The following is a 142,463-nucleotide window of genomic DNA, read 5'->3' as shown; positions in this document are numbered from 1 at the left end:
GCAGAAAACATTTTGATTAAAACAGAATAATTTGGTATATGGTCATAATGACAACTTGAAAAATGTCCTTTACATTTTAAACCTTGTTGCCATCTTGTTTTTCTGACTGCATTAAAACTTTTATAACAAGTACAATTTACTCAAAAAAGTTAGTTAAGTGCAATAAACAGAATAAAAAACCTATTGGATGTAAATTCAGCAGTGAAAAGTTCAGCCTCGATCAACCCACATGTCAGCTCAACTGGTGCCTGCTCCATGACTCTGTGCAGGGTCTTGTCAAAGTCTCCAAATTCCCAGGTTGTGACTAAAGGAACATGCTTTTTCAGTGATTACTCGCAGAGAGCCTTATATAGCAAAAACAACACACTCGGCTCCTACTAATTCATGGAGGCACTGCAGCAGAGCACATTGTGCCGGCTGAGCTAGAAAACATCTCAATACGCTAGGTGTGGACAAAAATAAACTCAGTTTGGCTTGCTAGTTTGAATTGTTCTGTTTCATTCGGTGAGGAAAGTTGGAAGTCAGCTGCCGGAATGTGAAACCCACTTGAATATAATCTCTGTGTAAACCGATCTCCATTTGTTCTGTCAGATCTGATGTGGAGGTGATTGTTTCCCTTCGTTCCCTCTGTACCTTCAGCACGATTCACTCAACAAACCCCTTCCTGTCCTCAGTCCATCACTTACACGGCGGTATCAAGGGATCGCAGCTTACTGACAGGATAAATCGATCAGTCATTAGAGAAACCGAAGCAAGGAATCACACTGATTCTTTTTTTCACATTTTTTTTTCTCTACATACGATTATGTTGCTGCTCTCGTGGCAGTGAAAATGATTATTCCGGACTGAGCGTTTGAAGAGGTCACTTACGCTCCCCCAAAACAAACCTCACCAGTACTCCAATCCTCACATCTCACACATCTCATCTTGTCTCCATTTACTCAGCTTTCCTGCATGCGTGGTAGCCTGTTCATTAAAGCTGCTTCAATCAGTATTTGTTTATTAATAGTGGATCAAATGACTGTGTATATGAAAGCATTTGCTCCCAGTGATGAACCCACAGAGTATTATTACCCGACTCTGCATTTCTCCTCAGCTATGTGGAACATTTTCAGCATCTTCCTCAATGATGTTTAGTTTTTTTTGTCCTGCAACGTAATGATTTCGGTCAAATCCAATTTCTTTCCTCAGTTCTTATGCCAAAACTCTTTGCTCTGCACCAAACTATAGATGAAGTATGCAACTATCGACACTGTGAAATGTTTCACAGCTAAATAAACTAATATTATTCTAAGAGGTTGATGGAGACCAAAGACGAGCGACAAGGAAATAGGTCTTACATTTGTGAAATTACTCAAAAGGAAAATTAATATTGCTCTGTGTGCAAGATTGGTAATATGAAAATTTACATACAGAGACAGATATTGCAGAAAATTTTACAATTGAGAAAATTGAGAAAAGAAACAACATGGCCGAAAGAACAATATTCTTAAGTTTTAATAAGGGTTAGTATAAACAATATTTTCGTAATCATTTCACAATATTTTATATGTACATGAAGTAATCAAGCATGTTAATAACTACAGCATAAAAAAAAACAATTACCCAAGGCTAAATGAACTGTCATTTTTTCTGTCAAATATTTCTTGCATGAAAAAATACCTGCTTGGCTTGATTACAAGAACATGCCCAGTGTGTCTGTGCTGCAGTCTGACACGGTCACTGCAAGGCTTAAAAACACAGGCTATGTAATCCACTTATCTTAAGTGGGCTTTGCCTGTGTCACCTGCCCGGCTTTAAAGAGCGGCAGGAAAGAGGGCGGGAAGGAAACGTTCACCTGGCCCCAGGCAGCCATGACAGAATGAACCACAGCACATGAAGAGCACTCAGATCTATTATCACGAGTTGGATCACTTCACAGGTGGAGGTGTTTTTGTAGTCGCTTTATGATCGCAGAGTACAGAGCCGGATGTTGTGATATCGTGTTTTTTGTGTGACGCGCAGTTGCAATGTGCGACGCAGCGTGTGTGTGCGCACGCTCTTGCTCAAAACATCTGCACCCACTCCACTGAATTCCTCCTTTTCGAGCCCCGGATACTTTTATTTAGTCTCTAAATATTCTAAATATTTCCCTCAAAAATAAACAGGTTTAAAATAAGACAAGAAATGAGCCTTTTATGGCTCAGAATAGACTCGTCTCTTTCCATGTGGCTTTCATGTTAGAGGAAGTGCAAAACAATCATATTGTTACATTGTTACATTTCCTTCTCTTGCTGTGAAAGCCTCACATTGATCTTTATGAGGTCACAGACAGGCCTCTGGGCTCCCTGTAGTTTCCACATTTATAAATAAATATAGCTTCTGCTACAGGTGTCTTTTTAAAAAAAAATTCAAATTCACCAATGTGTAAAGTTACATGTACAGCACAATGCTAAAAAAAGGACAGTGAGATGTTGCTACAGCATCTAAATGTCCTGAATGTCAGTATGAGCGTAATAATCTTCTCTTATATAATGATATAAAATCAATAAATTAATCTGGTAAACTTTAGATAGTTAACAGAATGTACAACTCTATTCTTTGATTTACCTTAACTTGTATAACTTTCTGATTGTACTTGGGTTTTGATATCACAACATCCGATACTCAGAATAGAACCTGCCAACAAGATATCTCGTTCTTCACATGAACACATGTCCCTTAAGAATGTATTTTATGTCTTTTAGTATTAGGATATTTTAAATGTTAAATGTTTTACAACTGGATCTTTTACAGCGTTCATATATGTGCGCACATACTTTGTGGGTTCTGTAACCATTGTTCCTACAGTGGCAAGTTTGCAAACATTTGTCAACTATAACTGCAGCAGAACTACATCTATGATGGCTACAATATTTATAAATATACTACTCCCTTACTTTTTCATTTAAGGTCATATTCACTACAAATGTTGACTTGTTTGCATAGGAGATATCTGAACATGAAAAAGAATGAGAAACACAGTAGATCTTGATTTTCTTTTTATTGTCTTGTTAAAATCACAGACCTATAAAAAAGCTTTGCAGCAGAACTGTGTAAAATAACATACCTGAAAAACAGATGAGGAGTAAAACCGACAAGAGCAAGAGAGACAGAAAAAAAAAAGAAAGACACAGAGGGAGAAACATAATTCACCCGAGATGTCAAAATGTTGAGTCATGTAATTAAAGTTGCCAGAGAGAGGTGAGCGATGTGCTGAGCTCCGAAAAAAATCCCTGATTATCTCCCAGCAGTCACTGGCTCACTCTCACTGTCAGGACCAATCATCCGTGGGGAGAAAACCAGCATTCTTCTCCTGCAGCTGGGATTAATGAACTGACAAAATCTGTTAGCGGCACATGGTGGGGCATCTGCGAGGGGCAGCCACAGATAATGGCACGAGAGACCCTACGCGAGGTTAAATATTCTGCAGTTCCCATCAGCTCAATTAGCAATTGACCTTTTTTGTCTTGAACACATAATACGTCATAGAGATACTGGAGAAACACAAAGAATTTCTCCGGCTCAGCAAGTGTGAGGCCTGATCTCCCCTCTTGTGGAAAGTCTCTCTGGTCTTTTTGTCCCTTCACCCCTTGTGTTTAGCTACTTTCAGACGTGTAAAAACTATGGATGATGACCGAGTGAGCCCAGGTGAGAATAAGGGCCCGATCATAAAACAATTGCTTCATGCGATGAGGCAAATCGTCCGGAGAAATTGATGTCATCTAAGATTAAGATTAAGATTAAGATACATTTATTTGTCCCAAACACATGCACAGACATGCACAAGCACAGTCATGCAATTGTAGGGAAATTTAACCTCTGCTTTTAACCCATTTGGTGCAGGACACACAGAGCAGTGAGCAGCCATGTATGGCGCCTGGGGAGCAGATGTTGGGGGAGTAAGGTGCCTTGCTCAGGGGCACTAGACAGGGTAGGGAGAATCCTCTTGGATTTTTGGACAGATCAATCCAGGTTTGTCTTTTTGTTGTTTCTCCGTGGAGTCGAACCAAAGACGAACCAGAGACCTTTTTTTTTTTTTATAACATTACAGAAAAAACAAAAGGAATAAAAAAATAGAAAAAGAGGAGGCATAGATGCAGAAGACGCACATGAAGATGTCAACCTGGAAAGACAACGAATTTCGAGAGCATTGTGTGATAGGTTCCCGACGCTGGTGTCAATGTGTCGTAAACAAAAACACTCCCGAAGAATGTCCGTACCCAAATATGCAGACATTCTCCGGAGTCCATATCTGAATTAAGCCTTTCCCTTGTTCCCCTGCTCCCCCCCCCCTCCGCCTCCTACCCCCCACACTGTTGCAGGGCCCAGCTGTTGCTGCTGCTGTCGATGGCCATAGAGGCCAGAAGGCCCACATCCTCTCCCTGATTAACACTTCTCAAATTCTAACACAGCTCTCGACTCCTCCTCTCCTTGAATATTCGACCACAGGCGCTGGCTGCACTCCCGACCCTCGTGAGAGACGAATATCCTGCTGTTGACGTGGAAAAACGTCCCCATCTTAGCCTCCCTGTCTTAGCCTTTCTCTCTTTCTCTCTTCTTTTCCCTTTGAAGAGAGAAACGAATGTGCCCTACAAGCCTGCCCCCGCAACTCCAGCCCAACTGATGGCTTTCCGTGGCATATTTGTTTATTTTACCAAGCCAGCAGTGGAAGTGTTCTCCTGTAATCAGCTGGGTTTCTGAAAGGTTCCTGGCCTGGGGTTCTCTACCTGTAGTGGAATCTGGACCATTCATACGCTCCATTACCAGGGATGTCAGGCCAAACGAAGTCAAGGCACAACACGCAGATTAATCCCTCACTGCCTGTTACAGGATATTTGGCCTAGACGTTTTTGTCTGGCCAGAAAAAGTCTGAGGAGCGGAGGGAAAATAACTCCCTTGAAGCAACCTTGTCCAATTAAGTTTCCCCCCTTTGATTTCATGGTAAATGAGGCAGAATCTTTAAAGGTTCATGTTGAACATTAAGAGCTAAATTCAAAGGAACCCTGTGGAGTTTTTGGCCCCTGGTGACGCTACATCAAGCCATGTTTAGATAAGCTTGTCCTCATTTTGTTTGTATTGTGATCCACCACCAGCACAGAAACGCACATGTACGCATTTAGAGTTTTGTGTTAAAGGTTTTCTGCTATTCCACTGGATAACCGTTGATGGCAGCAGCAAGTCCACAATGCTATGTTACAACTTGGACTTAAAACAAGATGCCTCTTAATTTAACAGCCAATGTTTCGTGTAACTTCACTACAAAGAAATAAGATTAACATTTATTCACTTTATTTAGACATAAAAAATCAACTTGGTCCTAAAAAGAACTGAAAATTGAATTACTGCTTCCCATTTCTTTTGAATTTCATTTCAAAAACATGCAGATCTATCTTAGAACTGTAGAGGTACACCTTGTTTTCAATGGGCAATCTGATTTCCATCATCAAAAGTAATAATATGCTTATTACTGACACCAAGTATTTCATATTCATATAATGAGGAAAAACAAACAACCCCATATGTCGTCTGCTGCTTAATTTAGCCTGTATTACGTTTTATTGTTAAATGAACACTTGTGGCTATAGTGGAAGAGGAATATAGGGCGAAAAAGTCTTGAGAGGAAGTTGGGATGGACGAACAGGTCAACGAACCTCAGGACACTGATGCAGGAAGACATAAATATAGTGTGTGTTTATAATTGTAACCACAATGATCAAAGTCCCTCAGTAATATAAAATAACTTACTTTTAAGCAAAGCACATTTTTATCCTGAACCTATAGTCTCTGTTACTAAAACAAACCGCATCTGTTCCAAAACCATAATGCTACTGATTAAGGCCTGGTAATCCTCATGAGTCATATCCCAGCTGGGGTAGGAACAAATAATCTATTTGATTCATTCAGTTTAAAGGACTAGTTGCCTCTTCCCTAACATCCTTAGAGCATTTCTTATACTTTTCTGTAAATAGTTCTTGCTGTTATTTCTATTATTGATATTCTATCCGGTACATTATAATGAAGCTCACATTGTTTGTCAGGTTGTGGTGGAGCCTGTGGTTCTGTGTGTTTCTCCTCTGCCTGAGCGTGTTTGTGTGATCTTATTATTAGGATGCTGCCTGCGACAGAATCTGGACGAAGCTTTGCAGTTAAATAATCAGAAGCGGCGGGGGGTCTCATCCCTCCTCGGCTCAGGCTGTGAAGTTTACAACCTTTCCATCCTCCTTTAATTTATCAGTGATGTTCGTTTGATACATTGGACATGCGCGACCACATTTCCCTCCGGTGACATGCTTCTTTTCATTCAATCCCAAACACGGTCTTTTGTGGCGTGGCCCCCCCACTGCCAGATTTACTTAGAAGTTTCTTTGAAGTGTTTTCCCCTCCGTCTTTGCTTTATTAACCCTGGATCCAGGGTGACAACAACTCCAACCTCACAGTCTCACAAACTCACAAACCTTGTGGCTTTCTAAACGTCTTCAAAGACAATGGAGAGTTTTCCTTCCTAAACGTGTGTCCTGAAATCGCAGCACACTTTTATGTGACAGATAAGATAATGAGTAGCCTTTAATAAAACCCCACCAGCAGTATTAGATTACACGGCGACTGGTGATAGCTCTATTTCAGGTTTGGCATGGCATGAAAAGGAAGTGACCTAAATGCATCCCTAGCTGATTGGCAGATGCATCTGCTTCGACACCATTCATCATGCACAGAGTGAAGACCGCAGGTTACCTACTATATCTAAAGGAGGCCAATGTATTATTTCAATATTTCATATTCTACGTCGCCTCACTTCCTCCTTTGCTTCTTTCATAATCACTACAGCAACACAACTTAACATAGGCAAACAGGTGAAAGCATGTGGTACAGATTTAAGTTTCCAACTCCAGACGTGTGACCACGTGGAACAAATGAGCTCCCATGAGAAGATTTACAAACTCCTCATCTGAAACCTCAGCCAATAATACAAACTCTCTCCCTCCACAACCGTGCTCATCAAATTTAGTTTCTTAAATCTCCCCAACACTTAACTATGGGTCACTTCTGCATATACAGTAATTTGACATCCTTGTGTGTGTAGAAGCGAAATAGCAAGCGAAAAAAGATTCCTGCTCCTCTTCATCATATTTGTCCCAAACATTATTGCCGAAGCTTGCGATTACAAAGAAAATCTAAATTTTTCTCATTGTTGGTGAAGTAAGAGTGTCCCACCAGTCCCCTTAAATTCAATCAAGCTGCACTAAATTGCAGACGCTTGTGGATTTTAGTTCCCTAAATGTGCCAGATTTTTTTTTCAACCAGTTCCATGAATTATTCCCTGCAGTGAAAATGTTGAAAAACACCCTCTTGCAATGTTAAAGATCTGTATCCCTACCAACATTTAATGGGATGTTTCCTGTACAACATCCTTCCACCAAGTTTCATGGAAATCCATCAGTTCTCCCTCACAAACAAACCAAGCAACAAATAAATGGACCAGGATGAAAACATCACCTCCTTCATATTATTAAATGGTCATTTTCAAAGGTCCTACATTCAATTTAATGTGTCTATGATTTATTTTATATGTTGTTTTCCTTGTTGATTCCATGCCGGCTCAGTCTTGCTTGTTCCCTTGAAGGATAAATGTAAGTAATTAGAAGTGCAGTGAAAACAAGGCGTCTTTCTTTGTGTGAAGTGAGCCACAGAGAGGCAGAGAGCGGGAGGAGGAGGAGAGACTGATTTTTACACTTTCTGCACAATTTCCTCTCTATTTCCTCCCCGAAGACCCTCGTCTGCAGAATGTGCAGAGTGTGCTTTCCGTGGACAGGAGGCTGTGGAACCTGCCAGAACAGGAAAAAAAAAAAATGAAATAAAGGAGACAGAGCGAGAGAGAGAGAGAGAGGAGAGAAATGCTCCTCCTCCCTCCTGCGCTGCAATACAGAGAGATGAAGTTATTACCCAGAAAACCTCACTGCCTTTCACTTTTTTTTTTCTCACTTTTTATCCCAGAGTTCCCGGAACACTGAGCTACTATTACGACCGGAATACTTGGACCGCACACCGGCTACCCGCTCTGACGTTGAGAGAGAAGAAAAAACAAATGCTCCTCGCAGTGAAGTGCACGGGCCTTTATTTCTGTCCTGCATCACGCCTGATTGGTGCTCATGTGAGACGGCCGACGGTAGACGTGGGGCTGAGGTTGAGCCGGGGGTGTAAATATTAGAACAGTGGGATAAAGTTCCCAGCCAGCCCCCTCATAACCGTCTCAAACTTTTGTCTTGGTTCCAGGTCATAATGGTGATTAACTGCTAAAAGATCCCTGTGAGTTTGAGCTCAGGTCAAATATGAAGCCCATGAGTAATTTTTCACCAAAAAAACGATTAAATATATCGGCGTAAACGTTTGAATCCCCCAGTAATTGTGGTTTAGTGATATGAACCAACATTTAGAGCATGTAAAACATTTCATAGTGGATTATCTTCCTCAATTATATGTTATAGAATCTGTTGAAACAAGCCGCTGTCTTTCTTTAATATTTCTAAGATGCTTGTACGTCTTTCTGCAAAATGCTTCATAAGGCAAATGATTCAGATTTAGCTTTTTAAGATTGAATAGAAGGCAGTTTTATGTTATTATATGCAGTGTGGACCTTTATTTATAGTGTCACATTATGGGATCTTTCAAAAGCAGGACGTCATCATTGTTGTTGATCAAGTTTTTTTCAAGCTAGAGAAACTAGAATGGTACGTTTTAGTGCAACTTTAATCAAGTTGCACTAAGACTCATAGATATCCATTCGATCCTCCCTCTGACCCAGATCCACAACAAAAATGTATTGGTTTATTCCCTGACCCACATTACATCCTTCTGCAGAGTTTTGGTGTAATGTGACCAGTAGAGTTTGAGTAATACTTCTAACTAACATCAGACAACATACTGACCTGCCCATAAAGTACCAAGGTCCTTGATATTTTACCACACACACACTTTTCTTTGGTTAATATTTTACACTTTCAGCCTTTTTTAGCACTAAAACCCTACACATGCTATTTAAACATGTGACATTACTCGCACACACAAAGCTGCTCTTGAAATTCTTGGAAAAAAAACGTATAATAATATTTGCATTAACAGAAATAGCAGCGTCTTACAGCCTTGCTCCTCTATCAGTGAGTCATCGTCCACTTTGGAGGAAAAAGCAGCGTAAACATCAACAAACCTTCCCAAGGGCAAAAGTTCTCACTGACTGACGCCTGAATTTGTCCTTTAAAGCCACGGTCAATGACACCTCTCACAGCGATTCTTCACAGGGAGAAGACAGGTGCCGAGAGCGGCTGCAGTTGGCGGCCATTTGTCCCACGACAGATTGAGGCCGCGGTCCGAGGGCCACGCCAGGCCTCCTTCTCGTATACGGCCGGAGAACCTGTGAAGCGGTGCTTGCACAATGGGTGTCAGAGCAGAGGAAGTTGGAGTCAAAGAAGGAAGGATACCCTCTTAAAAAGTAGGAAATGAGACTCCAGGATGCCAACTGCTCCCCATCAAGGATCCAGACAGCGAGACACTTTACTCACTCGTCTGTTTTCAGCGTCTGCGGCGAGAACGCGGCTCATTTCAACACCCGTCAGAAGCGAAGGCCGACCACAGGAGCGCCGCGTTTAGTCACAGATGAAAATATTCTTCAAATAGTCGACTGGGTGTTTGTGTTTTGTTTGTGCTTCAAGCTGTGGCATGTGTGTGTGTGTTTATTTAATTTGTATCACTTTTGTATCTCAGACAACAAGACAGTTGTCATGAGTCATCAACCGCTGCTGAGACTGGCAGGCAAACTTGATGTTTTTAAATCAAACCTCACCGCAAAAAAGTTCCTACTCTCATCTGATACAACTCTCACACACACCCAAACACATACACACACACACACACACACACACATGGGGGTGGGGGGGTGGCGGGGAGTTCAGGAGCAAGGCCAAGTGCTGTGGAGGGGGAGAGGAAGGAGAGGGGAGATGGGTAGATAGACGGGAGTCATTAAGATAGCTTCGGTGTCGTTGTAATTCATCAAGCCTGATAAGGCTGTGGGGCCGCTGCCAAGGAGCAAGGTGTGGGCCCCCCCCCCCCCCATCACCAATCACCGTCAGCGTCCCTGGCCCTCGCAGCCGCTGTTGTTCTTACGCTGGCCATTAATATCAGTGTTTTTGAAATGTGGATCATTCGCTTTCTGATGGGACGATTTCATCACAGTTTCTTCTCTTCACACTTAAATTGTCACATAAATTAAAACCGATTCCCATATATATATATTTTATCAACTCCACAAATGAGTTTATGTTTTCATTGTTGTCTGTTTTATCAGGAATTTCATTTTTTCACTTTCTTTAATATTGACAAATAGTGCATTTTTCAACATTTTCCCCAAATCAACGTCAATGTTTTTACCAGTGAATGCCTGGCCAGGACCCCCAGAGGTTTGTGCATAAATAAATACACAACTTCACCCTGGGTATCAATAAAGTATTTCTGATTCTGATTCTGATTCAACTCCAAACATGCACCTTAAAACCTCCCAGGGAGAGGGATGTGTTCATTAACATTGTGATTTTGTCATTGCTCTTTTTCCACTCCTTCCATCGCTCGGGTAACGACACACAACCAGTGCAAGGAATGAACTGTGTCTCTGCACGTTAACTCTCCACCCTTGACTGGGATTTGTTGGAAACCAACGTGGCTTCACTGCACCTGGAGCGAAATTTCTAGTTGCACAATCCATCAAGTGCATGTACACACTCACTCACACACACACACACACACACATGTCCATACAGTCAAAATCCATCAATAAATGGAACAGTTAGAACTGCCACTGAAAGAACGAGGCTAAACCAAAGTGTTTTCCTCTTTAAATTAAGAAGTGCGATCCATCGCTGTGTGTCTCCTGAGGCGATGATGGATGGATCCGTCAGCCATGTTGTCTCCCAGTGAAATGAGTCGAGTTGACTGATGTCTTGTACAAGACTTTCCCTCTTGTTTCAATCATCCGTTTCCAGCGTCACGCACCACATGACCAGGACACACCGCCTCCAGAGCGACCCGGCCTCTGTACAGTGAAAACCTGCACAAATGGTCATTTATATATGAGTGACTGAACGCCATCAAACAGGCCTTCTGTTTCCAATGGCATTGAGGCAAACACACCCAGGCCTGTTCCTAAATGAAAAGTTGCCCGTGACTGAAAGTCAAGGTGCTAAAAACAGTTGCTCCAAAGTGTTGAAAATCAAAGGGCGAGATTCTCCCTGAAAGTTTTTCTATCGAACGTTTCAACACCTCCTTGATAAGGTTTTGCAAACCGTTAGTTTTGGTTTGTGAAGCGTCGATGAAAGAGCGCACTATGTGGAGGTTCAGGGGCCGAGGAGCGAGGGAGGGGTTGTACAGAAGGTCCGAAAAAATTAAGTGGAGGAGAAAGTTAAGGCCTCCTGCTGCATTAAGGAGGTGTGAAGGGCCGTGCAGGTTCCAGTGTTCAGCATCTGTCCCCTGAGCAACAAGGGAGGCTGTGTGGCGACCAGCTCTCCCAGCTGCACAAAGGAAGTCCTGTGTTTTTCATGCACACACACTGAAACTCACACTGCTGCACATGACCCCTGAAGCTTTTCTCCTCGTCACCAGGCGCACGTTTCCGAGCGCCGGCTTACAAATGTGTGTTTGCTGACAGCCTGCTGGTTTGCCGAGCTGCAGGGGAGAAGAGTGAAGAGCTTGAACCCTCATCTCTATCCCTCAGGCTGATAAAGTGCTCTGATAAGCTGGAAGGTGCTGGTGAAAAGTGGCTGGCCCTCAGCCCCCAGGGCTGCAATCTGAAAGAATGGCTCGTCTGGGGCAAAGCAAAGAACCACACCAGAAAAAAAGTAGAAAATAAGTCCAGAAGAAAGGCCTTGCAATAATGATGGAGTGACCTGGGTGCAGTGTGTGTCTCTGTATATGCATTTTTGCAGGTATGCGTGCATGTGTTTGTGAGAGGGCCTACCAGCTGTGGGCGTTGGGCGGGGGGGGGGGGTAGGGTGTGGAGAAATGGGGGAGCCCTGCCATGTGTTTATGTTGACTAATGAGCTAATTACCCAGCCCCTAATCTACCTCAACTTGTGTCATTTCACAGGAATGCCGCAGCAGTCAAACGCTTGCAGATTATGGGTAATTTCCTGACAGTTAAAGGCAAAGTACTGCAGCAGTAAGTCCTCAGCACACCAGGCGTTAAACCACAAGTGCTGCAGCTTCTCCATTTGCCTTTATTTGTCATAAAAACGCGACTACAGGTTCAAATTTTACGAACGAGTCGAACCCGACGTCTCTGCATTTATGAGTCGGACGATTGAGTGTGTTTGTTTAAGGACATATCCTCCTTTGTCATCCCTGCTTGGTACGTGTCAGCCAACAGTTTCATCATTTGTACAAGTTAAGCATGTCATAAATTTGGGGGTTATTTTATCAACACCGGTCCGTGCAAGGTCGATTTATTGTTGTAATTAAGAAGCAAAAATAATTGCACCCACTTGCTTATTGAGTTATATAGAAATGCATACTGTAGCCGTCCAATGAAAAACACTTAGTGATTTAGATTATTTGATTTCTCTATGTTTTAAGTCATGAAAACCATTTTAAAACTGAGTGAATGAAAAAAATGCATTATCACAAAGCTGAGAAGAGTTTTAAATAGATTAAGTCAAAGCTAAAAAACAAAACTCTCACTCTTTATGATCATGATGATGTTTCAGGAGCTTCCCATTTAGCTGTATCTATTTCTTTTTTAAATAGCTACCTACACAGGCGGCAGTCATCCAAAGTAAAGCATAAGTAATTTTTAAATATGATGAACCTCCGGAAAGTCCATTCTTTCTCATCAGTAACCAGGAAGATGAAAGTCAAAGATTTTGAGGGAAAACAGGCAAAAGTTTCAAAGTACTTTACGAGAATGAAGTCAATCAAACCTGTGAGTCACTGTCAGCATGGGAGGTCTCCGTCCCCTCCACCCCCAGCGAGAAGGTGTGAGTGGGGATTTAGTGAACTCTCCCACCCCCAACCCCCCAAAACCCACTTGTTCATCATCTGCCTCCCCTGGGGTGCACGCTGCTCCGCTCCCCCTCAACAAGCTCCCATCCATCACTCCTAAGATTTCACTTTAATAGGTGGTCCCTCTTCCTCCGCTCACACAGCCTTATGGGAAAATGTGGCTAAAGAGAACAAGACAGGGAAAGGTGAAAATCAGGACTGGAGAGAAATTAGTTTGATACATGACTGATAGTACAACAATGAGCGGTCGGCTGCCATTTTTATCTAGTTTTTAGTCTATTACTCAACAAGGAGTTAGTTAATTTAACAAAACATACACTTTACAGCCCCTGTATTTGTTTTCCAATTTCTGTTGTTGTTTATAAAGAAAAGGACAGTATTCAGTTTCTAAAATCTATTTTCTATTCCAGTATCCCTACGCTCACTGTACTGTATCCTTGAATAGGTCTTTTCTTTTGTGATGTATTTGTATTTGTTATATTTGTTTATCAGGATCTAGTCTTGTCCTCAGTGTGTGTGGATTAATCGTTGTGCAGTCAAAGTATTTTGAAGTGAACTGACTGAGATATTCTTAAATTTCAATTTCAATGTTGACTCAAAAAGAACTGAATAGAAACCCAATTCTTGCCGAGGATTTCATTCCAGCTTTCAGTGCTTTTTCTGTAAAGTTTCATCTTTTACACATTGTTTCTGGCATAAAAACCACATACTTTATATATTTTTCGAAAGTATACCTGTAGAATTGATCACAGCGGTGGTTTGTCCACATCCTCATTTCAAAGTCCTGAACACGTAGCTCCAGCACGCTGCCGAAGAGCCCGGGCCGGAGTGGTGCAGTAACCCCCCCCCTCCATTCAAACAGAAGGCAGGTTGGTTGATATTTAAATGGCCTCTGTTTGTTTTTCTTCGGGTCCCGTGTGTGCATGTGAGCCCAGCATAAAGGGCCGCGTCCTTTTGAAGGGGATCGCACCAGGAAAGTGCGGGGGGAAGGAAACTTTGCTTTGGTGTTTTATATATCAACGGAATGACTTCCCTCGAATAAAGACGTGTTCCATTCTGCCGCTCGGTCTGGAACAAGCAGCTCGTTTCCTGTCCTGAAAACTTGCAGCGTGTTCGAACAATGCACCCGGCCCGGGGAATGGAGGAGATGTCACGTCTCGAGGATCAGGCGCGATGCTTTTGTTTGACCGCAGGTTTCGGGGCTGAATCGTGTGTTTACAGTATATGTGACATTTGAATGAACTAACACAATTGCGCCATTTGGATTCGTATAAATGCTAAAACAATAGACAGCGGGCTTTTTCATCCGTCCACCGGGAGCAAAAGGCGAAGATGAAAGCGTTTCCTCCGGGGCTGTAAAGTCTCTTTAAACTCACTTTTCAGCCATAAACGGTAGCCACACAATAAATCTGATGAGGATAAAGATACTCGTGCTAATTAATGAATCCCCGTTGGGTTAATCTTCCTTCCGAACGTTCACATTTCTGCTAACTGCCGTGGCCACGCCGCGGACAAAGGCTTCCCTCTGCCTCTCTCTCTCTCCGCTGGGAGCCGACCACGCCGAGTTTCTCACTCACGCTGCCCCCTCATCAAATTACAGCCCTGCTCCCTCCTGTCATGTTGGCAAACAAAGGTCTTAAAGCACACTCCCAGAGTAATTGCCTCTAATCTCAGACATAATGTGGTCTTTCATGTCAACTGCTCGCCGAGAAAAGGGAGCTGTTGTTCTCTTTGCCTTTTTTTTTTCACCCCCCATGTGTTCTCCCACTTTCACTTTGAGGAGCCCAGTTTCACAAAGTTGAGTTGCTTTGATGTGTTTTCCATTTTTTAGACGCCCGACGGCTTTTATTGTGACACAGCGTAAACGTTTTAACAAGATTAAAAAAAAAAAAATTTGCTCCGACCGACCTCCGCCTCTGTGAACAGATGATGGGGCTTCAATAAACACACGAGAAGCAGTAAAGCCCGGAGAAGCGTCTGGCAGTGCTGCGTGGTTCTCGGTGAGCTCCTCCACCTTTGGCCTGAATTCTCTCCGTGGTGAGCATCAGGCAGTCTGCAGCTGGAAGTGTTTCTGTGGTTTGGCCAGGTGTCTCTCTGCCCTGCCTGGGACAAGGCCTCAGCGGGGCCTGGGACTGGATTGCAGGAGCAGGCTGGAGGCGCTGAGTGAGCTGGCTGCCCCTCCGTGATCTGAAACGTCCCGCAGACCCACCTGACTGGTGGTCAGCTGTAACTGATACAACACAAGAGCAGGGCTGGAGGGGGAAAAGGTGCAAATTAAGATGTGTGTGTGTGTGTGTGAGCATGTGGGGAAGAGATGGGGAAACGCCGAGCTGTGGGGGGAAAAAGAAAGTAGAGGAAAGAGAAAGGAGAGAGGGGATAATGGAAATTTTGGACAAATTCTCCAGCTAAAGAGGCCCTTTGGTTAAAAAATATGGAACGCAGGCTTTAATATGGTTTCCAGGGGCTTTGGCAAGCAGAGATGAACATATCAAGTAAAAAAACACAGTATCTGATATCGGTGCGGCGCTGGATGGAGAGCGAGTACGGGAGAGGAGAGCACATGGGTAAGAGGAGATGCAGTGTTTCTAAAACCATTCATTGGGCTTTTTTTTTTAAGGGACCCAGCTGTGAGCCCTGGAGGTCCCGAGCTTTAACTGGGGCCGAGTCAGCACAGTGAAGCCGCCGCCGCTCCAGCTCCAGAGCCTGGTTAGCCATGACCTGATGTTCCAGGAGCCTCTGTGAATTGATGGGCCCCAGGAGAGTCATCGCCGGGGCCCGAGAAACAATCACCCATTCATCCCCTCGGCCGCAGCAAGCGGGCAAACACCCTGCAGCCTTTCCGTGTTGACGAAAATTATTTTGAAAATACGTTCTTGCGATACGTACCAAAAAATGAAAATCACACACTTTACAATGTTTTTTTTTCTTTACCCACACATTTGAAATTAAAATAAGATGTTGCAAGACGCCTGTGTGAGGAGCCCACTGGGTGAAATTCATCCCACACCGCCACCTTTGAAATTCTCCGTTGTGAAATTTTAAGAAGAACACCAAATAAGTGTATATTCCCCTGTGAATATGGTGAGTATATTTTTGGATAGTGTGGCTGAACCTGGCTGGAGCCCATCACGCCTCATCTGCCAGGACTACACGCTGCTCTTACATAAGAGAGCGGAGCCGGGCCAGACATCTAGACTGGTTCTTATGTGGATCACAGGGTGTGTTCACTGGGTCCCCTCTCCCAGATTCATCCACCGTAACTGTATCAACCCGTCGTCCCTCCAGCGTTTCTAAAGTCCCTTTAACCCTCGAAGATGAGAGGCCCGGAGGTCAGCTGCACATCAGTCACATTTTTCTGCGAGTTACCAGCCAGTTATTTATAGAGCAAGAACAAATATACAATGGAAGGAGGGCAGTGGTTTGAGTAGCAGGCAGGTTGAGCCCCAGGAACATCTGTCCTTTCAAAGGCATCTCCTCCTTGGTATGCCCAGAATCCACTCCAGGGGTGTCAGCGCTTCACTGGCAGTCAGAGAGATGGCATGCAAGTCAAAACAGAGCTGGAGAAGGAGGAGTGAGGAGGCTCATCCGAGTCCAATCTCCCGTATCACCGAGTACAGTGCACGTTCCCAAAGTCACCTGACTGATCGACCGTGCCCGGGTTGGTCAGTGCAGGGCAGAGAAACATGTCTGAGGTCTGAGAGGAGAAGAGACAATGGAACTATAATGAAGAAACCTGATTTGTTGTGTTGTTCATAGAAATCCTCAGTAGTACGTCCAGTTGGTGAGAAGATCATCATGAGGAATAATGAAGCTGTAAGTAAAAATAAATCTAGGGACAACAGCACAACATTTTTTTTATCTTTTTAACTTCCGTTAGTTCTCTTATTCAATTGAATGGAGCGGAAAGCACATTTTATATTTTTCATGTTTATACCCCATCTACCTAGTTGTAATTTAGAATAATGTAATTTCAGTTAATACTCATGACTTTCATGGTTATTCAACTTAAAATTCTTTGTGAGGAATTTTAAACTGTTTGTATTGTTTAGTATGCAGCCAATTGAAAAAAGGCACAAATGTTATTTATTACTGGAGTCATTTAGTTTTTTGTTGATCTATTTTTATTTTCCTTCTGAAAGTCACGTGACATCCTCTAAATGCTGTAAATGCACAAACCTGAGTGTGTGTGTGTGTGTGTGTGTGTGTGTGTGTGTGTGTGTGTGTGTGTGTGTGTGTGTGTGTGTGTGTGTGTGTGTGTGTCCAAAGCCGTCTTTGTTTAGTCTGTCTGTGTCAGAGATGCTTCATTACACAGTCGTAAATTCAGCTGTGCTGACGTACCCAGTCCGACCTCTCACTCTCTTTCTCTAATTCTCTCTGACGCGTATGGAAACACACACAAACACACACACACACACACACACACACACACACACACACACACACACACACACACACACATCAACAGACACACACACAAATGCAAACACACACACACACATATGTGGAGGGAAGATGTCAACACTTTATTAACCTCTTGTTTTCTACTGACATGTTCTAATAAACTTGCACATAACATTGTAAATTAATCAAAAATAAGTTATTTTTCCTAATTCTCTAATAACACACTGATAACCATGATACTAATAAATCAAACACCAGGTGAATAAGAAATTCATATTTTGTAAATATGTTTAAAAATGTACAAATTTATTTTTAACTTTACCACAGTACTTAAATTACTTCCTGATTAACTTAGTTCGCAGTCGTTTTAAAGATTTTCTCATTGTGTCCTTTATTATTTTAGATGTTTATATAAATTCAAATTAAGATTGTATGAAAACAATTGTGTATTGATAAGCTGTGTAAAATATGTATTGTTATTTATTTATTTGTTCACTTCTGTGAATTTGGTGACAAAAAGTAAAACAGTGCAAAAGTATTAATTGAATGCGTTTTTTTTTTCCTTTTCCTGTGGCCCTGGTGTGTTTTACTTTCTCAGCCATGCGTTGCAGTACAAGTAAGGAAACTTTGAGGATGAACAGCAGACTAAATAAACGCACTGAAAGCAGAAATATCACATACTTGAACTGGCTGAGAGACGTATTATTTCTGGAACTGTTTGGAAACTTTTCGGTTTCTGGTTAGAAGATTTATTCGCTCATTGTGTTTCGCAGTTTAGTTTATTCTGGGTTTATGCTTATGTTTTACATAATAAACTTTTTCTTTTGTAACAAACCGATTTCTAGCACATACTGCAAAAATAAAACAAATAACATAGTCATGTTTTGGCCTCACTGTCACATCCATTATGTCGTTGTCCCCTTAGGCACGAGACTCACTGTACAAATGAACAGTTAATTTGATCGTTTTATAAATTCTGCTCTTTTAATATAATCCTAAATATATCATGCTATATTTTAATGTTATGACACATCAATTAAAATGTTTGCAGTAAAATATTAAACCTAGTTCATTATTTCCATTTCTTCAATTCTAAAATCAAATAACTGCATGTGAAATTAACCCACAGGAAATACTGAATAGTGAAACGAATCAAGAAAACAGACAAAAAAGCTTTTGAAATTGTATTAAAATCTGGCCTGTCTTTGTCCAGGACATTATTGTTTTGGCTGAATGCAAATTATTTCACCACTGTTCAGTCGTTATCAGTGGAGCCAATTCATTAGAATTATTCTTGTGCAGTAAATAACCACCATTTACATAAATGTTACCATCACAGACCAATTACATGCACAGTACATCCTGTAACTCTTCAGGAAATACAATAATGAAAGGTTTCTGTGGGGGGGTCACAATTGCAATGCATGATGGGATGTCTAAAAATTGTTTGTAATTAAGTTATTTTCGTTTGTTGACTTGCCTTTAACCCTTTTACAAAACATCACACTATTATAACGTCTTATTAATAATTAATTTTAAGACAATATGGATTTATAATTTCTTGGCCTCTATATTATCATTATATACTGTTTCATGTGTTTTAGATTTGAGAAACAATAGGTCAGACAGCTAATAATTTAACCAGAAGCAATGTTAAATATTAGGTTTGCCTCTGTAGATGTTTACAATGCACCATGAATCAACGTATCATGAAAAGAGAGAAGTTCAACAGCGTTGTCAAACGCCCGTGGAGGAAAGGAATCCCCCTATAATTACCTTTTAAGAGCAGAGGAAGCTGAAGGCCCGAACCCGTCATTTAGTCGGCATTAAATAAACACCAGGCCCATCAGCGTCAGATATGCCCTCACACAGTCGCACTGTAAATGATGACTTTCATGGCCATGAGCACAAAAATCTGGGGTCACGATCAGGGTATGTGAAGAGCAGTCATGCTATTTTGAATGATATATTAAATGTGGGTTAATTATTAAAGAGTCCCCTAAAAAATGCACGGTATTAAAAGCTGTGCTGTATCATCAGTCCATATCCATCCCTCCTAAAAAATGTGAAACAACCATCAATAAAAGATGCCAATTATTCAGCATGGGGAAAGATCAGCCAGCGACATGTTGTTACTCGTCAGGGGCAGAACAAAACACAACACCAGTAGACTGTGGATGATGGCACTAAAGCTTTCTTACAACAAACACAGTAACACAAGGACGCCTGTAGATCAAAAGAAATATCCTCACTCATTAAAAAAGAGGGTTATATCTATTGAAAAGATCAATGTGTTGATCACAGGGAGGCGTGCATGATTTCCAGACAACTGAAACGTGATATCCTGCACATGTGATGGAATTTTCTATTCTTCATCTGCCCCGGCTCGCCTCTGATGCCGTGCCAATACCCCGAGTGTAATGAACTCCTAAGAACTTACCACGACAAGCATTACCGAGGATTTAGACTCATTCGGCGACAATTGTGAGTTTGAGATCAAAAACGAGAAATTTGTTCTGCAATAAAAAAACAATGTTGGATCGATTACGGTCTTGTTAATAGTTTGTTTCAAGTCTTATTTGCTTTTTAAAAAGTGAAGGTTATATTTTTTGATAACATTTTTCCCCCATTATTTATCATCATTATTTAAAATTCAATCTGTTTGATTTTTAGTGATCACATTAAAGTTTAAGGTTATGAACATGTAAGTAACAACTTCTACAGGATGTAATGAGTGGAGTGGGGGAGTCCTATTTGAAAATAATTTATTTTTTTATTTATATATATTTAAAATCTTAAATTTGGATTTACAGCTCAGTCATTAGGACAGAACAGGCCCCTGATGAGCTCTGTCTCTCTCCATTTGCAGCACAGTGATTCAACCTTTATAACCAACATTGTTTAGAGGTGTTGTAGTAAAGTCTGAGCAGTGAAAACGCTCAGCGACACAATAAAACCTTTTTAAACACTGGAGGTGCTCATTGAATTAGACATGAGAAAGGTTTTGACCCCAACAAGACATTCCTCGCCAACTTTTCTTGTCTCATCATAAATCACTTCGATGCCTTCATATGTGCCACTGGACAAAGAAGGAGTTTTAAAATATATAATATTTGCTTTTTAAAAGTATGGGACATAATTCAGGAAACTTAGTGGAAGTGACATAAACAACAAGTCCGTTTAGACTTGTTTTCAATTTTCCACCCACTAATGTGCCCCCAGAGGTCCCAGGCTCATGGTCTCGACTGTGCAACGCATCAAATATTTAGGCTAATAGCTGGTTACTGCGCTATCTCCACCACTACAAGCTGTCAATCTGTGCTCCGGAGCTAATTAAAAAAGGCCCTGGCGCTTTATTTGTTTGCACACACTCTGAGGGCAGAGCAGGAACAGTCAGGCATGGGGGCATGACACGCACGCCATGCCCCTTTAAATCACTCCCCTGTGCCAGAATGCTGACACCACACCAAGAATCCTGACAAAACATTTACAGCGTCCCCAGTGTGGGCGAGACACAAAGAGAAGTCGTGATGGGGAAGATTTGTAGCCACGGTCCAACAACCCAGTTTACAGAGAAGTATACAAAGGCTGCTCATTCTTCTTTTCGTCCTTTTGCTCCAACGTTGCTTATGGTTTTCCATTGTTTTCATGAATAGTGTCATGTCTAGGCTTGTGCTCCTTTTCTACATTATGTAAAGGAGAATTTCCTTTGTGCAAATAATATAAAATCAAGTCTAATTACTTACCATTTTACCACTTACCCCCTCATCCCAATCACCCTCAAACCTGCCGTCCTGGTCCTCTCCTTTTCCTCTTGTGTCCCGGATGCAGTCGTTCAGGTACTTTGCTGCCTGCTGAAATCTGGACGTTTGTAGAAGTGACACAAAGATGGAGGTGGCATGGAATAAAAGACCTACATTTTAATTGTGTTGGAGTTGGACCCTGAGGCCACCGGCTGCTGTGGCCTCATGGCTCTCTGCTGCCACCTGTCTGTCTGAGTCGGAGCAGGTGAGGAGCTGCTGTGTCTGAAGCTTGACCTGCAGAATGTGCTGAGTAATGTTCAGGATCACGTTGAAATGGATTGTATGATCTCTAGAAAATTGAAATGTCATTTATTTATTCCTTCATTGACATGTAGGAGAGATATTAAGATGTTTTTATCACTTTTTGAAACTTTAATTGAAAGTACGGCATGAGACTAAACCCACAAATTACAGCATGGAAATTATAAAGAAGTGTGACCAGACTTATTGGAGATCAATAATCTTATTGGCTCTCGATAGGGTGGCTTTAATATCCCTGCAAATGAGTGCTTTGGAGCGTGAAATGGGGCTTTGCATGATTTGATAGCCCAACAGGAAGTCGTTGGAGCTCTAACATAAATAGCAATCAAAACACGAGTAAACCAAACAGCAGCTTTGTTTCAAAATATGCACCAATCAATTAGCGGATGGATTTCCTTCCAAAACGAACGGACCGAATCAAAGCGTCGCAAGCGAACACGCTGCAGAGACGCTGTCGTGCAAACCTTGATTGTAGTCTCAACTTTCTAGATTGTTTATTCACTTAAAACATGTTTGCTTTGGCCATCCATGAGGATTTTTCATGTTGCAAGCTTCACATATTTTCAAAGTTGGATTTGATTTGGCATTTTATCTCATGGCTCTATCTGTTTGTCAACTGTGCAGATTTTAAACAATAGCATGTTCTTTACTCCGCTTGAATAACCGTCCACTTCCCTTGCTGCGTTTTCTGCAGCCTTTGCAGACAGCTTGTTGGACTCCGGTCCCGCTCGCACAGCTGTCGTCCAGGCTCCAAGCAGAGCTCCATCACCTGCATCCAGCTGCAAACCACAAACAGATTGAAGCTTTCCCCTGGAGGGGGGGATTTTGCACAGTCAGACCATCACTGGCACGGAAGATGGAGGGGCACAACATATAAAAGCAGCGTAATTGCCCGTCAATAAAGGACAGTTTTGAAACCGTAATGCTTTCCTGGCAGGGAGGGTTGATGCAGCAGTAGTGTGGAACGTTGCCCGAGCATGTGACAAGATTCTCCAGACGTCTAAACATTGAAAACAGACCAACGGAGCAACATATTGTACTGATTTAGTCATTTGACAAATAGCTTTGGAATGAGCGTTCATGTCCAGTCGTTTGTAAGCGGTTGCCATATAAGTGTTGGATAAAAGGAAAGACGGGCTCTTATTTGAAGGAGAGGAAATGAGAAAATGACAACAGACAAACTTATCACATATTGAGACCATTGTGGTAACCGTGGTGAGTAATGTTCTGCGGACGGTGTTGTTACTGTCTCTCCAAGCTGCTGTGGTCTTTCCCATTCAAGAGATTCTTACTGCATAGTGCAGCAGCTCTTGTCCACATGTTTACTGAATCGTCAGGCTCCATATGATTCAGTGCATTCTACCTGAAATGTATTATTAATCACTTGTGGCATTTCCCCCCTTTTTTTTAATAAACTGCCACATGTTCTCGTGTGTTAGATCATAGTTTTGTTGAGTCTTGGTTTCCTCTGTATTGCAGTTCATTTGGATAAAAGATGTTGGCTGAGTCACTAGAGGCCGGACCAAAGGTCAGTCGTCTGTGGCAGGAAGTGTCCCAACTCTGAATCAATCTTCTCTCTAGACTTGGAAAAAACATCTTGGTGTGAATCTTTATAGTGTTTTTCTTTAATTTCCACAAACATGCAGATACTACAAGTTGGATTATGTCCCCTGTCCATTTTCATTAGTTTATTTGTTTGTTAGCAATATTGAATGAAAACTACTAGACAGATTATCGTATAATTTAGAGAACAGATGCAGTATGGGTCGAGGAAGATCCCACTACACTTTGGTGTTGATCCAGATCACGGGGCAGATCCAAACTTTTTTTGTATCACTTTCTTTAACATTGTGAGATGCGTTTTTTTGACATTTTCAATGATTTACAATGAAATAATTCATGGATCCTGATGATCAGGCCTATTAAAGGGAGTGATATTGATCTGTCCTATTTGGTGCAGCAAATGCCATGCACTCTGCTATAGAACATGGGATATCATTTAGTTTACCTATAAACATCCCATGTTTTACTCTGAAAGTTAGATGGGCAGAATGGCAGTCTCTTACACTCTGTGTCCTGGGCAAAGAGCAGCAAAAAAACCATCTCAGAGATTTTAGTTCCCTCCGAGTGATTTTCCTGATGCCCGCAAACTCCCATGTAGAACTTTTGTCTCATCAAGAAAACAACATGACTCTCTATGGCCAGGAAGTAGCAAGTGCAAGCGGGAGAGAAAAATGATCCTGGTTAACTGCCGCAGATAATGACTTTGCTATATTTATATTTGCCTTTTGGCAACGGACAACGCAGCCATTCCACTACTAACCACAGCCAGTGTAAACAGTGCCAACGTGACTCTCCACTCAAGTGTTGGAGTGAAGTTTCCAAACAGGGTCAATGGTGTCAAGTGAAGTGAAGTGACTTGGAGTCCTCCAGAGCTTCTAATTATTTGGGAGTTGTGCAGCCGGTCAATGAGCACAATGCAAAAATGTGGTCGAGGACGAAAGACGTGGAAGGTGAAGACAAAAGAAAGTGTTTCATAATGTAAGTGACCTGCTGAATCGTCTGTGTGGGGGAAATGGATTCATGATGTATTCCTTGATTGCAGCGTAGCACTTCCAGAACTTAAATGTTACCCCAAGCTCATTGTTCATGTTTTAGAACATGTGCACTTTGAAAATCAAGATTTAATTTGTACGATGTCCTCTAAGTCCTTAGAGGCAAAAGCTTCAAAAATAGAATAGTGATATTCTGGATTTCCGGAGTTCGGTCGAACTTGGCTGTGACATTGACATTTCCTTGGTTAAAACCCAGGATGAGTCATTCAGTGTGTTGTTGCAAAGACAGAACATTCAGAGCAAAAGGAGCAAACAGTGCAAATGTGAGAGAACCGTTCTGTCCTGTTTCTACGACAGGTTTGGCAGCATTCGCAGATCTGTCCCAGGAAAATTGTACATTAAAAACACCACAACCAGAGTTTAATATCTGTATATTTCTCTATATTAATAGTTGGTATTTGTGAAAAAATAAGCATCAATCAAAGTTAGGAAACATTTTATGACATATTAAAATACACTGCTTTGAATGATCCAAACAAAAACCAAATCGAATTTCATTAATTATTAATTCTGAAAAGCACATTTGCTCATTCCTCCTCATTGTAAACAACATAATCTATAAATAAGCACATCTGTGCAAGTTTGGAACACTTTTGGCATCACTCTAATTTTGGCCGATGTAATACACAGTCCAACAGTGTTTTCATGCAGGATTCTCTTGGATAAAGTGAGAGTCCGAGCAGATTAAAAGGGGTTATCAGGTCCTTCAGATAAAGGCTTTGGATTTGTACATTAATCTGTTTCGTTGCTGCATAACAAACACAAGTACAGCACCCACTTGATTTATCCATCACCCCCAGCGAGAACTGCTGATAACGCCTGTCTCCTCCCTCCCAGGCCTCAGGGTCACACTCAGGTGGAGCTTCTGTTTGACGCCACAGGGCCACGATCCCCACTCCCCACATCTCCTTTTTTTAAATCCCCTCCGTGACCCCCAGGTCGCAGACAGTACGCTGGACCCTGTGTACTGCGGCTGGACTTTGTTTCCGGTCCATCACTGTACGCTTCGTGCCAAGAAAGATGGCAACTATCAAAAGGGAGTGCAGAGCCCGAGGTGAGAAAGGGTAAAGAGATGTACAAACAATGGGAGCGAGTGAGAGATAAGGTGTCAGACAAAGAGATAAGCGAAACGCAGCGGAGTGAAAAACGTGTTATCGCCCGGGAGCCTGTTCGTCACACACTCAGGTCAGAGGGGTGTGTTGGCAGAGCTAAGAGCAGGAGGCTAGTTTGAATATGTGTGAGGCCATAGGAAGTGCTGCGTGGAGAAGATAACAGTGTGTGGCTGTAAATGTGTGTGAGTGTGTGTGTGTGTTTGTGTGTGTGATGGAGGGGTGTGTGCAAGGTGGAGGGGGGGGAACAGTGTCCTCAGCCCTGCCCTGCTTTCCTCTATTCACTACCCGCATCCTGTCTGTGTGCTGCTCCTTAATGGCTTTTAATGAGCCACTGGTGAATCCCTCTCCTTCCTGCCTTCACACAACATGCCAGGCGAGAGAGTGAGAGGAAGAGAGAGAGAGAGAGAGAGAGAGAGAGAGAGAGAGAGAGAGAGAGAGAGAGAGAGAGAGAGAGAGAGAGAGAGAGAGAGAGAGAGAGAGAGAGAGAAAGTTGCAGGGTCAGAACATCAACATCAGTGGTGGTCACTTGTTCTCTCTGCTGGTCGGCAAGGAAACAAAACCACTCATAAACAAAACTCTACTGAAATGATAACGTCACCCCTGAGATGATAAGGATGTGGAGTTTGTAAATGCAATTTGTACTAAGTTGTACACACAAGTAGATATTTTATAGAGGCCTGTGTGTGCACATTTTTAGCCTACGATATGATGTGGTTCAGGCAAAACTCTTTTACACTTTGGTTCTGGTAATAACCAATTTGTGGTTTCCATTATATGTTCATGAGGTCAGCTTTTCCCTGTCTGGTGATTCAAACCTTCATTAACTTTCTCAATTTTCAAACTGACTAAACTTAACCAGATGATACACAATTTGAAGTAATGTTTTAACAATAATATATGCTTTTTAATCCAAGGCCAGATATTATCCATCCATCCATTTTCTATACCGCTCATCCAGGGAGGCTCGAAACCAATCCCAGCTGACAGAGGGAAAGAGGCGGGGCATACCCTGGACAGGTCAACATTCCATCACCACGGCCCAAATATTATAGAAAAAAAATGATTATTACATTATTAGATGAACAATGGATGGGTTCATACAAAATATTTTCCTTATCATGTAGATTTGAAAGAATAAAATAATGTGCCATTTCTCCTAGACGCATATTTGTTGCTGCAAATTGACGTAAAATGAAAGGTGAATGTGATTAAATTGCTGAAAGTTAAATTTAAGCACAAAAAAATATGTAGAATAATCATATGACAAATAAAATTCTACTGGGAAAAGGTGACATCATCTCCTCCTGTGGATTAACATCAACACAGTCAAAAGAAGAACAGACATGTGATCCACCAGATAAACACACGGCACAGGTTGATATGTCATTGCTCAGTCACGTAGAAACGAATGAAACTCTACTTAACACTCCCTCGCTGTCTCCCCCCCCACTCCCCTTCCCCTCCCTGTGGCTGGCAGGATTTCTCAGCTCGGAGTTGTTTGATAGATGACAGGTGAGAGGGTCCCTCTGATCCCCCTGACACCCTGTAATCGAGTTTCGAACGCTGGATTAGAGGCTCCTTTTGAAAGGGGCTGAGGTCAGCTCTCGATTCTGCCCGATGCATAGCTTCAGAGAGCGAGGGGGGGGGGCCAGACTTTGATTGCAGGAATGTGTCTGCATGGGAGACAGAGATAGAAGGGCCAGAGGATGAGGGGGACGGTTATAGTGCTTATAGAGGAGATTGCCTTGGGGGCCTTGAGGGCGCTCTTAGGGGCCGGATCGAAAACAAAGCTTGTCAACAAAGTGGACTTGACCTGATCCCGCCCCCCCCACTCCCCCCTCCTTAGTTACTGTTGCTGTTTCTGTCAAGTTTTCTTCTCTCGTGCAGCACATTTGCATTTTTACATATTTACCAATATGTCAACCAGCAAGTAACAGGTTTAACTAAACTAAATTATTTTCTTTCGAGACAAAAACGATGAATTCTCAGTCGGTGAAAACCTTTCTATCCGATTGATTTTTCATGTTTTCAGTGAATTTTTTTTAAAACCACAAGCTTGTAGAAAGGTCTAAAATAAACAATTGTTGGTTAGTGCTAAAATGATATGGTTACATAATCACATGTCAGCAATAGGTCGGCTTGAAGCACTGCTCAAGAATCAGGCGACATGTTTGAAGTAGTTAGCAAAGGAGGGAAAGGTGGCCCCGAATTCGTTTTGTGCTATTTGGAACATTTTCTCCATTTACCACATGAGCAACTTTAGGTTCACATGCAGATTACACCTTGCCCAGAGCACCGCATGTATGCCAAAAACGTCTCACAACTGTATTGGAATATTTGGGTCAATTTTGCTATTTTACAAGTGGGCAACTTTTCATCATTGCCTGAAGTGGCCCATATCAACCCATCTGTAGGCTACCTGGGTTTAGTCCTGAACTTTTATAGCTTGACCTGCAACACCAGAAACAATGTCATTAGTAGCAAATGATGTGATCCTCCACTATTGTCTGATCTTTTCTTTATATTTTTGCTGCTGTGTTTTCAGCCTTTCTTTCTTCAAGCCTGTACACATGATTTTAGTGTTTGGAGAAATCCAAACCCTGACAGGCCCTATGGTAAATCACAAACCATGCCTGGAAGTGTTATCTGTAGCTGCCTGACCATTTCTCCTTTCGAACCAAATCAAGACCTTATAGCCTACTGCTGCTGATGAGACATCCCGCCTATAGTGTATTCATATTATTTATATATATTTATATTTTTATCCTGCTCATAGTGTATTCATCGTCCTTACATCTTACAATTCCTGTTAATACTGTAATATTCCATATATATTTCTTACTGTATAGATCTTATTTATTTACATTTTCACTTTAATATGCACAATACTCTGCACTTTTACTGCCTTTTGGTTAGATGCTAAACTGCATTTCGTTTTATAAGTACTTGTACTGTGCAATGACAATAAAGTTGAATCTAATCTAATCTAATCTGCTTTAAGTTCAGCACATCTGTTCCTCTGTGAAATTGTGAACGGAGTAAAAGACAAAATAGGTAATTTAATAAATCTAATGTACGAAATTGAGATCTGGAGAATCAAAGAAGGGATTTTGTCATATGATCTGCTTTGCTAAACAACTCATGTAACCCTTATATTTCCAATCAATACAACACACCAGATTTACTATTGATTTTAATAAAATGGGTCGTGTACGTCGGGATGTTTACTGCCCCAACTGGTCCAGTTGCCAAACTCATAGTGGGAAGACCGACCTCCATCCGTAATGATAACGATTATATCAGGAACATCTGCAATGGCCACAAAACCAGAAAACCATTGTACCAGTGACAACGAACCTGGGGCTTTAAGTCATTTCATGAGGCAGTGACAGCAAAAATATAGCACACTGTTGTATGACAGTAGGCGTGTTCACCCAAATCCATCCACACAGCTTCTGCTTCTGTTCGCAGCCACAGCCGAGTAATAGAAGGAACAGTTGTCTTTTCATTCCTGACAAACCACCCGTCATTTCTTTGGAAAGAAATGTGGTGGTGACAGCACCAAACAGATGCTGGGTAGTTTAGCATTAGTCATAATAGTCGTGATGGTGATGATGATAACAATGATCGCTCGAGCAGCAGACGACGGCGACGGCTGCAGCTGCAGGTGGGGATACGAGGAGGAGGAAACGTGCTTCTGCCTCTATGTGTGTGTGTGTGTGTGTGTGTGTGTGTGTGTGTGTGTGTGTGTGTGTGTGTGTGTGTGTGTGTGTGTGTGTGTGTGTGTGTGTGTGTGTGTCTGTGTGTGTGTGTGTGTGTGTGTGGTTGTGTGTGTGTGTGTGCACCCGAGTGTCTTGGCAATGCTCAGAGGAAGGGTCCCGGTCATCGGACATCTCCTGCAGCAGGGAGTGGACCCTGCAGCAGAGCCCCTAATCAGTGGGAACAAAGGGGGGAGGGCGTGTAACAGCTCCAAAATAGCATTGAGGAGTAGGAGGAGTGGAAGGATGTAGTGTGAATCTGATGCAATGCCTCGGTCGTGCACAGAGCAACTGAACGAGCAGCACACCTGGTTAATATCTCGACTGTCTCATAGAAGTAGACACCGTATGTACAGGAAGCAAAGGAGGAAGTAGAAACCCGCAGGAGGATTCAAGGTTGTTTTTAAGGTGTTTACATGGTGTAGGGAATTTGGGGAGTATTTGTGTGTGTATGTATGCGTGTGAGAATGCATGTGTTAGTGTGTGACCTCTTCAGCTGTTCATTATGAAGTGACAGCCTGACAAACCTGCGGCTCAAGTGGTTGCATCAACTTCCTGACCCCACAAGCCTCAGATTGACTTTTCCTCTCAGACGCCACACAAGACGCTGGAGGACAGAGTGGACAGAGGAGGATTAGTTCGCCAGTCGGGACACATGATTCTGCCTGGATGTGGACTCGAGCATGTTTTTGACCTAATACGCGTGCACGTTTTCAAGCGAATCACTTTGATGGCACGTGTACACTTCCTTTTGAGTTACTCCAAGGGGCCGTCTTTGTCTCCTTTTCATGATAAGTCCCCGTCCCGTACGGAGAAAGGCCCATCAAAAGCAGGAGATGATAAAGTGGACAATAAGCCGGGGGCCACCAGTTCCCCGTCCTCTGGGGGCCACAGATTAGGCCTCCTGCACTTCCTTTGGAAAACAGGCACCGGACCCAGAGGAAGCTCCTGTCAGCTGTGCTCCCTCACCTCCGTGGCCTCTCTCCCTCGCTCTAATTCCTAACTCCCTTTCTCTGCCACTGTCTATCTCTCTCTCTCGTGCTCTTATTCTCTCTCTGTCTCAGAGATGAAACGCAGGCCTCTCCACAACTTGCCACCGTACTCCACCCGGATACCACAGGCCAAGCCTCATCAGGCTACTGCAGCGTGTCACACCGAGGCTGTTTTGTCCCGCCCCCACCCCCTACTTTTAGCCGCCACATGCCAAGTGGTAACTGCATTAAAAGAATATTTATGTATATTTTGGTGGATAACCTTTATCACTACATCATAAACCACACCATGTGTATCGCGTGAGGGGGCGTAACTACAGAGGAGCACAGATCTGTGAATAGAACAGCAAAGCTCCTGCTGAGAGTATCCTGTGTTCTGCTGCCAGGGCCGGACGGCCACACAGTGAACGGTGGAGAGAGGGTCAGGTGGTCAGCAGTGATTGAGTAAGGACACTCCCTGGACTCTGGGGCCAAACCACAGCTACAGTCTGACGGATAAACCTCCACCCTGCTACTGTCTCAAGGATGACCCAGAGTGTTCTGTTGGGACTAGGTTGTTCTTTGACCTTTGAACTAACAGTAATCAGGTGGGCCGCATCACGTAGAAGCTGTAGGTCGCTAGAAATCAGCTATTCGGAAATTTGTTGCAAGGTTTTGTAAATTTTTTACGTAGAATACCTCAATCCTTCTTCTAGAAATTGTCATTTTCAGTTCAATTCTGGATCAACTCTTGCCAGAATGCAATACAGCATCATAAGGCACGGATGGACATTAGATATCCAGGTGAACAGTGAAAACTTGAGATCCACAGTATCCTGCCTCAACATCACAACATCATACAATAATTTGAAGTGATTTTCCATCTGATTGACCCTGAAATTCACAAATCTGAAACAATATCTGAAACAAAACATCCCCACCAACTGTTTAAGGTGTTTTACCCAAGAGCTTTTTTCTGTTTCAACTGGTCACTTGAGGCGGTTGAAGCTGCTTACACAAGAAAAAAATGTTGTTCTTGCTGTAAAGAAAATGTTGCATTGCTGTTTCATTTAGAACGCAAGATTATAAAATAAATTTCCCGTCCGTGGCCAATGGCTCAAAGGTCAAACCATAGTTGTCATAGTTTTTATCATCTGTTTTGTTCAACTTTGACTTTGCACCCTCACAGTTTTCTTGTGCATTTTAGGTTCAGTCAGTGTCAAGTCTACCTCCAGATAATGAGGTACATAATTGATGATATGGTTGAACTGATGTAGACAAACTAGTCCAAGCTGCAAAAAACAGCTATGCTGTAATAAACCATATGTTTCCTTAACGCATATGTACAGCAACCTTTACTTTGTCAGACTCCCACAGTATTTTCAACCTTACTCATGAACAGACTTCCACTGAACCTTGAGACTGTACTTGGAGCTGTATCCTGTCTGGTGCACACTATACACCAGGAATCGTGCCGAAGTCACAGACCCGAGTGATTGACATGTTTAGTGTCAGGTGTGTGGTTATTCTTCCACCCAGGGGTTGCATTCTGGTCTTTGTTGACATGACAGGCATCGTAGAAGTCTGCACCACTGTAGGTCCTATTTCCAGCAGAACCGCCACAGGCAATTTGGATCTCCTGCTGGCCAAGAAGTGCTGCTCGGTGAGAGCGCACACATGGAAAGCCCTAAGTAGGTAACTCAGTCAGGCTTCCCTGCAGGCCCGGCGGCCACTGAAGCCTGGCACACTGGGCCTTCTTCACCACAAGCACTGCCACAGGTAATGTTTTCCTGAAGTTGCGCCAGTCTCTTAAGAATTTCCATGCATCGAGGAAAAAGACCCGGGCCTGACTCCTGAAACACAAGCAGTCTTTTCAGCCAAGACCGGCACTAATGTAGTCCGCCTATACAGACAGCAAGCAGACCAAAGCTCTCCTGTCCTGGGAGCCGAGAGGTGAGAGGATTAGGGCTCGCCACAAGGTTTAACGACACTGAATCCTGTTTGATTCAATCACACGTGGTAAGAAGCAGGCTCACGCGACTCTGACCTAAACCTCCTGTTTTTGACCTCCCCTCGAATGTGTGGTTGTGTTCATAAGTGCGAGAGTGTGGGTGTGGGTCTGCTGAGTGAGACTCGTGGCAGCTCTCCACACATCAGCGACGGGAGAAGACAGGTTGATCTGGAAGCAAAGTTTCATCATGTTTTCCTCTGACAAAATTTGACAAATTCACAGGAAAATCCAATCATTTGTAATCAACGTGCACCTCTGAGGAGATTAAAGGTGAGACACTGGTCCATTCACAGAGCCACTTACTTAATGTCTGAATGCTGAACCACTCTATGTTAACACGAACATGACTCATTTTATGTCTGAGGGAAAAAGATTACTTTACAGTTTAATGTGTCAACACTATTCATTTTATGCCCTCATTTCTTGTTCTAATGTTCTGAAATAATCCCTTCAGGTAAACTGAAAATCAACTTTGACATCTGAATATTCTTTTGAAATAATTCCCAGTCTATGACGAAAATCAACGACTGCAACGCGCCGACTTTATTTTAACATTTTGCGTAAGACGTGTCTGGCTATCATTCCTTCCTATTTATAAGAGCTCTAAAACCAGACTTCAGCCAGACACCAGCACACCCTATCCCCCTGGAGGCCGGTTCTGTGATTTGACAGAGTCTGGGCCTCAATCTGGCCAGAGCCCGAGGAGAGCGAGCCACAGAGGAACGACGTGTGATAAATGGGTCTTATCTGGAGGTTGTGGCGTTGGGAAGCCGACTCTGTTTCCCTTCGATTGCATTAACAGGCAGGAAAATGGGACGCGGGGGGAATGGCTGGAATTCCGTAGAACGAGGGGCAGACGCGCTCGTGCTCACTTGTTTTTACCAAACGATAAAGAGACCAGGAGGAGGTGTGGAGGAGGTGTGGAGGAGGTGTTCTCCACGCGGTCTGGGCACATTTGAGGACTACCAAGACTTTGCTTACAATGCAAAGTGCACAGTTGTGACAAGGAAAAACGCAAATGGAGTCGGACCACTCCAAGTTTATTTGGGGATTCGCAGCCCGTTAACTTCCATTTATAGGAGCCGACTTTTTTCTTCCTGCCAATGTAAGATGGACAGTGAGGGTGCTGGAGGTTCCTGACCTCAGAACCTACAATTACACACTGCTCAGATACTGGGTGATGCATGACTAAGGACCAAAGCATCACATGTGCCATTTTACTTCATATGACACAGCAGGGATTTCACGATATGAAATTTTGATGCCTTGATTAAGGTTTCACGGTTTTCACAATACACAGTACTATAGAAGAAAAAGACACACAACAAACAATATATAGCTTATAGATAAAATATTAAATAGCTAATGAACACAAAACGTGACTCAGAGGAGATTTCACCGCACGGCAGACACACAAACTGCGTGACTCACGAGATGATGGACACCATAGTTAGATATTGTAGTTTTTACAATTCCTACGGTTATGAAGCTGTGACGTAATCGTAAAATCTGTTAAATATTTGTTAGTCACTTGTATCGTCATGCAGAGATTTGACATCCGTGCTGCTAACATCACGCTCCAGCTCTCTGTTCTGTGGGGACTGTGGAGTAAACAAAAACTGCAGCCATGTACCTGGAAAAGCTGTGAGACATAGATCATAACCTGCTGGAAGTGTTGATTTACAGTATTAACACAAACACAAACAGAGGCACGGTGTAAACCTGCAGCCAGGGGCCCTAAGAGAGAATATACATCACTAACTGAGATCGAGGTTTCAGCTTGAATCCTCATGATTCTCACATTCAAACATTTCTTGAATTCCATGATTTTCTATAAAACGCTCGCGGGTTGCCAGCAAAAACAAAACAAAAAACACTCTTCGCCTCATTGCAACTTTATTGCCTCTCTCTGAGAAGAAATAACATTGTTCCAAGATTTTCAGATCAGATAGAAAAACACAGATATGGTATGATATTGAGGAAGAGGGAGAAAAAGGAAGAGAGCGCGATTGTGATAAGGAGTAGGCAGCGGCCCAGACAAACATGGCGTGGCCCTTCCTCACTGACATCCTGAGGAGGAAGCGGCGGCGCTCCGGCCCCTCTGCTCCAGTCCCTCGGAGACGAGCTCCTCCGGCGAGTCATCGGCGTGAGCCAGGATCAACGCTTATGAACACTTTCCTTCAGATCAACACGTACGTGCCGTCTGCCTTTCTGTCCGTCTAATTATCACATCTATATCCCACATTGCATCAGAATCAGAATCAGAATCAGAAGGTATTTATTGCCAAGTAGGTTAACACCTACCTTGAATTTGCTCTGGTTATTGGTGCATACAATGAAAATAGAAACATAAAAACATAATAAATACACCACACATAAGAAAAACAATAATAATAATAAAAAACAATATATATTTACTCACTATTTACTTCTTATTTACTCACTTTTTCCTAATATTTAAACAAGGTAGCATTTATTTAGACATAAAAATATCTATATAAAATATATTAAAGACAAAAGATATAAAAAGTGAAGTAAAAAGTGAAATTCAAAATGCAAAAAGCAAAACAGTAAAACAGTGTGCCTACAGGTTTATTTTTTTCGCTCCCACCATTGTCTCTTTTCCACAATCCATCCCATCATTTCCATCCACTTCCCCTCATTCCTTTCCGCTCTCCACGTGGCTCATTTTCCACACCTGCTTGTCATGATTCCGAGTGTAAATCATACACCAAATAACTGCAGATATCTCCCAGATACACGGGAGAGCGAGCAGAGGGAGAGCTCTACTCCCAGCTCCATAAATCACCATTCAGACAGTCAAGCTAATTGCCGCTCAAATGGCTCCTAACGAAGCTCTAATTGAATAAGGTGGCCGGTGCGTTTAAGCAGCGCAGGAAGCCGACCTCTGGAGAGGATATCGCACAGCGTGTGTGTTTGAGTGAGGCAGGCCTGCTGGCACCAGAGAGGCAGCGGTAAATGGCTCAGGTTAGCATTACAGTGGCGGCTCCCTGCGGGTCTGTCCTCCGCTGCAGCAGCAACCTGAGGAATTGCAGGCGCTTGGAGAATAGGCTGGAAAATAAAGAGTGAGAGCAGAAAGGAACCAGGTTGTGCCAGTGAAGTATGTACACCGCAAACACCGGGGAGTAAGCTTTTTACACACACTCGCAAATGCTTTTTTCTCTCTGCAAAAATCCGAAATGTTTTTTTTGGTTTTGAAAGAAATGCTCAGTCGCCCTTTCAAATCGCTGAAGGGTTGACGGACGTGTTTTGAACAAGGCGTCACCGTCGAAAACAAAGTCCGGCCCGAAAAACAACGTGCAAACCGCTTTTTTCACCGAGTTGTGCACGACTGCCATGTGATGTTATTCTCCCTTCATTTTGTTCTCACATCTATTCATCCTCTGGCGTGGTTATCTACGCTCTGCATGCCTGTCCAGCACAGCAGGGGTCCCCCGGGAGAACAAACCCACACCGGCGGGTATAAAGCAGTCCCACAGTCCCAGTCCCCCCCCCCCTTCCCTCTCCTGCTCTGTCTGCCTTCTCTCGTCCCACCGTGTCCCTGCCTACATGCCCCGCCAGATTGCCTTATGACCTGGTTGCTGATAAGACCAGAGGCCCCCGCGGTGCCCAGCCCCCGGTGCCAGCACTTCCCCCTCATACAAAGTTAGTCGAGCTGTGTCACAGATGGTATAGGTGATCAAAAACAGCAGCCCTGCTCAGAAAAAAAAAAGAGCAGAACTACGAGACAATGGGGCTCCATCACATGGTCACATGGCCTGTTTAACCCTGTGTTGAGCTCCTTGCATGAGAGTGTTTTTAGCAGAATGTTCATTCAGTCAGATTGAAATCACTCAACAAATTCATGTACATCATTGAAGTTGTGGTAAATTCAGCTGAATAGATCCCTGTAGCCTGGGTATGAACCAGAATCACATGTTTAAGTATTTAGCCCTCATCTTAAGATTCTCAGTAATTCCTCCTTGTATTTGTAGTTCTCTCCTCTAGGGAATGATCTCTGACCTGTTAATGGATGAGTATAGAACATGGGACATCATCATTAGAGACGAGGCATGTCTTTATGAATACACTATTTCATTTACATTATATGCTTAGACACATGCAGTTATGTCCTGTTGAACCACGAGATTTCGGACGTTGTTTTGCCTTGGGTTGCAACCTCTCTATATATTGTGTGCTTGACTCCTGCAAAGGCAGGCTTCCATTATTGGCGTGTGGATGTCTCCGGACTTCTAGAGTCCGTCCTGATCTGTGAACTTCTTTGTAATAAAACTTTTACTGTACAAGCAAGTTCTGGGTCCGTGGAGAATTCTTCCTTCAGCATCAACTTCACCATCATCGACCTCTCGGCTGCTCAAAATAGACGATAGACTCTTGTGCAAGTATTCAAGATTCCCTGTGGATGAAATTTCAATAATCCCTTTATTTTCCCTCTAGCACCACCATGATATTCATATTGGTAGCTGGTTAGTTTGATTTTGATGATCCCTTAAAGCCAGGGTTGGTAATCCTGGGAAACCGCATGTCGTTTTATGCGGTCCAACAGAAATGATTGGCAAGGACCACAGACACTGGTTTTCTTTTTCATTTTATTTATAGATGGCTATCTAGACGTGTTTCAAAAACACAAAAACCAACCCTACCTTTAACTTCTCCTCTTTAGTGCCATTATTTGACTCTTTCCAATGCTTTACATCTGTTTTTTGTGCTTTTTGCTGATTTGGGAAAGTGAGGTAAAGATGGCAGACATTATACATCAGCTGTGGCTGAAGGGGTAGAGCGGTCGTCCTCCAACCAGAAGGTGGGCGGCTCAATCCCAGTCTTCCCCATCTGTATTCTGAAGTATCCTTGGGCAAGAAACTGAACCCCAAATGGCCCCTCATAGAAAAAAGTGCTGCCCATAAATGCACTGTATGAATGGGTGTGTGAATGGCAAAACTGTACAGCAAAGTGCTTTGAGTGGTCAGGAAGACCAGAAAAGGGCTTTATAAATACAAACCATTTATTAACATGTTAAAATTCCCCTTTTTTGCATGTTAGCCTGCTGACATTAGCTCGATTATAGAAACTTCCCTCTCTATAATCATTTAGAAGACCTACATTTGGCCTTCAGGCAAAGACTGACACCTATACATGGTGACACCCAGTCCAACGGATGCATGTTTATATACAACCCTTCACTCACTCAATCACTTAATAATTCACTCAAGAGCACATATTCAGAGAGAGGGCGTGTGTGCGCGCCGTCTGGCGTGGAGCGAGTCCCTTTCACCATTTGTCTGGACATTCGTAACAAGGCTCATCAATCTTCTTCAGGGACTGTTCAGACTTTGGATTAAAAACACCTGGGCCTCCGCGGGCTGACTCATGAGGTGGAAACACGCTCCTGCCCGGTGAGAACACTGAGGAGCAGTCAGTCCAACCTCAGACAGATAGAGATGATGGAGACCCGGCTGGTGCTGTGGTCCAGCGGGAGAGCTGTCGGAAACATTAGCCTACTTTGCAGATCACCCCTGGCAACGAGTACAGCAGCGAGACACCTTGGCCTAGGAAGTTCTTCTTTAAAATCCATAATTAATCAGCTGGAAAAGTTTTTAGGTTATGATGTAAATCGGCCAACTGCTAACTGTGCAGAGTTACCCTATATTAGAAATATTAAAAGTGTTGTACATTGTCTAAAGTTACCAATTCTGGTCACATCTCGCCGACCTAGGTTGCAAGACTCTGTGCCCGAAGTTATTCATGCAGACTCGCTCCTCTTCAGTCCAAGAGATAAGAGGTGGTTAGGGGGCATTTTCTTTTGCCTTCCACCTGGATTGTTGCAGAGGGATGTCTCCCATGAAATGAGATGCAGGCGGCAGGGCATGCAGTATTATGGTAAGGATGTGTACACAACTATGTTTACTCACTAAATCGAGCTGTAATGAGTTGTCAAATTTTACCATATACAGGCTAGAGTCACTTGAGAGTGTAATTTATGCTTTAAAAATTAATTTAAGAAGCTGAAAATTGTTAGTACACGTAAGGAAAATTGCAAGAGAAGCATCAGGAGTAGAGTAAAACAGCCTTGACCTGATCGGCTGGGTTTCTTGGCTGTTACTGTACATTTTGATGACGATGCAAATCTTCATTCAGCTCATCAAGTACGCATGAATGTCTTTTATGTTTTTAAATACATTGTTCTAAAGCCTTAATAAACACTTGATTGTAGTACTATAAATATTCTGGATATTGGTGTTTGCCCAGCAGGTGAAAACTGCTCCAGCCCCGACTGATTGTTCAGCATCAGTCCAAAACATGCACCTAGTGAGGATAAGGCTATGACTCACTGTTCAAAGCACCTCCTACTGGTGGACAATTGAACCAAAACAGTAAAAAAAAAAGTCCCAGCAGTGAGAGGGATATTGGCTTCCTTTGTGGTCTATTTGCCTTCCTGAGCTGCTCCTGGCTCTCACAAAGATTAAGTCAACGAGAGAAACAAGAGAGGTGCGACCTGAGGTGGACTTAAAAGTGTGCCCATGTTGAAAGTTTGGCATAATTCACAGAGGAAGGAAGAGCGGGCAATCTGAGAGTGTTACATAAACACATTCCTGAACAAAGTTGAACCGTGCGGACAATACAACTGTCTGAGGCGAAGTTTGAATCGGTGCCGGCAAAGAAAGATGATGGAGACATATTGAGTGTCATTGTGGGTCCGTGCACATATGATCATCCGTGTGTGTTTGTGTGTGTGTGTGTGTGTGTGTGGCTGAGAGAGGTGCTTTGACCCTGGTCAAGTCACTTGACTTCTCGGCACCTCTGCCTACCCCAGCTGTATCAACACAGCCCGGCTCTCCTCGGCCAGGCCGGCAGGCAGTGGGCCGCTTGTGTGTCGGGAGCCTGGCTTCAGCCCATCACCCGGAGACTGAGTGTGTTTGTGTGAGTTTGGGTGGAGGGGGTAGAGGGCAGTGGAAAAGGACCTGCACCCCTCGCCGCAGCTCCACTCAATGGAATTCAGGTTATTCCTCGCCCCCCCCACACCAGCGACCATGCCCTGAGTCAACAAGCAGCCGGGGTCGGGGGCAAAGCAATCAGCACCGCTGCGTAGCTCTTAATGGATGGCTGTGTCGCTGACAGGTGGCTTTGTCTTGCCTCAGAATCAATATGAGAAGAGGCCTCCATGTGTGACATGTTGTCACGTAACAATGCAGCAGAGATGATGCCGCCTCGTTCAGAAAAAAAGGTTCTGCAATGTCAGATGTTATGTGATACACTTGAAGAGGGCTTTAGATTAGTTTAGTGTTAATCAGTTCTATTGTGTCCAAAATCCATTTTATCTTGAGCTGCTCTGTATTCTTTTATTTTGTAAGACCTCTCTGATAAGTTATCAATAATACATTTTTAAATTAGTAAAACAATTGTTATGAATGAAACAGAAAAAAAGAGTTTTGAGGTTTTTTGTTTTTTTTTTCTATAAGCTTTTTTTTATAAGTTATAATTTATAAATAAAGATATAATTTATTTTATTTGCTTTAATTAAAGTGATACATATTTTATTGTTTTATCCGATTGTGAAGCACTCTGCAACTTTGTGTGATTAATATATTACACCAATTAGTCAAACCTAGAGGGGTTTTTTTTTATTAATTGTAAATGTACGTATAATTTATAATTTTTACTCATAATTTTTGTTTGCCATACCTTCCTGCTCGAGGGGACTTCTCACACCTGTGGGTCGTATTACAGATCAGAACAGGGAAAAACTACCTATCTGATTATTTGAGTTGGAGGACATGTTGACCTTGTGCTCACATTTCATAAATGCTCAGTAACAGAACATAAACCTGCCAGGAACAGCAGCCATGCAGTCCAGAGGTGATGGCAACGCCTCCTGTAGTTCACCCACTTATTAATCATCAGTTTTCTGCGTCACAGCTGACAGGTGAGGCATTGCATCGTTGGATATTTTTAGCGTGAAGTAAAGAAGCCATTTAGTTATTTTTCATCGTTGGAATTTCTGTAGAAATGTTGCACTTGCATTTGAACACACTGGAAAGTGAATAACAGACAATGGAATGATTTGCGAGACAGTCACAGTCCTCCTCTGACCCACCGGGAATCTGGTGGAGTTTATTGACATCTTCGTTTTCGTGCTCCACTCCAGACTCACTTCAGGAGCCGGAAGAGGATGTGGAAATGGGTGGAGGGAGAGAGTGAAAGAGGAGGACTCTGGAAGCGGTGTGTTTGTCTAGACGTGTAATAAGACCAGCAGAAATCTGGAGTGTTTGATGTATCTTTGCCTTTTTGTTTGACGGTGAGGAAAGATCTCCTTATCTCAGGACCCGAGTGTAGACTGAGCGGTTTTGGTTTACTACTAAAACTCTAAAATGGAACCACAACATTCAACAATCTCCCTGCGCCTCACTCGACCTTAGCATCGGCTAAATCCTTTAACATTGTATAAACAGATTCAAGACAATTTAAGACACAGTTTTTGACACAAATGGCACACCACAGGAAGAAGGACTTTCCAAGCAGGCAGCTCTGCTTGAGCAGCTGTTAAAGACATGAGACATGTTTCATCTCTATCCACTGGGTCCCTTTTCAAAAAATTTAAGGATGTTGCATGCCCTCAACAGTGACATTAAAGTTAAAAAAAAAGTCTACTACTTTGCTAATCCTCTCTGAACCTCTAATATCATTACTGCGGTAAATTCATCTTGTGGGAGGAGGAATGAATGGGCCTCTTTGTTTTATTATTATTATTTCTGGCACGGGGAACCACACACGTCTGTGCGGCGCTGACCGAAGGTCTATACCCAGATGGCGATGGTGCTACAACTTATTGTACAACAAACACATCTTTCAGGCTCTCGAGCCAGCGTCGGACTCAATATGGGCTGGGACAGGGGCCAAACAATGCATTACCTCTCACCGCCTAACCTCCACGGCTTCCATCTCGCATAGTTAGCCTGCTCTCTGAACAGGAGCATCCCAATCCCAGGGTTGATTTACTGTCAGGGTTGCTATGGGTTTCCTGCTCCAAGAGTACACAGAAGCCACAGTACGACACAGCACGCAGACAAATATCCTTTAGCACAATCGTGCAGTATGTGGGGAAAAGGGAACATTCAAGTATTTAATTGCTTATCAAATATTGCAGTGCTTGCCACTGGATGACAAATGACTATTTAGAGTTGAAAGCGTTGGTGGAGTCCTGAGTGCTCGGTTGTGTGGTTCTGTGCAGTCTGTGCTCTGACAGCTGGCTGGGGAAAAAATTAACCTGGCAGAAACCTGCTCCCTGCAGAAAAAAGTCAGTCAATAACAGGAACTCAATCAAACTGCCCTGGTTTCCGGTAAGCTATGCACTCTGGGCCGCTCGGGCTGACAGAGGCTGGCTCGCTGAAAGACTGGTTGGCTGCAGGTCGGCCCCCACCGCAGCGCACACAGAGCTCTCAGTTGGCCACGCTGCACCGCACTCATTTGTACCTCAGCTGAGGTTTCGTCTTTTATTCAGGTGGGCGAGAGAAAAAAAAACTGTGCCTGACGCTGCAGTGATTTGCCAAAGAAAGTACCGAGCCCCAGCCCCGAGTCAGGTTAATGCAACATAAAGGTTTGAGTTATCCTGTGCTGGCTTTTCAAAATGCACGGTGCGATTAAAAATAGATTTTTTTGGGGGGGGAAAGCCACTTGCTCCATGATGTCAGGGAAACACAATTAATTGGGAGGGTCGACTTTTTGAAAGTGATATTCCACCAACTGAGCATTTTTCTTTGAGAGTTAAAAACAAAGTTTGTCCATCACAGAGAACAGAGGTTGCGGTCAGCTTGGACTCGCTGCAATTATAACAGATTCCAATGGTAACAAGTTTCACAGCTGAAAGAAAACATCCACAGAAACGTGTCAAACCGCTCCTGCTACATAATCGTTTTTTCCACCGTCGTGTTCAGTATTTTCCAAGCTACATCGCAGCGTAACATTAAGTCTCCTGCACTTCCACCATCTGAACTACTGTGTGCAACGACATGTGAATCGTTTTTACGTGTGTATTCTTATATTAAACCCAATTAATAATGTACACCAGGGATTATGCTCCATTCTGCAAATATTTGTACTTTTAATACTTTAATTAATAGTTTGTTAAAAATGTAATTCTTATTTACTTCAAAGTTAATACGGCACTTTTACTTCAGTACATTTTTGTCCGTATATTTGCACTTTACTTCAGTAAAATGTTTGAGTACTGCTCAACCAACAGAAATGAATTGCTTTGCAGCCATTTTACAAACAATTAGTTTTATAAACAAGATATTTTACCTCATTTTGCCGACCCACAAACACAGTTGGTCTTTCTCACAGTCTGAATAATACAACATGAACGCAACTTAGGAGCTATTGACACAGCTTGAAGGTACAAGTGTTGATATTTTTAATCACAGAAGACAACTTGGGAGGTTCCCGGTGCCTTCAGCTCTTATGCTAAACACAGACGTCTCATACTGAAGCTCTTTTCTACAACTATCCAACCTTTAAGAATTTAAATGATGCTGCCGTATAAAATGTGTACGTGTTTAAAGGTCTGTTGAGGCGGTGCGAACTGATACAGACTTGTTTCATGCTGGATGTGGCAAAGCAGTGTTGGCAGGGTGGGCCCTGCACGTTTGGGCTGCACAGCTCCTGTCATCACCTCCACCTTGTTTAGTCTAAGTGTCACTGTCTATCAGCTCACCGTTACACAGAAATATTCCTCTTTTCCCCCTGCAAACAAAGGAGGAGACAGTGCTGTAAGAAATGATAAATGAGAGAAAGGTTTTAACATTTAGTGTGGTAGAGATTTTCTTTTTTTTTTACCCAAAATGAGTAGCGGTGTTTGACGACACACAGCAAGGTGAAGGCTCACAGGTGTACGTTTCCCAAACTGTTCAAACAAGATGTTATGTTTTTGGCTTTTGATTCTCCCCCGTGATGTGTCTTCATTTCATCCAGGATTCAGAGCATCCTCATCCGACTCTGTTATTGATCCGCCATCGTTGTTTTAGAGCTGTACTGCAAGAGCTGTGTTCATTTGAAAGAAGGGATTCAAACTAAGTTGATGAATCCAATGAATGAATGAAAAACAAAAGAGCTTTCAAGCTCATTATGTTTCAGTGTCATTTTCCAACTTAATATCCAAAATATGTTACTGCATTTAATACATCAAACTCAAGTTGATTTAGAATTCCCAATCATTTTTGTTGTTCCATGTAAAGTTCATAAAATGTACTAGTAATAACTTATACATACATACATATTTCTATACAGTATATCCTAGTCACTTTGGTTTTGCACTCACATCATATAATGTGTGTAGTTTTATATTGTTGTATTTGACTTAAGCTCTTTGTCACATTTGCTTTATTCCTATACATATAATGTCTTCCTTCTGCAGGGAACACCAAGTGAGTCCAACTGACTTTTTAACAAACAAGGAAGAACTTGATGACTTTATAAGTAGCTGAAGTCCAGAGCTGGTGGTAAGAGTAAACTTCAGGTAACTGAGCAGCTGCCTCAGGGAGTGTGGTTCTGGATTCAGGCTTATTGCGTTGACCCCTGTGGAATGGGGCATCATCCTCTCACCTCCCTTTCTCAAGCTCTGTGACTTGTTATGTAGGGACGTCATGTAGGCGCCCTCCTCTGGCAGGAGTCCTCATCTACGCTCAACAACACCTTCCACATCACAAAAGGTTCTCAGTCTCGATTCCTGCTCCTGCAGTGGAGACACAGAATGGGTGTGAATGTTCAGTATAAACACATTCAGCTTCCATCGTGGCCCCACACGATCACACACACATACACCCACAGTCCAGCTCCCTCCCTATCTGTACACTTTCTCACACTCTGCCTTGCCCCAACCATGTTTAGAGCCACGGCTCGGGACTAATTGAATAAGCAGCGACCCTGTGGACCGCCTCTCTGAGGGATTAGGATATGATCTCAAAAGAGCGCTCCTCTGAAGGCAAACACAGCCAATTTAGAGCCATTTCATGCTCTGCGCTCGAGCACACGAGAGGCCGGCACGGAGGCCACACACACACACACACAGAGTAATTCATGGACGTTCAGATCAAGCAGGCATTAAGTCTTTCCCTTATGACACACAGCTGTTTTTATTTCTTCCCTTTTTTAACCATTTATCATCAGAAACTACCACCTGATTCCCACATGTTCATACAACAGCAATTAAACATATTTTTCTCTTTCTGTTTTTTTGCGAGTCACCCAGCAGTAACCCCTCAAAGGCTCCTGGCTGTGCTCCAAGGCTTTGTTTCAACAAATTAATTGTCTGAATCCTGTTTTTAATGACGCTTGCTTCCATTACATTTATTAAAAGTCCTCTCCGTTGGGCTGCTCTTTGTAATTGGAAAAAGTAAAAGGATTTGATTCTCAGATAAGAATCCCCCGGATAATTAAAAAATTCTTGCGGGAGAATAATTCTCTGAGATTTGTTTCCTGTGCTCACGTTTCATAATGGAGAAAAAAACAGTTCGCAAGCGTTCTATTTTCAAAACCAAATGTAATTATATTTTTCTTTATCAGTTCATCCATCCTCCTGGTGTCTTTTACCTGCCTGCTTTGGCTTTACACTCTCGCTCTTAAATATGAAATTCATAACCTCACCTTAAACACCATTTCTCGGGGGCTCCAGGGTTCACAGGAAGCAAATCAAACGCTGTGTGTTTTATTACATGCCTCAGTAATCCAGGAAAGGGAAAGCACATGTCTCGGTGAAATACGATCGAATTGAGATTATCTGTGGATATTTTGCCCCATTTTAACCTCTCGCATAAAATGAATCATATAAAGTCTCTACTTCTTCAGTGTATATATTATTTGTTGTGCAGAGTCTTCTTCTCTTTCTTCTCAGGCAGTAGTTTGCAGCCAGTGCAGTAGTTTATGTCTGTCTTTCTTTTTCCAGCTGCCTGTTAGGATTGTGGCTTCCCCCGCGGCGGTGTGCTTCTCCCCCCAGGCCGAAGGAGAAGTATGCCATTAGTTCACCAGACCTGCCATTGCTGTCAAAATACAAGTGGGGAGTAGATCTATTAGATACCTATATTTCCTGGTTGAACGGCCTCCATCTCTGCCTCCCCCCTGGCACATTAAATGGAGAGACAAAACCCAGATGACTGGTTCTGAATCTATGAAAACATGCACTAAGTACACTGCTTTGAATGTGGATTCTAAAAGAAAATAATGAAAAAGCCACTGGAAGAGAAAAAAATTGTTTCTTAAAGGACAATTCAATTGAGAAGACACAGGCTGCTGTCACGGTTTGCTACTAAGCCAAACTTTAGACTCTTTTTTACTTTTTCTCCTTTGACTTATATGTTTATTTGTAGTGTCTGCTTTTGCACCATAATTGGAGAATTTTCAATGAAATACATTTGTATCTGTTTTTCTTCCTCATAAACAAGGGCATGATTCCTTTCTTCGCGACAGGGCTACAGTTGCAAATCCTTCGTGTCATCTCACCTCATCTATCTTTATCACGAGAGTCAAAACAGTTGGAGGTCGTCGATGCTATTTAGCGCCGGACTTCGGTTCCGCGATGAAGCGAGTCTGGATCTTTAAGTAACAGAGGGAACGGTGCAAGAAAGATTTGTAATAAAAGCCCGCTCAGGTAAATCACTTTTCAACCTGTCATCACTTGCAAGGGTAGTATTATTGGAAACAGACGGTGTGTATAACATGTGGATGTTGGCTACTCGTTCCACGGTCCCTTATGACCTGGGCACCAGTGAATTCCACACTTCTTTGGGAATAATCTCTAAACCTGGATTTGGCAGGGAGAGAGTTTGATGTCTTTTTGTTCTCCCCCCACTGTTGATTATCTCATGTGTCACTGTTTTATGTGAAAACTTATACTGAAGCATCTTTAAGTCCATTGTCAGTGTGTGGAAGAATTCAGATTGTAGTAAAAGCAAAAGTAAAATCACCACACTGTAAAAAATACTATATTAATATCAACAACATGTACTTAAAGTATTAGAAGTCTCTGAAAACTGGCCTTGTGAGTGTATATTAACATCTGTATGTATTGCTATGTATGTTAAGCTGAAAATCCCTGGGTTATTTATTACTCACAATATAGCGTTTCACTAGCTGTGTTGTTTTAAACTAGTGTTACTATTACTTTTATATTACTCTTTGGTTATATACTCAAATTAAGATAAGATATTTTGTTATTTTGATCAAAAATCTCAAGCCTGACCTTTTCCTTAGAAATAAAGGGGAGTAAGTATGTAGTATATAAATCAACTGAAAGTATTTTGTTTCATTCCTCCACTGTCCGTCTAGTAGAAATAAATAAATTATGAAGTAATTCTGAGGCTGGAATTTCACAGTTTAAACAAACCCCCCAAAATAGTGTCCGCTAATAAAACAATCAAATCTAATGAACCGGCTTCAGGTGAAAATGTCAGGTTTGTGCTCACATGCAGGAAAATTAATTCAGCAGTTATTTGACTACCCCTTCTGTCTGGCCAGAGCCTTATCCACTAAGCTGAGTCTCAGGGCGGTCCACTGTTTGTGTGAGCTCTGAATCTGCAGGCTTTGCAGGCTTTCCTCTTCCCCAGGCAGGGCGGAGAGGCTGCTGACTCCACAATCTCATCCCTATATCCTTCTATCCTTCTTCCTCCATCCCTCCATCCCCCAGTGTCCTGTTTACTCTCTGCAGCCCTGCGGCCGTGCCACCTCGGAGACACTCCAGACCACCAAGGCCCTGGCGGCCGCCTCGGATTGGCCGGGCGACGGCCCTCACCATGGGAACAACGGGGAGAGGTGCTGCAGTGGGAGGGGGAGTGGCGCTGACGGTGGCTTAGTGGTGGGGATTTTCTCTGCTGTGGAGGGTGAAGGTATGATTAAATGTGGCTGTAGTCCTTGACATGCAAAATATATAGGGACGCTGCTGCATTGTGTGGCCTGGTGACCTCTTGTTGGGCTCCTCTGGATTTTTTGTATTTTGGAGCTTTTCAGTGGTGGACGACCATTACACAACCATGAAACCATCATGAAAAAGAAAAGTGGCATTTCCCTGTGACTATCTAGGGGAAATTTATGAAGACGTTGCACCTCTCGGTTACACAGGGACTGAATATGAACAAATTCCTCTTGCAGAATGAACTCAAACATTTAGTCTCAGCTGGGGTTGGCAGGAGGTTTTCATACCATCCTACTTAAATTTCCTCTATAGCCATGAATGTAACGGGAGATGTTATTTTTGACACTCTTAAGAAATCGGGAGGGGAGGTCATATTGGCTTAATAACATTCTGGGATTCTTTCCAAAGCTTCAGTCGCCCTCTGTTGGTGAGAAGCTGCACTGTTCTCCTCTCCTTGTCAGCAGTAATGTGGTGTGCTTGCTTGCACAGAGCTACACAGCACCACCACCAAAGCAACCGCAGCAAGCTTCATCATAATATCTATTTTTGCATGGGTGGTCCCTTTTCTTTCTTTTTTTTTTGGCATTGTTGAACTCAGTGACAGTAAGCGCTTGTGAATGTGAAACGAGAGTTGGGTGCAGTAAATAGAGTTCTGCTTAGGTCAGTCTGTCAGCAGCCCATCAGAGCAGACAGCATCGGCCAAGTAGTGCAGCTATCGAAGGGTTTTTCTCAGAACACTCCCTGGCCTGACTTGTCTGGTCCCTGTTCTTGCCTGAGTTGTTTTCTCGGCGAGCTGCCGTTGGGGACAGACGAGAGACTAAATGGAAAATTAGTTTTGTTTGGGAGGCGCTATCAAAGAAGCGTTCAAGGCCAGACGTCCAGACTGGTGTAAAGAGCAACTGCTGGAGAAGGGTGGATATAGTCGGGTGGACAGGTGTGTGTGTACAGTCTGCACTGATTTTCTGCTGAGTTTCTGGAAAGTCAGCTCCTGCTCCCAGGCGATCAGCGGCCGGTTTTCCCCGTGCTGATGTGTGCTGATGTGTGCTGATGTCAGTGCTGCAGGTTGACGGCCTCTCCCTTTCAGACTATGTGGAAGGGGGACTGCTGAGACAGCATGTAGGGGAAAGGTCCACCATCAAGTAATTAACAAAAAAAAGTACATATATTCTATGTACGTTATAGCAAGACTGCCACCACTGAATGACAATGACTAATATGCTCCTCAGATACTTTTATTCTCTGGATGAACAATCCTGACCCAGATTAACCAACAATGCGTCTTTAATTTCAGATTTTGTGTCACGACTAAAACAGTGGAACTCGCAGCAACAAAAAAAAAAAACAAGTGGGAAAAGTGCAACTGAAACAAAACCTGGGACACCGAAGGAAAAGGGGGGAACCGTAGGCCCTGACTCCAAAGTGTGTTTTCATAGGGTCTTCAGGATTTTTGACAGCCACAGGATACGTGTGGACCATTGTTTGTCCCTCCAAGTGCTACCTCAGTGGTACAACTTCCTCCTCTCCCACCAACCTCCGTGGCCACACACATACACACACACACCCGACTGCTTTACAGCCACTCACATCTCAGCTCTGTCTCATTTTCATACTTGCATGTTCTTCCTAATTCCTAATTTGTTGTACTTTTTAGGATAGAATGAGCAGTTATATCACATTAGAGGTACGTTTAACTGTGTAAATTAACCTACTTCACTAAATATGGAAAAGCTTCAACTGAAGACAACACAGACATTTTTGAACAATCACAATAATGATTCCTTTTTAAAAAGCTTAAATTTCAGACCCAATTTTAATTTTATTTAACTATTGAAATAAAAAAACATAGAGTCAAATTTGAATGTCAAATATACTGTACATCATATATGGATTTAGTGTATGAAATCTTTTCAATTACATTGTTGATGTAAAATGATAAAGCTTTACTCCAAAAGTCTAGAATTCATGTCATAAAATCCTATTAAGTGACCTCTATCAATTATTTTACTTCTTTCATGATTTAAATTTAAATGTTGCTGCTAATATAATTCTCAACGTAGCCTTTTCTTTAACTGTAAAGTATGTAGCTATTTTATTGACCATATTCAACCTTCCATAATACCAGAGGTATATGTGTGTTCATGCAGGTATTACATCATTGTCAATATGTATTACACATTAAACCTGTGTAAAACTATAATATTTGATAGGGCCACTCTTCTAAATGTTAGAGATTATTATTTATCAAACAATTTTGTTCTGGACTGTTAAAATAAAAAGTCCATTCACTGTTGTCAGGAACATTTACCTGATATTGTTCCCCAGCTGCAATAAATCCCCGGCCCCTGCCAGTAAGAGCATGAACATCATCCAAATACGCCGCTGAACGGACACAGACACAGTAAATCTTTTCTGCCTGCGCTGCCGGCCGCACAACACATAAAATGTCTCCCTCAAAATGGGCTCTTTGTGTGGTCAAGTGAATATGGCCCAAAGAATGAGCCGCAGCGCTGTGGCTCTTTTCCTGTTTCCCCCGTCTAAAAGCAGACTGGACTGAGACGAAGGCAAAAGAAGAAAAAAAGCCAAACTATGAATCCCAGAAGCAAAGCAGGCAGTGAATATTCAGCTTAAATAAGTGCAGGTATCATATCTCCTACCTTGCTTGTGCTGCTTTGTGTTATTGCTGCTGGATAATGTTATAAATAATGTCATCTGGCTGCTGTGGTTGTATCACTTTCCTCAAAAGTATGCTGGGTTTTAAGAGTCAACCTCGACTTTACATCTCAACAAGATGCTTGCTCCTACGACACGTATTCATTCGTATGCATCTTCTGCTTCACCTCAGTCTGACCTCTGTCTTGCACTTTCAGGGTTGTGTCATCCAAATGCCTTGAATCCTCCTGTGCCGTCTCGGGCTCCATCGTGGGAAATGTTTCACACTACAATAGCAGTGGCAGCACGGGTTGCTATTTGGGTGCCCTGTCCTGTGTTTTCGTTGGCCATCGGAGCTGTTTTTTGGGAGTCAGACAGAGAACAGGCTAAGGGTCTTTCCCTCTTTCTCAGTATGTCCCCTCTGCAGAGAGACCCGCGCTCAGCTCATCGATCACTGTGCACCAGGAGGGAGGACAGACTCTGTGGGTGGGACGAGAGAACGTAACCGAGACATGTGTAATATGGACACGTATGAAGCTTGTGCACGTCCAGTATTTGCTATTCTGTAATAAATGAAAGTTATGGACGCATTGTGAGGGTTAGTGTGAGTGTGTCAGAGCAGATAAAGGGGATCCAATAAAATATGACAGCGGCATGTTTTGAGCACGAAAAGTAGATGTTTGCATGAGTAAAGGGTCAAGAAGGAATTCATTTGTCTGGATGGAAAAGGTCTGACGTGATAAAACACGCACACAAGCAGCGTGTACACCACCGCCTGCACACAAGCTCGTGTTAACACACTAACCTCAGTCACAGAAAACATGCTCCTTCAGTCTGTTTGAACAAGGCGCTTGGCTCCATTTAGTTCCCTCAGCAATGACTCCTCAGCAAGAGCTAAAGCATAAAAGAGCTCGGCGCACACACACGTGGAGGCCTGATGGATTATGGCTCTCCTGGCCACCGAGGCCTCTCAGCAGGGCTGGCAGACTGAACAGAGACCCCGTGCAGGCCAAGGGGTGAGCCAGAGGGACGAGTAAATACAAAGCTGATGGAATGGGCCCCATTGTGGGACCGCCTGACCAGCCGTAGGGCCCAACCTGGAGATGATATGGAGCCAAGCATATGACCCGACAGCGGGGAACCTTCAAGATCATTAAAGGCTTCGCCGTGGCCATTTGATCAGTGTTGAAACCACCGACTGTAAACACTGGACACAGCAAGCTGCTGCTTTTCCCACTCATCTGGAAATCAATCTGCGTGTGGGTGGATGATGGCTATTTTCATTTCAAATGTCATGTTGTACAGTCACTGAAAAAAAAAAAAGTGCTGTACAGTAAAGATATGGAGCGTTTATGAGCTACTCACTTAATTATCCATCTACATTTAGCTCCTGACACATTATAGGACATCATGGAATATGGACAGTCCATTATAAAGATCTTATAGTCAGCTGGAGGCTGTGAAAACAAGATTTAAAAACAGCACTGATATACTATCACCTTTTAATTTGGGGTAGCTTACTAGTGAACAATTTATATGGAAGATATGAAAGCAGATATGGAATGACGTCAACATTAATTTAGATTTGTGTTAATGTCCACCTTACTGTCCTTTTTGTTCTGTTTTGGTCTCTACCAACTCCTGACGGAAATATCACAGGGCTGCAGATTGAGAGTGATAATTATGTGTAGGTTCAGAACAATGAGCAACACACTGAGACATTGGTTTTACTTTCAATTGATAATACTTATTTTTTTTAATCCCCTACAGCTGCTTTAAGGCAAGATTATCAAAGAAAAGGCAGATACACTGAAAAGTTTAACAATAGCCATGAAGTCCGTATTAGAGCTAATGCTGAAGCGGTGAAACCCCAGTATATTGAAGTTATCATAGCAAGACCCTTTTCCTCTAATAGGTTGCATGGTTACTTTGCTTTAACCGTAACTGGGTCTGTCAATGATATCTATATTTCCAAGATAACTACTAATGGGGGAAAATAACTGGATAACTGGACTTTGTTCCCATTGGTGGTGAACCTCAGCTGTGTTAAAAACAGATCACTCAACCCAGCGTGTTCCCACCGCTGGACGTGACGACACGTGTTCTGCCATTAACTGAACATAAACGTGGTCTGTGGCCCCCCCACACACACAACCTAACGCAAATCAGAACCACCTGCCCCCAGGCCCTGAGAAGTGGCCGGACTTCTCCCCTGGACCTCCTTGAAGAGAGGGAGTGAGAGGGAGAGAGAGAGCGCCTCTTGTTTGGACAAACGTCAGGGCCAGCTCCGGGGCTCGCACATGAAACGAAAGAGTGGAGCAGGGAATCTGGCCCTTCACGCAGCCTCCTGTAACCCCCGGGCCTCGGTCTCCTCCCTTCTGAGCGGAGCCCAATATTTTTTAATTACGTGAAGGAAACTCCTGTTACAAAGGCCACTTTCTTAGTCAATCTGCAGGGAGGCGCTGAGGAGTTCTGGGGTCACCCTCCCCTCTTTTTCTCTCCTCTCTCCGTCCTGTGTGTGGGCGGCAGGCGTATCGGCTAACAAACTGAGTGCATGCCACCCAGAGATTCGGGTCACCGGTGACAGCCCACCTTCCCAAAGCAAAGATGGCACCTGGTATCTGAAAGCATTCCCCCCCCGTTTTCACACAACACGGCAGCTACCTCCAGCATCCTTTCCCTTTAGCTCCTATCCACACCACACAAATCAACTCCAGCAGCAACTTACATTTTTTCAAGTATTATAAAACAAAATTTATACTTATTTTTGTAGACTTAGACGTGTCAGTAAGCATTTTTTTCACCCTGAGCTTCTTTACTCTGGTGGTCTCTAACTGACAGGAACTCGGGCACTATTTGTTATCTTTAGGCCCAATAAGTCCATCTGGTTTTGGTTTGGCTCCTCAAGATCGCCCCTGGAGATGTGGATGGAGGGGACTTAGGGTGAGGTGGTGGAGGGGCAGTTCTAGCAGCATTTTTTTTTTTTTTTTTTCTCTCCGTAAATTGAATTTCTCACCATTCCAACCTGGGCCTCGGACCAGGGATATAGAGCGAGAGCTTGTATTCGCCTTCCAACCCTCAGGCTCCTGAAAAGCTATGCACAAGAAAAAAAAAATCAGAGCAGGGAGAAAAATCTTTGGGAGAAATCAGTATCACCTGTTTTGTCAAAACGACTCATATGTTCGCAGTAATGGCTATTAACCGACTCGGATTCTCTCAACCTGCGTTTGTTACCGAGGAATGTACGAACTCTGTCTGAACCGGGCCCTACATGAAACCTTTTGTGTCCAATGAAATGATGTGTGAAAATAAACAAATAGTAGACTAAACAAAGCTGTTGGTCCTCGATGGGTAATCGGATGGAAAGTATATAGAATCTGTGTAAATTGGTGTGTATGTTGTGTATATGTTAAAATTAAATAATAAATGCACAATATACAAGGAGGAATCTTTTATTACAGGCAACATCTGGAGCAAAGACTAATACAATGTTGATGTACATGTACAGTAGCCATAATAAAAGTCTATATTAAGCTACCTGGCTAAATAGCTAGTAGCCACATCAAGCTAGTTGTATCTGCCCTTTGCAATTGTTTATTTTACATATATAATCAATATCAGAAACTGTTCACTCACTGTTTACTTAAAGTCTTTGAATTGAGCACTTTCTTATTATATGTGTATATGTAGGCTACTATTTATAGCAAAGACTAATACATTGTTGATGTACATGTACAGTAGCCATAATAAAAGTCTTTATATTAAGCTTCCTGGCTAAATAGCTAGTAGCCACATCAAGCCAGTTGTATCTGCCCTTTGCAATTACTTTATTTTACGTATACAATCAATATCAGAAACTGTTCACTCACTGTTTACTTAAAGTCTTTGAATTGAGCACTTTCTTATTATATGTGTATATGTAGGCTACTATTTATAGTTTTATAATTGGCTTTAATTGCCTAAATTATTTTTAAAATGCTAACCTCTATAGCAAAGTTCCATAAAATGTTGCAGTAGCCCACAGGCAAATCTCATTGTAGCTGCTTGTTAGCTTGTTAGCTATCTCCCAACATTAAAAAACACAGTTTATTTATATACACAATATAATAATAAATGGTTCTCTCAGTCATCTATTACCATTTTGTAAACTACAACTTGCCCGTTTTAGTTCTTAACATACACATATTCATCTTGACTTCTTTTTCAGTTGGCTTTTTATATCATATGTTCTGTATATATTCCTAAGGAGGGTTTCCATTTTTAGTCTCTATCCTTGTCCACTTTCTAAGAAAGATTCCACAAAAGAAACTTGAGTCAAATTCAGATGAACGACAGTTTGTCTCTCTCGCTGCCGTCCATCTGTCTAGTCACCGTCCAGTGCATGCCCTATAAATCAAAATGAGACAGAAAAAAGGAAAAAATACAAAGCTGTGAATTATTTTGTCGGCCCTGACAATTTTATGGCCATGACAGTCTCAAACTACTGGATGTAAAAGTGGTCAACTACTGGGTTTCTGTGCTTTTCAGCGGTACAGTTTGCTTTTCTGGTATTTCTGTACAATTAAATATATGTTTTAGATTGTACTCCCCCATAAAGTCTGCACGTATCCCTGACTAACCCTGTGGGTTTCTGTAAAATAAGACCTTACTGTCTTTTAAAAGATAGAGCAGGCTGAATGTTAAGGTATACTTTGTGGAAATGTAGCTTGAAATTCTCACATGTTCCTAACAAGCTCAGATGGCTGGTTCCTCAACCTCATTCATTTCCTTTTTTCCCTTATGTGACCTCAGTAAAAACTTTTTTCTGACTTTTCACTTTTTCTCTCTTGTCCTCGTCATAGTCATCATCATCATTGTCGCACTCAACTTATTTTCTCAGGTGATCAGACAGAACTGCATCAGCCCCTCAGACGCTCTTCATTAGCCTCCTGGAATCCGCTCTACTTTCCTCTTCAGTAACAGTGTGTGTTTGTGTGTTTGAGGTTTAAATAGACCCAGTCTGTGATTGTAAGGTTCTCACCAAACAAAGTTCACTACATTATGATAAAACACAGCATTTAACAACAGGGGAGGAGAATGCTTTCCTCTCAATAACCAAGAAAGAGTTTAAAGACATGAAAACGGTTTTATGATTATCTCAAACTAAATGTACCAAAGTGAGAACTAGAATAATGATAAAAATAATTGGTTGAGAATTATCCCTTACAGTAGAAGACCAAAAACTGACTGTACAACTTTACCAGTTCTATGTTGACAAAAGAATGCTTCCTAATGGCACATGGCATTTGTTCTTCTAAATGCGTAATGTTTTTGTATTTTTTCTAATATAAAAACATTTATTTATAATATAAAGGTGAAACATAAGTTTGTCATAATTTTTAGATATCACAGAAGCATCCTCCCCCTTTATTCTAAATATTTATATTCAACGTTGTGTTTCCTAATCCTCTTATTTATCTTCAACTTTAAATTAATAAATGTATGTATTAAGCCCCTTTACATTTTTATTAACTCTCGGCTATAACTTTAAACTGAACCTTGACAAAAATAGAAAAAAAGGAAACAAACTCTTATGAGACAATTTCAGTTTAATGGACGTGTACACACTTCACAAGTACATGCTGAATTTGAAATTAACACTCTGTGGTGACAAGTTCTCTGACTATCGCTCTATGTTCAACAACATTTAATGTAACATTCATCATGACAGTAAAATAACATCACATAAACACTTCTAACAACAGTTAATGCACTTAGGCTACATTATAGGTAGGTAGTGTATTGCTTTCAGTTAGTGATCCTTCACAGAAGGTAGTTTAAAGATAACTTTGTAACGTGGAAAAAGCATCTAAGTTATAATTCTTTTCTATTAAATCTCACGTAAACATAATACGACATGCAACAAAGAAGAAAATAAAAAATAAAAACTTTGCTGATAAGACATAAACGGTGTTGGTGAAATGTATTTTCCTTATAAACACTAGGAAGAAGCACGAGGAGACATGAGCAGATTCGAACACACAAGCCTTTCCAGTGGTACTACCGTAGGTTCGGGTATGATATATGATAAAATAAATAACTGTATATAAAGTGCACATACTACAGCTCATTGCACCAGCCACAAAAATTCCCTTCTGTCCTCACGCACAGTCCACATACACGAAGATATGAAAACATCTGGGTTTTAATCTACAGTTCAGTGTCTATTTACAGCCCAAACAGAATATTGCTAACTGAGAAGGGAGATCATTACAGTCACGTTGACTGAATCCCGCTGCAGCCTCCATATAGACAAAGAGGATGAGGTATGTTTCTAAACATGTAGGTTTTTATCTACAGCATCAGCAGGACATGAAATCAGCAGCAAACAATGACAGCGCAGTGTATTTGGTTATAAGTAAGTGAGGGTGAGTATATAGTAGTATGTGCATGTTCAACTTTCAAGACAAAAGGTGCTTCACACAGTCAAGCTCATATAAATGATTGACAGTACGTGTGTGCGTCTAATGAAGGATGGTCAGATTGTGACCTTAGCACCGTTCGATTTAAAATCTACAACAGGATGAGATAATAGAAAAAAAAACACCTTACAGAGTCACGTAATGTAATACAACATCACCACACGTGTACAAGTCAACATGTCACCTCTCTGACGCAGTCTCAACAATAACTGAACACTGTAATCTTCACAAAGGTCACATTTATTGCATGGACCCAGAATTATATCTGAAGATGCTCTTTCTATTTACCTAACCTGGTGTTTTTTCTAGCATTGCAATGCATTACTAATTTGAATAAAACTCTTAACCTGTATATTGCTTTATACATTCCAGGAAAATGCCGCAGGTGCATCGACTGATGTCCGGGTAACATACATGGGCGGGAGGGTTGGTCCGGGTGGCCACAGCTGGAGCTGTCACATCAATGCAGAGCCCTGAAATAAGAAAGGTAAAGTCTCTGGTCTCAAAATTTGGGATATGCTTCCCCCTTGTGGATGTTTGGCTGTGTGCAATATTTACATGTCTGAAAGGAATAAAGGCTTTCAAAATCAAAATTTGACAAAAGTGTGAAAGAAACAAAACAGCAGACCAACCTCAACTATCGTGGGGCACACATGATGATCGCCGTGATCGGCACATAGTTTTCTGTGAAACAGGAAGGGTCAAGAATAAATTATTCATTTATTGGCCCAATGGCATATATCATATTACTCAATTAACATGTTTCTGTATCTATAATTGCACATTGTCTATTGCCACACGTTCAAAGTAGATTTATGGTCATTATTCATCTTATTTATGATAAAAAAGCCAGGACTGTGCTCTCTACCTTTGTATTTAGGCGATGATGAAGCGCTGAGTCAGAAAGCCAAGGATGTTTCAATGCCTCAGCCGCCCCCATCCTCCAACTGATGACAAACACAGTGACACATAAATAACCAATGCATAGACTTTGTTTCAATATAAAAAGTATCATCAGATGGTAACATTAGACTTTCGATCGATACCTTTTATTTACAATAAGGAGCTTGGAGATGAAATCTTTGGCTTCTTCTGTGGTATCTATGAACTCTTGTTCCTCAAAGTTCCACTGACAGGACAGGATGTTATTCAGAGTCTCGTTGTCGTCATCACCGAGGAAGGGGCAGAGACCACTCAGGCTGACAGGACGACACGTACAGTCAGTAACATCAGTACGAGTTTAAAGTGAAAATTGAAATGCCTGTGTGATTGTGTGTTTACTCACAGCATGTATGTGATGACGCCGAGGCTCCACATGTCTGTGTTGAACGACACAAAGTCGTAGTTGATGACTTCAGGAGCGAGGAACTCCGGGGTGCCAAAATTCACTCTGAGCTTCTCCCTTGGTTTATATCTATGCAGAGATAGCATATATTTTTTCATGAATCCAGCTGATAATAAAACTGTAAATAAAATAGAAGCAGATGGCCGCACTTACATCCTGGCAAGGCCAAAGTCGATGATTTTGACCTTATTTGTTACGCGGCTCACGCACAGAATATTTTCTGGCTGAAATTCAAAACAAAACAAGTATTTTAACACAGCTTTGATAAAACCACAAGAGTGTTTAAATTCGTTTTGTATAACCTTTAGGTCCAGGTGCAGGATGTACATTTTGTGCATGTGCTGCAGGCCCTCACAGATCTGCCTGATGAAGCCCACAGCGTCCAGCTCCATTAAAGTGTAGTTTTCATCGATGATCCTGTCGAACAGCTCCCCTCCACCAACACTAAGGTGAAAAACAAAATACATAAAAAACATGAAAACTCACAGAATTTAAAGCTCAGCAAATATTTAGTATAATTTCATGGTGAGAAAAAAATGTAAGACTGAATTTTTGATGTATACAAAATTAACAATCAAATAAATTAGCAGAAATTCCTGCTGGTGTCCCGCTAAATCAGTACAATTCACAGGATGTTCATTTGCAATAAAGTGATGAATGAGCTATTTTTGAAATGTATAAACGAATGTGCTGAAAATATAAAAGAAGGAGGAGCATACTATTCAAGTACAAGGATGATGTCATTCCTTGACTCATAAGCTGCATAGAGCTGGATCAGGCTGGCATGGTCCAGATTATTCATGACCAGGATCTCATTCTTCACCACCTCCTACCAAAAACACAGGTGCAGACAGACACACACACACACAGATGCAGACAAACACACACAAATGCAAACAAACATAGAGAGACACAGGCGAGACAGCACACACACACACACACGATGAGAGGTGTCAGCTGTTCTCTGCTATGAGACAATGCATCTTCTCTTCTAGGTCAAACATTTCTCACCTAGGTGAGAAGTATTCCCTTTGCTACTGTTCCAAGTGTGGCCTTGTAGCGTACTACTATGTACTCAAAATGTGTAACTGAGCCCCTCTCCTGCTTTTTATATCATGTGTCGTGGCTCTCACTGTCACTGTACTCATCAAAATAGGACTGGTTCATTATTCATGACAGTGTACGCTCTGTGCCGTACCTTTTCCTTCTGGACCCTGGCTTTGATGACCTTCGCTGCCAAAGTGAGACCCGAGGAGTTTTCGACACATTTGTGCACTTGGCCAAAACGGCCCCTGGAGGAAGGACAGAGAAGGAAAAAGCTGAATTCCGGAGGTTGCCATCTGAAGTCGTGCAGCTGAGAGGCATAGAAACAGTTGTGGAACCGGACAGAGTTTTTACGTGTTTTCCCATGAGAAATCAAAAAGTGATCTTGCTTCAAACAGGGAATTCCTAATCTGTTATTTCATTAAATCTGAGCTGCGCTCTGTCTCCTCTTTGAAGGCCTGGATTAACACTTAGTGATTAGCTACCAGCTGGCACCGTGGATACAGTTTCACATACCACTCAGTCCTGGAGTAAAAATAACCGCTGTGACTCTGAAGTTATGAACCAGGGGGAGAGAAGAGGAGAGGGGATGAACAGGGGGGGTGGGTTATGCAACCGGGCTTCATGGGAATTGAAACTCTTTCTCATCATCTCTGATTGTGTGATGATTCAACTCGTCATGGCAGCTCTGATTTCTATCTTTGATTTCAGAAGTACAACACTCACCCTCCCAGGACCTCCTGCCAGTTGATGGTGTAGAAGTTGCTGATCTGGTTTGGCTTGGCCGAGACAAGGCGGTGATTAAAAGGAGCTGCTGGCGGAGGAGTGGTGTCTGAAGGGGGGGGGACAAGAGAAAAGATATAATCTGTATTAACAGGTTATTAGGAATGTGAGAACACGGGGGCTTTATTGTTGATCAGCTACAGCGAGGCCTTCTACAGGGGCCATGGCTGCCATAATCAAGTTAGCACATTGTGCACTAACGCGCTATGATAAACACACTGATATCAGAGAAGCGTGACTATATATCTTCCACTTACGCTGCCAGACAATCCTAAAGGCTTAAAATTACTTCTTACTGCTGTGCTGTACCGACCTGGCGTTCTCAGATGGGCCAACGAGTGACACTGTGTCTTAATTACCTCTAACGCACTTTGGTATTTCTGTACTGTCACTTCTCAGGTAACATACACACACAAAATGCATATTGAATGATTTGTCAGCCTGGTAGATTCATCAGTCTAGTTCTAGTTTGAACTTATGTGCAGCTTAAGAGTCCTTTACGCATTTTTATTCAAACTACCAAAGCAAATTTAGACACTGGATCTTCACCGGATCTTCAAATATCTCCAACGTGTTAGTTTTCACATGTTTTCACAGCTGCCTCACAGTGGACAACAAGAATTATAGCTATCATTATAATTATTTAATCTTCCACGAGTTTTGACTTACCAATAAAGTACCGCTCCTCCTCCTCCTCCTCCTTCTCCTCCTCCTCTTTTTCTGCATCGTTTCCCTTGTTTTCTCTCTCCAGCCGTTGTTTGAGGTCTATCTGGATTTCGACTCCATCGGCCCTGAACACGGCCCAGCCCTCAGACTCCAGCTTTTGTTCGTCCTCCTCCCGGTCTCCTCTCTTCTCCTCCTCCAACACCTGGCTCTTTGTGAGTTCCGTCACCAAAAAGTGCTCCTCGGTCACAAAGGTCTTGGCAGTTGAGCCGCTCCCCTCGGCTTTCTGGTCTTGCTCAGCTGGGGAAGCATCTCTGTGGTCATCAGGGCAAAAACAAGTTGATGGTATACATGTTTTTAATCATTATCATGATTATTAATATTATAATTCAAGAGTTTTTGTACAAAGATGTGGCTGATCGACCACAGCTAAATTTTGGGGGGGGAAATTATGCCTATTTTTCAACATGTCAGTGAATCAGTTATAAATTCGTAAAAACTGTATATTAAATACACAATCTCCAGACTACTGTGCTGAGAACTGTGTAAAGGAGCTTTTTGTATTTATGGTCAATATCACATTTTCAGTTGATTTTGATGTATTAAAAACATCATAATTATATACTACCAGAAACAGACCTTTTTCACACTCACACTTTACATTTGTCTTTATTCATTATAAAATATTATATAATACAACACAATGTAATTTAGCTATTTCTTATCATAACATGTAGAATGTTTCACATTTTATAACATGCAAACGATGACTGTTTGGCACTATATAATTTGTATTAATTCCTAATAAAAATTTATAAAATTGCTTGGTCTCTTGTTGATCAGTTTGTTGATTAGTTTATGAAACATAGCAGATGTTTTATGGATTGAACATTTACTACCTCGTAGTAGTTGGTTCTTTTTCAGCTGGGATCTCTGGGGCTGCAGCTGAAGCTTCCTCCTTCTTCTTTTCCTCTGGGACCTCTTCATCCTCTTTCACAGCCTCCTCCACATCAAGCTTGGTTTCCTGCTCTGTAACCACTGCCTCTACCTCAGCTACCTTCTCCCCTGCTCCCTCCTCACTCGATGCCTCACGTTCCTCGGCCACCTGGGAATCTTCTCGCAGGTAGTCCACCAAATTGCAAGCGGCGGCATCGAGCTGTTGATCTTTGGGTGAAACTCCGGCCTCCAGATCCAGAAATCCGGTGGTGAGCTGGTGATCGGATTTCTCCACATTTTCCCTGTTGAGCTTCTGCACCTCTTCCAGAAGCAACACCTGCTTCTTGAGGGAGATATTATCTGAAAAAACAAAGTCAAACTGAATTTACACTTACACTTTTACAACCTGCAAAATATTCATCATAGCTTCCTGTCATATTTAAGGCTGTGAAAGGTTAGAGGGTAAAGCGTGAGGTTGTCAAATATCTCACTCTGACCTTTTGAACTTTGTCACAATACCAATGCAAGTATAGCAGTACTTTTAAAAGAATATCACATTAACACAAAACATGTTCATGGCATAGACGTTTTGTGAGCAAAGGCATGTATTTATATTAACAAGAAACCTAGAACCTGGACGTTTAAGCACTAAATTACAGCATTTCTGTTGTATGAGTGTATAACTGTACATCAATAAATTATAACTGCATGTGGATCTCAGCACCTGTTGTGTCAGGGGGCTTCATCCTCTTTTGAGCTTTTTGATTCTGTGGGCTTAAAGAAGGCTTCTCGGTCCCGTCTTTGGCTTTATGTTCTTTCATCTGTGAAATACAAAGAAAACCGTCAAAGGAATATAACGGCACAATTTATTGACAAACATGATATCATTTTAAAAGAAAACATTTGAATTACGGTGTTATATATGAGAATAGCTTGATGTTCTTCTTTATCCAAACATTGATTCTTCTGTTCTTACAGTATAATTAAAGGCAAATATATATATATTTGTTCTCTTTGCCTACATATCACTGGTTTGGCTATGCAAACATTTCCTATCATCACACTTTTCTCGTCAAGGATACCTGCTCGAAAACAGCTACAACCCTTTAAAACAAAACCATGACGAACATCGTTGAACACAGAAATGAAAACAGCACAAACACACACAGACGAATTGAAAAGACACGTTCCTTTGTGAAAACAGCTTGTAAAGCAAAATACACCTACAAATCTTCCACATTTGCGAAGGGCGAGGAAATGCTTTGGTCCGTGGAGCTTTATCTTGTGAGACGACTGCGGAGAACTGGGCTCACATGCAGGAGTTATCTGTTGATTCCCATTACTGGTTTTGTTAGAGGTAGTTTTCTAGTAAAGAGACAAGATGGCAACGTTTAGTCGGTTATATGGAGAGGAATGAAAGTATCACATGTTAAATATGATAGTTAACAAAATAATGAACATAAAATATGATGAAGTTAAGGTTAACATCAGAGGTGAAGCAGAACTCGTGTAAATACTTCAGAGAAATGACAGAGACAGGAAGGTTTGATGAAGTTAGGGCCAAATGGAAAATGCACAAGACGAATTAATCAATAATTGGATGAAATGAAACATAAAGTTATGAAAAGGACAAAGTAGAAGCAGCACCTTCTTTTTTTTTATCTTACACACTAGCACATTTATTGCCAGCTCCATACGCAGACTGACTGGTACGGCATGCCTTTGATTATTCATGGCAGATGGGGAGACGGCAGCAGGGCAGTGAATTTATAGCTTATCACTTGTCACACTCGGCGACGGAATGCAATGCTGACCCCGGGCGGAAAATATTACAAGCGACGGTGGGCTGTTGTTCAAATTTCTCAGCTGAGGAGACGCACTAAACACTCTGTGATCAGGTTATAGCAAATGGAAAAACCTGTCTTGAACTGCAGTGGCCTGTCTCACATTTGTCCTCTGAATGCTGTCGTGAGGTAAACAGCACAGGGGGTGGGGGGGTATTTCAGAGCGCAGCGTTTCCCCAGTGACAGCAGTGTTTTGCAAAAGTTCAAATCTCTGATTGGGAGAGCGGGGGGGGCCCTCAGTAACAGACAGAAATCTCACACCTCAGAAGGTGGTGGAAGATGGAGTAACCACCTGACAAGTGCTCTGACGACAACAGAGATTCCTTGAAATGGGACTCACATGGAAGCCGTCAGATTGGTATGTGGTCATCAATCATCAGAGTGTAATTTAAGTTATAAATTAAGGATCCACATTGTCCAAGTCGTATCTTCATTTCACACATATGCGGTTTCAAATAGAAGACTGCGCCATTGTGAACTGTGCAGAATGATGCAAGTATCTCCACAAGTATGTGATAACACACGGGCGCAGGACGTCACAATCCCTCAGGTACTTCTGCACTTTGCTTGTAGGTCACAGAGGAAAAGAGATATGGCTCTTCACATCGAGAGCCATGCAAGTGATAGTGGTGTGGTGATGTCTGTAAGTGCAACAGAAGCCTCTGATTCCAAGTAGCACGTATTGACCTTTATTCAGTGTAATGATCGGACTTAAGGTGGGAAAATCCTCAGGTTTGATTTATGGCTGTCACAGGAAATGTCATTCAGTCTCAAGGGTTTGGCTTCTTGTCCAGTTTGGACAATCCAGGCAAGGCAACGTTGACATTCATAATTGTGCGATCATAATTATATAAATACATATTGACTTTTTTTAACTTTTCATAACCTGCACCAGTGGTTCTCAAGCACTGCGTTCTGTGTTAAATGCGGATCTTTATTGGAGCCGCTAAATCAAAACTGCTTTGACATAATTATCAGAAGGAATCCCAATAAAATTCTATGAGGAGTTATTTTCCGCTGCAGAATCACATTGCACTTGGACTCCAGGCAATACCCTAGTTGCAGCAGAGGGGTTGAGGACTGGAAACTATCTGTGGTTAAGAGGTGGCACGGAATTTAAATGGACGGAGGTAGGGCTACACGGACAGGTGGAGAGAAATCCGGTTTGAGTGAGTCAGAGCGAGAAACAAGAGAGTAGGGGAGAAACACCGACTCACTACAATTTGTTGACACCTAACTCCCTGTGAGCTGAAGGGGTTAAAGCCCTTTTAGACCACAAACACTGCAGCCCCGTTCCAAAAACAGCTTATTCTAAACTGGGCCACTCATATTTCACCCCTGGCCTCACACCGGCCCTCTCGTGCCCTGCCGGGAGGTCTCACAGCCGGCCGCATGCCAAGACGGCCACGTTGCATTCAGCGCTGTGGTAGGTACAGATCTGAGTTAAATCGGGACTTTATATAAGCTGTGACGTACGTATAGTGAGGAAACTTACATAGCGCCATGAACATTTGTTTCCTTAATCACTTTGTCTTCAATCAGCAAATTGGCAAGTATACTGAGGCGCCTTACACCTGCCTGTTAAATAAAGCATTCAGCACATGAGCCAAGTCACATTCAGAGGCAACATGGACGCTTTACTGCTATGATCATTTTCACATGTTCTGCCAAGAACAGCAAGATCCTGGTCAAAATCTAAGTCAGCAAAGTCAGACTTTATAGCATCATTGACAGCACTGACATGATCGGGACTAGACATCCACAGTGATTAACGGATTACGACACCTTGAGGTACTTCAAATTACAAATGCACTTGGAAATATGAAATGCAAGATTCAAAATGTTAAATGCCTACTTCAGAATCTAAACTGGAAGAATATTAAACTCTGAATCCAAAGCAACAATAGCACAAGTTGGATGTTATTTCTCCAGAACCCACTGTATGCAACAACAATATATTTCAGCCTTTTTACATTAGACTACACTGTACAAAAATATGTTAGGATTTCCAGCATTTCAAGCTCTTAACCTCACCTTGTCCAGCTTCTTGGTTACTGCGTCCGTAGACGTTTTTTTCTTGATCTGTTGCTTTACTTTATTGTCTTTGGGTTTGCAGCCCTTCCGAGCCGTGGGGCCTTTCAGTATCAGCTCCATAATCTTTGAACTCTTCACCGTCTCCCCGATGAAGCCGATCACCTGCTGCATGCTGAGGACCAGCTTTTCCATCCCATCCAGCTTCTGAGCCTGCTGCTCGGAGCGCTGGTTCACCACCGACATGATGGTGCTCATCTCCTGGCATATCTCCTTCACCTCTCGCCCCACGATCTGGGTCTGGGTCATCACCTTCGGCGGCAGATGGATCTCCTCCTTGTCCACCTTCAGATTCTCCATATCCTTTTCGATGCCGTCGATGTCCTGAGACATCCCGTCCAGGCGGTTCAGCACCTTCTCCTGAATGTTGATGAGCTTGTCCATCTTGCTGCTCAGCGACTCAATCCGATTTTGGATGAGGTCAAAGCCGCCGTCGTCTCCCTCCGGGTTCACCACCAAGGCACTCATGGCTTCCGGTGATACTAAAATCACGTTAAGACGCCGACTTCAGACAAAAATAGGACTGGGAGCGTCCGTGACAAAGAGTAAATCTTAGCCAGCTCTACCTTTCAGTACGCCGCATTGACAGCTATGAAGATTTAAAATATCTAAAACTGTAAAACCCTGTGAAATAAGCTCTGAAAAGTATCATTTACAAGAATCTATTTCTCTCAGACTTCATCCCTGGCTCCTTCTCTCCACAATAGCAATGGTATTAAGAATGGAGTGAGCCGGTGTCCCTAAATGTAAATGGACCGCCTACGTCAGCAGGGGTCAAGTGTTCGGGGTGGGGGCTTGGCAATGCTTGGTATATGAGACATTTGAGAGCCTTCAAGTGTTAAGCCCACCACCGTCACTCGCCTGCTGGGTGTCAAAATGGTCACTGTACACAGTCCTCCTTCAACGTGTAAGACAAGTGGGACAATGCTCATTCATTAAAAAAGAAAAATCCTTTTCAAATGACTTGCTGTAACAGGTGGACGTGTCCGGTTCACAATCTTGAGAGGACTGAGCAGGTGTCCACGAAAGGAGACGGGTAAAAACTGAATTCCCAGGTGGGGTTTTTTTTTTAAGCGGAAGAACACGTTGAGATAAACTCAAATTAGAAGCTGTGTTGACAACTTAAAAACAGAAATACAAATCTAATGACCGTAATGGCATTGAGGAGACTAAAAGGACCAAGCTGCTGGTTATGTAATAGTGTAGCAGCGGTTCTGTCTGAGCACCGATGTGGACGAGGAGCGTGTTGCAATGCCAATGCCCTCGTATCTCCTGAACGCCTGAAACATGCACCCAGTGTTGAAACGTGAGGAACCCTGTGGTTCCCGGGGACCTTCTGCTGAAAGAAGAGACAGGACACCTGTGATTTATACGATGCCTGCTCACTGATAAAAACATCTACTGATAACTTCAATTAAAAGAATATAGCTTCTTAGCGAGAAGAATAATTTTATTGGAAACAGGCTGCCCCGCCCTCCTATAAACATTGGGTTAGAGATACGCTGCAACTCTTGAAGCTAGAAAAGATCAGACTGGCTCTGCGACGTCCTAATGATAACTTCAGCAGGATATGGCAACCTTTTATTACATACCTTCTTGAACAAGTGTGAAGTTTTGTCCTATATGTCATGTACAGAATATATTGTCATTTATCATTACTGAAAACCACATGAATGTTCTTTCACACACACCTTATGTTTTGTCTGTTTTTTTTTTGTTTTGTTTTTTTGTTATATTGATGACAGTGATGTCTATATATATATATATATTTTTTTTAATTATTATTATTTATTTTTTTCTTTTTTGTTTGTCCCCTTAGGTGGGGGGAGGAAAATTTGTTCATAAACGTCTGTATGTATGAGGTTACATTTTCAATTGTGAAAACCAATAAATAAAGTGAAAAAAAAAAGAAAAACAAGAATACAGATTAAATTTTACCTTAGCTCTCGTAATATGAGCGTAATCCGTGTCCCCTATAAGTCAAAATATGATTTATTGTAATAACAGACGTGTTAATCAACTCACAGCCTCCCGATTATTTAAGGTCTGTGACAGCCTCGCTGCTGTGTAATCAAGCTATTTCCTGACAACTTCATCCTCACTCTCGTCCCAAACTCAATTAGCAGCCATAAATTCACAGATGATAGAGCCGAGGGGAGACTCCGGCATTGCTCAAGCCACCATGAAATGCTTTTTGACAACAGACGCACGGATTGCAAAACTGAGCCACGGTGACCCCAGCCAAACCCGCCTCACCCCGGTGGCTCGAGCCAAAAGCCATCTAGGTGGTGGAACGGCCCGAGGAGGGACGTGAACTTGGCAGATAGAGCAGGGTTGCTCAGGGTGATGTGACGGAAGGGACGGAGTTTACTTGTCAGCTCGTGTTTCCCGACAAGTCATCGCAGACAAGGCCGCATGTCACTTTCTGTCTTAAAAGAACCAAACTGCATCATGCAAGAGCAGCTTGACCCCTTGTACGCTCATTTTCCCTCTGGGTTCAGTCATGTAAGATGACTATAGTGGAAAGAACAAGTGCTTCTGACGGGGCAGAAACAGATGGGAGTGGAAACCAGCCATCAATCAGCCACTGGGACGCTCACACCTGTCTCTGGATGCCAACAGATGACAGACAACGTAGGTCATTTGCAGCATGTTGTGTCAATTTGTCGGGCAGGGATTGTCGACTTTCTTATGGCGTGTTGTGCAGGGCTGGGGGCGCTTTTTTCGCCCGAGCTGCATGAAGAATGTTAAGTGATTGTTTCCGAAAGTGTCAAAAGAAAGAAAAAAAATTATATTTACGTCAGAGGCTGAATTGCGATGACCCTATCAGACGGGCACTTTAGGGTTATGAAACGCTGCAGGGGATATAAACAGACTGTGACACAAAGCAAACATGGACTTTATCACAGCATCTTGACCAGCGCTCAAAGTGCTCTATCACCTCCGCTGCCAAACCCATAGAGGCATGTGTATGCAACAAGGTGGCAGCTGAGGAATCACTGCCCTGTCTCACTGGTGCATGACTAGAGTGGTAATATCATGTCACAGCAGAAGGATCAGGATACTGGGAGACAATGTCAAATGCATGAAGTTCCCTGGAAAGACTGCGAAAAATGTGACGAATAATGTTTGTGGGCATGTGTGTGTCCTCTCTGACTATAAGAACTTTAACGGTAAATTTTAATTGATCAAATAGTCATATTTTAAATCTGACATAATATCATGAAGATAACTTTAATGTATCTTCGCAGTTAATAGTTATTTCCATTTCTATTATTTTAAAGATTTTTCTGTATTTTATAAATATTTCTGATTTGTTTGTCTGTTTGTGTGGGAAAAACAATTTTTGTTCTTGTCTGACCAAATGTACCAAATAACAATGTGTGTGGCATGAAATATGATTTCAGAAGATCACCTGTGCCAATTTAAAGGTAAATTTCTGAAAAAATGAATCTATTAATTAAAACAATTAATTGATCATTAAACAAGCTCAAGTAATTTATTTCCTGGATTATCACTGAGGCTTGATAATGTAATTTATAATAAGTGGATAGTAAAGCTGGTTATAATTATAATAAATAAGAGACACACTTAAAATCAAGACATAATTAGATCATTTTACAAAAACAACTGTTTTAAGCTTTACACTTTCCCTAAAGCATAATTGTTTTTATACACCATGTGACATGTTGAGTAGTTTTGTCTGTAACTGACAAAACAAACCGTAAAAACAGCCTTTCCAATGTAGTTGTGTTCAGTTTGACATTTCTTTCCTTGACTAATCCATACAAGTGCTATGTGGTGTTTCAATACCATGACCTCAGCAGTGGCCTGTTTGTTCGGCGTCTGGGAGAAGGCGAACTATTCAAAATGGAGCAGCACCTCCCGCACAGAGAACACAATGTCCTGGGCAGCAGTGGGTCTGTGTGCCGTGGCTACTGTCCAGTCACCCCTTCGGTCTCCACTGGCACAACGCGCCGCCTGCCAGCTCTGGCTGTGCTCTCTCTTGGAAACTTGCGGGCTTGAATGTGTGTGGCAGCCATGAAACTTTACTCCTTGCTCTAACGTCTAGGACGTCTCCTCTGTTCTTTCCCTGTCATCTCAGCTTTTCTCTTGGCATGTGAATACATTCTGCTGCTGCTCGTCACAAGGCTTTTTGGTTTTTGTTTTACAGGGTGATAGAACATTAGACTGTATGTTGTGCTGATTCAGGACTTTGTACATCTGTCTAGAAGTATACGGTTGTTGAGAGATTTTCATCTGATGTGCACTACTGCTGTTTGGAACTGGATATGATCCGATAAGCATAACAAAACATAACTTGAAACTATTTATTAACTGCTGTAACTTGCACTGATGGAAAATATGTAGACCATATTTCAAACAGCTACTTTTCAGATTTGCATTAAACATAGAAATCATGCACTGCAGTCAAGTAAGCCAGTAAAATATAAAGTAGTTAAATTATCTTTACATTGATGAACTGGGACAGTAAAATGACAATCCATGATACATGATAATGAAGTAAAATGTACCATTGTGTATAATGAGACCTATTTTAAATATATTTCCCTTATAACACTTTAGAAAATACATAAATATACACCTGGATTTGCTTGTGATCATTCAAGAATAACCAGTGAAATGACACTAAACACAAATGTTCTTCACAGGGACAAAAATCCTTTGATAATTTCCTCGACACACTTCAACACAGAACGTCAATTTAAATGTTTTATAAGGTTTTCCAATATATTTCATCATTTCCAAAATATAGAAAGTTTTGTTGGAACTGTTTCAGTTTTAAATTAATTTTTACATTTTCCAAAACTGTGAATGGTTGTCTGAGGCAGGGGATTAGAAAAGGGACATAACCCGGTAACATAACTTCCTGGATTTGGGGTCAATGTTTTTGTGTTTTTTTATACTTAAAAACTGCAGAATAAAAACACTTAACTGATTAACCACTGGATATCTGAAATATTAAGTGTATTCATATCTAAGTGAAGACAACAACCTGGATCTTGTTTTTTGAAATTAGACCCAAGTAACCCCACTTGTACTTGAGATTTACTTTCAAGACAAGTGTTTCTACTTTTGGCAAGATATTTCCAGATGCACTATTATAAGCAGTATGGAAATATAAGAGGCCCCATACATTAAGGATGGATCTGAGGTTAGTGACAGAATGCAAAGAAAGCCTATTTGTATACTCGAGGATCTCATGCCGTAAATGTCAGTGTAGATCTCCTAAATGCCAAAAGAGGAATGGAAACAAGAGCGGGTGAGGGTGCTTCAGCTTGTCCCTGCAGCACACTATCACAGCATTAAAGATAACTGCAGAATGTGAGTATATATATTCCATGTGCCCTGAATACATTCATACGGAGTATAAATATGCATTTCACAAATTTAAACAAGTGAGCAGGTTCGTATCTTACCTTTATTAAGAAATAGCTAACCCTATAACATAAGCTCAAACCTATATATTATTTTGGCAAGCACTATGACAGTGCTACAATGCTGCATCACAGCAGCCATGTCATTTATTCACCACTAGATGGCAGCAGAATCATGATATTGAGCCTCCATCGTGCCTGTGTCAAGCTCCACCACTAGAGCTCACTGTTCCTTCACAGCTCATTTTCAAATCCCTCCACTCATGAACACCACCAACACCTTATCTCATGTTCTATCCTTCCTGCTGATGCCCATAGCATAACTCCAGCCACTCGTGCATCACGACTGAAACAGCCTCACCTGTCACTCACATACTGAGAATTATGCTGCAAGGATATAATCCCCATATGTTGAGCTAACTTATTTAATTAAATCTGACATTTAGAAGAACATAGCAAAGCGAGTGTAAAGCAAGCACTTAATTGCACAAATGAAATGCACTTTAAAGGCAACGCAAAGATGGCTTCGTGCACAGCTAAATCCTCATTAAGCTTCTTAATGAATAACTTACGAGACGAGCCTCTCTGTTGTCTGGGAGCAAAGTGGAGTTATGATTGAAGAGGACATGCCAGGATTATCCCAATTATTTAGAAATGGCCGAGTCTTCAAGAAACCTGATACACGATAAATCATGACAGCACCTAGCCTCTGCTACACGTGAGTTAAAAGACTTGTGAGCTGGATGTGGACCACAGAATTTAAGTGTGGATATTCAGTAATAAATCATGACTTTGAGGCATCACAGCCTTTTCCCACGGTCCTTGATAAAACTAACATGAACAAAAAGCATAACTAATAAATTGAAAGCAGGGACACTTCAATCTAATAAGACATATTCCAAGAAGTCAATCCTCTGTCATCTGCTGCCTTAAAGTACATTCATATCTATCATGCGTGTACATGTACTGCAGATGCATCCCAGCCTAATTAAGCATTTAGGACATTCCGTCCTGCCAAAATAATAAGCAACACAACAACAGCTCTATAAATACAATATAAAGTAAAAACATATTCAGCTTCACAAGTTATTACAAGGAGGACAGTAATATTATCACATAAGGAAGGTCATTAAAACTGCAGCCATCCCCTCTGAGGACAGTCCAAATCTGTTAATGATCTATTTGTAAGTGATCAAGGCATGAGGTACAGGTATAGTTGCTTTTATAGGCCATATATCTATGAATGATGATCTATATGTAAATCTTATCCCCCCATTATCATAGGGAAAAGAAAACATTGCAGAGAAAGGTTTTCCTCCTTCTAACTTTTGAAGCTTTAAACCTACCATCCTAGAGACAAGAGTTTAAAGAGAACATATTGTTCAGTTGGACTTGATTTTCAATGGACTGCGACAGAATAAGTATTTTATTCGTCAACTAATATTAAAACATATATATATGACACCAACAGAACTACTTTCGGCAATGCTTGGTCCACAAACAGTAAAATACACAAGTAAACAAGTAAAATTGATCCATCAACATCTACCATTGTAACAAGGTTAATATCACTGCTGCTTTCAAACCTGTGCTGCTCAGCGAATGTCTGAGTGTTAATCCTGAGGTCGAATCAGTACCTGAGACGCAGGTGGAGTAGACGCTCTGATCCTCCTCCCGTAGCGGAGTACATCCCACAGCCTGTGCCAGAGGTAGGAGGCAACCAAACACATGCCGTTGACGAGCCACGCATCCAAGCCTGTGACAAATTTCTCCATGGCTTTAACTTTACTCCTCATGCTTCTCCTGCAGTCTTTTTTTATTTCTTCTTCCTATCTTTAACCACACACCGGCCCTTGTGGAGCTTAGGGAGAAGAGAGTGGAGCGGAGGAACGTTGGAGGAGATGACAGCTTCTTCTCTGGTTAAGGACCGCCCAAACATCAATACTATCCTCTGCAGCCTCTGTTAATTCAGTCAACACCCACCCCCCCAACTCTCAGAGCCAAAGGACAAGCAATGTGTCCTCGGGACAAAGGAGTGACAGGTGCCAGAGCTTCATCTCACTCCGTCTCACCTCACTCCTTCACACCCTTTTCATTTCTTTATTCCCACATTCCTCTCTGTGAATGAACTATGTGAACAAGAGTCCACGGAAAACACAATTTATTTGAAACACGGCCCTGACATTGAAAACCAAGAGAACCATGACGGGGGTTTAGTGTCCCTGTCAGCACAGACACTTGGGATGTGATGTAAATAAATAGCCTGTGCTATTGGATTACTGCTGCAAATGTCAGACAAGCTCTCATGTGAGGGGTCGCACTCTGGGGTCTCTGCTTTATGAGTTTTATATCATCCATTATTGTTTTCCAAACCTAGATTACAGCAACCACTGTAAACACAAGATAGATTTAAGTGTCTGTCCTAATTAAGGATTTCTGAACTGAGCCACTTAGTCTTCATGTTGTGCAACAATCACACACTCTGAGAGGCCTCAACTGGCCGCTGGTGGCATGTGCAGCATGTCTGGGATCCTCGACACTCTCCTGGCCTCATCACTGGCACTACATAATACAGTTAATGAGCTCACTTTCAGGTGGGAGCTGTGGACTCGCCGCTCAAATGAAAGGAGAAAAAAAAGTGAAACTGGTCTTTGATTACTCACAGTGTCTCAGTTACGAGTTACATAAAACTACAGTTGCAACTAACACATGTAATAGGGGAATCTCAATCTATGTGTTTTACACTATTTGTGGCACATCTTGCTCATCACATAATTTGGCAATAGATAAAAGGGACATTTCCAAAGCTTTGTCGGTAGTGATGCAGTTGGCTGAGCAGGCACTACACATGGTGTCAGATTTTGCCATATTATACTCTAGTAAATATTTTGGTGTCTTTTGTTGACACTCTACGAAAGACATATTAAATACCTGGCTAGAATGGTAGTAGAATTAGTGCACTTCACTGCCAAGTCCAACTTAATTCAATCAAATTTTACCAAATTTCAAACTCATAGATATCAGTCCCCTGCATTGGCCTCATTGTTTTCATCAGGATCAATCATTGATTCTTTGGAAAATCAGTCAAAATACCCCCAAAACAGTATGTCTCCCATTCATAAAGATGGTGAATATTTTAAATCCTGGATCTGCTCCCTGTGATAATCAGTCTTTACTGTAAATATAACTGGAATATTATCTGTTTATAATTTGATTTTCAAATTGGTGAACCCACTGGTATGTAACAGCATTTCTACTGTTAAAACATGCATTAGCACCCTCTGGAGCGGCTCAAGCAGACTCAAGGTGGACTCAAAAAGCATATTATTACATTTTTAAACAGGCTAAGTATCTATTATGAGGAATTCATTAACTGCACGGATACCTCTAGTTCACACTTCATTTCCCAGAAGCAGCGCATGGCTTTCACCTTCTCTAAGTAGGGGAGGAGGGCCAGCTTGGTCATGTTTCGGCTGTTGGCAAAATGATGGACTGACTTCACCTTGGCCCCTCTCCCTGAGGGGGACCCTTGGCCGCCAGCCCTCTCCCTTGTGAGCCCTCACTCTGTCTCCTCAGCCTGGTCGACCTCTCTGGTGTGTTTCTCTTGGCTGGATCTTTAATCTGAGCAGAGAAAAGGAGAACGACTGAGGAAGAGTGCAGCAAATCACCAATTAAAGAAAATAGCAGAATTTTGTTTAAATAAACAATGACTTTCCTTACTCTAAATTGTGAATCATTGACAGTGCCATGACATTGTACAAGTATAGAATTGTTATGAAAAAGTAGTTCATTAAGCCATTATAACTTTCCAGGAGGCTCGAGGTCTTCAAATCATAAAGTAGCTGAAATAGACCTGCAGCCAAAACCTCCAGAGCAGTGGGACCCCTACACCCTGTGCTGTGTTGATAGGACCAATATGTAATTAATGTTAACACCATTTGTTTACCAGGATTTTAGATGGAAGTTCAAATTATACTGTGTAATTATTGGACAAACAATACATTACATTTTCAGGATAAAGTATTTTTTTTTACATTTTTAGGGTAACGTGTTGAATAAATATGTGATATTCTTGATACAACTCATTTTGTTACTAAGAGATGGACACATTAAACATATTTTAATAAAGGACGACATCAATATAAGAACAAAGAGGCTCAATCAATAAATTCTGTGTTCGACAAATTTGTATTGACTGATGGAATCTAACTTAAATCTCATTCAATACCTCAATTATTAATTATCCACCAAAAGTGATATAAGTGTTTTTCAATATACAAGGTGAACAAATGCGGATGAATTTGACTTCGTGCACGAAGCTTGTGTCACAAACGCACCACAGAGCAGAAGAGTGCTGGTGTCCGACCGCCTCGTGTGTCCGTAAACGCACCCGGACCGGAACTGAATCATAGGTTTGTTAAGTAAAAAGATTATGAATTAATAAAACCTTCTAATGAACGTCACGGTTAGCTTGTAACATATAATTAAAAAAGGTAAATGTAAAGTTTAAAATAATTTTCAGCTGTTTATTATTAGGACAGTGTTTGGTCACATGACTGGAAGTTTGGCGGGGAGTGAACATGGCGCAGGCGGACGAGATGAGCTCTTCAGCCGCGGACTCGGTGCAGTGTCCGGTGTGTTTGAAGGACTTCTCACCGACCACCATCAACCAGCACCTGGACCTGTGTCTGCTGGGAGGAGTGGGCGACAGAGCAGCGTCCAGCATGGCTGACAGCAGCGAGCCTCCTCTGAAGAAGCCCCGGGTCAGCGGCGGCTCTGCACCGGCCAGTCCCGCTGTCAACAAGCCGGGGACTGGCTCCTTTTCTCTGTTCCACTCCAACAAGCTGAAACCACCGCAACCAGCTGAACGTTGTGGTTTGTTCCATAGTAAACTCAGTCCTGTCAACAACAACAAGGGGCAGAAACGTGGTGCAGTGCAGGAGGCTGACCCCGAACCAGCTGCAGGGACTGACACCGTGAGGAGCCAAACATCTGGGTCCGTGAAGGCACCACCGGCTCCATCGCTGCTGACCCTGAACAAGCCCCTGGCGGACACTCTGAGACCGAACACCCTGGATCAGTACTTCGGTCAGAGCCAGGTTGTGGGAGAACAGACTCTCATCCGGTCCCTGCTGGACTCGCAGGAGATCCCGTCCCTGATCCTGTGGGGGCCGCCGGGGTGTGGGAAGGTGTGGTGCTCCCATTTATTATGTATTCCAGTTTATAACTAACAGTAAAATCAACTAAAACTAAAGGAACAAGGTTTTCAATTGTTATAGTACTTGCTGTTTTCTTTGCTTTGTAACTGATGTAACTAGAGCTGTCTTCAATTGATTATCAGTCGATTGACCAAATATTCAAAATTCAGATTGGATCATCGAATAACTGTTTACATTTTTTAAAGTACCAAAGATTACCTGGAGCTTGCATCTGAAATATGAGCATTTCATGATTTACTCAATTATATACAAATAATATTCCAGTTCTAGGGCTCCATGTTAATGACATTTAAAGAACGGATATGTTTTCTTTTCACTATATCCCCAGTTTCTTCAGATAGTTGAAATGCATCCCTTTCTCTTAGTGTAAGTTTTTACTGTCTGAGTTTTTACAGCATGTTGAAGAAAGTGAATTATTCCCTCTGTGGCGGCCAGGCTGCTTCTCGCTCCTCTTCCCTTTGTCAGACCTTAATATAGCGTGTTAATGACTTCTTAACTTTGCCAGGGTACTTGCACAGATTGTTGTACAACAGCTGGCCATACTTAGATGTTGTCAACATGCTTTACTCGTACTTAACGTCTTTAACTGACTCCGTCAGTTGTCTGATAGTGTTCCGGTTTCATCACTGAATTGTTATTTCTGAGGCTGGGTCAGTCAGATTGGTTTACAGTGAGGAGCAGATTTATGGGGCTTTGAAAGCAAGGGGCATTATTTGACCTGGGAAATTAAATATATAGCTGACATAATGGAGATTAAAGCTGCCAAATATATACAAACAAGTATTATGATCCCAAGTTGATGAGCAGGAAATGTTTTCAAAATCCAAATGTAATTTTACCCATTCATCTTCTAACTGTTTTAATATAATTACCCTGTGTATGTGATTCTGTCTTTCAGACCACACTGGCTCACATTATTGCCAGCACCAGTAAAAAGAATGGCACGGCTCGTTTTGTCAGTCTGTCGGCGACCAGCACTTCCACCAATGAGGTCCGAGAGGTGATCAAGCAGGCGCAGAACGAGCTGCGACTGTGCAAGAGGAAGACCATCATGTTCATCGATGAAATCCACCGCTTCAATAAGTCCCAACAGGTGAAGCACTGAGTCCTTATTAGTTTGTAAACTCAGATTCAACTACTAGATGTTTAAAATGACTTATAATTGTAACATTTAATATAATCTATATTATATACAGGTCTAGGGTTGCAAAATTCCGGGAATATTCAAAGTTGGAAACTTTCCATGGGAATTAACGGCAATATCCGGGAATTATTGGGAATAAACGGGAATATACTGGAATTAACGGGAATAAACTGGAAATGTTGTGGGTAATTTATACTAACTGTATTTACCTTGTCATATACAGACATAAATATACACATTTTGTTTTGTCATAGGCTGATTTGAGCCCTGAGGAAACTTTGGGCACTTGACTATATGCTTCTGCATTGTTGTGTCATTCTTAACATAGGTCTTTGCACAGTATTTGCAAATGTACACAGCCTTTCCTTCTACATTGGATGGGCAGAAATGTCTACACACATGAGATAGTGCACGTGGCATTGTTCTGTAGAATAAGATGAGAAAAAAGTTTGTAAAAAAACACTAATGCAATGCCAGAGATATAAATAGTTTGCCAAACAATTGGAATCGTCTGTAAACATATTTTACAATTGATGGATAAATGAATGGAAATAGGCTAGATGAACAGATCCTCAATCAGCATGCTAATGTGTTTCTCTCCAGTAATATCATCGTGTATTTTTTTTTTTTTTTCAAAATTCCCGAGCTTAACTTCCCATGGAAAGTTTACGGAAAGTTTCCGGAAATTTACCGGAAACTTCCCACCCCTTTGCAACCCTATACAGGTCAGGGATTGACTGGGATTTTAAAAACCACCCTGGATTTTCTCACCCAGACCTTCCCCAGCATCTTCATCATTTACATTTTTTGCTCTCCTGCTTTTAAGCTCCACCCTTCCTCTTTTTTTTGTTAGGATTGTTGTCTATTTCGTTAAGTCATTGCTTTGCTGTGAATTGCTGGTAAAGATTTTATTTTTTACTGCAATGGAAGCAAATGCCCCACAATGCAATTTTGCCTTTGCATGAAATGAGAAACACTGCGCCACAGAACATAGAGGTGTCAATCCATGTGGGCTGACGACTCATCAGTAGGCTGCTTAGCCAAAATAAAAAAAAGATGCTCACGCGGCCCACAGGCATTCCTCTCGGTACTCAAGTTTATATTTAACCTCCATTTCTTTTCAGTCGTACAGTTTCCATCTAGTCTGTTTACATGATTGTGTTTTACGATGTTATCCCTCCCGGGTAAACCACAGTTTAAAGTTCTCTGTAAGAATAAATATGAAGTTATTATTAGCTTGGAGACTAACACGTCTATTCCCTCTCTTAGCAGCACCAGTATGTGTCTGTGCTCAACACTTGATCGCCTCTCAAACAATATCCATTTAATTCGTCTGTTTGATTCTTGTAAATCAACTTTTATGTGATATTATGTATAGATTCTACTGAAACCTGATATGTTAGTGTGAAGGGATTGCTTTAAATTTAGCCATCAGAAACATTCAAAGCTTCAGGTTGTCACATTACTGTTCACAAGGTTTAACCTGAGATTTGAGTTGTTTGAATAATTTGCTTCCCTTACTTCGGAGCTCACCATGAAAAAACACATCATGTGATGCAGGTGTTGTCAGTGATTTGTCTTAAGATGTATCTAACGGAGGAAGTATTATGGAAGTACTCGAACAAATACTTACTTTTAATCGTCCCTTCAGAGATGGTGGTTATCTCTTCTCATGTCACATTAGTATCTCTCTCCTCTCTTCACTCAGTATGCCTGTGTTTCCATAGGACACCTTCCTTCCTCACGTGGAGTGCGGGACAGTCACACTGATTGGAGCGACCACAGAGAATCCGTCCTTCCAGGTGAACGCCGCCCTACTGAGCAGGTGCAGGGTGCTGGTCCTGGAGAGGCTGTCCGTGGAGGCGATGGGCTCGATCCTGGACCGGGCCGTGGCCACACTCCGTATCAGAGTCCTGGGACGAGAACTATCAAATCCTGAAGATCAAGACCAAAGCGATGGACATGAGTAAGAGCCGAGTCCGCCCTGTCCCCAATGTCATGATCGGGAGCGACCCTACAAGTCTCCTCTTTTGTTCCTGGCTTACAGTGTTCAGTGAATTAATAAATGGGAGGAGTGGACCATTAACTGTTGGAGCCGCAGCAACTTTCCACAATCTGTTTTAGTTTGATATGTTGACGGAAAAGAATTTGCGTATGAGCTGCAGCTGTTAACTGCTGGCTGCAGATCATATGTGATAGTGATCGAATAGTTGTCATATTTAGGATTTGATATTTGCTGAAATCTGATCCTGTAACACATATCGATATTTAAAAGTTAGCCAGCTAACTTGGAGCGTAAACCAGAAGGAAGCTGGCTCACTTTTATCAAGGTTATATTACCATGGTAACCAGCACTATGCAGCTAATCTTCTAAGGAGTTGCGAAAGTAGCAGGATGAAAACACATAGTAACAGTTTGACGTAAGGAAAAATAAAGTAATAATGTCCTTTTTTTTCAGAAGTTGAATCACTTTGCTTCTAATGATTGCTATACTTGAGCAATTTTCTAAAATATAGCCATTAACTAGCAGTAACCTGAATATGCAGTTTTTTATTCCTCAGGTGTAATATGACAATTCTCCATGGTCCTTATTGTAAAATTACTACAAAACACTAATATTCGTTGTCAGTGAATAATATTCTATTTCTCAGGTATGGATTCTTTACAGAGGGAAGTGACTACAGTATCAAATATCCACACTGACACTCTATATATTTTCTCTTCCCAGGCCAAAAATATCCATCGAGCAAAAAGCTCTGGACACCATTGCTTACCTCTGTGATGGTGACGCAAGAACGGGACTCAACAGTCTGCAGCTCGCCGTGCAGGCTCAGGTGAGCTTAACCCGGTCCAGCCCGTCAGCGCAGAACGGTTCTGCTCCAGAAATAGTGGTGACGGAGGAGCATGTGAAGGAAGGTCTTCAGAGGTCCCACATTCTCTACGACAAAGCTGGTAAGCATGTCGGTACTTATCATCTATGAACCCCACACATAGTTAGAATCTGGGTCCACCTAAATTTATCAGAGCATCAACTGTAGTTACTTCCTAATCATTAGGTCCAAAACTGAAGTTGTGCATTCTGTGTTATATTTAGCATTATTACACAAAATCTACTGAGTTTATTTCCATTACATTTTGTGGAGGGGTGGGGCATGAAGTCAAGAAGAACTCATCACATCTTGTCGCGGATAAACAACCAGATCCAAGGATTCTTGACTCTTTAGAGATAGAGGGTTGATGGAGTTATGAGCTCTCTGATGGGGTATTATTAATGATTGCTGAAATGTGAGACACTCTCAGAGGAACATTAACACATAACGACATGTTTTATAAATCCATATTTTAGAAATCCTCTCAACAGCTTCACTGTAACACCTGTCATCAGTATTTTCCCTTTATATAACATCTAAATAACTGGAGGTTAAAGGCCTGATCATATTACTCCCCCTGTTAGCTGTTATGACTTTATTGTCATGGGGCTTTCAAGTGAAATTCAGGAAATTATAAAAGATATAACTGTGTTGATGGTCAAGTTGGCGTGTGTGTGTGTGCGTGTGTGTGTGCGTGTGTGTGTGTTACACTTGAAGGTCCTCTGTCCTGTTGCGTAACACTCAGCTGTTCCAAGAGTTTGAGACTTACTGTTCCCAGTTTCACGGGGTGATGACACTGCCTCTCAGTCTGACTAATGACCCTTCATTATGGTTTCATATTCTCTGCTATACGTTTACACTTTAATCATTTGTCTTAGTGCATTATCAGATCATCTGTGTGTCATGTTCTTTGCACTGTGGGAAAAGGTTGGTTTAATACCACCTGCAAAAATAATCTGTTTCATTTCTCTTGCTTCAGGCATTGATAGTTTTTTGTTAATTTTATTTACAACACAGGTTTACCATAACTGATCAAAGAACAGACAACAAACAATAATACAAATCATAAACATCAAAATAAATAAATAATACAATATTCTTTATAGGTTAATCAAGTTTCAATCAAGCCCTCAGCCTCAATTAACGTTCACCATCTATCCCGATATCCAATGATATGTATTTTTGTTTCCCTGTGTTGCCCGAAGGTGAAGAGCATTACAACAGTATCTCGGCGTTGCACAAGTCGATGAGAGGCTCCCAGGAGAACGCCTCTCTCTATTGGCTGGGCCGCATGCTGGAGGGCGGCGAGGATCCGCTCTACGTGGCTCGCAGGCTGGTCCGCTTTGCCAGCGAGGACGTCGGTACGTGAAATGACTGCATCGCATCATCCCCAGTGTTTTATCTAACGCAATATGTATGTATATCCTTCATGGATAATATTAGATTTGACTGATACATCACCGACGCTGTAGTTCACGTTGAGCCAGAGTAGAGGCTGTGTTCTCTCGGACAGGGGCCTCTACATTGTCCCTTAATCTCAGCTCATAATTAGAGATTACTGAGGGCTGCTGCGGTGAGATCCCTCAGCTGTGGGGCCTGTCGTGAATCCACAGGCATGTTGAGTCCGCCTTCACTGTTCTATAATTTCACTCAATTAATGACTTGATTTAATATTCAGCTTTTTTCTGCTTTGCATTGTTTTATTTGGCTTTTTTGTTATTATTTGTGAGCTAGTCCTGCTGTGTTTTACTGGCTTTCAGTTATTTTGTGAAAAAGTACTTTGGATCGTTGTGGAAAATTAGGATTAATAAATGCATTTGGACTGGATGTTGTTCTCAGGTATGGCAGATCCCTCTGCTCTGCCTCAGGCTGTGTCCGCCTTCCAGGCCTGTCACTTCATTGGGATGCCTGAATGTGAGGTAGGCTGGCCTGACTGTTAGTGATGGTTTTGCACAGTTTTCCACCTAGACATCGAACTGTCATGCCTCACATAATATTTGTATTTCACCAACCGATTCCTGCGGCTCATCAGGTGATCCTGGCTCAGTGTGTGGTGTATCTGGCACGGGCAGCAAAGTCCGTGGAGATCTACAAAGCCTATAGTAATGTGAAGGCCTGTTTGAGGAACCACAAAGGACCCCTGCCTCCCGTCCCCCTGCACCTCCGCAACGCCCCCACGAGACTGATGAAGCAACTGGGCTACGCTAAAGGCTACAAATACAACCCAGCGTTCGGTAACCCTGTGGAGCAGGAGTACTTACCTGAGGAGCTGAAGGGCATCGACTTCTTCACCTGGACACCCTCAGACTCATGAGTATACAGATAAGATAACAAATGAAACCAACGCTGCTAATTATAATGAATCTTTTTAGGTGAACAAAAATGGGCTACATGTTTTGATGTAGCTGCTGGTTAAAAAATCCTCAATTTCAAAGTTACAGGAACCTGTTCACACCTGTTCACATGCTCTGTTCTGTGCAAATCTTAATACAATCTTAGTTTTATCAATTGTTTTGGATTGTAAAGGATACAAAAAACATTTTGCGTATTCTTGCGTTCAAACAAACCAACCAGCGGACAGGGATGAAAACTTAACCTTCTTGGTGGAGATAACGACCAAACTGATATTACACAACATACCTTAGTATCCCTACATAGTCGAGTATATGTATATGTTGAGATTCACCTCTCTCTTGTCCTTGTAAAAATGTCATGCGTTGTTTAAACTAATTAAAATGTTTTTTTATGTGTGACTATTATATCCCATTTGATTCAATACAAGACAAATATAACCTGTTCCTTTAATAAGACAGTTTATTGTTCAGTCACTTCTTCAGTTTTGGGCCATTGTCTGCAAGGAAACAACATAACATAAAGTTAGTGCATGTCACAAAGATCCTCCACGATATTTAGTGTATGTCTTCATGTAAAGTGACGTTCATGTGGTTCCCCTCACCTCGCTGATCCAGGGGATGAACGAGGACACACGGGTAAAGACTGTGGGCTTCTGAGGAGTGTTACATCCACGTCCGTCCACAAAACTAGTCACTCCCTCCACGTACCACCTCCCGTCTCTGCCTTCACAGTTCAGAGGGCCGCCCGAGTCGCCCTAGAAAATGATGACACCTGTGAAGCCTTGGAGCAAATGGTATAATTTGTGTTACAAAAAGCAAAACGCAACTTTGTTGTCTCTTACGTGACACGCTGACTTGCTCTCTCCTCCTGCGCACACCATCGACGTCTTCACTGAGCTGCCCCACCAGCTGTTTAGTTTGCAGATGCTGTGATCCACCACAGGAAGCAGTGCCTGCTGTAATGTAGTCGCCTGTGGACCTCCAGCTAAAAGAAAAAATTGCACACACACTTGTAGTAACAGCTGAGAATTTAAACAACATGTGATGCTCCTCTGCTTGTCCCTGAGCAGTAAAATGCACTGCACCCCCCTCGTAAGCCGGGTGTTAGCAGACTTGGCAGCAGGGTCTTACAGTAGAGACGACCCCAGCCTGTGACATAACACGGCTGCTCGGGGGCGAGAGCAGCACCATGGAGCGGCAGGCAGGCCGGCTGAACCTTCTCATTGATGACAGCGCTCTTCTCCAGCTTCAGCAGGGCAATATCGTTCCTGTATAACAGAACGAAGCACAACGAATTAAAACATGTCAGCAATGATATTAACTTAAAAGCTCAGAGTCTAATAAACGGTAGAATGTCTGTTTCTTTACATGTTTAGGTGCATTCAACATTTACATCATTATATTGACTCAGCTGCTGTTATATCAGAAACTCTCAGACAGGCAACTTTTTCAAGGACATGTTTACCGACTGGCCAGGTTGAATAAGGTGAGTCAGGATGATAACGTACCCACAAGACACACAGTTTTTGTTCCATTTGGGATGAATGAACATTTTTCCCACCATAATGGACTGTTCGGGTCCCTCCTCCCTGTTCATGTCATGCTCAGCCAGCACCACCCTGTATGTGTGGAATCTGCATTGGAGGAAACAAAACTCCTTATCTTTAATCTAAGTTTTAGTGTAGATATTACTTTTCCATCGCTCTCATTTTTATCTGCATACATTAAGTGTCATTTATTTTAGTTTTAAACTGTTAATCTGAGATTTTCCTCACGTGATGCAGTGTGCAGCAGTCAAGACCCAGTCAGGAGCAATGAGTGTTCCACCACAGGTCGGGAAGAAAGACTCCAGAGAGACCTACGGGTAAATCGAAACCTGGGTGTTTCAGATCACAACTGGAATCAGATGTGTACATTCATCTTTGCTCTGACTTACCTGCCATGGCCAGCTGTAGGGTTGGGCTTCGTCCCCGTTCACCACACGGCTGGTACTGGGCTGGTTCCTGGGTACGCCACACGCAGACACTTCCACACAGTGAGAGACAGACACAAGAGTAAGAGGGTCCAAAATCCACAAACTGTCTGCTGCTTTCTTTCAAATCAACGTATCAGCATCATGAACTCACCAGTTGTGACGGCCAAGAGGAGGACAAATGCCAGTTCCATCTCTTATTGATCCAAAAGTGATTTTTTTTTTATCATGCAGAGCTATTTATGGGCAGCAGGCCAGACCACATCTCACTCAACCTGGGAGGTTTCCTCCCATTCTCCAGGTGGTGAGTTTACGAAGAAATTAGATAATGGCTGAAATTCAGAACAGCATGTGAGAGATCCTAATAGTACAATGCAATAAACCCATTTAATGAGGTCTTATTTACATGTCAGATGTGCCCCAAATGCAACCGTGTATAGAGTTGTGGTTGTGATAGTTCTTTTTAATTAACTGGTACCCGAGCATGATTCAAATATTATTACAGAGAGGTTAATTGCCCCAGTTATACCTCAAAACATATATTCAGTTTAAGGAGAAGGTTGATGAGGATTTTTTAAATGATGGTTTGGGCAATTCAGTTCATCTAATGGATCCCAAACACCTTCGTTTAGATAAAAATGTTTTTTGGGGCCTTGGGTTTTGCCTTTTTACTTCATGAACCCTCTATAATATATATTAATGCAAGTTAAAAAAGGAAAAATCTCAAACTGATAATCAAGAGAAAACTAAAATACACCGTCACATCTAATGTTAATCAAGAACTGCCAGGTTGTATGGTGTAGGTTTATCATTGAAAAAGTATGTGATATTATCATAAAAATAATCCCCCTTAAAAGAAGGGCTACTTAATTTAATCAACAACAAATTTTTAACTTTTGCATAATTTCTGCCTTCTGCCCCTATATAATAGACCTTGCATTTATGATCAGGGAAATATATGAAAACATGCACCCCTTAAAATGTCAATGTTCAAAGCTAGTTTTTAAGGGGTTTGGGTTTTCAATTAGGAACAATGTAATCATACATTAATACAAAGAAATACAATCTATGATGGTCGATTAAAGATATATTAAATATTGTGAAAATAATAGATTGTTGTGTAAACCATACACTTGGTTAATTAAAAAATGTACCGGTTATTTACATTTGTTTTATTTATGAATATTTCACGCCTACTAGACGTTTTACAATAGACGTTTTACAAGAATTAAATTATCCTCCTCGCCAGTCGGGGTCGCTGTGACCGCTGCTCTCTACTTCCGCTCACTGCCGCAAAGAAGAAGTTGTAGTTTAAAAATGGCGCTACCCGGTGCTTTACTCATGCGGCTGAGAGGACTGAGCAAAGTCCCTAAATGTGTTTATAAAGGAGGCACGACAGCGTCCAACTGGACCACAGAGATGCGGTGGTACACGACCAAACCCGGAAGCCTCGAGGAACCCGGTGCAGAGTATTTCCAGGCTAAACGAAGTAAGTGACAACCGGCTGCTAGCGGAGTTAGCTAGCGGCTAACGGGTTTGACAGACCTCTGCAGTGCTAACCCTCAAGGACATCCATCCTGAAACACCCAGAAGTGAATGGACGCTCGGTTATCACAGCTGGGACGCTAAAACTCTCCAACACCTCATATGAAATCAAACAGCTTCGAAAGGAGAAAGAATCATAGAATATTAAACCAGAATTTCTCAGTTTGGATGCAAAACAAAACCTGACATCACTTCTCCATAGGCACTGTTTATCTGAGGTGGGCGTTGTTGTCTGACCTATTCTTTTTCTCTTTATTGTTCAGATGACCTCAACACAGATCTCCTCAAGGAGTTTCCACACCCGAAAAGCCTCTTGAGTAACACCATCTCCCGCTCGCTGGGAACCAGTGATCTGTCCCGGCACATCCAGTACAGTTACACTGAACACGCAGGGGTCAAGGTGAGAGTCAGTCACGATGATCCAGGAAGAGGGAGAGATAATGTCTCGATTGTAAGTTTTGTAACGTGTCTCTGTTTCTGTAGAAAGCTACTGTCACACTACTGTGGCCCCACAAGATCGAAGAGGAGGGTTTTGCCTCCAGGAAGAGCGATGCAGAGCGATTCGCCGCAGCTGCTGCTTGTCTCAAACTCAAAGTAAGACTTGCTTTTGAAGGTGGACATGCATTTCTTTATTATTATTTAACTTCTCTGTAGTAATTTGCTCATTCTCCACACTCTCTTCTCCGTAGGAAATGGGTGTTATTGGACCAAACAATCAGCTCCCCAAGAGGAGAGCTGGTCGGGGTAGAGGAGGGATACGTTCAACCTTTAATGATCTCGAGGAAGACCCTTGGACAGATGACCTCCACTTGTCTAAATCCAAAGCAGATGCACAGCAACAACCCCTGCCCTTTGTGGAAGACTCCTCCGTGGATGAAGCTGTGTCCTTGTTCCCTCAACCGAAATCTCTCCTAATCCGGGTCATCCAGGTGGCCACGTCGTCCAACAGATTCAAGGTTCGTAGCTCTCGTCCCTGCCACGGTGAGAACGAGTCACTGCTAGCTCACGGTATGTGTTGTAAATCAATCTGTCATCTATTATTACAGGAGGTAATGAATTTCCGAACAACAGGAGGGAAGCAGAAGAAGTGTGAACTGACCCTGAGCTGGCCGGAGGAGATGACGTTCACAGCCACGGCGTGCAAAAGAGTGACGGCGGAGAAGAAAGCTGCGGCTCTCGCGTGCATGAAGCTGAAGGTGGGAATGACTCCGCTGAAATACTTTGACCTTGCATGTCAGCTTTGTGCTCATGTGTGTTATGTCACCTGGTTTAGGAGCTCCAGCTGCTGGATAAAAACAACAATCCGCTGACTCATGCCAAGTACCACCATGATGAGGTGAGGCAGGCTGGGGACAGGGCCAGACGCCCCCTCCCACTGGAAATCCCCAACTACCTGGAGGTTAGAATGAGGGAGTATCTTGAACAGGTGAGAAAGATGGATGGAGCTTTTTATTTAAATCACATTTATAGGTATGTGAACTGCATGGACAATTTTGAACATGTACTTTTGGTCTTGGGCTTCAACATGATCATCTTCTCAGGAAGGTTCTAAAAAGGAAAATAAGTTTGGGACCATTGTCATTTGGTGATATTGTCATTTCCTGTCAAAGCTAAAGGAAAAATCTCAAACTGATAATCAAGACAAAACTAAAATACACCGTCAAGTCTACTGTTAATCAAGAACTGCCAGGTTGTATGGTGTAGGTTTATCATTGAAAAAGTATGCGATATTATGATAAAAAATAATCCCCCTTAAAAGAAGGACTACTTAATTTAATTAACATCAAATTTAAATGTGTTTTATGGAGTTTGCATAATTTCTGCCTTCTGCCCCTATATAATAAACCTTGAATCAGGAAATATATGAAAACATGCGCCCCTTAAAATGTCCTTAGCTTATTATGTGAGGTAATTTGAAAGCTAGTTCTTAAGGGGTTTGGGTTTTCAATTATCAACAATGCAATCATACATTAATACAAAGAAATACAATCTATGATGGTCGATTTAAGGATATATTAAATATTGTGAAAATAATAGATTGTTGTGTAAATCATACACTTGGTTAATTTAAAAAAATTACCGGTTATTTACATTTGTTTTATTTATATTTCACACCAAATAGACGTTTTACAAGAATTAAATGATCCTCCTCGCCAGTCGGTGTCGCATGAAAGTTCTCAATAGGAAAATTAAGTTTGGGAACCATTGTCATCGGCCATTTGGTTATATTGTCATTTCCTGTCAAAGCTAAAGTCTCTGTTTTTCTAACAGTACCCAGTGGCAACAGAAGTACAGAAGCTATGGGAGGAGAAAGAGGCAACAGGAGAGCAGACAGTAAACCAGGAGGATGTCGACAAGGAGGATGACTTTGTGACAGACGCCATCACGGGCAGACAATACAGACCTTTGTCCAAGCAGGAGGCTCAGCAGCTCAGCGTCCACCTACAAGAGGAGTGGGAGCAGTTGAACCCTGGACTGAGTGTGGAGCTCCCGGTGGACAGCCACCGTCAGAGTGTGATCTCAGCGGTGCGATCCTCTCGGGTGGTCGTGATCGCCGGGGAAACGGGATGTGGCAAAACAACGCGGATCCCCCGTTTCCTGCTGGAGGATTGTGTGAGAGGAGGGGAGGGTGCGGACTGCAACATCCTGGTGACCCAGCCTCGGAGGATCAGCGCCGTGTCGGTGGCGCAACGTGTTGCTGATGAGATGGGCCCAGCTCTGAAACGCTCTGTGGGATATCAGGTAGATACAAGTTTACAGAACTCTGCCTTTATTTAATGTATTATGACAGTTAGATGTAAAATTAAGAAGGGATCCATTACGATAGATATGATTATGGTCGTCATTTTGTGAATTTTCTCTCAATCTTTAAATGATGTTGATTTTAGTTCACACTTTGTTGGGTTACCTCTTACTCCGGTGTCATTAAAGTAGGGACGACAGATGCAGAAACGCTTATTTATTATATAAAGGAAAACCTTGATCGGAACAAAATTAATGTTTATTTTATTTTAATTTTTTCAACACAAGCAATGATTGTTGTAAAATATGCTACAATTTTACATTTACTTTCGAATAAGCTGCTATTTTGGTTTTAAAATCCAAAAAAGATGCAAGACAAATTCCCCTTTTTTTAAATTTGGTGTTTTTATTAAAGTCCTAAACAAAATATTTATCAGGGCACATTTTGATGCTTTTAACTAAGGTCCTCATTATTCTGTAAGCAAGAAGCAGATTGTTTTTTTTACTGCATTGGTAATGCTATTTGATGCTTTTGATTTCATGCAAGTTTATTTGATTAACAAAGCAATTAATAATCTCTGTACGAAGGTGAGACTGGAGAGCCGGCCCCCTGAGCACAGCGGAGGAGCGTTGCTCTTCCTCACCGTGGGCGTCCTGCTGAGGAAGCTGCAGTCCAACTCGACCCTGAAGGGAATCAGCCATGTGGTGGTGGATGAGGTCCATGAGAGAGACATCAACACAGACCTGCTGCTGGCCTTACTGCGCACCAGCCTGAAAGAGAACCCCGACCTACGAGTGGTTCTCATGAGCGCCACTGGGGACAACCAGAGGCTGGCCCAGTACTTCGGAGGCTGTCCCATAGTGAAAGTGCCAGGGTTCATGCACCCGGTGAAGGACAACTACCTGGAGGATGTGCTGAGACAGTTGGGACGCCGACTGCCAATCAAAGAGAGAAGGGAGACACACAAGCAGGTGATTATCAACTCTGAATGGATTTGTTGTTTTTTTACTTCCACATTCATCCCACTTTCCTACATTTTGGTGCAAAATTTTTCTCGTGTCCCGTGTAAGAGGAATTTTTTATATTGTGTTTTAAGGGAGGAAGAGATGAAGTTGCACCTGATCTGGATTTAGTAGCTGATGTCATCGAAAACATAGACAAACATGGAGAACCAGGTAATTCAGCTACGGCCTTTTTAACTTGCATTAGCTTTTATAGCATTGGCCTTGTTTATGATTCTCAAAGCTCCTTTCCCATCATGCTTCAGGTGCAGTGCTGTGTTTTCTCCCTGGATGGCAGGACATCAAGAAAGTTCAGGAGAAACTCGAGGAGAAGCCCCACTTTTCCCGCGGCTCACAGATGATCCTGCCATGTAAGAGGACGGACGAAAACTTGTCTTCTGTAAAAATAAGATTTCTCCCTATGAGCAGAAAACATTTATAATTTTTCTCCTTTATTCTTTAAGTGCACTCTAGTTTAGCAGTGGCCGACCAGCAGGCTGTGTTCCAGCACCCCCAAATGGGCCAGAGGAAGATTGTGCTTGCCACCAATATTGCTGAGACGTCCATCACCATAGATGACATTGTCCATGTGGTGGATGCAGGAACTCACAAAGAACAGAAATATGACCCACGGACCAAGGTTGGTATAATGGTTTCTGCATTTACTAGTTCATTAAACCTTTTTTCTAAATCTGCAAAGGTATCGATTTTGCAAGGTGTGGTATTTCTGGTGGAATTCGATAAAATAACTAAGCAGAAATGTTTTTTTTCTAGGTCTCCTGTTTGGACACAGTTTGGATATCCCACTCGAATGTCACTCAAAGAAAAGGGCGAGCTGGGCGATGTCAGCCAGGACAGTCCTACCACCTGTTCCCACGAGAACAACTGGAATCCATGAATCCGTTCCCAATCCCTGAGATCCTGCGCACACCGCTGGAGAGTTTAGTAGTGCAGGCCAAAATTCACAGTCCAAACTGCAAGGTACTGATGTAGAAGAATGGCTTTTGTATATTTATTTACTCCTGTAATGTATTTTTCTCATACTGAATGATTCTCTGTTGTGTTTAATGTTTGCAGGCTGAAGATTTCTTATCTCAAGTGTTGGACAGTCCAGAGCAAGAAGCTGTGAGAGATGCTGTCCGAACTTTACAAGACATAGGTGAGTGACTCGCAGCAGCTTGTGCTACGGATCGTGTGAGGATATTCCAAACATCCTATCTTTAACTTGCATGCATTTCTCTGCTGCATTAAATGAATGTCAATGCTTATATTTTGGCAGGAGTTCTGGACAAGACTGAAAACCTGACACCTTTGGGAGAGCGTGTCTCCTGTATGTCATGTGACCCTCGGCTGGGCAAACTGCTGGTCCTGAGCGCCATGTTCAGATGTACTCTGCCCATGTTGTCTATTGCAGCATGTCTGACCAGGGACCCTTTCTACAACAGCCTGCAGAACAGAGCACTAGTCAACAAGGTGAGTTGTCCGCACGCCCACATGTTTATTATATTTATATTTGACTTCTTGGATATTTAATATGATGATCTGTGCTCTGTTTATTCAGGCCAAAGAGCGTCTGACTGGCTCCAGCCACAGTGATTATCTGGTGTTCAGCAGAGCTGTGTTGGGCTGGAAGAGAGTTCAGCAGGACGGCATGAGAGAGGACCGAGAGGATTATCTGCACAAACACACTCTGTCCAGGAACAGCCTGCGATTCGTCAACGGTTAGTGTGCAGCGTAGTGGGTCACTTTCTTTACCATTGTGAGATGGGGCATCTTTCAACATCTTGTTAATTCCTAAGATAATAATTCCTGGATCTTGATTTAAATAAAATTTCAAATGTGGTTTCCTAAGGGGTCTGTTTGGGCCTGGCTGAGATATGGTCTATTCTGAGTGCCGAACTAGTTTCCAACGGCAGTTCATAAACGAATCAAGACAAATCCATTTATGGAGAAACTAGTAGGTTATGTTGGGGATGAAATCTCACCTTTCTGACTGGGTTTAGGGTTAATGATAAATGATAACTGCCAATTTACTGAACAGAGCTTATTGGAAAATATGTCTAAACCTCTTAATTTCATCATTTGTGTCTTCAGGGAATGAAATGATTGTTGTACTTTACAGCAGCCTTCTAATCACTTATTTTTACAGTGTTTTTATGTGGTGGTTGGAGACAGTTACTCTGTGTAACGTTAATGTTTTACAACTAATTCTAACATTTAATGTTAATGTGAGAATTAACCTCAGCTTTTATGTTTTTAAGGTTAAGATTTAGGTGAAAGGGATCAGAAACTGAATGTATAATAATCCTAGTAATGTTTTCATTAGTGTGTTGTTTTTTACCCTGGAAAATGGCCCTTTTTATATTCAAATACTTATATTTACACTGGGAGTGGGTCCTCTCTATGGAGGCAGCCATGTTTTTTTACAGTAGTCCAAACTAAACATCTTTTGAGTTTTTATGACAAATTAAGGCTCCACAGGTTTTCTATCATGTTTGGAAGGGAAGGGTGAGGTGAGGGGTATTCAGCTGTAGCATTCAACTTCACCACTAGATGTCAATAAATTCTACTCACTGAACCTTTAAAGAAGTTCGTGGATTGGACTTGGAACACTTGTATGAAGAATTGTCTCAGAAAAAAGCAAGATTGTTTCAAGATAAGATTGATAAAGACAACAAATGCATCACAAAAGCATTCCTCCCCTTGTGTCATAGGTCTCATCTCTCAGTTCAGTGAGAACCTGCATGAGGCTGAGCTGGTGTCTCGTGCCAGTGAGTGTCAGCGTCACATGTCCCAGTACAATGACCACAGCAACCAGGATGAGCTGCTTAAAGCGGTGCTGCTGGCTGCACTTTATCCCAACCTCATTCAGGTATGTGGCAACTTCTTAGAATGGAGTCTAATATAATATGTATCACATACAGCTTTTTTCCTTTGTGCTCCGTCTTTTGTCTTCTGAAACTTTTCATCCTGACATTTGTTTAGGTGAAGAAAGGTGTTGTGACCAAAGGAGGACGTTTTCGTCCCAACGGTGTGTTTTTCCGCACCGTCACTGGACCGGTGCATCTTCACCGCTCCTCAGTCAACAGGTCAGAGCATGATTGAAAAGTCAGCAACAGCAGGTGTTGACTTTAATAGTGTGTGTTAGGGCTGCTCAATTAATCGAAATATTATTGTGATTACGATTATTGGGTCAAACGATCTCCAATCTACTATAATCGAGTTGAAACGATTATTTGGCATTTTTTTCTAAAGAGACGCGCATGCGCAATTCAGTCCCTCCCCCAAAGCATTCAGCGCGGCCCCGCTGACCGGCACTCACTCTCAAGCAGCTGTGAAGTGAAGGAGGCGTGTTGTGTGTGTGTTGACCGGAGGTATTTAAAAAAACAGCGCGAGTGGAAAACGGCAGAGTGAGTGCAGCCCCGTCTGATCGACTCTTCGAATCCGACGAGCAGCAGCACCACACAGTGTAGCGGCCGCGGCGCGTCTATTCTCCAGCGCGCAGCCGCCGGCTGTTCTCACCGGACCCGCGCGGGTCAGCTCGCGATTCTCCGCTTGTTGTTGTATGGAACCCGTTCAATGTCGGGGTTCGGGGGTAAATGATGATGGTCCTCATAGCCCCCCCCCCTCTCTCTCTCTCTCTCTCTCTCTCTCTCGCTCTGTGTGTGCTTGTAGGGGGGGGGGGGGGCAGATGGGGACATTTAATAATGAGAGGAAATTTCAAGGTTCTCAGTTACAAAGTGTTTTTATGGAGAATGTTGCCATCATTAAGGGTTTGAATAACAAGGCACCGATATCCTGCATGGTTTCACGGAGGAATAAGACACGCAGCCGTAATCGGTGTTTACCGGAACCGGAAGTGACTGGTACTTCCGGTTAGTCATTAAAAAAAATAAGGGCACATATTAATAATCGTTTGAATAATCGTGATTTAGTTTTTGTCCAAAATAATCGTGATTATGATTTTTTCCATAATCGAGCAGCCCTAGTGTGTGTGTATATATATTTAATGCCTTTCTTTATGTTCCTTCATGATATTTTAGAGGGAAAGAAGAGTTCCCTAGTCGCTGGTTGACCTACTTCTCTGCAGTCCAGTCAGATGGGACCGTTTTCATTAGAGACTCGTCTGTGGTCCATCCACTCGCACTGCTGCTGCTCACAGACTGTGATATCACAGAGACAGGTAGGACATATCACCGTTGTCTGTGATGAAGATTCATATCGTTTATTAAGACTGACACTCTGTTAATGTTAGCTTATGTCATACGTAAAGAAGCTGTTATTTTTATAAGTAATTTGGTCATTTTCAGCCCAGATTTAAGAATATTAAAAGATAAATAGAGGTACTTTATTGATCGCAAATTGGGAAATTATTAAAAGGTAATTTCTTTAAATTCAGCAACTTGTAGACTTGCGTAAATCACATTATTTTAGTTTCTTTTGTCATTCTTTGTCCCTGGCAAATGCATCACATTCCTGTTATCAACCCTACTGACAAACCTTTGAATTAGTTAGTTATTCCAAACATGCTAAAAGCTGCAAATGACCAAAAACCTTAATTCATCTCTGGACTGTGCACTCTAAATGTGTGTTCGTCTGAACAGTGACGATGCAAAAATTTAATGTGTTTTTTAAATGAGATTGTTTTCCTCTTGTGTCCCAGTGAGAGGAGACAAAGTGGAGGTGTCATTTCCCGGTCGCTCCTTGATGCACTGTGAGTTGACGGCGGAGACGTGGGAGCTGCTGTGGGAGCTCCGCACCTCCATCCAGACCATGCTCTATCGAAATCTCAGCAATCCCAGCAACGCAATCACCAACTCTTCTCAAGATGGAAAGCTCATATCCTTGCTCGTCGGGCTGCTCAACAACACAGACTCGAGCTCTTTACCTCGGCATCACTACAGCGACAGTGAGGTGGATTGAAGACGACGAGCTTTGCACTTGTACATCGGCTCCTCTGACTGGTACAGAGGAAGGATCATGGCTATTTTTTTTTTTTTGTTTTTGGTTAAATGTCCGAGTACATGAGCTTGTGCTGAACTGTGGAATGTCCTCTGCTTCTTGAGGTAAATTATCAACTTGAACTGACGTGGGAGGAATCCATGGGTTTGGATGTTGGACTTAATTGTTCATGGTGAGTTATTTGCTTTCTGAAAAGCAGAGGTTGTATTTTTATCTGACGAATAAAGACAGAGTGTCTGGCCAGAGGTCATTTAAAATGACTGTGAAGTAAATATCATATTTATTGTAATAAATATTCAAATGACAACATGAGAAACTGTTGGATTCTTTTTATTCTCCACATGGAATCTTTTAACTGTAAGTGTTTATTTACTTAAGAGAAATCTTCTGTGAACTGTGTGTGGAAGCTTGTCAGACGTTTCAGTGTTTCCTCCATGATGTCCACAGGGGTCATGATGCAAAATCTGTGGAAAGAATGGAGGGTTACAGGCCTGAGGTGTAAAATGTTCCAACACATATTTTGAAATATTTAACTCTTCTTTGAAACGGTCCACTTTAACTTTTTTTTTTTTATTGTAATGATGCATTTACACTTGATTAATCTGCAGTTTTATACCTGATGTGGAAGGTGCCTTCCTCCTGTCCGTACTCACAACCTGGACTGATAATCACACCAGCCTCCTCTAGCAGCCTGGAGCAGTAGAATGTGTCTGGCTTCAATGCCACTTCCTAAAATATGGAAGAGCATCACATTTGATCACAGATATATGACAAATTAATAACTTTGCTTATGCATTCTGTAAGATGGTATGGTATTTGAACCTTGGCTTTCTGAATGGCTTTAGGTGGAAGATGAATTCTGGGGAAAACAAATATCCCTGCCTCGACAGGCTGGCAGCAGAAACCCGGCAGACTGTTTAAAACCGCACGTGCTTTCTTCGCATTATGAACGAGCGCGGTCCTGATATGTTGTTTCTCCTGCAGAACAGGAAGTTGGATGCAAGAGCATAAACATTAATTATTTGTAATTTTCAAAAGAAAATCAGGCAATTATCATCCTGCTAAATAGTACAGTAATCTCTGCTCACCGCATCATACAGAGGGTATGATGGATCTCCTGGTTGTGGAGGGTTAACCATCAGATCCAATGCCATCTGACCCAGCACTGGGGCACAGCTGTCTTTGGAGAACATCTTGTAGATGTATTTCATAACAGCGGGGTCCAGATTTACCAGCTCCACATATCCACCACGTAGACCGCACCTGTCGAGAGACACAAATCCAAATAGAGTTGAAACATTGCAGATATGAAAACTTTTAGTTTTACAGAATAAATAGAATAATCGTTTTGTATTATGTTTATATTTAGTTTTATTTGTTTTCTTTTTGATTATATATTTTTGTTAAATAATTTATAAGTTTTTTGTTAAACTGTAAAATACAAAACAACACATCTTTTTGTCATAAGCATTTCACAACATCCAGTGGAATTGGCAATTTGTTCAAATATTCGTCTAATACAACTGAATCAGGAAGTGTTTACTCCCAAATATAAATATTTGCTTTTCCCCTCAAAAATCCGTATATTTGGGCTTTCTAGTTCTAATTGCTGACAAAGACTACATTAATGCACACTTACACTTATTATGCTGCATACAACAACAGTTATAAACTATGTATGAAATAATTACGTGAAATCAGAGACTCAATATAATTGTACGTCTTCCCATCTTCATCATCCTCTGAACCTGATGGTGAGATTGTTTTCTCAACTCAAGAATGACCTTTGTTCATAGTTTTGTGATTATAAACAAGGCACTAAGTAACTCACTCACTCTCCCATGTAGCCTTTGGACGCTGAGTGGAAGGAAGCCAGCTCCACTGTGTCTGAAAGAGGAGGCCCCATCTCCGCCAGGACCCTCTTATAGGAGAAAAACTCCCTGTTCTCCCCATAAACACATTCCTGATAAACCTGTGGAACAGAGACAGTTTACTGTGCACCTGTATTTACTGACTGTATGAATTTTTCCATTATGCTCGGATAGATGATAACACTTTTAAAACTTCCACCTCATCGGCCAGAAGGAAGAGTCTCTTCTCTGAAACAAATCGGATCACCTCCTGCATGGATTTCCTGCTTTGGATGTGACCTAGAGGCAAACACAGGAAAACAACAATGTGATACTGAATATATTAGTAGAAGAACACTAGGATGATCTCCTTTCTGTTTTATTACCTGATGGATTTCCAGGGTTGATGACGTACAGAGCCACAGGATTACACACTCCCTTGGCAGACTCCAGCGCTCGTTGCAGCTCCTCCACCTGCAGCTCCCAGCCCTGCCCCTCACTCAGGTAATAGGGAACAATGACGGCTCCCAGTGCCTCTAAGGACAATGTGGTCGTGCAGTGACTCGGCACAGGAGTCAAAACACCGGTTCTGGTAGAAGCCTGGCCTTTCACCAGGATGTTGAGCATATTCTTGTAGGCACACGAAAAGACAGGGTGAGCATGAAGATCGTGATAATTTCCAAGAGAAAGAGGATGAATGAAAAATAACAGAGTTTTATATAAATATATATATATTTATATATATAAAATAGTAATATTGGTTGTTACCGTGAGCGCCCACTGTGAGCCTGGGCTGATGTATATGTTTTCAGGGGGAGACGGAGCCCCACCATCTCGTCTGGTTATGAATTCAGAGATTCTGTGGACTATTTCTGGAATCCCTCTTGTCGCTGTATAGGAACCTGTAGAAATAACACAGACTCTGAAGAACTGTCAAAAAATAGATGTATAAAAAAAGCTATGATGAGCCTGCAGCACAGATTAAAGATTTGACAATATAAAATGACTCAGGAACTTGTTTGGACAGTGTGTTCATCTGTTTAAAATGACGGTCAGACACTTGTCGGTAATAGGTCACTGGACGTTCATACCCATGTGTGGTTTGTAATTTGCACTTCAGGGTCAACGTGCAATAACACAAAAACATCTCGTCACTTACCAGGCTTTTGATCATACGGGTTTTAAGATTTCTACCACCACCCCATCATTATGGGTTTGAATGAAATCTCATTAGTGGTGTTCAAAACATTGAAATATGAAAAATACAACAAGGTCTCCATTCACAAAACAGCCGATCTTTTACTCCACGTAATTAACAGGAATACGTCTGTCATCAGTTTCTACAGAAATTGTTTCAGTGTGGACAGAGTTCACAGTGGCAGCTAAGATGTTTCTTATAACACATGTTTCTGTAAACGCTTTTAAATATAATTTTCAAGGCATTTAGCCCCAAACTGTTGTTTGGGGCTGAATGTCTTGGTACAGGGCAGAAATCTTAGAGACAAGCATAGGTTACTTAAAAAAGAGAATGGTCTAACTATTATTACTTTAAAGTTTCTGATAACTTCAGTACTGCACTACTACATTCGACCCGTACCCTTACCTACACTCCCTCCGCATTCCTGAAGCAGCCTCTGGGCCCTCTGTCTGACGTCCACAGGCAGTTTGTCACTGTTCACAAGCTGAGGGTAAAGGCACACTGCGAGAACCTGCATGAGATGAGAACACATCCGAGAAAGACAGAGGTTATGAGATCAGATGGAAACACAGGGGGATTGCACATGGAGTTTTTTTTACACAGCTTAAAAGTGCAGCCTGTGAAGGTCACTGATTACCTGTCGGACAAACGACAGAGGTTTGATTCCGGCCCTGTGCGGGTCGCCCCAGCAGACATCTATCACTTCTTTGTATGGTTTTCTCACTCCCTGTTGACAAAGCAGGGATTCAATGTATGTATTTAACACATTTTGGAAAATTTACCGTAGCTACCATATATCTGAGATTATTATATTACGATATGACGTCTTTACCTGTTTGAGCTCTTCCCTGATCCGGATTGCTTGTCTGGCCAGGACTGCGTACTCCAACTGCCTTATCTGCTTCACATTTGGAGTCATCTCCTGCAGCACGGACATCTCGGATCTGAGCTGGGTCTTGCTGGTCAACTTGCTGTAAGACCAGTCACAGAATCCAGACCACACCAACGTGAAAGGACGCCAAGATTAACATGGGAGAAATGTGTTAATATGTGCCTTATTAACAGACTTTACTTTTGAGAACATCTTCTCCTGAGAGTTTCCTGTTTTATATTATTGATTAACCATATTTTCCATAGATGATAAAATCCCTTTAATAATCAACTTTTAAGTAGGGGGGGGGGGGCTGTCTCCTATACTGAGGAGTTTCTGCTCTCATTACAATCAGACTGAACTGTGATGTATTGATCTCAGGTCTTCACAAAAAGTTGAATACAAAGTTTTAAGAGGCACAAAAGAAACTCAGCTCAGTCCAAGTCAAATTTTCTAATTTAATTTAACTAAATTTTCTAAATTAATTTAACTCAAATATTTAACTCAATTTTTAAAATAAATTAACGCAAATATTTGAGTTAATTTAACTAAATTTTCTAAATTAATGTTACTCAGCTCAGTCCAAGTCAAATTTTCTAATTTATATTAACTCAATTTTTTGAATGAATTTAACTAAATTTTCTAATTTATTTAACTAAATTTTCTAATTTAAATTAACTCAATTTTCTAATTTAATTTAACTAAATTTTCTAATTTAATTTAACACAATTAAAAACATTTATTTAACTCAAATATTTGAGTTAATTTAACTCAAATATTTGAGTAAACTAACTAAATTTTCTAATTTAATTTAACTCAATTTTCTCAATTAATTTAACTCAAATATCTGAGTTACTTTAACTCGATTTTCCAAATTAATTTAACTCAACAATCAAATCTGTCCATTTTTTGATATTTCAAAGTACTATAAAAACACTTTGCTCAATAAGTTCAGAGAGAGACTGATATGCCTGTGTTCAGGACCTCTCTGACTACCTACATACTGAATATCAAACATATTTACTGTATAGATTTGAAGATTTTTCAATACGTAAATTTGGTAAGAATTTGAGCATATTAAAGCCCTTAAAAGCCAATTCATTTGCCTGAAAAATAATAATAATAACAATAATCCTTACAATTTCAATAGGGCCTCACTGTGCTCTAGCCATAATAAAGGCATATTTATAAGGCTGCTTCAAATAAATGCATACAGTTAAAACTCCTGTCTATGACACAAATATGGTTTATATGTTGTTTGATGGTTTTGATTAATACATAGTAAATACTTAGTGATGTAATTTAATATTTAGAGTACTTCCGTGTTTCCAACATATCTGTTGAGTTGGATGTTTCACGGTGACGTTTCTTTCCGGACATAAATAAGAGACGGACTCACGCACTTCCTGTTGTGTGAGTGTAGCTCGGTGCTTAGCTCGGGCAGAAATGGAAGAATTCGCGCGGCGAGGAGAAACACACAACCTGCCCGCGAAGCAACGCGCCCTCCCCGGGCACCGGTGGACCGACTAGACCGCTCCGAAGCAGCGGGCAGCAGTCCCACCTGCCGCGGGGCTCCAGTCACCCCCCCGCCCCGCCTCTGGTGTCCGCGCCATGGCTCTCAGCTCGGGCGGCTGGGCTCCTCCAGCCCCGGTGCCTGCCTCCTCCTCCTCGGCCCAGCAGGCTGCCTGCGGCGGGCCGGCGCCGGCCGCCTGCTGCACCACCGTGCTGATGTCCGTCCGGGTGTCGGTGTGCCACTCCGGGATCCGGCCGCTTTGCCTCCCCGGGGCGGGCAGCGAGACCCTGCGGCTGCAGCTCAGCATGGACCCGGGCCGGGCCGGAGAGTTCCGCCTGGCGCTGCGAGACACCAGCGGGAACCGCAGTGTGGTGAGAGCCCGTCCACCTGTGTAGAGCAGCCTCCATGTTAGTGAGGAGCCACCGATGTGTTTGTGTGTTATATCATCACGGGCCTGTTGTGGAGCAGTCAACCACAGACTCACATTCAGGCTTTAAATCACATTACATCTCCTCCACTTTGTGTGTTTTATCATGACAACACCACCACAGACTCTCCCTGTGGATCCACTTTGACGACTCGCTGTCAAACCTTCAGCTGAACCTTAACTTCTATCCCCTGTTCTCATCCGACAGTAACTCCGATTAACTCCTAACGAGTTTATACACGTTCTATAACCTGCAGCTTTATATGATCTCTGAGTTACACAAGTGGCCCGGGTTCAGAGCTCTTTTAGTTTCACTTTCGATTCCTCGCTTCCCATCAACACCTTCACTCTTGCTGAGAATCATAACAGCGACATCGGGGAGGAAACCCGTCTACAGTGACTCTCTTCCGTTTCCCTGTTGTCCCCACGACAGGGAAACAAACAACCGCTTTGTTCAGCCTTGAATTTGTCCCATGTGTCATGACAGATGTGTAACACATGTACTATGACAGTCTACTCTCTTGATTCTTGTCAGACGTCTCTGTAAAAGTCCCTTTTTAGAGTTCAACACATGATTCATCACCCGGGCACAAGGTCAGCTCAGCCCCAGACTCTCTTATCATTCTCCTCATACATCATAACATAAGACTGGGCTTTCCACTGGGATTCAGAGGTGATGTAATCTGGTCGTAACAGCTCAAACTGTGCCTCTGCTACATTCTGATGTCACAGCTACTTTAATACACACTGATCTTAATTACTACATATTCTCTTCTACCTGATTGTCAACATGAGACTTGATGTAATGGAACAATAATGGAAAAGTAGGAACTAGAGAATTAGAAATGAACCTTCACTTTGTTTCACACCGAGCAGGAGGAAATGACTCAGGGATGATGTGGAGAAAAAGTATATGTTACTGCATGAATTTCCATGACATCATTTCTTCATTAGACATGATTTTGAATTTCGGATATGACAAATATTTCTGGAGAATGTGTCCTCTGCTGCTGCTCTTGTCTGCTGAGGGTCTGGTTGGTCTCAGGAGGTGGATCAGTGCACACACAGCAAACTCCCTCATGCATTTGATAGATGCTTATGAAACACTTATAGCCGTTTAGTAAACATATTAATTGGGATGCGCACAGAAAAATACCATAAGCTCTACAAAGTGGCCCGAATGAGCTTTTAATGAAGTTACCAGCTGGATGTAAATTATTTGCTTGCTCAACAACCTGCGCTTTGTGGAAAAGCTCAGAAAAAATGTTGAAACTATGAAACCAGAAAAATGAAGGAAAGACTCTCTCAGCTTTTGGCAGCGTTCTGGTATTTGTTGTGACAAAGTTCCTTTTGAGTTCCTGAGTTCTGACAGTAACACGGAACAAAAAGAAACATTAACATTCACTTAACAATGTGAAGCAGCATCAAAGGTGTATACTTAATGGTGTATACTTCATTGTGTGTACTTAAGGGTGTGTACTTCATGGTGTGTACTTAAGGGTGTGTACTTCATGGTGTGTACTTAAGGGTGTATACTTCATGGTGTGTACTTCAGGGTGTATAATGCATGGTGTATACTTCATGGTGTATACTTCATGGTGTATACTTCATGGTGTATACTTCATGGTGTGTACTTCAGGGTGTATACTTCATGGTGTGTACTTAAGGGTGTGTACTTCATGGTGTGTACTTCATGGTGTATACTTCATGGTGTGTACTTCAGGGTGTATACTTCATGGTGTGTACTTCAGGGTGTATACTTCATGATGTGTACTTAAGGGTGTACACTTCATGGTGTTTACTTCAGGGTGTACACTTCATGGTGTGTACTTAAGGGTGTATACTTCATGGTGTTTACTTCAGGGTGTATGATGCATGGTGTATACTTCATGGTGTATACTTCATGGTGTATACTTCATGGTGTGTACTTCATGATGTATATTTCATGGTGTATACTTCATGGTGTGTACTTAAGGGTGTATACTTCATGGTGTATACTTCATGGTGTGTACTTCATGGTGTTTACTTCATGGTGTGTACTTCATGGTGTGTACTTCATGGTGTATACTTCATTGTGTGTACTTCATGGTGTTTACTTCAGGGTGTATACTTCATGGTGTGTACTTCAGGGTGTACTTCAGGGTGTATACTTCAGGGTGTATACTTCATGATGTGTACTTAAGGGTGTATACTTCATGGTGTTTACTTCAGGGTGTATAATGCATGGTGTATACTTCATGGTGTTTACTTCAGGGTGTATAATGCATGGTGTATATATCATTCATGGTGTATACTTCATGGTGTGTACTTCATGGTGTATATTTCATGGTGAATACTTCATGGTGTTTACTTCAGGGTGTATAATGCATGGTGTATACTTCATGGTGTTTACTTCAGGGGGTATAATGCATGATGTATACTTCATGGTGTCTCCTTCATGGTGTATACTTCATGGTGTGTACTTCATGGTGTATACTTTATGGTGTACTTCAGGGTGTATACTTCATGCCATTGTGTGTACTTCATGGTGTTTACTTCAGGGTGTATACTTCATGGTGTGTACTTCAGGGTGTATACTTTAGGGTGTATACTTCATGATGTGTACTTAAGGGTGTATACTTCATGGTGTTTACTTCAGGGTGTATAATGCATGGTGTATACTTCATGGTGTTTACTTCAGGGTGTATAATGCATGGTGTATATATCATTCATGGTGTATACTTCATGGTGTGTACTTCATGGTGTATATTTCATGGTGAATACTTCATGGTGTTTACTTCAGGGTGTATAATGCATGGTGTATACTTCATGGTGTTTACTTCAGGGTGTATAATGCATGGTGTATATATCATTCATGGTGTGTACTTCATGGTGTATACTTCATGGTGTGTACTTCAGGGTGTATAATGCATGATGTATACTTCATGGTGTCTCCTTCATGGTGTATATTTCATGGTGAATACTTCATGGTGTGTACTTCAGGGTGTATAATGCATGATGTATACTTCATGGTGTCTCCTTCATGGTGTATACTTCATAGTGTATACTTCATGGTGTGTACTTTATGGTGTATACTTTATGGTGTACTTCAGGGTGTATACTTCATGCCATTGTGTGTACTTCATGGTGTATATTTAATGGTGAATACTTCATGGTGTGTACTTAATGGTGTATATTTTTTGGTGTATACTTCATGGCACAGATTTCCGACTGAGACGCATCATAACTTGATTCACTGAAAGGATCATGAAGCCTTTTGAGTTACCTAACAACCTGACAGATCATGATCTTAATATTGTAGATGTAGAGGACACATGCTACACAGTGCTTGATTTGTACTGGGTTAATGGAAGTGTTTCCTTCTAGTTTCTTCATCTCCTTCTGTACTCTCCAGCCCAGCACATGTACTTTTGACCCTTCAGCCAATTAGTGCTGGTTTTCTATTTGCTGTTCTCCTCAGATTTTTTTTACAGGCAGGTTTTATTGCTTCTGAGTCTTGCCTTTTTACCATCTTATCTGAGTTTCTTCTGTATTTTTCTCCCTTTAAGCACACACAGGGCTTGTTCACTGTATTTCAGAGAATACATTTACCCGGCGGTGCTGAAGAAGGTTCTTTTAAATCCTGTTGTTTTCTCTGTATCTCGGGGACTTTGTTTCCATTTCAGGACAAGTTCTTTGTTCTCTCTCAGTATCACAGCTGATTACTGAGACTGTGGCCGCTTCGACCCCAGCCCTAGAGACACATGATCATTCTTGAAGTTGACCTTCTTTTGCACTCTGCCAGTCTCACCTCCTCAACTCTCGCAGTCCTTTGTTCATCAGATCCACTCTGTGCTTTGTTCCCTAAAATCTGACTTTGCCTGGAATCAACTTTTCATCTCATGCCAGACAGATTCCCTCCCTACAATCGAGACTCTTCTTGATTTGCATGGTTCTGCTTTGATCCCAGCTTCTTTTAGCTTGTCTGCCTGAGTTGGCAGGCTTTTCTTACACTGTCAATTCACAGTATGTATCGACATATACACACACACTGTCTGGCAGGAGGCAAATCCCTCTTTGCTGTCTTTGTCTAACCCACAACAGACGTCAGTGCCCTAATGTTTCTCCACATTGCCTCAGTAAAAGAAAAGATTATACTCCACAATTCCTTCGCCTCCAATCTCCCTTATTTATGACAAGTCTTTCATTGTCAGAACGAAGGTTTCACTTGCTTTCTGTAATATTTGAGGGAATTATTTCTCTTTTCTCACTTTATCGTGGTGGTGCAAAGTGTTTTGCATTAACGGCTAAGAAAAGGTTACCTTGGGTTTATCTGCAAATTCCAACGAATGTCTGTTTCCCAAGGGCCTGAAACAAAATAATTATAATAAAAACGGCCCTGTCGAGCAAATCAAGTCAATTCATGGATGAATCCATCAGCAGATAATTAATGAATCAACAATTATTTAGATTTTTCTCTTTTAAGCAAAGCAGACAAACATGTGCAGCTTTTTCAAATTTAAGGATTTGTCTGTAAATGGAAGATTTTTACATTTTGGACTGTTGGTCAGAATAATTGACATCATTTTGTTCACCCTCAGTTCATTGCGGAGTTCGACCTGCGCTCGGTGCAGTACGAGGTCAAGTCCCCTCGCTGCCATGAGATGCGACTCGCGGCTCCACCACACGACTGCATCCGCTTCAACTTCCGCTGCGACCGGGAGGCGGAGGAGTGGGCCACGGTGGTGATGTCATCACTCAGAGAGGCACATAGAGGTGAGTCCGACAGATTCAACCTGCTGTGTCTGTGAGCTGTTTGTTTTTTGTTTTTCAAATGCAGATTAAAACATAAGCTGCTTGGTGGAGATATAAATACAGTCAAATAAATACAGGAATAAATGAATAAATTACAGCTGTACGTGAGCAGACTCCATCGTGGAAGTAAATTTGTCTTTTTTCTTATCTTTAAAATAAAGAGACCAGACGAATAGGATGTTAATCTCATTAGTTCCTCACTGGCTGTTAAACATTTATAACACAGAGCTGTGGACATTTTTTTAAAAGTAAACAAACGAGTGGTTTAGTTGGTCTGTGTAAACCAAAGAGTTATAAAAAACAAGTCTAGCAGCAGCACGTTTGATAAGTAGAAAATGTTAATTGCTGCAAATCCATCAAGGGAAATTCTTCACGCAACTGTAAACTGTGACTTAAGTTTGTCAAAAGATATGACAAGTTAAAGGGTAATGTCTGTAAATTACACATGAGCCGAGTATCTGAAATACTTCAATGAAGTAAACGTATGGAATTGCTCGATTGTGTGTCTGTGACGTGAAGTCTTTCCTGTGGGATTAATGTGTGTTGCTGATTCACACGTTGGGTCTTTATCAGCCAAACGAAGCCAGAACAAACACTCCTATCGGTTGATATTGTCGTCTCTTCTCTCGTCTGACAGTTGCAAACATCAACCTGTACGACTCAGATGCCAGACAGAACCATACGGTAGCAGCCATGGAGCAGTGGAGCGCCGCCTCGCTGCCGGTAACTGGTGAGTGTCACCGAGTTTCATCCCTCTCTCAACGAAGCATGCTCCGAAACGGACGCCTCTGAACGCTGCCTCACTGTTTGCAGAGGAGCTGTGCTTGGAGCTCGCCAGGGCCATCGAAGCAGGCGACACTCAAGCCGCCTCCCAGCACGTGTCCGCTCTGGCTCGACAAAAAGCGGTGCTGACGATCCAGCTGTCTGAAAAGAACTACGCAGAAGGGGAGATTAGGTGAGTGGTGTTGTGCTAAAGAGTTAGTCAGAGTAACTACGACTCATGGGTCCTCCTGTTTGTGTATTTGCAACTCACCGTGCTGTATTTGTGTTGCAGTCTGTCTGTGGTGGTGGAGGATGTCTCGTCGTCCTGTTGCGTCACAGTGAAAGTGTTCCCCTACATGACGGTGGCTGCCCTCAAGCAACAGGTTAAAACAAACAATGAATTGACAGTGAGGTAAAAAACATCATATAGTTGCTTTGGCAGCTCCGGTGACCTCCTCCGCTCTTCTTCTACTTCAGGTGTTTCTCGAGTACGGTTTCCATCCTCGCGTGCAGCGCTGGGTGATCGGTCAGTGTCTGTGCACCGAGCCGAGGTCGCTAGCGTCGTACGGCGTGCAGAAGGACGGGGACACGGCGTACCTCTACCTGATCTCCGCCCGGCAGGCCCGCGTTACCCGCCAGCTGTTCCAGCAGGACCTGGAGAGCGCCCTCCTCGCCCCGCCGGTCCCCCCGGGCAATGGACCCGTCTCGCAGGATTGGAGGGCTTACAGCACGCTGCCCTCCAGGCTACCACACAACAACCAGGGTCAGACTGATCTTTTCATACCATTAACAAACAGCTTAAGATTTAAAATAGGATGGCTTAAGTTCATGTTAACACTTCTCAACTAAAAGAGGGTTTCATTTCCTACAGTGAAGGATATTTATACAAACAGCAAACTGTAGTACATGTTATGTCAGTCTTTGGTGAGTTTTATTGTTGGCCTAAAAGTCTGAAAATATGTAATGTATGCTTCATTTGGTTCAGTACTTCAGTCATCTAGGCTATATTTCTAAATCTGACACATTTACATGCTAGATTTAACGTTAATGAATGTGCATTGTACAATTTATAAATAAATAAACATAAAACATGCAAATCATTGAGCTGATATGACTAATAGTAAATACTCCATTACTACACAGGACAAAGCACAGAACTTGCCTTTTTTTTTTTTAGGCGGCGCAGCAGGAGGCGGAGGCGATAGACCAGCTGATATCAAAGATGTCCTCGATTTAGAGAATCTGCGCCTGAGTGATCACACCAACAAAGCCAGTAAAACACAGGTAACTGTATGACACCAGTCTGTACTGTTTATAAGTTCATCATTGATCCTGTAATCGCTCTACGTTAAACTCTGCTCAGACTGCAGCAGGTTAAAAACCTAGATAATTTTGAAAGTACAAAGTACAAACGGGGGAAATCGCCAAATTGACCACAAAATCCCAAATGGTCAACTTCCTCATGCCTTTTTTGTGCATCTGGTTATAATACTGGCGCTGTTGAGCCATTTTGCCACGCTCATTTCAAATTACTCCAGAATACATAACTTTTAGAGGTTTTGAATTTCCTACAAACTTTGGTCGGAATTTGAGCATGTCTAGTCCCTGAAAAAGCCCAAAAACGGAAATAGAAATCCTTCAAAATACAATAGGACCTCCCACCGTCGGTGCTCGGGCCCTAAAAATCCTTACAATTCCAATAAGGCCACCCACTGTTTGGTTTTCGGACCCTCATCAGGTCAAATACAGTTTTCTCTGAGCTGTCAGACTAAGAGGAAAAGTAAAATGACCTTACCTTCACTCTCCCTCCTCTCCACAGACCGAGTGGGCGTGTCCCTCATGCACTTTCATCAACAAACTGTCTCGTCCGGGCTGCGAAATCTGTGCCACAGCCCGACCCGACACACACATCCAGCAGGTACGGCACCAGACCTCCACTAGTCAATGCACTTGTGCTTCTCCACTTTACATTTCCCCTCAGTGACAGTCACCTCTTTTTTTTCTCTCTCTCACAAAGGAGAAAGGGAGGAGAGAGGAGCGGGGGGAGCCTGGTCTGAGCAGCAGCAGCTGACTGCCCATCATCACCCTCCTGTTGCATTATCTCACTCACACACACATACATGCACACATACGCAGAGTGAGGATGCTGCATCCGCCACATACATGTCGACATAATACTCCCATGCAGTCTGTCGAGTGCACTGAGAGTCGTCCGACAGCGAGCTGCTGTAGCATGACACCGGCTCCGACCACGGTGGACGCTCGGAGGAGGAACTGCGGCATCAAGCTTTGACCATTCATGATGATGATGCTCCTGACATACATCTGAATTTGGCCAGAACTCTTTATTTATTTTACAGGATGTGTGTGTGTGTGAGTTTGTTTGTTTGTTTGTGCGTGTGTGTGTGTGTGTGGTGCAAACAGCAAAGTCTGATTTAATATTTATTTTCGGGAAGAGAGAAGTGATTCCTTCTCGCGTGATTGCGTCTGAAGTCGAGAGGACGTCGTACTTTCAGTTCCTGCGACTGTGAAGCGAGAGGAAAGCTGAAGCTCTGTGGGAACATCCCGCTCTGTTCAGGTGTGTCATCTGTCGGTGCCAAAATGTAGGGAATTGAAAAAACAGTGCGATGAAAAAATGAACAGAAGTAACGATGTTGCGTTTACAGGGTTGTCAAGTGCTTTTATTTTTTATAACGGTGTATCAAGTGTATTATTTTTAACGAGATCCGTCGAATAATTGATGTAGATTTTATCCGTTGATCTAATTTTACCCGATTCCCTCCGGGCTGTGACAGCGATGGAATGATCTGTTTTCAGTACATAATACTGTAAAAACTTGCATTAGCTGAATAAACATAAAGGAACTAAACCAATCATGTTCTATCTATTGATCTATTTTTCTACGATTCACTGATCGATGGACAAATTGTTCTACATCAGGTTTTAATTGTAATCAACCTTGTGTCTTCATGGATTCCATTGGTTGATCCACCACTAAACGTATTAAATTGCCATGAAATCCAGTGCAGACATTTATGGTTCCCAGAGAATTTCAGACAAGGACATTGTTGGTTCCCCCAAGTTTTACTCTGGTATCACCTGCAGGTTGATATTTTTGGCTTTCAGTGAAATTTATTGATTACATCTGAGAACTGGAACATGAGCGCAACCGTAGTGATCGTCCTGACATGTTACTCTGAGGATGAATTCAGTCGACTTTCTGTCTTTTCCTCTTGTGCCTCCGTCTAGTAACGTTTGGAAGTATCTTCCAAAATATCTCTGCTAGATGGATGAGAAAAAATGAAGTGTAGATATTCTTCTTTGAAGTTGACATAATTTCCTCAGTCTTGAGGTTTTATTCAAGTGCAGTAAAATAAAGAAAATGCTCCAAACATTTGCACATTCCAGTTTTTTATTTTAGAATTCATAAATATAAAATAAACACGTTGCAAAGAAATTTATCAGAACAAGTATAAAAATATTAGATGTTGTGATGTGTTTGTTCAACAGATGCAGGTGAATGAATGTCTCACATGCTGCAGGCTGTTCATTGACCAATTGGTATCTTTCTGTTTCCCCCGTAGAATAAACATGTTGATTATTATCATATCATTATCATCCATAAACAAAACACATTAAACGCAACAAAACATAAAAACAGTGCAGTGTTTTTCCTTATGCAAACAAAAGACAGAAACCACAATAAATCTTTTTACAGAAGGCAGCCCAGTAGTTAAATCATCCCTTTGTTCACTTAATAATTTGTAAAATGTTGGAAAAAGAAAGTTTCTATTTATCAAGAAGGCCTGGTTGTTCTCCATTGTTTTAAGAATTGAATACTTGGAGTTGATAGTTGAAATCTCAACAAATGAAAGTAGGAGGAGTCACTGCAGTCTTGCCAAGACAGGGATAGATATTTATCTGCTTTTCAATCTCCAGTGGATTTAACTCCCATTCTTCCAGCTGAAGACAAACCTGAAATACGTCAGAGGAGTTTCTTTCAAAGTCCTGCTTCATCAGTCTCTACTTCCAGAAGAGGATGTTCCAGAACAGCAGCCAGCAAGGATAGACCAGCAGGGCAATCAGTGGGTAGACCAGAGAGCCGTACAGGCAGTGGTCCAAGATGCCCTGCGAGATGACCGACAGGTAGAGCACCCAACCCTCCTGGAAGCTGACGGGTATTTCCTGCAGCTCTTGGAAGAAAAAAACGGAGAAGAGGAGCGTGCAGGCTGGGCTGAGGATGACCAAGACGAAGGCCGACAGAACCCTGAGTGGAGAAGAAGAGGAGAGCTCAGTATCACTGCCAGTGGACCAACATCTCTACATCTCACTAAGTGTCCCTTTCTTACTTTGGGACGTGGGGTGTGACGAAGGCGGCCACAGGCACCAGGCTGAGAGCCAGGATGAAGCCCAGAGAGAAGTTGATGAGGGCGGTGCAACCCAGCAGCACGGCCAGGTAAAGCACTGCGACCAGCTTCAGCACCTTCCAGCCCTGCTCCGTCCCCTCGCCCGCCAGGAGTCTGAACAGGAAGAAGTGCAAAGAACAGCTCACTCTCCTGCATCACAGTGATTCTGAGGTTGCTCACGTAGCACATGGTCATAAACATAGATTTATACATAAAGACTAGATTTAGAAAATAACATAATTACTCATAAGTATGCAGTGTCATCTGACGTTTATAACAAACCAAACCGTTTAAAAATCGGATGAAAATTGAGCAAGTTATGGTTATTTACCACTACCAACACAATGTTATGGGTGAGCCAGCTACCCCGTAGCAAGAGGGCCGCCATGTGCGAACATTCGGCTCCGTCGAACGAGACATCTAGTCTTTATATATAAATCTATGGTCATTAACACCTGCTCAAATTAGAGATTAAAGGATTTTGAACTACACAGGTTCAATTGAATATCTTATATCTTACATTGAGACTGTTCTCACATGGTCACAAACCCACTCTTCTATTCTTCTTGTGCAACAGGATTTCACTGTACATCTCTGTCTCAGTACATTGTATCTCTGAACATATAATACATTGGTTCAGACCAGGAAAAGAGCATTAAAACCATATGAGAGGTTATTAGGGATTAGTAATTACCTGTGTGTGTTATGAGGCAAAGCCAGCCCAGCCGTGTAAACAGCAATAGCAGTCAGGACCACGGCCTCGGTCTCAGACACCGGGAAGTGTTCCACGGCCAGCTCCTGGAAACGGATCGGCAGCAAGTACAGAGCTACTCCAGTCATGTGGCTGATCACCAGAGGAGTCATCACAGACAGCACTCCTGGATTCGACTGCCGGGAGGAAACAGATTTTATTTCAAGTGGTGATTTATCAGCTCTGGCGAGGTAAATAATTCAATATCTGCTTCTCACCTGCTCAATGTCAATGACGCCATCTTCTGTCCTCGGTGGTGGAGTCACAAGTTGAACCCAGAGGTCTAAGGCCTGTAGTATGGTCAAGGGAATTTGTGACACTTACAATTGACATTAAAAAATGTAAAGTTTTAACAATTAATTGCACCTTTTCGAGTTTTAATTGAATGATGATAAAAGGATACACGAAGCAACAGAATGACGGCGAGCAGGCCGAAGGCGGGCATGTAGTAACCAATGGAGACAAAGTGAGAGAGTGATGGCATGAGGTAGAAGAAGTAGGATTGGTGCAGACGCTCCAGAAGGTTGTTCAGCTTACGATACATTCCTTCCAGGAGTCTAAAGGATGTTCAATAGGACAAAAACAGAAGTTATCGAAATGGCTTCTTGCCTTGCCTTGGAGAAATTAACATATGTGGTCAGAGGGAAAAACAGTAAATTCAAGGAAATATGGGACACCTTCATGCAACTTTTGGAAAGCGACCAAGTGGAAATTAATGAGTGAAACAGAATAAAATAGCAGCACCTAATAGGATTAATATTAATTGTAACTAACTACTTTTATGAATAAGCGAACGTTATTTTATCTAGGCTTTTGATTTGATTGATTGGAATTTAATTTAATTTATTTGTATTTGTATAATTATGTCTTTATTTACTTCCATTTATTCTTGTATTTTTTTTTTAAATTATTTTATTTAATCTTATTTAAGTTATTTAATTTCTGCCTCTTTTTCTTTACCCTGAGTGTTTGATTGTGGGTTGGGGGTGTTCATAAACGTTTGTATGTTTATAAATGCTTAAATGTATGTTTCTTATATGTAAAACTCAATAAATATATTGTTAAAAAAACCCAGCAGTTATCAGGTGTACAACCACATAAATACAATACAGCTAGATACTAGAAAACGTCCATAGAAGCTTGCTCTGACCTGCCGATGGTGGTGGCGTCAGTCTTGTACTGGCGGAAGCTGTTGATGCCCTTGATGGTGGCGGCCTCAATGTGGTAGCGCAGGAACAAGCCGTGATCCCCCCAAGGTCGCCCACTGGCCTGCTTCATCACCATCAGCATCATGGTCTGGACTGCGTGGTTGTAGCCAGATACACTGTCCCAGTCGTTCCTCTGCAGCTACAGATACAGATAAAGAGGATAATGTGACCTTTCCAACACAGGAGGTAATCAACGCAACGCAAGAGAGAAGAGGAAATGTGCCAACCTTGCCCTGGATGGTGCACAGGACTCCTATCTTCTGGCAGAAGGCATAGAAGAGGTTGGCTAAGTCCAGGTTGGGTAACTGGCCGTTGAGGCCTTCCAACACCAGATCCAGGCTGGTGATGAGGTCGTGGCTGAGCTCCAGGGACAGAGCAGCCTGGATCGAACCGCCACGGCCCTGAAGCGGAGACCAGTCCATTCCTACAGGAAGTCAAATTGAGATATAAGTTTTGGTATGAGCTCTGAAAGAAAGTGGTTGAATGGTGCAGACTCCGACAGTAAATGAAGAGCTCAAAACTAGCAGGGGTATTTATTGGTGTGGTTTGTGAGAGCAGGGGATCACCTGTAGTGTTGGTGTGGTGGTAGCCCTCCAGCCAGGCCTGCATACCAATCAGATCATGCTCATTCACCAGGAAGATGATGTCCTTGGCAAAGTAAATCTGACCTATGGAAGAAAACAGCAGGAAAACCAAGAAATCATATTTCACATTGTGTGAAGCCAAAACACTGATGTTAACCTGCAGAGCATAAACTGAATGAACTACAAACAAATAGATAAATAAAATGCACCAACTGTCCAGTATAAGTAGGGTTGCAAAGGGGCGGAAAGTTTCCGGTAAATTTCCGGAAACTTTCCATGGGAAGTTATTTGGGGAATTTTGAAAAAAAAAAAAAACTACGCAAATTACAGCACAGTTACAGCAAACTACAGCACTATTGAGGCCTGCTGTAGTGTGCAGGACTAGTCAGGTAAGTTTCGATGATATCACTGGGGAAAATATATTAGCATGCTGATTGAGGATTTTTCATCTGTTCTTCTGCCTATTTCCATTCATTTATCCATTGATTGTAAAATATGTTTACAGACGATTCCAATTGTTTGGCTAACTATTTATATCTCTGGCATTGCATTAGTGTTTTTTTACAAACTTTTTTCTCATCTTATTCTACAGAACAATGCCACGTGCACTATCTCATGTGTGGAGACATTTCACCCCATCCAATGTAGAAGGAAAGGCTGTGTACATTTGCAAATACTGTGCAAAGACCTATGTTAAGAATGACACAACGATGCAGAAGCGTATAGTCAAGTGCCCAAAGTTTCCTCAGGGCTCAAATCAGCCTATAAAAAAACAAAATGTTTATATTTATGTCTGTATATGACAAGGTAAATACAGTTAGTATAAATTACGTACAACATTTCCAGTTTATTCCTGTTCATTCCTGTTTATTCCCGTATATTCCTGTATATTCCCGTTAATTCCCATGGAAAGTTTCCAAGTTTGAATATTCCCGGCATTTTGCAACCCTAAGTATAAGTATTTTAAATGTTGCATTCAGGTAGAGTGTGGTGTTGTGGACTATATGTTTGTCTATAGCACAGACTGGGTGCAACACTCACCCCTGAAGTACTGTGCCAAACCAAGCAGCAGTCCCACAGCCTGGTTGTTGTCGTCCCCCGGGCTGCAGCGAGCGCTCAGCACCAGGGCCTCAGTCCTCGGAGCTCGAGGGGCCCGAAGGATCCCGTATACATTCGTGCCTTTCACCATCTGAATGTAATGGGGATCCACCAAAAGCGCGTGATTATTATTCTAAAATCAGTAAAAAGTGAAAAGAGAAGAATGTGAGAGCAAAAATGTAACTCACATATCTCTCTTTGTTTTCATCGGGAAAGGGAAGGGTGCGAGAGAAGCTCTGTGTGAACACTTCTAACCCTCTGTCCTGCATCGTCTTCACCAACCAATCCACAGGCATCCCACTGCAGAGACACAGGTGATCACACTACAGCACAACAACCAATACTAAGGGGCTTAGCATGGCAGCTAAAACCAAGACAGAGCATTAAATATTTAACAACTGACAGATTATATTCGGGTGTTGACATGTTACCCAGTTTTCTTCTTATGAGCAGCGAACTCTCTGCCGATGGCCAGTGCCCTCTCCCCCGCTGGAAAGCGCTCCTCCACCATGGTGGACCCCATGGCGTTCTCTGACATGTACGTCCGCAGAGTGAAGGGCTCGAAAGCCAAACCCATGAACCAGGCCACGCCCGCCATGTAGCAGATCATACTGAGGAAGGTTTAATGACACTTATTATTGACGATTGATTTGATTTACACACAAGACATTAACGAGTTTAATGAAATGGAATACTACATGTATGTTTTTATGAAAATTAAAAGGGAAGTGGCTGTAATTTAATTATATCATATTAAATATATGTAATTTTCTCAAAGATTCTACAGTATAACCTTCTGAATCTTGACATACTGACAGTGGAAGTCACCATGAACAAGAGTGAGGTGAAGATCACAGGAATAATCTCTTCACCAATGGAGACGATGTTGTCATAACTCCACTGTGCATTGTCCTATCACCACCACACTTCTATCTCATGATCAGAGACCAAGCATGAACAACTATGTGTCAATATTTCCTCAGGGTTATAGCGCCACCTACTGATCCATGTGAAAATGAAGTTGTTGTAACATTGTCCAATTGACACAAAATTGCTAACGCTACATCAGAGCCCCTACTTGAACGGATCTTTTTATTATTGTAACCAAAATGAATAGGCTTTGTGAGGGCTTTAATTATGTGTATGTTTTTACAAAAATTAAAGGGGAAGCCACTCTACTTTAATTATAGCACTCATAACTTGCTCATATTGACTATCTTAATTCTCTCAAAGATTCTACATTAAAACCTTCTGAAACTTGACAAACTGTGAAAGCCACCATGAACAAGAGTGAGAGGAAATATCTGTGTCGCCTCTCAATGGATTTTTTTATATTAATATTTAATATGAACAGTCAAGGTGGGGCTGGAGTCACCGGGTCCTCGGGCTGCAGACTCACCAGATGGGGCTGTTGAGGCGGGTGAGCAGGTTGATCAGAGCCCGTCTCCGGTTCGGGTCCGACAGCAGACCCATGTTGTCGTCTGCGGTAACACGATCCTGAAGCCGGGGCACACTGGACCCTGAACGCAACACACACACAAACACAGTCACTTTAACATTTAAAATACGTAAATTAATAGAAATATAGATAATTTTTGATCACTGACGACCATAAACGTGTAATATCACGAGTGTTTGTTAAAAATAAGGATGTATTAATCGGTGATTGTGTCGGTTTTCTGCTGCAGCATCTGTTGCCAGCTGTGGTTAGCCTGCTGTTAGCATCGGCTAGCCTCCTGTTAGCTAGCAGGCTCACGTCACTGGACGTTTAAAAGAGCCGCCATCTGCAAAACCGAGGTGTTTATTCAAAGTACTGTGTGAAACACTGAGGTAGATGCACGTCTGAACGGAATAAGTATGAAAACAAACCTGTTTACACGCTACAGCCGGTCACATCCACCTGCTGGGGTGGAGCTCATTCACAGCAGCTAATAAAAGGTCTTCAACTTCCTTGTTCCTGCGGGAACATTGACGTGGCGGACGGACTTCCGGTCCAAACATAAAATAAAATGTTATATCCATAACAAATATTAAAAAAACGAAGCACAAAACAGGATGTGAAATATTAGAGCTTTGAAGTTTAATTTGCCTAAAATATCAATAAATTGATTTATCGTTGGTGTTATTTCAAAATTATATCAACCAGTAAAATGAATTGTTTGTATGAGCGCAGGTTTAACATAAATTTAATAAATCCAAGGGATAGAAAAGATTTGTCTTTTTCTGACTTCCTTAATTTCCTGACATTGTTGTTGAAAAGAAACAGCATCACAACATATTGAACGCGTCTCAGAGATTAATTATTTGAAAGGGATTTGTCTTTTCTTCCAGCTTTGCACCTTTGGTTTGAGGTTGGAAAGGGATCTAGTGTCTGACAATAATCATACAAATCTGTCACTTTCTGTACATGATAGCAAATACATAAATTCAGCCACTCACAAATAAGCAACACTGACAGGGCACAGAGTTCACATATTTATTGTTGGCTTCCCCACTTATATACAAAAGTACAAAGTAACTGCTATAAATGCATAATAAAAACAAGACACTCCATCCAAGGCATCACTCTCCAGTGAGCATGGACACTTCCTGGAGATGATTTCGCACCACCTCATCCAGCACCTTGCTCACACCTTTGCAGGCCGTCATGGCCGCTTCGATCAGCGCCTCCAGGTGGTCCTGGTGTAGTCTGGCGTCCATCTGGAGCAGAGCTATCTGTCCACTCCGGGGAAGCAGCGCCAAGGCCAAAGAGCTCAGCCCTCCGCTCTCCTCCGCGTAGCAAAGGTCGGCAAGGGGCGTCTCGTCCACGAACCCGACCGAGCAGGCGCACACGTAGTCCCGCATGGGGATGCCTGCGTCGATCACAGCCAGAGTGGCGGCATTCACACACACGCTGTAGTTCCCTCCATCGGACTGCAGAATCTGTTTGAAAAGAAAGGTTTTGACTAGGGTTGCAAAATTCCGGGAATATTCAAAGTTGGAAACTTTCCATGGGAATTAATGGGAATTAACGGGAATATACGGGAATTAACGGGAATAAACTGGAAATGTTGTGGGTAATTTATACTAACTGTATTTACCTTGTCATATACAGACATAAATATAAACATTTTGTTTTGTCATAGGCTGATTTGAGCCCTGAGGAAACTTTGAGCACTTGACTATACGCCTCTGCATCCTTGTGTCATTTTTAACATAGGTCTTTGCACAGTATTTGCAAATGTACACAGCCTTTCCTTCTACATTGGATGGGGTGAAATGTCTCCAAACATGAGATAGTGCACGTGGCATTGTTCTGTAGAATAAGATGAGAAAAAAGTTTGTAAAAAAACAATTGGAAGCGTCTGTAAACATATTTTACAATTGATGGATAAATGAATGGAAATAGGCTAGATGAACAGTTGAACAATCCAATACGCATGCTAATATATTTTCCCCAGTAATATCATCGAAACTTACCTGACTAGTCCTGCACACTACAGCTGGCCTCAATCAACCCTGCTGTAGTGTGCAGGATGCTGGGAATTATCTGTGCATGTGATGGAAGAATGCACAGTGGAGGATTGAAACTCAACATGCAGCGTGTGCATTCCATACATCTTTATGCATCGCTTGCTCAGCGTTTAATTTGCGTATTTTTTTTTTTTTTTAATTCCCAAAATTCCCCAGCTAAACTGTCCGCCCCTTTGCAACCCTAGTTTTGACTGAATCAAGTAAAGCAAACGTAACCCGGTCGAAACCACGTTTGCCTGATCCGTGCTCTAATCACTGACCTTGACATAGATGTCGATCTGAGACCGCGGGTAAAGCTGAGTCATCACAGCGGCCTCGAACGTCTGCTTGAGGTGGAGGCTCATCTCTGTGGACTTTTGGTCTCCATGGGGTCTCCTCTTCCTCTCTGCCGTGCTGAACGTGGCCATGCTGTACTGGCAGTTGATAACCGCCCGGTCGTGAAGAGCCCGACTCCGTGAGCCACGCATCTAGGGGGCGACAAACATACACATTTAATAACATATCTATCTTTATTCATGTACTACCCTTATATATACATAACGTGAGGAGCGTTTTGATGCTTGAAGGGTTTAAATCGGTTGAAATATGCAGAAGCTGAGGCAGCTGCAGTGATGTGCACACATTCTACCATAATAACAACAGTTTAGAGGTGTGGGATGGAGGAAAGGTCAGAGGTCAGAGCTGTGTCTCTTCTTAAACCTTCCCCACAGAAGTGGAGGAAACGTCAGTGTTGTAACTTCTGTAAGAAATCCACAAGGGGCCACATACTTTTGATCCCAAGCAGTGACTTAATGAGACGTTTATTCTGGCTCTAGTAACTTTACTCTTTACTTCTGATTATAAAACGCTCAAAAATCCAGATTTACCGCCCCCCCCCCCCCCCCCACCCAGGAGTCCTACCTCATGAGGGCCGTACACCACCGCCAGAGCCTTCGTGTTCCCCTGCTCCAGGTACGCGGAACCGTCCGCCTGAGCGAACACCCCCATGCGGGCCTGGACCTTCCTCAGCTCGGTGGCTTTCCTCCCGTCCAGCCGGTAGCCCTGGTCCGACAGCAGCTCCATGCCCGCCATGTTTCCTCAGAGGCAGCGACCCGCGTGTCTGCTGCTACGGCAACAGCGAAGGTTCAGAAGGCAAACCTGAAAACGCGGATAGATTCTTTCTCTTCTTCTGAGGGTATTTGAGTTTATAAAATACTGTACATACATGTAAATACCGTAAATATACGGTAAAATATAATATGATGTAAATAAAAATGTAATGAATATATAAAATACTTTACCTATACTGTAAAAGTTTATAGAATTTAAATAAAAGGATAATGGATATATAAAATACTGTAAAAATAATGTTACATTTTAATTAGTTGTCATATTATTAATACATATTCGATGTTAGTGGTAGGGAGTGGAGACCAGTCGTCAATCTTCACAGTCCACGATCAAGCCACACCAAATTGTAAACACTCATAATTATCAATTTCCTTAATATGTATATATATTTTTTATATATTCTCTGGAAAAGAGGGCAAAATGTCAAACAACTCTCTAAAATGGTGATATACAAAATCTTGGATCTGCCCATTTGTCCATAACCGACCGTATATGTGTTGGATTCCAATATTTGGCACAAGTCCCTTTCCTCCACCAAGTTTCCTTCAATTCTGTTGAGTAGTTTTTGCATAATCCTGCTGACAAACAGAAACAAACCAACAAACACACACACACACACACACAGACAGGAGTCTAGTGTCCTGTCACATTCATGAACGATTCTAGTCTAGTCAAACTCCAGTTGAATCTTCAGTGGCGCAGTGCTAAATGTCCCAAAGCAAGGAGAGCTGCACACCTTCAACACTTTTAAAAATAAAATTTATTAGCATCTCTAATGTGTATAAATAAAAACATATATGAAACAATGCATATACGTATAATGTAATGAGCTTAACAATAACAGGGTTACATGTGATACAAAGGAGCAGTCTTTATTTTAGACAGTGTATTGTGAGGAAAACTGTACCTTGAAATCAAGCCTTCAAATATGCATACCTATAAGTTGCAAATCTACATTCTTTGACAAGAATGAAACAACAATCTGTTTGGGGGGGGGGGGGGGGTAACAGGGAAAATATGGCAAATTACAGTTTTGCATTCCTGTTTCTCACGATTTTAAAATATCCTTAATTTAATACATTATTAAATTCTGTACTTTTTGTCAGGTATCACTAACAGTGTTGAGGCACGAAGCCGCAACACCATTCACAATGATTCCCTTAACGTAACATTACACTCAATGGAAACCCTCAAAAGGATTTCCCTTCACTCTGTTCAATTTACCGAAGTCACATTGTTCCACAGACTCGTAACGATTGGTCTTTATAAGCAGACCTGAAATCTAGGGACAATATGCCTATAATGTTCGACACAGTGACGAAAAAAAAAAAGAGAGAGGAAGATACCAGATGACAGATTTTACATGTAACTCACAGATCCAAAAGGATAAAAAACAAACAACTGGATTAGCATCTGACTAATGTAACAACCTTTGTCATTTTCTGCAATGGCTTGCTGTGCCTGGGTCAGGATACAGAGAAGACAGTGAGCGGATGCTTTCGTGGGGAGGGGAGGGGGGGGCGATCTGAGGATTTGGCTCTCTAAGGCAAAAAGCAAAGAAAGGAAAGGACCTCTCTTCTTGTGTCACCCAATATTTTCTATTTGGTCATGCTTTAAACACCCGACGTGTTCAAATGTCTTACAAAACTGACAGATATGCACATAGGACGAACACTACGTCTGAAAGCTGGCCAGTACTTTACAATAGCCAATGTGATGTGGACTTGTAACAGACCATTAAATATACACTGCTGACGACGAGGGGGGGGGAGAGATCCCTTCAACCCACACATCTGTTGACTGCCACAGACAAAGTCAGCTACAATGTGTGGACTGTTATTGGCCATTATCTCAGTTTTTCCTCATAATTTCAAAGAAAATGTCATATTTTAAAAGGGGATAACAACATCCAAGACTAACTGCTTCAAAGTAAAAAAAAAAAAAACATTTGGTAGGTACAAAAAAAATCAAAAGTAAAAGAAATAAGTGGTGTGTCTGCTTTAATACGCAGGGGTACGTGACAGTGAGAGGTTATCGGCACCCAAGGATCATGGCGACCTCATTCAGCCCTGTGGAATGAAGGGACTATGTAGTAGATCTGAAAAAACGATGGTCTCTGCTCCTTCCCAAGTCTTTAGAAGAGTGCAAAGATCCCCTTATTTTTCCCTGATATATCCATGTTCCCGCGTCCTAAAACTCTGCAAACTCTTTCGTGCATTTTTCCGTTAAAGAAACGCGGATTTCCTCCTCCTCGTAGTCGTCGAAGTTGCTCGTGTCCCCTGGGCCTCTGCACTTTGGTATGAACGGGGCTTCCACCTGCGGCAATAAGAGAAATACATATTTCAACATGCAGTATCTCAATAAGTCTCTGCTGAGACAGATTTCTCTTGAGAAATCAAAAAGCTTTAAAACTCTCAGGACTGTCAAAATACAAATAGAAAATAGCAAGAACTGATTGTTACGCTTATGAGTGATGACAACTTAAAGAGTTAGTGAGTGTTTAATGAAGTGCTCGACAGATGATCAGTGTGTGCACTGTCTGCCTCCACACACGATTGTCGGAATTTTGTGTCTGGGTCCAACGATTTCTGTGAGTTTCCAAAACTGACACTTGTCAATCATGAGCACTTCTCCTGTCTTCACCCTCTACTGGACAGCAAGTTTATCTTCACAGCTTTGAGTGTTGACATCCAGAACAGTTACAACATGAACTCTCAAGCCTGTAGATACGGTCTGACAACAGCTTTAAAAGGCTCCTGATGTCATGGCTTTTGTTTTGCACTTGAATCAGCACCGTCATCATCATTTTTACCAAACATTTAGCTGTAATGTTGCTCTATTTTTAGAGCAACATATTTCATATTTACTTTCATCCAGTCCTCTTTTGTATTTTGTGATTACAAATACTTTAAAATAAATAATCACTTGAAATTAAAACTATTTCAAACCTTTCTCAAGGGAAACCCAGTCTATTATTAATAAATGTTGGGGTTATTTCTACTTTCAAGGCTAAAGTGCACTTCCCATGTTTGCACAGGAATCTACGCATTTGTTTGACTAAAGGTCAACAACAGACTGATGTATGGCATCGGTGTACTATTTCTGCTAAGTCGTCAGTCCACCTCCCTCAACTCTGTATTTTGTAAACATGTCGTATGTTTGACTGGTAGAAAGAAGACAATAACAGTGGAGAGATACAGAAAAATCTAACGTTGTTATAGAGCTTGTGGAAGCAGATATTTTGAATAACTCTAAAGAATAAAGGCAACAATTAATCGGGAAAGGATATAAAGTGACAAAAATGGTGACATGAGGTAAAAATACAACAACCCACAACGAGCAGGCTCGGCTCTGAGGAGTCATTTGACCAGAAAGTTGGTCTAAAGTTGGTTAAAGCATCGGGTGACTGTTTGGTGATTGAGGTTAAACAGAATCAACAGATCAATAGGACTGAAGCCTGAGCTAAATGTCTACTTTGATTAATCAAGTAACAACTTGCCAAATGGTATGATACACTAATTTCTGAAAGCCACTTTTGTGCGTGAACATCCACACAAAACCAACAGTGTCCATACACCTGGAACCCAGAACCTTACAGAAAAGATGATGCACAGTCCTCAGACACGTTTCTTGGAAAATAAACTGTTGCAGCATCATAGCCTGGAATTTCACAACTAGCAAATAAAAAATCAATGTGAGTAAATCAATATCTAATTAACTGTTAATTAACTTTTGTCAGGGTAGCTCAGAGTGGTGTCACTACAAAATGTATTCGGTGTCTTGCCTTTCTCTCGTAGATTGCGATCCAGTCTGTTGTGGCGAACCATTTGTGGCCCTTGATGTCATTGACTCCGTTCTTCAGGTTGCCGTAGCGTTTGGTCAGATCCACCTGCAGCAGGTTTCGCAACAGATCCTTTAAGTCGGAGCTGAAGTGGGAGGGAAATCGGACCTGGAAATAAGAGAAAAGAGCTTATTGGACAGTCGCATCTTTTTCCCTCATATAGAAGTTATGAATAAAAGCCACTGCCTGCTCACCTTTCCAGACACAATCTTCTCATAGATCTGAATAGGTTGATCTGCAAAGAACGGAGGGTAGCCAGCTGCCATTTCATAGATGAGAACTCCGAGGGCCCACCAGTCCACAGCTTTGTTATAGCCCTGAAACAGTCAAGACAGATAACAGGTTTATGACGTTGCTTTTTACCAAAGGGACCTCCACGTGTGTCTTATATGCCGAAAGGGATGATAATAACATGAGCTTGCAAACATACGTTACAGCAGATTTGCCTCAAACAAAGTGATTTAGTCGTTTTTCCCCCCAAGTTCATTAAACAAAAGGCTCCATACTTTGCTGAGGATGATTTCTGGCGCCAGGTACTCCGGTGTCCCACACAACGTCCAGGTCCTGCCTTTTACCCTCTTGGCAAATCCAAAGTCTGTCACCTGGAAGTCAGGAGCACATATACTGAGCATGGGCACGGTGTGGACAGACGATACACAGAAGCAGGATGTGCTCATTCTTTATGTTCTAGCTCACCTGAATGTAGCCATGGTTGTCGATGAGAAGGTTCTCAGGCTTCAGATCTCTGTATATGAGATCTAGTGAATGGAGGTACTCAAACGTCAGCACTATTTGAGCGGCATAAAACCGTGCGTGTGGTTCACTGGAAAACAAAACAGGGGAAAATAAAAGGTCAAATCAATGGAAACACTGCAAAGTAACACACTGAATTACATGTCCTAAGTATAAACTCACCTGAACCTTCCAATTCGTCTCAAGTGTGAAAACATTTCTCCTCCTGGAACATACTCCATCACCATGTACAAATTGGAGTTGTCCTGCAAAAACAAAAAGGCCCTTAAATGGCTGATAACATTTTTACAGAAAATGTATTTATATTATTCTATTAAAAGCACACATACCTTAAACGCGTACTCAAGTCTGACGAGAAAGGGGAAGCTCACAGCCTGTAATATCCTCTTCTCGTTTAATGTGTGTTCTATTTGCTTGAGTTTCACAACCTGACAGATGAAAAGAGATAAGATGAGCTTGTCGAGCAAATCTCAATAACTAGAGCAGCAGAGACAGAGAACACCGAGAGGAATGAGGAAAGCTTTGCGTCATTTATTTATATATTTTACTCGTGTTTCCTGGTAATCCCATAATGCAGCAAAACAGGTTAAAATGTCATTTCAGACCATTTGCTGAATATAATGGCACTAGTCTTTTATTACCTCTGCTACATTTTCTCCACTGTCTGTTTGTTTGTTTGACAGCAGGATTACACAAAAACTACTGAACCATTTTCCAAAGAAAGTGGAAGGAGGGGACATGTCAAGAAGGAGCCCATTAAATTCTGGCACAGCTCGGTACAAAGGGGTAAAGCCCAGATTTTCTCTTCACTTTCTTTAACCAAGGGATTTTTTGTTGTTTTGTTTTGTTGACATTTTAACTAATTCCCTGGGGAATAATTATGGATCTTGATGAAAAAACTGATATCTTAGCGTGTGTGCAATCCGCTGCAGCTTGATTGACTTTAAGGGGACTGTTGCTGGAGGTATGTGCTCCACCGAGGGCCATTCTAGTTGTACCTGCATATTTATGATACAGGTTTCAACTGACCTTCTGCTTGTCCAGTATTTTCATGGCGAAGTACTGCTCTGCTCCTTTGTGTTTCACCAGCATGACTCTCCCAAACGAGCCGGTACCCAAGGTCTTTAATCTCTCAAAGTCATCGAGGCCCGTTGTGCTCTGTGGAAATAACAATGCGTTAACAAGCCTTGTGTGTGGACAGAGCTAATATTATGTTTAGCCTTTACTTATTCTCACCTGTGGTGGGCTTTCCCACTTCCGTAAGAAATCTTCTTTGGCTTTGGCAAGAAACTCTTTCACTAAAAGAGAAAAGGAGAGCATATTAATATGCAGCTAGCCCACTGTTCTTCCTCAGCAATGTTATTTGAGTTTATTAGTATAAAAACACATTCATGTATTAGATGGGACTGGCAAAAAGACCAAATGCTATCATACTATGAGGGGAAAGGACAATTTGAGGTAAATTAAATTGCAAATCAATGCAGAAGAGAAAGGGACAAGGTCAACTCTCATCTGGATATAAATGAAATATTAAGAATACCACATACTTTGTTTTAAGAGGAAAGACAAAACACAAACACAAGACGACAACGTTCAAGACAGGCAGACAAGTGATGCATGCCAAGACACTCAGTATGTTTGGTGTTGTTTAGTAGCCTTATTTAAAAGGGAAGGGGACCACAACACTTAAGTTACAGGGCAGATTCGTCTGAGCGTCTTGTGCATCACTTATTACGACTTGGTGGAAAACTAATAAACAAAGCATAGAAATGGTAAGCAGAGACAAACCAATGTATGGGAAACACAGCAGACAGCAGATATCCAGATTGAGAGAATGTGGACAACAAAAACACGGACTCATTATCAAAGCAAACAATAAAAAGCAAGCACAACTAGCAAGTCTGACACAATGAGACCAATGCCGTTCTGCCATTCTGGTCATCTTTTGGAGGAATGAGCATACCAAAGGTCTCTATTGATCACCAAGGTTTTGCAGGAACAATCACCCACATGGATGGGATGATACGGAAGAGAAGAGAGAAATATAGAGTTCATGTACAGAACAACAAGTAAAAACACATCAACAAACATGAAACGTATGTAGTGAATCAAAGCAACAAGAATGAAAACAGGGATGACATTCACCTGTGGGAGTTAAAAACAGACTGACAGGCAGAGAACAGGAACAGAATGTCAAGTGGTAGAAATTCAGTCGTGCATATTAGATCAGACTGAAAAGATAACGATCCGTACAAGAGAGAAACTAGATTTACTGTCTACTGTGTAGATTGTGAGTTTCTGTTAACATGCAGGGCAGTGCTAATTCTGAAAACTGAGATAAACTTAATTAGAAGATATAATATACGTTTTTTTAAGTACGTAAACAACCATTTAAGTCCCAAATACATAATTTCTTTAATTATGTAAACAGAGAAAAACTAAAAATCTTCACATTTTAGATTTTTTTTTACCAGTTTCTTGAATTATTACTGAAAATGTAAATTATTAAAGAGATGTTGATACCCTAACCCTAACTGATATAATAGCTGTTTCAGTTCTGGTCTGATATTTGACAAGTCAAATAGTAGTTGCAAGCCTCGAACACAACTCCAGTGCTGATGTAATATTCTCCATACGGTAATAATGAGTTGTTTTTGTTCACACAAACTTCTCTCCAACATTTTTGTGCCTCGAGGGAAAAATTAAATGGTCCAAAGCCAACACAGTTGCCAAAACTTCCCTGAGAACAATGCCAAAACCAGACAAGAATAACTTAGTTCAGTTATGCGGGCGGCTCTGTTCTGTTAAAGTATAGTGTGAAACACAATACATGGACATGGGAGGGGAGGGAAATAGGTGTCATGATGGCAGCTGTTAAATCTCCCCTGGACCAAGTGAGACCATGTTGGTGCGATTCCAACTGGTCGAGCTAATGGCAGCGATAATAGAGTAAACACAGGTAGCCTGGTGTATAAACAGCGCTGTAGGTGAGCAGGTCGTCAGAGATCTGCTTCCCTCCAGACAAATCTGCAGCTCAGGGCATCGTGTCAGCTCAAACTGGTTTAACAGTTAGCCACGGCCCAAGATCTCCGGATCACAGCTGCTTTCAAAACAAATGCTCGACGGTATTGTTGATCTGATCATCTCCGTCAGCCTGAACGTCTCGAGCAGGCAGCAGTTCACTGTACCTGCCTGGTCTCTCTCAACAGGTCAATAAACTTCAGAGGAATGTTTCACTGCATCGTAAAGTGACTGCTTTAAAAACCAAGTGTGTAACTGAACACAGATGGATCCCTGCAGGGTTTTAAGAGGGTAAAACGTGTGTGAAGGATGTGGACATATTCAGTGAATATATGACTAATTTGAACTGATTCTGCAAAAAACAATGAAGATAACATCATCTTTTTTTTTAAACCTGTCCAACCAGGCACGAGGAAGCCTGTGATACACTGGGATGGGACAGTCAGTGATGACCAGCTGCACACATCAAAGTATTTAAGTGCAAGTAACACTGGCCTAGGCTGAATTACGTCAAACCTTGCCAAGCTTGTAATACCCCTTATCCTCTGACGAAGGTTTGATGACAAGCTGCCCCGGGCAATGACAAGCTGCGTGTGAGAAGCGAGCCCGGTGGACGCTCACCACGGCGACATCACAAATGGGGATTCTAAATAAACACGAGTGACACGATTCAAGTGTGTTTCTGTGGGCGTGCGCGTGTGTGTGTGCGTGTGCCTATGCCAGGACGACAGTAGTAGCTGCCTGTTTTATGAATGGAAAGAGGGCATTTGTCATTTCTTCACCATATTTGGTCAGGGTACTGTACAGAGGGACAGCTTTGTTTATAAAGCCCAGAATAAAAAAATGTGGCAGCGTAGCCCCGAGGCAGAAGCAGTCCCACAAGTAAAACAAAACAAAAAAATTACCGGGTATTTATAAGAATCACTCAAGGGTTTTGTGGTGGAGCATCAGAGATTTTGAGTTTGTGTCTCATCCCAGGGTAAGTGTGCTGGGAAGAGGCTGCAACACAAGTCACAAGCAAGTGGGGATTGTCATGAGCGGAGGGCGACGCCACGGAAGGTGGGAAGAGCTGATGCTACACTGGGGATGTTTGAGCCATTATCCAAGGATTTAATGGTGTGTGTGTGTGTGTGTGTGTGTTTGTGTGCAGGCCTGAGCAGCAGCACCACCACCAAGAGGCAATGCAATGACAGGGGCCTTCAGAGGGCTAATCCCCCCTCTTCGTGGCTAAAGTTAGCAGGCTAGCTGGTCATCAAGCTCGATCCCCCCCTCTGCAAAGTGGGGAAATCACCAATATCGGAGAGGTTTGATTGATCGATCAACATTGCATTAGCAGCCCTGTGATATGCCTTCATAGATTGTCAGTCTGTCTGTCTGTCAGTGCCCCCCCCCCCACCCCCCCTTGAAGCCTCCAGAAAACCACAACATGCACGGGGGGTCTCCTCGCTGCTAGCTCACTTCCGCTGGGCCTTTTAATGGCTGAACGTGCAATTCAAAACAATAAAAAGACAAAAACACCCAAAAGACAGGTTGTTATGTTCGTCCACTAACTAAAGAGCGAGTGTGTGTGTGTGTGTGGTGGTGGTGGGGGGGGGGACAGGCGGCCCTCTTCCCAGCTGCCGGATGGGACAGAGCTAACGGTGATAGCTCGGTTAGCTTAGCTCCTGTCACAGGAGGCTCGGCGAGAGTCGCAAATAAATACGAATAATAATAATAATGATAACACAGACGAACCCGGAAGAGGTGAATGAGTGTCACTCACCGCTCTCCAGCTCGTTGCCCTTCTTGGCGGTGGCCGCGTTCCCCATGGTGGGCGGAGGAGGCGGAGGAGGAGAAGAGATGGCGGCAGGCTACAAGCTACAAGCTAGCAGATGAGATCCCCCGAGCCCCCGTCTTCTCCTTCTTCTTCTGCTTTTTGGGAGATTACCGGATGAACACAAATCGATAACGGGATAAGTCGGAAGAGATCTAACGCGCAGAGTGGTGTCCCTTCCGGCCGGCAGCCCCCCCCTCACTGTCCCTGTGTGGTTCCGCTCTTCCCTCTTGCTAGCAGCGGCAGGGTCCGTGTCTCCCTCCGTGTGACATGAAGCTGAAGCGGTCACTTGCTCTTCTCTGAGCCGCTCTGCCCCCCCCTCCTCCTCCTCCTCCTCCTCCTCCGCACGTCCTCATCCCCGCCCCCCCCAGGTTACGGTTCGGGTCTGGAGACGTCTCCAAGTCCCGGTAGTTTATTATCAGTCAAGAAACTCACCTCGAGTTGTGAGGAGACATATTCAGCATTGACTGAATCTAGTGTCTCTGCACGAAAACACATTGAGTCAAACCTGGAGTCAAAATAAAGAGCCTCAGGCAACAAGTGATAATTACTATGTTGTGAAACTTTTAATTTCCCCCCAAAGGAAATGTTTGACATCTACACTAAACATTTTGGATGAATTACTCACCAACAAATGAAGATTGCATAAAAAAACACACCATTCACAATATTACAATATTATCAAATAGTTAAAATCATAAAATACATGAACACAAATCAAGCTTTACCAAAATAGTATGCTATTATTCGTACATAAGTTTATTCATTTGCTTTGCATTATTATACCAAGTCATGAGCTCAGTTGCTAGGTTGTACTTATGTGTACTTCACCATTTGGTACTTGATTATATTTTTGATGAATTAGTTTCTACCAGTTTTTTAATTCTAAATAAAGTCTTTTATTTAAAAAAACAAAAAAATTATCAGAGGCTAAATATATCTTAGGCAACTACTTGGTTGTATCTTCAATTTGTTACTAATGCAGCCCTTAATTTGCACACAAGCGTTTTAAAATGTCGCAAACAGCAACAGATTGTTTCCATTATGACCTAATATACTAGTAATTAGCAGGCATTTAGTTTTAAAATGCTCCTATAAACTTTTATCCCATGACAATTACCCTGTTTATTAGCGGCGTAGACAGAATACTATCCTTCTACGCGTGATACACTTTCAAGTTTATGTATTTGTAAAAGGAAAGCAAAAAAAGAAATGACAACATTACGAAATTAAATAAATTAACAATTTTATTTACATTGCCTGAAATTGTATCTCAGGTAGGCTACTCAGATTCTTTGCTTAAGTAAAAGTGATACTATACTCCATTACTAGAAGTAAAGCATAAATGTACACTAACATCTTGAATCGCTTAAAGTAAAGACTTACACACAAATTAGGTTTTTAAAATTCAAATTATAGTTACCAACTGTGTTAATGTTAACTTTAAACAAACTTAGATTATTTGTGTGCAACCAGCTGAAGTAATTTCTTCAATACAATTCAATTTTATTTTATTTGCATAGCGTCGAATCACAACATATATTATCTCAAAGTACATAATAAGGTCAAAATGATAGAGAATCCAACAGTTCCCACAACAAGTCTTCTCACAGGAAGAAGAAAGCCTCTCGCGGAATGTTGGCGACCATCTGCCTTTTTAACTTGGTAAAACTTGTTTTCTTTCTTCAATGTGTTGTTATCTCTACTGCTAATCCTTTGAGAGTCGAGGGGTCGAGAGGTGGGTAAATCCTGGTCCCGAGCTTATGGCAGACCCTGTCCATCTTCTTAGTGTGCTTAGTTCCTCATGGAAGTCAGCAGGCGGTTTGGCCTAGTGGGTAGAGTGGTCGTTCCTCAACACGAAGGTCGCAGGGTCGTTCTCCAATCTTTCTTATCTTCGTGCCGGCAATGTACTGAACTCTTAAAATGGGCAGGATTTCAATCACCTATTAATTGCAAAATATATTACACTATGTAAATTTAAATTAATTAAATATAAAAAAGAAAATTAAAATAAATTAAATTAAATGAATAAATTTTTTTTTAAAACCTGCGCGCGCAATTCCTGCGCAATGGTCTTCTGCGCAGGATGTGCGCAATGGTCTTCTTTTAATTTTAATTTAATTTTTTTTTTTTAAATATTTAATTTGAAATGGTTGTGGTTCATTTTTGTTTTTAAATTTACATATTATTAGATATTGTGCAATGAATAGGTGGTTGAAGTCCTGCCAACACGACAGCCTGCCAAACTTACCCATGAGTTCGGACCCAGCTCCTGTGTCCACTGGTGTCCTGGTTCCACCCATGGCAGCGTAGTGGCGTGGGGCTGGTTCATCCATGCGGCCCAGGGAGCCACAGGTGACTGACCTACGCAAGTCTGTAGCTGAATCTTGTATGTGTTGTGCATCTCATATGCTTACTTATGCATTTTAAAATGTTTAGATATAATAACTCAAATCTTCCCAAGTAAAGCAATGCTATGAAAAGCATTACTGTTTTTTTGTTTGGAATCTTACTTTTTATTTAAGAGTATCTTAGAAATAAATGTAAAAGTGTACGCCTTTCAGAAGAAGAGGTTTAAAGAATAGTGCTTAAAGTACAATAGGTAAGGTAAAGTAAGTAAAGATACCTATAAACCTTTGCGTAGTGCTTGTAAAAGTAGTTAATTTTGATCACTGGTAATGTAGCTGTTACAATGTGTTTTATGGCTCAAACATAACAAGACTCTTGCTATAAGGAGATTACTTTGACACTTTATAATAACTGCACATACTGAATGCCATCACATCTAGTTCATAAAAGCATTTAAGCATATAGGTACGTGTTTACATTTTAAAAAATTTCATAAGAATACATTTTAAATAAACGGGAGACCAAAAGAAATACGACTATTTTACTGTAGCTCGTAATGCAGTTACAAAGGAGTCCTGCATCAATACTTAAATGAAGTGCAGAAAAATGTTGGCTTTAAAGTATCAAAAGTAAAGTACTTGCAGCTGAATGGCCTCTATTAGATAGACTGAGGGGTGGTTCTGCTGTATTCATGTTTAAGTTGACAATGGACAACAGGTCATTGAAATAACCCATTTGAGATAAGTCTTCACTTCTGTGATTCAATAAATCACATACAGTTGTTACACGTGAAAAAACTTTTTCATATCTAAAATATAATAAATAAATGCAAAAGAACTCAGAATAGTAAGTTTTTCATTTGCAAGGTTAAGGGCTAAAATCACATTTATCCATGTATGGTGCATTTGTTGAAAATGTCCATTTAACAGCGCAGTCTAAATCAATTTGTCTTTCTGACACTCGCTCAAAGTGTAGGCTCATTTAACAGCATGCATTAAAAATTCTATTAATCTGATTCACTATGAGCCGCCAGGTACAGTTATACAGCTAATTTAATAAAGTTGTGTTCAAGCCTGCTCTATAGAAGTTTATTGTGGGGGAGAATACATCAGTTTACTCAAGGAAAGAAGAAACTTTTGTCGGTGTTTGTAATTTACTTGAATATTTCCACCTCATGCTTTTTGTTCCATCCTCATTATGTTAGTAGGATCATAATTATACACTCTCCGGTAAGTGCTGCTTGGATTGTTTCCTGAAAGCATTTTTAGAGTAGCTATAACAAATCAGAAAGCTATGAGATACAACCAAAAACAACTAAACTTGATTCACAAAGGGCAAAGCAATTTTACTTACATAGCAAATTTATTTCAATTGCACCTTACAAGAAATACAACTATAGCTTTATGTAAGATATAAAGGTATTGAGATAAGATGTCATGTTTACACAAGGCAGACAGAAATATATAAAAGTGAAATTACACTGATGCTTAAACACATTATAAATAAGTCCCCATAAAAAGTAAGGAATATAAAATGAAATGTCTTAAGAGTAAAAATAAAAAGAGTAAAATAAACACACTATATCTCCACCCATGTTGAAATAGCAGCACATTTGCCTAGCTTGATTAGCACTCACGTGATCATGGTAAAACTCAATTAACATCTCAAATCATAAACATTTATTGAACAGTTGTAATAAAAAGTATAGTTCCCACAGACTCTGCTCAAACAGGAACAGGTTGCAGGCAGATGCCAGCTGATGTCTGTCAATATTTGCACTGAAGGACAAATCTGACATAATGGTGGATGTAAGAATGTCAGTTGAAATGTTACTGACGTGGAACTCTACCGTGTTGTGGTTGCTATAGCAACATGATGTTCAACTGAGACCAACTGCTGCTGATGAAATACCACGTTTATTATTCTACTCTGTTACACCAGCGATGGAAATATACTGTTTTTCTACATTAATGTGAGAGCTTTTATGTAACCATCTTTTTCATTTTCTTCTTGGAGACTGGGTTAAAGATTCTTGTATTCCTTCTGAAAATGTATTTTAAATAATAAGACTTTTTTACAACCTTATTTACTTTGTGTAATATTGCTTGAAGAGTGTAGACTGTTAACAGTAAGTTTTTATGTATCACACTTTTATTTTGTTGTTGTATTATAATCACTAAAGTTGAATATCCACTTAAATAATCAAAGGTGATTTAAAATTAAACTGAATGCTTTAAAGGTTCAGTGTGTACGGTTTTGGGGAAAGTGATCTATTGGCAGAAATTTAATATAAAATAATCTTAGTGATGTTTTTTTTCCAGTGTTGCATCATCAAAATTCTTTACCCACAAATGGGCCCATTATATTTAAATATTTTCTATTAAGATCAGGAGTGGTTCCTCTCTACCATGTTTTTTACAGGAGCCAAAACTGGAAAAACTAAAAACCTTTTGAGTTTTTATGACAACTGAAGGCTACCACAGGTTCTCTGTCATGTTTGGAAGGTGAGGATGAGGGGAGGGGGTATTCAGCTGCAACATGAAACTTCACCACTAGATGTCCCTAAATTCAACACACTGTAACTTTAACATTTTACATATTTGAATGGTATTTCACTCTGTTGGTACATGAGTTTATTATTGTTTACACTGTGGTACTCTATTCTACATTCACAAGCAGTAAAGAAAAGTAAAAGTTAAGATTATTTATTTCTACCACTGTTTGCTTATGATGTGCAAGTGACTGTAAGAGTAATGTACAGCTAACTATGAGGTGGATCTTATGGCTAAGGTCACTGCACCACCTCATGCAGATACCGTGGATCTTATTATCATTTCCATACGGGAAGGGAGGTTCCTCCGTCACTGACACACTCAGAGCCAGCTGTCATATTTTGATAAGGTGTCTGGTGATTGGTGTTTGATTACAGACTCACTGCAGAGCTCAATCTCCTGTGTGACCTTTTCTTGGTTGGTACACTATTGCTCAAATAGGGTTACGTGTGCATTCTCCACCTTTGAATATACCTCATATATTTTTTTGTATTTAACCTTGAGTTTTTAAATGTCTCCCTACTATAATCTTAAGAATATGCTTATATATGTGGCACATCAGAGATTATAAACTGCTTTAAAAGCACAAAATTAAAAAAAGAAACATTCATGGTACATATTAGTCTCACACATATGAACTAATCTGCATAAACACAAAAATACACACATGCAGCCAAATTTACCAAAATTGAACAAGGTACAATAGCAATATAAAAAATAGTTTATTCGAAAGAAATATGTTTACATTAAAAGAAGATTCTGATTTTTAAAGATAAACAAAATGACTGTTCTCTAAATACACTCTCTAAAAAATACCGGGTCTACTCCCACCCCCCTCCACTCGCTGACATGTATGCTGTGAACAATTTGGACTACAATCAAACTGCATGCTGTGGTATGTTACATTAAAAATTATTTCAGTAACAACTCTCTTGTGCTGCTACTCTTGTCAGACTGATACATCCCAGCGTGATGTAAACCGCTGTAATGTGTTCGACGGACGTGTATGTGCTCTCTTCAGGTGCTATTACACTGAAGTACACAAGAGGGCAGCAGATCTCTGTTGCATAATCCGTGGAGAAAACGTGGGCCAGTTCTTTGGATGGTGATGTCTGAGCCTTGGCCACAGTCACGGTGACTGGATGCAATTTCATAATTTAAATCAATTGTTTTTTCGGCTGTGAATTCCCTGCTCAGATGTCCTCATTAGGATATTTGGGCTTTTGGCTGATGTAAGCGTGCGGGTTGTCAACCGGGTGAATTGAGCATTTCTCTTGTAATTAGGTTGCACTTTTTTCAGGCGAACACATGATGCCCCATTGTCTTGTAAGAGCTGTGGTATGTTCATGCTAAAAGAAAAATCTGAGAGCTTTATGTAACCCCAGTCTTCCAAGAGGTTTTCTCTCAGCCAATAAAGTATAGTGCCTCCTTTTGTTTTTCATAAAAGAATACGTGCGCAAGCCTGTGAGGAGGTATTTCTGTTATTGAGCGGGGCACTCATCTGTTTTCACTCTTTTATCTCCTCATTTCTCCGTTTCTCTCTGTGTTCTTCCCGGCAAACAGCATGTCGTGTTCATCCCGACTGACCAGCTGCTCTCCATATTGGCTTTCTTATGTTCCTTGCAAACACACTGGGCTGTTCTTCAAAGGGAATGATTGATGTGCTTAAATGAATGAATGAAAAGCCATATCTTTCCTGTGTTCTGATCCTGTCTGTTTGGAGCCGTAACCATGGATCATTTCAGCCTGACGCATCCAACTTGATTTAATCGCAGCGGCGATAATTGGGAACATTTTGTCGTTGTAGCCGAATGTGGCTGGTTAGCGTAAAACATGCTGTAACTTCAACGCAATTTTAAGCCTTTATTTGTGGAGGCGAGTGAAATATTGCGTGGAGCGGCTGTATTTCAGACACACCCTGCCATACACATTCACACAGGAGCTAGAACCACAGATTTCCTCTGTTGGCGACCGACCAACTCCACTCCAGTGGTTGGGGCTGAAGTGCTTTCCTCCGCAGCACATCAACTGAATTTATAGTGAGTGAGCTGTTTGATATTTGCAGTTATCCAGCTCCTGGTTGTCACTGGATCCCTACATTTTCATCCTCACGCTGAGATTGAAACCAACAAAATGATGATGGAAAATTCTTGGTCTCATTTTTAAGAGTACTGAGGCCTGGAGAGCACAACCGTCGGACTCTGGGCACGCAGGGTGGGTGTGGCGGTGCCTGCATGAAGCTGTTGACTGCTGAACATGATGTATTGTGGTGTCGCTGATTTAAAAAAGGAGAGCAAACTGATGTAATGCACAGAGGAGTCCAAAAGCCTGAGACCACTTATGGGAAAGTGGTCTCAGGCTTTTAGGAAAGTCTCAGACTGGTCCCCATTGTATCTACGATAATTTGTTAATATCAGCACTATTTTTCAAGGTCGTGCAAAAACAAAACAAAAAAATAAGAGCTTGTGCGACTGGGGAAGAAGAGGTTACAGGTTGCAGATGACAGTGATGATCTGGTTATCTCCTTCTTATCAGTCACCAGCTCCTATTAGGATGTTGCATGTGGTTCCAGGACATTACCCATTTCCTCCTCTGTATATCAAAGCCTCCAGGTCCCCCCCTCCCTCCCGCAGCCTAATTCATTCCAGATGAGCACAATGGGACATTTGATTTAGTGTGCACAGACACATGTATACAGCTGTGTCAGCTCGCCTCACACAGCTGGCGCGGAGCTTCAGTACAACTTTTAATCATGCATTTGTTTATGTAATTAAGATGGAAAAAGGAAAAAAAAACTCCCTCACAGCACCGAGGGGAGTGTGTTGCATCGTCCTCAGCTGCAGAGCGATCAGATATTTCAGCGTGATGTAGGTCCTGTCTTTACCGCGGCTCACACTGCTAACAAATGCTCACGGTTTAATGACATGCAGGTGATACAAATCATGTGTGCGAAACTGCAGAAGGTCTTCCAAATGTTGTCAACACGCGTGACAGCTCTCTCGCCGAATATATTTATGTTGCATATGTTCTCTGGCCCCGGCGCAACTGGTTCAAATGACCCATTGCAAAGGCCTAAAGTCTAATTGAAACTATCATGTAGTTCATTTTTTATCTGCTTTTATTAAGATGTTAAGAATTTGACTCGGAGCAAGAGCCGCGCAGAACACTCCTCATATCTTTGCTTCTCCTTTTTTTTTCTGTACTTTCAAACAAGGTTCTTATATTAGCTCCAAGCTGGGTGAGCTCGGCACACGGAGAAGGTATCGTAGACACATATATTGTACGTCTGTCTGCGAATATTGATCTGAAAAACATAACTCTACTCCGTTTCACTTCTATGCACCCAGTCTGCTTTGTGCCTCCATGCAGGGAATATCTACGCCTTTTTGTCCTGTGGCAGGCTCCGTGGCGCACTACAACATAAATGCCTATAATTTCACAACCGCAAGATAATGTATTCTTACCAACAGAGGACGGTCTAAAAGTGCTCAGACAGTTGCTCAGGCAGCTAATTTGGGAAAGATGCACAATATCCCTTTGAAGTTCTGCTGTAGTGCTCGCACTTCAAAATCCCCCCCCCCTCGGAAAACAGCACATACCAGCTTCTCTGCGGTTCACTGTTTGAGCTGCTGAAAGGAAGGTAATGTTGCATTTTATTAAGAGGAAGGTCGGCTCATTAACAAAGCACTGCACGCACGAGGGAGTCGAAAAACCAAGTACAGCAGAAAAAAAAGTCTGGTCTGAGTCACCTTGTGAGTGTCCCATTATATAATTAATTTCAAATAACTATTATTTTCCTCCTGGACAGACCGAACCATGTTATTTTTCTTTAATTATAATGTATTCAGCGCTCCCCTCAGAAGATCTGTCTCCAGTTTTATTTCATAGATAAGGTGATTCATGCTTTCTGCGGGGGGCTGGGTGGGGGGGTATTGGTCGAGGCAGCGCGGAGACACAGCGATCCAGTCAGTGTCTTTTCCACTGCGGCGTTTCCGAGATGGCAGAGATTATGGGAGGATAACACTGCACACAACATGGCCGCCCCAAACCAGATCAAAGCAAAGACAATCAAAGCCAGAGTGAGAGCTACAGCAGTAAGCTCTTTTAAATGTCTGCCTCCCCCTCCCACCCTGCCCCGGCCGAGTGAGAGTGTTACCCTCAAGTCAACTGTTTCCATCCCCGATCTGTGCACTCGTGGGACCGACATAAGCCTCCTTCTGTAGGCACACTGGACCGAGAGTCGTCCAGACATAAATCCTTCAAAGCAATGCAAACAGAGGAGTAAATGGCCTGTGATGATGTTAAACCTAAGCAGTGGTGCTGTAAAACCTGTGTAACGCCAGAACTGATAAGACATGACACTGGTCATAATCGTTTATGGCGCTGGTTTGGGGCTACATGTGATCGTCATGACAAACGACTTGTCATGACTCATGTATGGTTTTACATGAAAGCGGACGACCACAGGGCTTTGCACACCAGGGTCGAGGTTTCGAACCGCTTTCTCACAGACGACAGGCGACGCAGTGTAACGCAGGCGGTGGAAGTCTGTTGACACCTCCCCATACATCTTAAAAGTCAAGCCTGGTTGACTTTTAAGCCTTTGACCTTTTACCCCCTTGACTTTTGTCCATATGTTTTTAGATTGATGAATGCAGGGTTTCCACCTCACAGACAGCTATGGGTTTCAGTTCATTTCCAAACGCTGTGACACTCAACATCAAGAGACCGGCCCGAGAAAAGGTAATCCATCATAACCGACTTTTTATTCGTCTTTATTCTTCGTTAGAAAGTTGGGTTAATGGTCGCGTGGCAATGCACTTTAAAAGGCCGGATTGTTTCAGAATGCTTTCAAGTGCTCAGAGGAAGCTCCAGTGAGCGAACGCTTTTATGAATCTCAGCAACTATTCTCGTGCAAAAAAGCTCCCGAATTCTCATTTTCAGTGAAGTGAAGTGAATTAAAATTTTGGAGAAATACGATCCAGCCATGCAGCTCGCAGCTCGCAGACATTTTTAGCTCTTGATTTTGGTTTTCTGGTCTGTGTGCGGACTGTGTGGTTGAGTCTCTCTGTTCTCAACAAACCCTGTGTTTTAAAACCATGAGCAGCTGTTTCCAGCAAAAAACAAATCAAACTTTAGGCCTGTACACTGGTTGCCAGAAGTAAAGAGCTGATGTAAACTCGTATTGTTGAAGAAAAATCCAACATCTAGAGGAAAACCAAGATATTTGTAGACAAAAACAATAACTTGATGTGACTCAATACTCATCTAAGATGTATCAGGTTCATAAATAAAACCTGATACATCCTCTTGGATGTTGCTGGGTGGAAGCCTCATTTGAACAGTGACTAGGCAGTTTGCTCATCCTGCTATGTTAGCTAGAACACCAGGATGAGCACCTAATGCCTTAGAGCTGTATTTGTGTTGCCCCATCGTAGTAATACATTGTTTGATGGAGTTTTAAACCTTTAAACAAAAGGTGTTTTTGAATGAAATTTAATTAGTTAGTTATAACGTGTCATTTGTTATAGAACACACACGCTGAACTATATTCTATATCTCATTTTTATGAAAAGACAAAACTTTCATGGTGTAAAATATAAAAAAAACAACTATATTGTGTTGCATTTATTAAATCCCTTTAGGCGAAATTGTTTTCTGCTTTGGAGTTATCATTTATTCAGAGTTAGGTGAGCGGCCACAGTAACCAGGAGCTTATTCGAGTTCTGAATATTAAGAGAAATGACAAGATGATGGTTATGTTTGCATAAATGTTCATCTTTCAGGTTTGAAGTTTCCCAACTAATTTAACGTAGTTATTTATAAATTACAGGGGGAAAATGAATTAACTATCTAAATTCCAAATCTCTACCATATTATTTTCATCTTGAAAGTAAACAGTGTCTCCCACGAAGGATAAAACATTCAGTGACTCATCTAAAATGCTGTTGTGCGCTTTGGAAAATGGTTTTGCAGCAGAATAGATTATGCCCAGTTTGCAGAAAAATGGGCAATGCACAAAAATGCTGGTATGGACCTGTAAAAAAAAACACCTTATAGTTATGAGTGTGCACTCTTAGATGTATGATTTCACCTCAGGGACAGAGGCGACTCAGAAGCAGGTCAGAGGAGGGACAAAGGGGATAAATGTAATGTTTCACCTGAACCAGCTGCCGGGGACGGACCTGTATCAATTAAAAGCATCATACTGATAACGACTGAGATCAAACACCCCACCTGACCTGGCTCTGCTGGTCGAATCCACAGACAGCAACTTCTGCAGAGCCTCTTTGAGAGCACACACTCTCATTCTGTTTGAAGTAGTTATTGTCCTTTTTGTGTGTCCTTGTACGTCTCATGCCAAACTTGGATAAAAACTGGTCGACAGCCCATCATTGTGTTACCAGAGCTTCTATTGTACCTAAATTTACAATTCGATTAGACCAGATACAGGTTAAGTGGTTTGTTGGCCGGTTCTTCGAGACACTGCAGGAGAAAGGTCAGACTAAGAAATGAACGTAGACACGATTGTAGTCTCATCAGGCTGTTTTCTATATATCCTGTTTATTCTTTAAAGTGCATCCTGGCAGCTGTAGCTTCCTTTTGTGTTCTTTTCCCCATAAGTCTTAGAAATGAGTCTCTACGAAATGTGACAGTTCGGTTTCTAACTTTTGTATCATTCCGTTTTTTTTCCTCTCCACTCCTTTGTTTTCCGAACACTGATTAAATGACTTTCTGGCATCAGCACTGCAGACTGCGGTCGTGTTTCATGCAAATAAAACGAGTGCTGCCTCTGCTCTAAATATTTAGCCATTGCAGCCCTGCAGTTCATGCTCTGTGTCTGCCTTAACAAGATGTGACCGTGTCTGGACTTTAACTCCATTCACATTATTACACTTTTCAAATAGCTCTAAATTTCGCCTCGGACATGAGAGACAGTTTTGGCCTCAGGTACCAATGTTCAGCAGGGAATGGCTTGTTAAATAGCACAGAATCCGAGCTGAGGAGTCTGCAGAGGAGTCTCGCACGTATTGCACAAGACATTTCCGATTCCAGGGTAACTTTCTGATCTTTCAGTATTCAGCTTGACTTCAACTTTCCCTTTATAAATGAAGAATGTGGGAGTGGTATTCTCAGCCCATCTTTTTTTTTCTCCAACTCTCCTGATAGCTCTGCTTCCTGTGTTCAACGTCTTTCTCTCTAGCCTAGGTCTGCCTGCTACCGTTGTAATTAAGACCCAGTATTATCAGACCGGGATCAGATGAAAGGCTCATAAAGCACTGCTGAATTCAGACGGATGCCAGAGGCCGGCTCAGTTACAGACTTAATTCATATTCCCTTTGTTCCTCTCCAATCTCACAGAGGTCTGGAGGCTGCTGGAGGACTCGTGGCTCTAGTGACACTATAACAGGTATTGAACAGACCATTTCCAGTGTCACCATGTGGTGACTAAAGGCTTCAAAGAGCCAACAATTTGCTATGAAATTAAACCAGGGATCAGTCTGGCTCACACGATACTGTGTATCTCCAGCACTGCAATGAGAAATGTTGTGATGCGGACATTTAGCATCCCCACATTAGAGACCCCTGAACATCATTATTTTCCTGAAGATATTAGCCTCCCGTGGCAATCGTGTGAAAGAGTTATTTCCATTTGTAGTGTGTATAAGTCATGATGTGTTTCCTGAGCGTGTGGCGTGGACCAGAGCGAGCGACATCATCCGTTTTGCTTCTCTTTCTTGGCTCAAACCCTCTAATAGGCTGTTTCAAGTCTATTTCTGTAAACATGGCAGAAATTATGCTACCTAGCCTTGAAAGTGAAAGGATTCTGTTTGTAAGAGCTTGTTTGGTATTCCAGTCATTCCCCACCGAGCCATCTGGTGGCGGTCTTTGCACTCTCCTAGTGGATCATTACTCTTAGTGATGCTGTTGCCCTATCACTTGTTACCTCATTAAAATGAGTGATAATAAACCCCACAGGCCACGTGCACTGAAATCATATTGATCTTCCAACACATGCATGTATGCATACAGAACCACAAATAAGCTCTTATACAAACCCATCCACTATTAGAATATTTCATCTGAAATCCCTTCTCATGGTCCAGCACATTTTGCAGGTGCTCGGTTCATACACACTATAGAGACGCAGAGCGCAGGCTGGGTTTGGAGAACACAGACCAGAGAGGAATGTTTAATCAGCCAAGGTCACCGTGTGTTGCCATGCACTGTTGTAGAAGGAGGTTCTGGGAGAGGAGAGCGACCATCTCTCATCTGTATTCTCTTCAGATGGCTTGCGTTAGTAGGATCATGCAGATATGGGATTTTTTCCTCCCAGAATTAAAACCCAGATGTCATGCTACTAGACACACACGTCCTCGCCACAGTAAAATATTATTTATGGCGCTGCAGTCAGCATAGCTAATGCCTCACACTCGGCAATCACTCACTGTGAACAATGCAAAAACAGTCTTCGATTTGAACTTGTTGGCAATAATCCAGCTCCACCCATGCACCTAAATCTATCTGCCCTCACAACTCTGCTCCCACACGCACACACACACACACACGTGAATGTTAAAAATCAAACAATTTCACAGAAACCATAAGAAAACAGTGATTTTTCTGTGATATTTTTTCCCCCCATTGTGGTCCCAGTTATTTTTTCTGGATGCGAGTTTAAATGTCAGAAACATCGAGTAAAAAGACTTTTACTGCAGAGCTGTATAAACACAGCAGTTTAGCCTCTTTCTTCAATAAATCCTCCACTCACTGATGTGATGTGGAATGCACTCATTTGCATTGGAATCTGGAAGTGCGAATAGTAAAAGCAGTTCATTATTAATTTCATACTAAAAAGGTTAGAACTGAAACGCTGCATTCACGTAATAAATGCGACACCCGATTATCTTTTCACTTCACAGAGACACACACAGAGAAGATGACAGGAGACGCGTCGGGAACTTCTCGCACGCAGAGATTTGTAACGCCTCTCTTCTGCGTCGTTTGATATAATTATGAAAAAAGATTGCTGAATCACATCTACAGATAAATTTGACATGTTAATACGTTTTTTTGTTGTGAGGCAGAAATCCCAGCTCCGTCCTGAAGTGGCAATCGACTGTGCCACAGATATGAAGCAGCCGAGAGCCTTCTGCTGTTTTACATAGAGAAGGAGAAGCTTTGATGTTCCCCGATGAATTGCGCTGCAATAACAGTCCCAACAGGAGAGATAAGATCCACATGTCACAGGTACAAGCGACGCAAAAATATGACAAGGGTTTCATGCAGTATTTTATTATGCTAATGCGCCACATAAACACGGGCAAGGCACCAAACAGCAGTTTAATATGTCTGTTCTTTTTGCTTTGTAATACCCTGGAAGCTGCAGTAACTATTTCTTCTTTACAAAGTGACTCTTCACCCAAAAATACCCCAACCTCCTTTAAAACCCACTGATGGGATTGCACAAGCTCCAGTGTGTACATTGGGTACAAAAAAAAAAAACTAATGCAAAAGAGATGAGAGTGTTTGTCATTTTAATGTTCGCCTCGGCCTTTTTGGGCAAAACACAGAGTTCTTAGAGGAGCCTACGAGTGAAACCTTTTTGACTCTGTGCCCACATCGCTGCATTCTCTGTTCTGTCATTACGAGTCCTCACAACGGAAAAGCAGCCGGAGCCGGTGCCAGCCATCTCTACTTAGAGCGGAAGACATTAAATGGAGACATACCTGAAGTGACACAAACTTGGCAGGCCTGAAATAGTTTCCAGATAGTTAATTAACCTCAGCGACTGGTGCGGCAGCGTGTGCGTGGCTGGTCAGTCGCAGCCCGTGCTGGGATAAATACAACCAGTCATGTTGACATGCCACAGTTCATACATGTCATGTGTGCGCTGCCAGCTTTTACACGTTGTTTAGAGCTGAGTTCACAGGGTGTTTTCATCAAGGAGGGGGAAAAGGTGCGGAGCCATAACGTTATGCAAACATACAGGGAGTCTCCCTGCCCATAATTAACTCAACTAGTTTCTAAAATTATATTTGGGAAGAGTCGTGATACAACCTTTGTCCTTTCCTCTCATTTTTGATGACATAATAAATATATATATAATCTTTA

General features: G+C 41.9%; 9 protein-coding genes across 9 annotated transcripts; 3 read left to right on the top strand and 6 right to left on the bottom strand.

Annotated features, from left to right (window-relative positions):
- Positions 1-56,651: 56,651 nt before the first annotated feature.
- Positions 56,652-65,192, bottom strand: mylk4a (myosin light chain kinase family, member 4a). The gene is made up of 14 exons (XM_061085060.1): positions 64,668-65,192; positions 62,017-62,154; positions 61,514-61,610; positions 60,772-61,149; positions 59,860-60,180; positions 59,134-59,239; positions 58,562-58,655; positions 58,083-58,192; positions 57,666-57,807; positions 57,517-57,587; positions 57,304-57,432; positions 57,065-57,217; positions 56,887-56,965; positions 56,652-56,702 (listed from the first exon to the last, which is right to left on the bottom strand). Exons 1-14 carry the CDS (start codon positions 65,190-65,192, stop codon positions 56,652-56,654), a joined length of 2,394 nt encoding a protein of 797 aa, XP_060941043.1.
- Positions 65,193-74,703: 9,511 nt separating this feature from the next.
- Positions 74,704-82,077, top strand: wrnip1 (WRN helicase interacting protein 1). The gene is made up of 7 exons (XM_061084715.1): positions 74,704-75,312; positions 76,241-76,435; positions 78,214-78,452; positions 79,215-79,438; positions 80,562-80,717; positions 81,196-81,275; positions 81,389-82,077. The coding sequence occupies exons 1-7, from the start codon at positions 74,704-74,706 to the stop codon at positions 81,668-81,670; spliced, it is 1,785 nt and encodes a 594-aa protein (XP_060940698.1). The 3' UTR covers positions 81,671-82,077.
- Positions 82,078-82,163: 86 nt separating this feature from the next.
- On the bottom strand, positions 82,164-83,876 carry LOC133018342 (chymotrypsin-like elastase family member 3B). Its single transcript, XM_061084688.1, has 8 exons — positions 83,837-83,876; positions 83,647-83,735; positions 83,486-83,568; positions 83,219-83,344; positions 82,842-82,978; positions 82,553-82,695; positions 82,313-82,465; positions 82,164-82,207 (listed from the first exon to the last, which is right to left on the bottom strand). The coding sequence occupies exons 1-8, from the start codon at positions 83,874-83,876 to the stop codon at positions 82,190-82,192; spliced, it is 789 nt and encodes a 262-aa protein (XP_060940671.1). The 3' UTR covers positions 82,164-82,189.
- Positions 83,877-84,999: 1,123 nt separating this feature from the next.
- On the top strand, positions 85,000-94,226 carry dhx30 (DEAH (Asp-Glu-Ala-His) box helicase 30). The gene is made up of 19 exons (XM_061084435.1): positions 85,000-85,171; positions 85,491-85,627; positions 85,711-85,821; positions 85,917-86,183; positions 86,274-86,423; positions 86,501-86,653; positions 87,499-87,969; positions 88,558-88,941; positions 89,067-89,145; positions 89,238-89,342; positions 89,436-89,611; positions 89,746-89,952; positions 90,049-90,130; positions 90,251-90,444; positions 90,533-90,692; positions 91,686-91,843; positions 91,957-92,060; positions 93,015-93,154; positions 93,635-94,226. Exons 1-19 carry the CDS (start codon positions 85,000-85,002, stop codon positions 93,892-93,894), a joined length of 3,510 nt encoding a protein of 1,169 aa, XP_060940418.1. The 3' UTR covers positions 93,895-94,226.
- An 80-nt stretch (positions 94,227-94,306) lies between these two features.
- On the bottom strand, positions 94,307-99,299 carry LOC133017927 (alanine aminotransferase 2-like). The gene is made up of 12 exons (XM_061084182.1): positions 99,256-99,299; positions 97,814-97,952; positions 97,619-97,708; positions 97,387-97,492; positions 96,552-96,685; positions 96,170-96,413; positions 96,004-96,083; positions 95,769-95,905; positions 95,022-95,196; positions 94,756-94,911; positions 94,550-94,662; positions 94,307-94,397 (listed from the first exon to the last, which is right to left on the bottom strand). The coding sequence occupies exons 2-12, from the start codon at positions 97,916-97,918 to the stop codon at positions 94,307-94,309; spliced, it is 1,431 nt and encodes a 476-aa protein (XP_060940165.1). The 5' UTR covers positions 97,919-97,952; positions 99,256-99,299.
- Positions 99,255-108,740, top strand: sharpin (SHANK-associated RH domain interacting protein). Its single transcript, XM_061084181.1, has 9 exons — positions 99,255-99,736; positions 104,373-104,547; positions 105,224-105,316; positions 105,400-105,541; positions 105,641-105,731; positions 105,826-106,111; positions 106,526-106,632; positions 107,168-107,266; positions 107,366-108,740. Exons 1-9 carry the CDS (start codon positions 99,464-99,466, stop codon positions 107,417-107,419), a joined length of 1,320 nt encoding a protein of 439 aa, XP_060940164.1. The 5' UTR covers positions 99,255-99,463; the 3' UTR covers positions 107,420-108,740.
- A 2-nt stretch (positions 108,741-108,742) lies between these two features.
- On the bottom strand, positions 108,743-115,340 carry gpaa1 (glycosylphosphatidylinositol anchor attachment 1). The gene is made up of 13 exons (XM_061084179.1): positions 115,265-115,340; positions 114,795-114,915; positions 113,827-114,006; positions 113,584-113,695; positions 113,339-113,486; positions 112,280-112,381; positions 111,941-112,137; positions 111,656-111,852; positions 110,909-111,062; positions 110,724-110,795; positions 110,449-110,642; positions 109,698-109,868; positions 108,743-109,615 (listed from the first exon to the last, which is right to left on the bottom strand). The coding sequence occupies exons 2-13, from the start codon at positions 114,866-114,868 to the stop codon at positions 109,372-109,374; spliced, it is 1,845 nt and encodes a 614-aa protein (XP_060940162.1). The 5' UTR covers positions 114,869-114,915; positions 115,265-115,340; the 3' UTR covers positions 108,743-109,371.
- Positions 115,341-115,857: 517 nt separating this feature from the next.
- Positions 115,858-117,996, bottom strand: exosc4 (exosome component 4). Its single transcript, XM_061084584.1, has 3 exons — positions 117,809-117,996; positions 117,169-117,375; positions 115,858-116,317 (listed from the first exon to the last, which is right to left on the bottom strand). Exons 1-3 carry the CDS (start codon positions 117,977-117,979, stop codon positions 115,958-115,960), a joined length of 738 nt encoding a protein of 245 aa, XP_060940567.1. The 5' UTR covers positions 117,980-117,996; the 3' UTR covers positions 115,858-115,957.
- Positions 117,997-120,138: 2,142 nt separating this feature from the next.
- On the bottom strand, positions 120,139-127,706 carry prkacbb (protein kinase, cAMP-dependent, catalytic, beta b). Its single transcript, XM_061084524.1, has 10 exons — positions 127,396-127,706; positions 123,849-123,910; positions 123,642-123,770; positions 122,942-123,040; positions 122,775-122,857; positions 122,556-122,682; positions 122,366-122,461; positions 122,054-122,176; positions 121,803-121,967; positions 120,139-120,334 (listed from the first exon to the last, which is right to left on the bottom strand). Exons 1-10 carry the CDS (start codon positions 127,439-127,441, stop codon positions 120,209-120,211), a joined length of 1,056 nt encoding a protein of 351 aa, XP_060940507.1. The 5' UTR covers positions 127,442-127,706; the 3' UTR covers positions 120,139-120,208.
- Between the last annotated feature and the right edge of the window lie 14,757 nt (positions 127,707-142,463).

The sequence above is a fragment of the Limanda limanda genome, chromosome 13 (assembly GCF_963576545.1).
Source record: "Limanda limanda chromosome 13, fLimLim1.1, whole genome shotgun sequence".
NCBI classification, from domain to species: Eukaryota; Metazoa; Chordata; class Actinopteri; order Pleuronectiformes; family Pleuronectidae; genus Limanda; species Limanda limanda.
The sequence above is the reverse complement of the archived record's forward strand: the minus strand, read 5'-3'. Positions and strand labels throughout refer to the sequence as shown.

What these genes read in the sequence shown, in the direction of transcription:
- mylk4a (XM_061085060.1), bottom strand. Translation starts at nt 65,192, where the DNA reads ATGAGTGCCTTGGTGGTGAACCCGGAGGGAGACGACGGCGGCTTTGAC. An exon ending in GACTTTGGCCTTGCCAGGAT is followed by an intron (nt 57,433 to 57,516) that starts GTAAGTGCGGCC and finishes ATCTCTGCATAG; the next exon opens with ATATAAACCAAGGGAGAAGC. An exon ending in GGCGTCATCACATACATGCT is followed by an intron (nt 57,218 to 57,303) that starts GTGAGTAAACAC and finishes TCGTCCTGTCAG; the next exon opens with CCTGAGTGGTCTCTGCCCCT.
- wrnip1 (XM_061084715.1), top strand. Translation starts at nt 74,704, where the DNA reads ATGGCGCAGGCGGACGAGATGAGCTCTTCAGCCGCGGACTCGGTGCAG. An exon ending in GGCCGCCGGGGTGTGGGAAG is followed by an intron (nt 75,313 to 76,240) that starts GTGTGGTGCTCC and finishes TCTGTCTTTCAG; the next exon opens with ACCACACTGGCTCACATTAT. An exon ending in GACCAAAGCGATGGACATGA is followed by an intron (nt 78,453 to 79,214) that starts GTAAGAGCCGAG and finishes TTCTCTTCCCAG; the next exon opens with GCCAAAAATATCCATCGAGC.
- LOC133018342 (XM_061084688.1), bottom strand. Translation starts at nt 83,876, where the DNA reads ATGGAACTGGCATTTGTCCTCCTCTTGGCCGTCACAACTG. An exon ending in CCTACAGCTGGCCATGGCAG is followed by an intron (nt 83,569 to 83,646) that starts GTAAGTCAGAGC and finishes ATTTACCCGTAG; the next exon opens with GTCTCTCTGGAGTCTTTCTT. An exon ending in ACTGCTGCACACTGCATCAC is followed by an intron (nt 83,345 to 83,485) that starts GTGAGGAAAATC and finishes CCTCCAATGCAG; the next exon opens with ATTCCACACATACAGGGTGG.
- dhx30 (XM_061084435.1), top strand. Translation starts at nt 85,000, where the DNA reads ATGGCGCTACCCGGTGCTTTACTCATGCGGCTGAGAGGACTGAGCAAA. An exon ending in GTATTTCCAGGCTAAACGAA is followed by an intron (nt 85,172 to 85,490) that starts GTAAGTGACAAC and finishes TTTATTGTTCAG; the next exon opens with ATGACCTCAACACAGATCTC. An exon ending in AACGCTCTGTGGGATATCAG is followed by an intron (nt 87,970 to 88,557) that starts GTAGATACAAGT and finishes CTCTGTACGAAG; the next exon opens with GTGAGACTGGAGAGCCGGCC.
- LOC133017927 (XM_061084182.1), bottom strand. Translation starts at nt 97,918, where the DNA reads ATGTCCGTGCTGCAGGAGATGACTCCAAATGTGAAGCAGATAAGGCAG. An exon ending in TCTTCCTTCTGGCCGATGAG is followed by an intron (nt 95,906 to 96,003) that starts GTGGAAGTTTTA and finishes TCTGTTCCACAG; the next exon opens with GTTTATCAGGAATGTGTTTA. An exon ending in GAAGGCACCTTCCACATCAG is followed by an intron (nt 94,398 to 94,549) that starts GTATAAAACTGC and finishes TTCTTTCCACAG; the next exon opens with ATTTTGCATCATGACCCCTG.
- sharpin (XM_061084181.1), top strand. Translation starts at nt 99,464, where the DNA reads ATGGCTCTCAGCTCGGGCGGCTGGGCTCCTCCAGCCCCGGTGCCTGCC. An exon ending in GCTACCACACAACAACCAGG is followed by an intron (nt 106,112 to 106,525) that starts GTCAGACTGATC and finishes TTTTTTTTTTAG; the next exon opens with GCGGCGCAGCAGGAGGCGGA. An exon ending in CCGACACACACATCCAGCAG is followed by an intron (nt 107,267 to 107,365) that starts GTACGGCACCAG and finishes TCTCTCACAAAG; the next exon opens with GAGAAAGGGAGGAGAGAGGA.
- gpaa1 (XM_061084179.1), bottom strand. Translation starts at nt 114,868, where the DNA reads ATGGGTCTGCTGTCGGACCCGAACCGGAGACGGGCTCTGATCAACCTG. An exon ending in TGTGCACCATCCAGGGCAAG is followed by an intron (nt 111,853 to 111,940) that starts GTTGGCACATTT and finishes CTGTATCTGTAG; the next exon opens with CTGCAGAGGAACGACTGGGA. An exon ending in GTCACACCCCACGTCCCAAA is followed by an intron (nt 109,616 to 109,697) that starts GTAAGAAAGGGA and finishes TTCTCCACTCAG; the next exon opens with GGTTCTGTCGGCCTTCGTCT.
- exosc4 (XM_061084584.1), bottom strand. Translation starts at nt 117,979, where the DNA reads ATGGCGGGCATGGAGCTGCTGTCGGACCAGGGCTACCGGCTGGACGGG. An exon ending in TGGTGTACGGCCCTCATGAG is followed by an intron (nt 117,376 to 117,808) that starts GTAGGACTCCTG and finishes GTCGCCCCCTAG; the next exon opens with ATGCGTGGCTCACGGAGTCG. An exon ending in AGATCGACATCTATGTCAAG is followed by an intron (nt 116,318 to 117,168) that starts GTCAGTGATTAG and finishes CTTTTCAAACAG; the next exon opens with ATTCTGCAGTCCGATGGAGG.
- prkacbb (XM_061084524.1), bottom strand. Translation starts at nt 127,441, where the DNA reads ATGGGGAACGCGGCCACCGCCAAGAAGGGCAACGAGCTGGAGAGCG. An exon ending in AAATACTGGACAAGCAGAAG is followed by an intron (nt 123,041 to 123,641) that starts GTCAGTTGAAAC and finishes TTCATCTGTCAG; the next exon opens with GTTGTGAAACTCAAGCAAAT. An exon ending in ACAACCATGGCTACATTCAG is followed by an intron (nt 122,462 to 122,555) that starts GTGAGCTAGAAC and finishes CCTGACTTCCAG; the next exon opens with GTGACAGACTTTGGATTTGC.